At 36.0% G+C, this 144,179-nt stretch overlaps 2 protein-coding genes across 3 annotated transcripts; both read right to left on the bottom strand.

Moving 5' to 3' along the window:
* Window positions 1-24,232: 24,232 nt before the first annotated feature.
* LOC139846699 (LEAF RUST 10 DISEASE-RESISTANCE LOCUS RECEPTOR-LIKE PROTEIN KINASE-like 1.1) lies at window positions 24,233-27,129 on the bottom strand. 2 transcript variants are annotated; one of them, XM_071836189.1, is made up of 4 exons: window positions 26,323-27,129; window positions 26,065-26,151; window positions 25,739-25,966; window positions 24,233-25,335 (listed from the first exon to the last, which is right to left on the bottom strand). In XM_071836189.1, the coding sequence occupies exons 1-4, from the start codon at window positions 27,032-27,034 to the stop codon at window positions 24,341-24,343; spliced, it is 2,022 nt and encodes a 673-aa protein (XP_071692290.1). In that variant the 5' UTR covers window positions 27,035-27,129; the 3' UTR covers window positions 24,233-24,340. The 2 variants fall into 2 exon arrangements, with proteins under 2 accessions (XP_071692290.1, XP_071692289.1); XM_071836188.1 differs by having other exon boundaries at window positions 25,739-25,975; window positions 26,323-27,128.
* Window positions 27,130-29,744: 2,615 nt separating this feature from the next.
* On the bottom strand, window positions 29,745-133,824 carry LOC139849709 (rust resistance kinase Lr10-like). The gene is made up of 5 exons (XM_071839340.1): window positions 132,858-133,824; window positions 132,098-132,113; window positions 113,367-113,650; window positions 113,203-113,247; window positions 29,745-30,949 (listed from the first exon to the last, which is right to left on the bottom strand). The coding sequence occupies exons 1-5, from the start codon at window positions 133,822-133,824 to the stop codon at window positions 29,844-29,846; spliced, it is 2,418 nt and encodes an 805-aa protein (XP_071695441.1). The 3' UTR covers window positions 29,745-29,843.
* Window positions 133,825-144,179: the final 10,355 nt, after the last annotated feature.

Here is a 144,179-nt window from a genome sequence, read left to right as displayed (position 1 = left end):
CAAAATACTTCTACTTAACAAAAATGCTTACAATTACATCCTCGTTCAGTTTCATCAACAATTCTACTCGTATGCACCCGTATTCGTACTCGTACAATACACAGCTTTTAGATGTATGTACTATTGGTATATACACTCCAATGATCAGCTCTTAGCAGCCCATGTGAGTCACCTAATACATGTGGGAACCATCATTTGGCAACTAGCATGAAATATCTCATAAAATTACAAAAATATGAGTAATCATTCATGACTTATTTACATGAAAACAAAATTACATATCCTTTATATCTAATCCATACACCAACGACCAAAAACACCTACAAACACTTTCATTCTTCAATTTTCTTCATCTAATTGATCTCTCTCAAGTTCTATCTTCAAGTTCTAAGTGTTCTTCATAAATTCCAAAAGTTCTAGTTTCATAAAATCAAGAATACTTTCAAGTTTGCTAGCTCACTTCCAATCTTGTAAGGTGATCATCCAACCTCAAGAAATCTTTGTTTCTTACAGTAGGTTATCATTCTAATACAAGGTAATAATCATATTCAAACTTTGGTTCAATTTCTATAACTATAACAATCTTATTTCAAGTGATGATCTTACTTGAACTTGTTTTCGTGTCATGATTCTGCTTCAAGAACTTCGAGCCATCCAAGGATCCATTGAAGCTAGATCCATTTTTCTATTTTCCAGTAGGTTTATCCAAGGAACTTAAGGTAGTAATGATGTTCATAACATCATTCGATTCATACATATAAAGCTATCTTATTCGAAGGTTTAAACTTGTAATCACTAGAACATAGTTTAGTTAATTCTAAACTTGTTCGCAAACAAAAGTTAATCCTTCTAACTTGACTTTTAAAATCAACTAAACACATGTTCTATATCTATATGATATGCTAACTTAATGATTTAAAACCTGGAAACACGAAAAACACCGTAAAACCGGATTTACGCCGTCGTAGTAACACCGCGGGCTGTTTTGGGTTAGTTAATTAAAAACTATGATAAACTTTGATTTAAAAGTTGTTATTCAGAGAAAATGATTTTTATTATGAACATGAAACTATATCCAAAAATTATGGTTAAACTCAAAGTGGAAGTATGTTTTCTAAAATGGTCATCTAGACGTCGTTCTTTCGACTGAAATGACTGCCTTTACAAAAACGACTTGTAACTTATTTTTCCGACTATAAACCTATAATTTTCTGTTTAGATTCATAAAATAGAGTTCAATATGAAACCATAGCAATTTGATTCACTCAAAACGGATTTAAAATGAAGAAGTTATGGGTAAAACAAGATTGGATAATTTTTCTCATTTTAGCTACGTGAAAATTGGTAACAAATCTATTCCAACCATAACTTAATCAACTTGTATTGTATATTATGTAATCTTGAGATACCATAGACACGTATACAATGTTTCGACCTATCATGTCGACACATCTATATATATTTCGGAACAACCATAGACACTCTATATGTGAATGTTGGAGTTAGCTATACAGGGTTGAGGTTGATTCCAAAATATATATAGTTTGAGTTGTGATCAATACTAAGATACGTATACACTGGGTCGTGGATTGATTCAAGATAATATTTATCGATTTATTTCTGTACATCTAACTGTGGACAACTAGTTGTAGGTTACTAACGAGGACAGCTGACTTAATAAACTTAAAACATCAAAATATATTAAAAGTGTTGTAAATATATTTTAAACATACTTTGATATATATGTATATATTGTTATAGGTTCGTGAATCAACCAGTGGCCAAATCTTACTTCCCGACGAAGTAAAAATCTGTGAAAGTGAGTTATAGTCCCACTTTTAAAATCTAATATTTTTGGGATGAGAATACATGCAGGTTTTATAAATGATTTACAAAATAGACACAAGTACGTGAAACTACATTCTATGGTTGAATTATCGAAATCGAATATGCCCCTTTTTATTAAGTCTGGTAATCTAAGAATTAGGGAACAAACACCCTAATTGACGCGAATCCTAAAGATAGATCTATTGGGCCTAACAAACCCCATCCAAAGTACCGGATGCTTTAGTACTTTGAAATTTATATCATATCCGAAGGGTGTCCCGGAATGATGGGGATATTCTTATATATGCATCTTGTTAATGTCGGTTACCAGGTGTTCACCATATGAATGATTTTTATCTCTATGTATGGGATGTGTATTGAAATATGAAATCTTGTGGTCTATTATTATGATTTGATATATATAGGTTAAACCTATAACTCACCAACATTTTTGTTGACGTTTTAAGCATGTTTATTCTCAGGTGATTATTAAGAGCTTCCGCTGTCGCATAGTTAAATAAGGACGAGATTTGGAGTCCATGCTTGTATGATATTGTGTAAAAACTGCATTCAAGAAACTTATTTTGTTGTAACATATTTATATTGTAAACCATTATGTAATGGTCGTGTGTAAACAGGATATTTTAGATTATCATTATTTGATAATCTACGTAAAGCTTTTTAAAACCTTTATCTATGAAATAAAGGTTATGGTTTGTTTTAAAAATGAATGCAGTCTTTGAAAAACGTCTCATATAGAGGTCAAAACCTCGCAACGAAATCAATTAATATGGAACGTTTTTAATCAATAAGAACGGGACATTTCAGTTGGTATCAGAGCGTTGGTCTTAGAGAACCAGAATTTTGCATTAGTGTGTCTTATCGAGTTTGTTAGGATGCATTAGTGAGTCTGGACTTCGACCGTGTTTAGTTGAAAAATGATTGCTTAACAAATTTTGTTGGAAACTATATATTTTTACCATGTGAATATTATGTGATATATTAATCTCTTAACGCGTTTGATATTATGTGATAGATGTCTACCTCTAGAACAAGTCCCATTGACTCACCTAATTATAATGAAGAGTCAAATGTAAATTGGAATGATTCGTGGACTGATTCACAAGTTCCCGAAGAGGAACCGGAAGAAGAGTCGGAACCGGAAGAAGAATTGGAACCGGAAGAAGAATCGGAACCGGATGAAGAAATAGAACCGGTGGGGGAAATAATAAAACGGTTAAGTAAAAGAAAATCCTCAACCAACCGACCAAGGTTAGTTATGGTCAATAGTGTTTCCGCCAAGGAAGCAAAATATTGGGAGGATTACCAATTCTCCGATGAATCGGATTCCGACGAGAATTCCGATGATGTTATAGAAATTACCCCAACTGAATTTAAAAAGGCAAAAGAAAATAATAAGGGAAAGGGCATAAAAATAGAGAAATCTAATTCCAACCCCGATGAACTTTATATGTATCGTCAACCCCCGAAGTCCTTAAGTTGTAACAATGACCCGGGAACCTCTAAACCACCAGGTTTTTCTAAACCAATGTGGATCACGACGGCTCGTATTAGGGGAACATCATATATCCCTAGAAACTTGGCAAAACGAACCAAAACCGAAGAAGAAGAAACAAGCGAGTCGGAATAAGATAGTTGTATTCGTGTGGTGTAATATATGTAATATAGTGTGCTTATGCTTTATGATATATGTAAAAATTGCTTGTATTAATAAGTATTTTTTTTATGAATCTAACTCTTGTCTATTTTACAGTATAAAAACACAAAATGGATAGACAACCCAATATTTTAAGAGACCTACCCGGAGACATGATTGATGAAATCTTGTCTAGAGTCGGTCAGAATTCTTCGACACAACTATTTAAGGCGAGATCAGTTTGTAAGACATTCGAAGAACGTTCCAAGAATGCCTTGGTTTATAAAAGGCTTTCGTTCAAAAGATGGGGGATATCACATTGGGAAATCCATAAGTTACGATGTGTTTACTTTGACGCATATATTGCGGGGAACCCAAATGCTATTTTACGCAATGGGTTAAGAAATTATTTTGACTCAATATATCCGAATATTGGACTTCGTGATTTAGAAAAAGCGGCTAACATGCAACATAAAGAAGCATGTTATGCTTACGGATTAGTAATGTTCGCATCTCACCAAAGTGAGAACAAGAACATCGGGCTACAACTATTAAACAAAACGTTTCCACAAGTGACGGAGTCGGTAATTGGGGTAAGAAATGAGGTTTTTAGATTGTAACGGGACTGTTGGACATTACGTAACCCTCGTCCCTTTGACGACGTTACAACACGCTGTCTTATCAACGGCCATAACGGTTATGTTCCACAAGACCAAGGATGGGAAGTAATCCTAGTAAAACCAGAATGCATGACTTGTTTCTGGACGTATGAATTACGTGTCTTTATTGCCTTTGCTGAACGACTTGTATACTAGCTAGAATTATCTTCACAACTATCTTGTATCAAAGTTATTGTGTGCTATATTTCATGCTTTATGTAAAATAAGCGGTATTGTAAGTTTGTAAAATATTGTATAAAAGTTTGAACGCGAAATATTATTACAATCAGTTTTTCATATAGAATTGTAGTAGTTGAATTGTATATTAGCTACTAAGTATGAACTTAACGGGTAGGTACTACCCGAATTTAAACTTATAAAACGCTAATATGAAGAAAAAGCTTTTATAAATGAGTTCATATTATGCTACGAAATACTATTAACTACTCTTAATATTCTGTATGATTAACTTGTTCCATTTGAGTATTTTGAAGGAAATGGCACCGACTACTCGACACACCGTGAATATGAATGAAGAGGAATTCCGTACTTTTCTAGCTTCAAACATAGCCGCAGTACAGGCTGCGCTACATACCAACAATAACCTTGGATCTGGCAGTACAGGAAATCGTGTAGGATGCACCTACAAAGAATTCACTGCCTGCAAACCTTTGGAATTTGATGGAACCGAAGGACCGATCGGATTGAAACGGTGGACCGAGAAGGTCGAATCGGTGTTTGCCATAAGTAAGTGTACTGAAGAGGACAAAGTGAAGTACGCTACACATACCTTCACAGGTTCTGCGTTAACATGGTGGAATACCTATCTAGAGCAAGTGGGACAAGACGATGCGTACGCACTACCGTGGTCAGCATTCAAGCACTTGATGAACGAGAAGTACCATCCCAGAACCGAGATCAATAAGCTCAAGACAGAACTTAGAGGGTTACGAACCCAAGGATTTGATATTACCACGTACGAAAGACGATTCACAGAATTGTACCTATTGTGTCCGGGAGCATTCGAAGATGAGGAAGAGAAGATCGACGCGTTTGTGAAAGGATTACCGGAAAGAATCCAAGAAGATATAAGTTCACACGAGCCCGCCTCCATACAACAGGCATGTAGAATGGCTCACAAACTCGTGAACCAGATTGAAGAAAGAATTAAAGAACAGACTGCTGAAGAGGCCAATGTGAAGCAAATCAAAAGAAAGTGGGAGGAAAACGGTGATAAGAATCACCAATACAACAACAACAGCAATTACAACAATAATCGCAACAATTATCCCAACAATCGCAACATCAATCGCAACTATAACAAACGGCCCAACAACAACAACAACAACAACAACAGCAACTACAACAATCATCCCAACAACAATAATAACCGCAACAACAACAACAATCAGAAGCAGCTATGCCAAAGGTGTGAAAAGAATCACTCGGGGTTCTGCACCAAATTTTGCAACAAGTGTAAAAGAAATGGTCATAGCGCGGCGAAGTGTGAGGTCTACGGACCAGGGGTTAATAGAACGAAAGGAACAAATGGTGTCGGAACGAGTAATGGCGGAGCAAGTAGTGTCGGAGCAAGTTATGCCAATGTAGTTTGTTATAAATGTGGAAAACCGGGCCACATTATTAGAAATTTCCCGAACCAGGAGAACACGAATGGACAAGGCCGTGGAAGAGTTTTCAATATTAATGCGGCAGAGGCATAGGAAGACCCGGAGCTTGTTACGGGTACGTTTCTTATTGACAATAAATCTGCTTACGTTTTATTTGATTCGGGTGCGGATAGAAGCTATATGAGTAGAGATTTTTGTGCTAAATTAAGTTGTCCATTGACGCCTTTGGATAGTAAATTTTTACTCGAATTAGCAAATGGTAAATTAATTTCAGCAGATAATATATGTCGGAATCGAGAAATTAAACTGGTTAGCGAAACATTTAAGATTGATTTGATACCAGTAGAGTTAGGGAGTTTTGATGTGATAATCGGTATGGACTGGTTGAAAGAAGTGAAAGCGGAGATCGTTTGTTACAAAAATGCAATTCGCATTATACGAGAAAAAGGAAAACCCTTAATGGTGTACGGAGAAAAGGGCAACACGAAGCTACATCTTATTAGTAATTTGAAGGCACAAAAACTAATAAGAAAAGGTTGCTATGCTGTTCTAGCACACGTCGAGAAAGTACAAACTGAAGAAAAGAGCATCAATGATGTTCCCGTCGCAAAAGAATTTCCTGATGTATTTCCGAAAGAATTACCGGGATTACCCCCACATCGATCCGTTGAATTTCAAATAGATCTTGTACCAGGAGCTGCACCAATAGCTCGTGCTCCTTACAGACTCGCACCCAGCGAGATGAAAGAACTGCAAAGCCAATTACAAGAACTTTTAGAGCGTGGTTTCATTCGACCAAGCACATCACCGTGGGGAGCTCCTGTTTTGTTTGTCAAGAAGAAAGATGGTACATTCAGGTTGTGTATAGACTACCGAGAGTTGAACAAACTTACCATCAAGAACCGCTACCCACTACCGAGAATCGACGACTTATTTGATCAACTACAAGGCTCGTCAGTTTATTCAAAGATTGACTTACGTTCCGGGTATCATCAAATGCGGGTGAAAGAAGATGATATTCCAAAGACTGCTTTCAGAACACGTTACGGTCATTACGAGTTTATGGTCATGCCGTTTGGTTTAACTAATGCACCAGCTGTGTTCATGGACCTTATGAACCGAGTGTGTGGACCATACCTTGACAATTTTGTCATTGTTTTCATTGATGACATACTTATTTACTCAAAGAATGACCAAGAACACGGTGAACATTTGAGAAAGGTGTTAGAAGTATTGAGGAAGGAAGAATTGTACGCTAAGTTTTCAAAGTGTGCATTTTGGTTGGAAGAAGTTCAATTCCTCGGTCACATAGTGAACAAAGAAGGTATTAAGGTGGATCCGGCAAAGATAGAAACTGTTGAAAAGTGGGAAACCCTGAAAACTCCGAAACACATACGCCAGTTTTTAGGACTAGCTGGTTACTACAGAAGGTTCATCCAAGACTTTTCCAGAATAGCAAAACCCTTGACTGCATTAACGCATAAAGGGAAGAAATTTGAATGGAATGATGAACAAGAGAAAGCGTTTCAGTTATTGAAGAAAAAGCTAACTACGGCACCTATATTGTCATTGCCTGAAGGGAATGATGATTTTGTGTTTTATTGTGACGCATCAAAGCAAGGTCTCGGTTGTGTATTAATGCAACGAACGAAGGTGATTGCTTATGCGTCTAGACAATTGAAGATTCACGAACAAAATTATACGACGCATGATTTAGAATTAGGCGCGGTTGTTTTTGCGTTAAAGACTTGGAGGCACTACTTATATGGGGTCAAAAGTATTATATATACCGACCACAAAAGTCTTCAACACATATTTAATCAGAAACAACTGAATATGAGGCAGCGTAGGTGGATTGAATTATTGAATGATTACGACTTTGAGATTCGTTACCACCCAGGGAAGGCAAATGTGGTAGCCGATGCCTTGAGCAGGAAGGACAGAGAACCCATTCGAGTAAAATCTATGAATATAATGATTCATAATAACCTTACTACTCAAATAAAGGAGGCGCAACAAGGAGTTTTAAAAGAGGGAAATTTAAAGGATGAAATACCCAAAGGATCGGAGAAGCATCTTAATATTCGGGAAGACGGAACCCGGTATAGGGCTAAAAGGATTTGGGTACCAAAATTTGGAGATATGAGAGAAATGGTACTTAGAGAAGCTCATAAAACCAGATACTCAATACATCCTGGAACGGGGAAGATGTACAAGGATCTCAAGAAACATTTTTGGTGGCCGGGTATGAAAGCCGATGTTGCTAAATACGTAGGAGAATGTTTGACATGTTCTAAGGTCAAAGCTGAGCATCAGAAACCATCAGGTCTACTTCAACAACCCGAAATCCCGGAATGGAAATGGGAAAACATTACCATGGATTTCATCACTAAATTACCAAGGACTGCAAGTGGTTTTGATACTATTTGGGTAATAGTTGATCGTCTCACCAAATCAGCACACTTCCTGCCAATAAGAGAAGATGACAAGATGGAGAAGTTAGCACGACTGTATTTGAAGGAAGTCGTCTCCAGACATGGAATACCAATCTCTATTATCTCTGATAGGGATGGCAGATTTATTTCAAGATTCTGGCAGACATTACAGCAAGCATTAGGAACTCGTCTAGACATGAGTACTGCCTATCATCCACAAACTGATGGGCAGAGCGAAAGGACGATACAAACGCTTGAAGACATGCTACGAGCATGTGTTATTGATTTCGGAAACAGTTGGGATCGACATCTACCGTTAGCAGAATTTTCCTACAACAACAGCTACCATTCAAGCATTGAGATGGCACCGTTTGAAGCACTTTATGGTAGAAAGTGCAGGTCTCCGATTTGTTGGAGTGAAGTGGGGGATAGACAGATTACGGGTCCGGAGATTATACAAGAAACTACCGAGAAGATCATCCAAATTCAACAACGGTTGAAAACCGCCCAAAGTCGACAAAAGAGCTACACTGACATTAAAAGAAAAGATATAGAATTTGAAATTGGAGAGATGGTCATGCTTAAAGTTGCACCATGGAAAGGCGTTGTTCGATTTGGTAAACGAGGGAAATTAAATCCAAGGTATATTGGACCATTCAAGATTATTGATCGTGTCGGACCAGTAGCTTACCGACTAGAGTTACCTCAACAACTCGCGGCTGTACATAACACTTTCCACGTCTCGAATTTGAAGAAATGTTTTGCTAAAGAAGATCTCACTATTCCGTTAGATGAAATCCAAATCAACAAAAAACTTCAATTCATCGAAGAACCCGTCGAAATAATGGATCGTGAGGTTAAAAGACTTAAGCAAAACAAGATACCAATTGTTAAGGTTCGATGGAATGCTCGTAGAGGACCCGAGTTCACCTGGGAGCGTGAAGATCAGATGAAGAAGAAATACCCGCATCTATTTCCAGAAGATTCGTCAACACCTTCAACAGCTTAAAATTTCGGGACGAAATTTATTTAACGGGTAGGTACTGTAGTGACCCGAACTTTTCCATGTTTATATATATTAATTGAGATTGATATTTACATGATTAAATTTTTCCAACATGTTAAGCAATCAAACTTGTTAAGACTTGATTAATTGAAATATGTTTCATATAGACAATTGACCACCCAAGTTGACCGGTGATTCACGAACGTTAAAACTTGTAAAAACTATATGATGACATATATATGGATATATATATAGTTAACATGATACTATGATAAGTAAACATATCATTAAGTATATTAACAATGAACTACATATGTAAAAACAAGACTACTAACTTAATGATTTTTAAACGAGACATATATGTAACGATTATCGTTGTAAAGACATTTAATGTATATATATCATATTAAGAGATATTCATACATGATAATATCATGATACTATAATAATTTAAAATCTCATTTGATATTATAAACATTGGGTTAACAACATTTAACAAGATCGTTAACCTAAAGGTTTCAAAACAACACTTACATGTAACGACTAACGATGACTTAACGACTCAGTTAAAATGTATATACATGTAGTGTTTTAATATGTATTTATACACTTTTTAAAGACTTCAATACACTTATCAAAATACTTCTACTTAACAAAAATGCTTACAATTACATCCTCGTTCAGTTTCATCAACAATTCTACTCGTATGCACCCGTATTCGTACTCGTACAATACACAGCTTTTAGATGTATGTACTATTGGTATATACACTCCAATGATCAGCTATTAGCAGCCCATGTGAGTCACCTAACACATGTGGGAACCATAATTTGGCAACTAGCATGAAATATCTCATAAAATTACAAAAATATGAGTAATCATTCATGACTTATTTACATGAAAACAAAATTACATATCCTTTATATCTAATCCATACACCAACGACCAAAAACACCTACAAACACTTTCATTCTTCAATTTTCTTCATCTAATTGATCTCTCTCAAGTTCTATCTTCAAGTTCTAAGTGTTCTTCATAAATTCCAAAAGTTCTAGTTTCATAAAATCAAGAATACTTTCAAGTTTGCTAGCTCACTTCCAATCTTGTAAGGTGATCATCCAACCTCAAGAAATCTTTGTTTCTTACAGTAGGTTATCATTCTAATACAATATAATAATCATATTCAAACTTTGGTTCAATTTCTATAACTATAACAATCTTATTTCAAGTGATGATCTTACTTGAACTTGTTTTCGTGTCATGATTCTGCTTCAAGAACTTCGAGCCATCCAAGGATCCATTGAAGCTAGATCCATTTTTCTCTTTTCCAGTAGGTTTATCCAAGGAACTTAAGGTAGTAATGATGTTCATAACATCATTCGATTCATACATATAAAGCTATCTTATTCGAAGGTTTAAACTTGTAATCACTAGAACATAGTTTAGTTAATTCTGAACTTGTTCGCAAACAAAAGTTAATCCTTCTAACTTGACTTTTAAAATCAACTAAACACATGTTCTATATCTATATGATATGCTAACTTAATGATTTAAAACCTGGAAACACGAAAAACACCGTAAAACCGGATTTACGCCGTCGTAGTAACACCGCGGGCTGTTTTGGGTTATATAATTAAAAACTATGATAAACTTTGATTTAAAAGTTGTTATTCAGAGAAAATGATTTTTATTATGAACATGAAACTATATCCAAAAATTATGGTTAAACTCAAAGTGGAAGTATGTTTTCTAAAATGGTCATCTAGACGTCGTTCTTTCGACTGAAATGACTACCTTTACAAAAACGACTTGTAACTTATTTTTCCGACTATAAACCTATAATTTTCTGTTTATATTCATAAAATAGAGTTCAATATGAAAGCATAGCAATTTGATTCACTCAAAACGGATTTAAAATGAAGAAGTTATGGGTAAAACAAGATTGGATAATTTTTCTCATTTTAGCTACGTGAAAATTGGTAACAAATCTATTCCAACCATAACTTAATCAACTTGTATTGTATATTATGTAATCTTGAGATACCATAGACACGTATACAATGTTTCGACCTATCATGTCGACACATCTATATATATTTCGGAACAACCATAGACACTCTATATGTGAATGTTGGAGTTAGCTATACAGGGTTGAGGTTGATTCCAAAATATATATAGTTTGAGTTGTGATCAATACTGAGATACGTATACACTAGGTCGTGGATTGATTCAAGATAATATTTATCGATTTATTTCTGTACATCTAACTGTGGACAACTAGTTGTAGGTTACTAACGAGGACAGCTGACTTAATAAACTTAAAACATCAAAATATATTAAAAGTGTTGTAAATATATTTTAAACATACTTTGATATATATGTATATATTGTTATAGGTTCGTGAATCAACCAGTGGCCAAGTCTTACTTCCCGACGAAGTAAAAATCTGTGAAAGTGAGTTATAGTCCCACTTTTAAAATCTAATATTTTTGGGATGAGAATACATGCAGGTTTTATAAATGATTTACAAAATAGACACAAGTACGTGAAACTACATTCTATGGTTGAATTATCGAAATCGAATATGCCCCTTTTTATTAAGTCTGGTAATCTAAGAATTAGGGAACAGACACCCTAATTGACGCGAATCCTAAAGATAGATCTATTGGGCCTAACAAACCCCATCCAAAGTACCGGATGCTTTAGTACTTCGAAATTTATATCATATCCGAAGGGTGTCCCGGAATGATGGGGATATTCTTATATATGCATCTTGTTAATGTCGTTTACCAGGTGTTCACCATATGAATGATTTTTATCTCTATGTATGGGATGTGTATTGAAATATGAAATCTTGTGGTCTATTATTATGATTTGATATATATAGGTTAAACCTATAACTCACCAACATTTTTGTTGACGTTTTAAGCATGTTTATTCTCAGGTGATTATTAAGAGCTTCCACTGTCGCATAGTTAAATAAGGACGAGATTTGGAGTCCATGCTTGTATGATATTGTGTAAAAACTGCATTCAAGAAACTTATTTTGTTGTAACATATTTATATTATAAACCATTATGTAATGGTCGTGTGTAAACAGGATATTTTAGATTATCATTATTTGATAATCTACGTAAAGCTTTTTAAAACCTTTATCTATGAAATAAAGGTTATGGTTTGTTTTAAAAATGAATGCAGTCTTTGAAAAACGTCTCATATAGAGGTCAAAACCTCGCAACGAAATCAATTAATATGGAACGTTTTTAATCAATAAGAACGGGACATTTCATTACCCTCCTAGATAAACTTACTATTGATGGCAAACTCCCCTTCATGAGAAACTGGTTGAAATTGTGGATCGTAAAACCAAGTCTTAATACAAACTGAAATCTCGACTGTCAAAATTTGTGGGAATGCCCAAGGACGTATCTTCACTTATTCATAGCATTGACAACGTAAGGTCTCGAGTAAGAGACATCAACTATTACTTCCAACTAAATTTCGGGACGAAATTTCTTTTAAGGTGTGGGTAATGTAACATCCCGCATTTTTTCGTTAAATTATTTTTAACACCGTATTTTTTTTTTAATAATGTCCTTCGTATCTAGATTCGTATCCTCCATTAACTAACATCCTTAATATTTTCGTTATTGGATTATAACGTCTCCCGTACTCTCGTGAAATTTAAAATAATTCGTTTGGTTAATTCCCGCACCCGCTTTAAAACTTGAGGGACCGAGGTTGCCAAGTGGGCAAACTAGTTGACTAGGTCAACTAGTCAACCCACCTTATCCACCACTCACTTCCACCTCCACCTCCTCTTTCTCTCTTTCTCTCTTCTTACTTCCATTTTTGAACCATAACACCCAAACACACAAATTCATCATCTAATTTCGGATTTGGAAGCTAACATTAAAACAAATTACATATTTGGAATCCTCTCTTCATCCTCTACAACTTGATACCAATTTCATCTCATTTGGGTAACTTTCTAAAATCACTAGATTTTGTGTTCTTGATGTTTTTGAATTATAAAAGTGTTAATTAGTGTCTATGGCTCATGTATAACATGAATATATGTTTGGTTTGTTCGATTTGTTGATTTGAGCAACTAGTTTGAACACTTGAAAATGGGTTTGCTTAATCTTTGATTTTGGAAGATTAAATGTTGTTAAATTGTCAAAGTTCATGTTTTAATTGTGTTACTAGTATCACTAGCTTCATTTTGATGTGTAGGTTGATTTGTAAAACTTCAAAAACATGATTAATGATTTTGTGATTCTTCATTAGGGTTTGATAGTTCTTGAGATGAACTTTTGATGCTTGAATGCCATGAAATGTTAATTGTAAGTGTATAGTTGTAATGTATGTTTCATTACCTTCAAAACGGCATATCATATGTGTGAATTGGATTCCCGAGACTTAAAATGCATTTTGTGAGCTTGAAACTTTGAAAATGGACTTTAAATGATCACTTGACGAGAAATCGATTATTGGAAATGATGTTTTTGTTTTATGAAACATGTTTAGTTGTGTTCCTTGTCAAAAGAGCTTTCCAACGATATAAGATACGCCTTCTAAATATTTACGGTTTGCATTTTGTGCTAAAACGAATTTTGGATCAAGACTTGAACATTTGAAACTGACCAGGTACCAGGCCACGCCTGTTGGCGCGGCGCGACAAATGGGGCCGCGGCGCGGCATAAGCCGGGTCCAAGTTTCTATCCCACTTGTTCATTTCACGTGAAATGTTTGGCATGCTACGGACCTCTAATTCACATGCAACTTGTTCTAACATGCTTATATATGAATAACTAGCACAGAAAAATAGTCCGGGACCCGACCCGAACGTGTTGACTTTTTCGTTGACTTTGACCCGACCCAAGTTTGACTTTTTGTCAAACTTGACCAAATGATTATGCAATCTTTCTAACATGATTCTTTACTTGTATCTTGCATGAAACTTGACAATTTGATTCACATGCTTTATAATCGAGTCGTAACGAGCCATAGGACTAATTGAACATCTTTGACCTATCGTGTTTACCGTTATTGATACAACCTATATGTTTAGGTCAAAACTAGCTTTGTCTTTGCACGCATTTACTTGTTGAAGTACTTTATTACTCTTGCACTCAAGGTGAGATCATAGTCCCACTTTTACTCTTTTGAACTTACATTTGGGATGAGAAAACATAAACATTTCTTTTTAACTAAGTGAACACAAGTAGAGGAAAACAAACATTCTACATACGAGTTTAGAACAAAATCCTCAATTCAATTATCATTAGTTACTCTTGCAGTGTGTAAGTGTAGGCGTGAACTTATATTGTATAGCCATATGGGTTTGACAAACCCTCATCTCGGACGGTTCGCTACCGTCTACGGATGAAATATATTTTTGAGAAACAGTGTTGTTCTAGCACTATTAATGGGGTTCAACGGACGGAATGTTAAGCCTTGATAATTGGGTGCTCGTGAATATTAACTTTTAGAATGTACTACTATTTTATCAATGTTGCAAATCTTGTGATTCGACTTACTTTTACTTACTTACTTACTTAAACCTATGATTTCACCAACGTTTTCGTTGACAGATTTCTATGTTTTTCTCAGGTCTTTGAACGCTATGTGAAACATGCTTTCGCTCATTATTTGATACTTGCATTGGATGTCGAGTATACATGCATTTCATGGAGCGTCTTTTGACTTTCTTTAAAACTGTGTCGCATAGGTTTCACATGTAACTATAACTTTGTAACGTAACTTTTGGATGAACAATTCTTGTAAACTTTGAAACAATCTTTATTTTTGAAAGGAATGCGACATATCTTTGGTCAAACGTCACGTTAAAGACCTATGACCACGCAACGGGACCTAAGTAGTCGACGCCGTCAATTGACGATTTATCGGGGTCACTACAGTTATGCAGGTGATTCGGTAGGAGGGACTATCGGTAAACTGTAGCCAGATCAGCTACGAGTTGTAGGACCGTACAAGCCGCCGATCCTTGTGTTGCTATTAGTTGTTTATTGACGGATGTAGAAATAGATGACCTGACATGTTTGATACTGTATGCTTAGCTGTTAGATAGTTCCATTCACTTAGTAGTTGTGCTAATCTCCAACATTTCCACCCTTGCAGGTTCAATACTGTTGTGTATTAGATATCAGGGTGAGGATGGGATGCCGGAATATATGTTTGACGAGTCAAAAATCTGATGTCCTATCTTTTAATACTAGCGTCTTTATTTAACGTATCACCTGGTTAACTATTTGTAATGGACTTTTAATAATTGATTTGATTATTGGTGAAATATAATACATATGTATTGTAATGCAAGTGTCTTTTATATTATGTGTCAGATTTTATAAATAGCACTTCCGTTGTGATATAAAAAAAAAACAGAGTGTTACAGTTCCCTAGTGATGTGACCCGTTGGTTGTATTGAAATGTCGAGGCCATCCTCAACGGACGGTTTAGGTCAGAGGATTCACCCGGCACCGGTGAATATTTTGTGGGTCGTGTGGCGATTTGAGAATTTGTGTGATGATAAATCGTTATCGACAGGATTATAGTATACGAATAGTTTCCATGCTAGTACTAGGAAACCGTCTTACGTGGTTGTATTGTAGGGTAGAGGAGAAACTCTGTGTCGAGTGTTGACGTGTTGTCTAGCTCGTGGTGTATTATTGTTGTTCTGGATTAATCTAGAGACGGATGGTCGTGTGAGAATCAATTGATGGGAAATTTGTGTCCCTAGAGTGATATTTTGGTGATACCGAAATTCCTTCGTTGAAGGAATAACCCGATGGTGGTGACGGGGAATTTGGTTCTTGATTCAGAGAACATTCATGATTGACCGGTTGAGTAGTGCGTTTATAAACCGATAAGGTACGGAGTTTTAACACGTCATGATTCCTTCTCGAATTGGATTAATGCAAGACTTGGTTCACAACGTAGTGGACCTAGTAGATCGCGTTGGGTGATTTAGTTATGGACGTAGCTTGTTGCGGATTGTAGCCCGAGAGAACTTGTAGGGATACATGGTGTTTTCTGTATTTCCTAAGTGGGTGTTTTGGGCGATGAGTGTTTGAGATACCGCATGTTGCGGTGATGCACGCTAGTGATTATTAGCGTGTGGTGAGATCTTCAGATTGACGGAAGATATTATGGATGTCGGGCTTGGTTGCGTTTCGTAGGATCGTCGAACGTGGTTCCTATTGGATGTAAGGGTGGAGGTTTTGAAGCATTTAACTCTTGGTAAATGATGAGGATCACGGGGTTGTGATCCAGTCTAAGTGGGGGAGAGTTGTAACATCCCGTTTTTCAGTTGCACGTTAATTTGGACGTCATTTGAATTACGAGGTAGGTAATCATATCTTTTGACCCCAAATAAAGGTTGAGTTAATGTTTTAGAACCTTACCACTGGAAAGTAGACCTTATTACGTTTCCAAGGATATTTGATTCATCAAAAACGGAGTTACGGTTTGAAAGTTACGACCAAAACAAGTTTCACCAAAAATGCTGAAATGGGGTACAATGCGGTCGCGAGATTTTCAATGCGGCCGCGTGATTCGGTCAGGAAATCAGCTACTTAGAGTTGCAAAGATCGCGGTCGCGACCCTAGACATCGCGGTCGCAAGATTCGTCAGACAGGGGCAATTTTAACCCGTTTTTAAGGCTTATTTGAGGGGTGTCTTGGGGGTGTTTTAGTCTTTTCACTTGAGGGTCGGTTTGGGGTCACTAAAACTGATCCAAACTTAGTCTTGAACCTTACTTCACCCACACAAAACACTCCCAACATATCCTAGAGAGAGAGGGTGATTTTAGAATGAGAAATCTTCGATCTAGGAGGAAGAAGGTCGATTCGGGTGAAGGCTCAGGAGTTAAAGTTGTTCCTCTTGCTCTTTGCTACATTTGGGTAGTGGTGGTAAGTCTTAACTCCGATTTTATTTACTTTGATTGTGACTTGGGGTTAGGGTTTGAGTTAATGTTGGGTTATAAACCCCATTTCTCATGAAATTGGGAGTTTTGTTGAATGTGTTGTGTAAGTAAACCCGATTATTGTGGGTTTAGGAATTGGTGACGAATTTGGAAGTATTTGTCATGGTTTGGTTGTTAAATCACTAGGTTGTAAGTTTGTTAGTGATTTTGGTGTTCTCATGAACATGGTTGCTAGTCAAATTGGGTGTTGACTTTAATTTGGTGTCAAAATAAGTTTTGGGTCAAGTTTTGGTGAATCAAGTATGAAAGTACTTGATTTAGGTGTCAATTGGTGTTTTGGAAATATAATAACTATTCGTTAGTGATTTTGGGCGTTTTTGAAATTTATGTCAAAATGGGTAAGTTGATTGGGTCAAAGTTGATGATGACACTAGTTTTGGTCAAATGAGTGTTTAAACACTCGTGTTAAGTGTTAAATGGCATTTTTTGGAAATAACCGCTCATGAGAAGTGATTTTGAGTCAAAGTGGTATTTTTAATATAAGTCAAATGTGGTCAAGTGCAATATGGGTCAATATTGCACACATTGTAATTTTGGTGTAAATGGTGTTTGAAATGATCACTACTTAAGTAGTAATCTAGCGTCGGGACCTAGGTTGGTCTAGTTAGTGTAAAGTACAAATTGGGTTAACTTATACTTATTAGTGTGGGTTTGAATTACCACCCGAAGTGGTAATTGGGTCGAGCTCATTAAGAGATAAATGGGCGGGTCAAACGAGCAAGGCGAGATCCCTCAACTAAGGGATGTGAGTGTTGCTTTAAAAAAAAAAAAAGGGATGTGAGTGTCGGGTTCTCTTTTTGAGAATTGTTATTTATGTGCATATTGTGCCTATGTGTGATATAGGTGGTTGCTTGCTTAGATATGAGGATGAAGAACATGTTATACATGACTTGTGCGGGCATTCCAAGGTTAGTGGAATAATTATATATGTGTGTATATAGTTTATTTGCTTGCGAGCTTGTGGTTAGTGTTATCTGTGCGTTTGGATTCACTCTAGTGTTATCCGTGCGTGTGGATTCACTACTCTTTTGTGCGATGGAGACCACATGTGCGTGAAGGGTGGTTCGGAAGTCCACCTAGGGGGTTAGTGTACACTAACGGTCATTGTGCGAGTACCAACAGTCATTGTACGAGCACCGTTCCCATGTATGTGATAATGGTTAACCATGATTATGTGTTGTATTATTATTAGCATATTATATTGTATTGGTTATATGCTATTGATCGTGCTAGCTTGCGGTAATGGAGAGTTTTAGCTTTATACTTTGCGATGGTATGCTAATTAGATTGCTAGAAAGTATGCGGTATTTGTGTAAGTGTTTGCAAGTAAGTAGATTATATATGTATAAGTATAATTATTGCATTCACTAAGCTTTATGCTTACCCCTCTCGTTGTTTACCTTTTTATAGGTATCGTTGATGCGGAGTTACCTAGTTGCTAAAGAGGGTTGATAGATGTTGCTTAAGCTTGGAGGATTAGCTTTTGAATATTTGGATGCGGATTGAGGATTTGGTAGTCCCCGGGATTATGCTCTTGGTATCGGGTTAGGTTATTGAGTCTTACCTTGGTTTGTAGTGTAAATGGGTCGTAATTACCCACTTGTTGTGTAACGATTCAAAAGGCGTCGAATTGTACGTTTTAGATTTAGTCACATGTTAAACATGTATTTTGTTGTATACTGGGCAAATTAAAACTATCGTTAAACGGATCTTGCGTTATGATGTATTTAACTTTATTTAACTTATAAAAAAGATAGTGCTTCGTTATCGGTAAATGGATTTGGGCTGTTTCAGACAGCAAACAACGGATGTGTTGCAATTTCTCTGATGCACTTTTCTGACGTCGCGGAAGGCTCTAGCGATTTCTTTACCTTATATCCGCCCATCACGGCATACCAGTTTTTCAACATCCCATCCGCCACGCCAGGCTGCTCAATTTGTGCAGTCATGGACGGCGGAGCTCCTAAAATGAGGGTTTGAATCAACTCTTGATGTGCCTCGTCTTTTTTTTAACAGGATATTTTCCGAATTCGGGCATTGCTCGTGTGGAGTCATGAAGGGGTGCTTTCGAAGCTCCGGTCTGCCTCTCCCCCTCCGGCCGCAAGCTTGGGAAAAACAAAAGCTCCTTTTGCCAAGAAACGGATAGCCTCCCCCCCCCCCCCCCCCATTCATTGTTTTCAAGCTGGAACAAACAACTTCAGGGCTGGTTGGGGCTGAAACGTTGGATCCAGTATTGGTGTTATCTTCAAAATCAAGCCTAGTCCGACGAACATTTTCACTTGGAGTCATATAACTAGTTTCGACGTCGGGTCTCAAAGGGTTATATTGTTCTCCAGCACTTGTGATTGGTGGTAGCTCAAAACCTCCTGGCATGTTAACAAAAATGGATTTTTCGTGGTCCCACGAATGGCGCCAAATGATCAAACCAAAATAGTTTGGTTCGAGTGCAGGTAAATGAAAGAATGGTCTAACCTTTGGAAGGGGTTCCTTTGGTTCGATGGGATATGAAGGGTGTGGTGTTGTTTGTCTTTTTTCGAGCCTCCAAGATAGTAATGGTGAGAAGATTAGAGTATTCGGGAGTTTATTAGCCTTCAAATGAGGGTTTAGGCCACTATTTATAGATATATAACGGCGGTTATATTCAATAACTGCTATATTAGTGGCCACTCCTTCAATAACTGCCCCCAGAACCTTCTAATCATGCCTACAACCTGCTCCACGTTCTCCATGTGCCTGATATATCGGAATTTGGTCCAGCTCAGCGATAACATGTCAAAACCCCCAACACGTTACACTACCAAACACGTGGCGTTGACTTGAGTATGCTTTTACAAGCTCAGCAGACCAAGGTTCCAATTAAAGGATGCTAGACGCCACGCGTTGCATGTGACGTAGCATGGTGTGACGTACGTCTTTAAAGTAAAAACAAATATAAATGTCAAATCATACCTAAAGTTTCAAAATTGTGTATACGCATTTTGTCAAATACTTGGAGCACGTGTTTTATTTCTTTCTTTTTAGTGTTTTTGGCATATATTTGTTACTTTAATGTTTGATTTATTTGTATCGGTGATGTTTGTTTACTGTTATGAATTGAGAACAACGCATGTACCCATCTTGTATGTTTAAAATTGCTCGGTTTGTGACTAGAATATGATGTGGTCATCATCAATTGTAGAACAATTATGTTTGTGGTCCGCGCTTCGCGATGGATTTTGTAATCCTTTTTTTTGTTAATTATTTAGTTGATAAGTGGCAGTCAACAACATCCACATCCATTACAATCTTGCATTTAACACAAATCATAGATATAGTCATACCAAATGTTTTATAGTAAAAGAATAGTACTTGGCATTGATACAACATTTACAATAAGTGAATAAGAAAACTAAAAATGAAAGCAAAGCGAGATATATAGCACTGTTGTTTTGGTACTTATGCCACGACTATGCAAATTTAAATAGAATCCAATAACAATAGGTATAATGGATTTAACCTCTTTAATCATCCTTCTAAACTTCCTAGAGTGCTAAATTAGCATTTTAAACCTTATCAATCATATTCAACCTCATACATTGGCCAAAATTCTTCAACCAAAGTGTTGACAAAATTAATTAAATTCTACAACTGAAAAAAAATGGTTTAAATTCTACAAATGAGTATGCCCAAGAAAAAAATCATAAGGATTGAAACCATGGTATATCCAAAAGTGATTTACTCTAACATAAAAAAGGATCAGGGCGACATATAGACCTCATCATGTGTAAAAATAAATCAACAAAAAATTAAGATGTATGAAATAATTTATAGCTATAAGTCTCTCAATTATGTGACCCCTACATCTCTGTTCAATTAGAGTCACTAAGATTGCTATAAAACTACTAAATATGACACATAGTATTATAGAATTCAAGATTAGATAAATATAACTGTACGATTGTTGGATCCAATTAGAATTACTGAATCTCGCTTATAATAGAATACACAAATCAGAACACGTAAAAGGATAAACATGTCACTAACGTGCCGTTCAAAAAAAAAAAAAAAAAAAAAAAAAAAAAAAAAAAAAAAAGGATAAACATGTCACTTACTTTTCCAGTTGATAAAATTAGGGTTTCAACTTGCACAAGCCTCAATCTAAAACTTTCGAATCATCATAAACCCTGTAAAACAACATAAATATAATAAATCAAAACATCAGTTCTTTGATACACGTATATATATTGATAAAATAATTATGTAACAAAATCGAAATCATAATTAGCATCATAAATTCATTCAAGCAGTTATAAACAATTGCAATGATGCTTACCGACACGGTCGCCATCCTTTGATTATACATACATGGAACTTAATCCAAACATTTTAAAAAAGTCCTAAAACGATTACAATTAAAAATCTAAAATTAAAAGTTAAAAATATTAAAAGTCCTAAAATTACTTATTAAATCCTAAAATTAGTTATTAATTCCTAAAGAATAAAAAAACAACAATTAACGTCCATAGCGAGTGGGAGATCCCGATTCATGCGAAGACGTATCATCATCTCGACCGTTCGAAGCGGGAAGGCTTCACACGTTCCTACAGTACAACGTGATACGTTTGTTCTTCAGTTTGGCCTTTCCGACCATTCGTTCCCACACGGCTTCAGATCGAAATTCCTTGAACAAATCCGTGACCTCGTCACAGTACCAAACGTCGGCGGCCTCGCAATCTAACCTATCGCGTATAAAGCTTACTACGCGCTCTACATCGAAGCCGGTAACGTCTAGAGCTTCAAACGATTTTGTGAACCCGTCGTACCAATAATTTCGGTTATCGGAAAGTTTACCGTCGTGATGAACGTCGATGTTGATCAAGCAACGATTGGCCATTTTTTTGATTTGAGAATTGTGGAAATGAGTTTGATTGTATAAAAATTCAGAGTAAAAAATTATGTTGTGTGTAAAAATGAGATGAAATGGGGGATATATATATATATATATATATATATATATATATATATATATATATATATATATATATATTTATATATATATATATATATATATATATATATATATAAAAGAAAAAATTATTCTTAATTGTGGTTGAAAGTTATTTATGGATTGTTATATGTATAGATTATATATATTATTTACAATAATTATTATAATGTTATTATAATATAATGCCGTAATATATTAAGAATGTTATAATATATATCTCAATATCCATAAATAATTGTAACAGATTTCGTATGTTACAATCTATATCTCAATATCTAATTGTGCTAATCGTAACATTGAAGATAAAATTAATTTATCAAATTTTTTTTAATTTATATAAAATCATTTTTTATTCTTCTAAATTTATCATTTATATCTCACATACGATTTTATATAGATGAATTTTTTACTAACCAAATATTTCATAGTTAAAGTTTTTCCGCTCATTAACAGTAATTTAACGCATTGGCTCAAAGTCCGATATTTATACTTACGAAATCATAAATATGCAATTTCCGTGCAATATACGGGCTCATAACCCTATATATATATATATATATATATATATATATATATATATATATATATATATATATATATATATATATATATATATATATATATATATATATACACTAACATGTGACTTATATATGTTTTATGCAAGAGTTATTATATATTATATAATGATAACATATAACAAATATAACTTAGACTTTATTAACGTGTTTTTGTTGTGACACGTTCCATGACAAATTTTCAAATGACTCATAAAAAGATATTAATTGTGAGAAGTAAAAAAATTTGTAGACGTTAAGTTAATAATACCACACAAAATCACTTTTAAAATTTTTCAATACCACAGGCTTTTAAACTCAAAAGAATTTTTAAAATTTGTTAACACCACGGGTTCTTAAACTCAAAAGAATAATTGTTTGAAAAAATCAATTAATTTTGCACGATTATTTTAACCACCCGTGCAACGCACGAGGTCTAACGTTGTATTTACTTTCGCTATTTACATACTTTAATGATATAATCTGTTTAGGTTTTTGCACGGCTTTTTACACACCCGTGCAACGCACGGGCTCTAAGACCTAGTATTTATATATATATATATATATATATATATATATATATATATATATATATATATATATATATATATATATATATATATATATATAACTAAAAAAAAATACAAAGTTAACGGCTCTATAGCCGTTGGAGAAGTCACAAACAAAACCTTTCCTTTAATAATATAGTGCCTAGTAACACGTAAAGTAGCCATAGTAGGAGATTATGATTTAGAAACATAAAAATAGATATTGAAGAACCTATATCAGAAATCCAGAAATCCATGCAGTAAAAAGCAAAAAAAATAGATAAAGCCATTAAGCATTAACAATTCGTAGAAATTATTTAAGAAGTATACCTGTTGACGATAGTGACGACGGTTATAGATGAATAGAAAATTTCTCTCCCAAATCCCAAATCGGTGCCAAGGAATTAAGAACCGTATGGCTATAGCACAATCGATGACAGGAATCGAAACCTCTAGGGTTAGACGATAATCAAACGGACAAAAATCGACCAAATCGAAAACCCTAGGGTTAAATCGAAATCGGGGCCACCTAAAAAGGTACCATCAGATCAAATGACCGCAAAATCGAAAATACGGAGGTTGAGATCGCGATGTTTGCATCTGAATCGAGAACCCTTTTTTGAAGAACAGTCGGCGGAGAAGAAGCAGCGAAGAGGAAGGGTGGCGGTGACGACGATTGTGCGGTGGCGGTGGCGGTGGCGGCGATGGTGCGTCGGCAGTGACGGCGATGGTGCGGTGGCGGTTCGCCAGAAGGTTCCAGTGGTGTTAGGAAAGAAGTGTGCCGTTTTAGTATATTGAATAAAAAAGAATAAAAAAGAAGTTAGTGGATCCGACCCGCATCCGAAAGAAGTGTGTGGTTTTAACAGTAACTGCCACCCATTGTAGCCAATCATGTGGTAGAGAATATTACGCCATTTAGATTATTGAGTAAAATGAGACATTAACATACACTTTGATAATGTAAACCATCAATTTTGTAAAGTACCAAAATCACACTATATATATATACCTGAATCTTCTTACAAATTTTATATACTACTACGATTGTTAATTGGCAATCTATCTCCATTGTTACTTAGTGTAGTGGATGCACTATTTTCACTTTGCCATTCATTTGTGACTGATACCGGTGAAGGTAAAAAGTCTTTCATTAAAAACACCGTATCATTAGCTTCAGATGGAGGTGGTGGATTCACTGAATTCAAATTTCCAAAACTATCATGAACATCTATTTTTCCCGTAGCTTGAATATCTAATAAAACGTCCAGCACCTCATTCATCGTTGGTCTCATTTCTGAATCGTATTGTAAACACTGGAAAGCCAACTCTGCTACCGACGTGATCATGTTCTTGGTTTCTTCATTTGAATCTGACACTAAATCAGGGTCGATCAGTTGATCGACTTCACATCGTTGGATCTTGTTTAACGCGAGGTTAGCCAAACTAATTTCATCCCGAGATCTTCTTAAATCGACCGCCACCATTGATGATATTAGTTCAATCAAGACTACGCCGAAGCTGTAAACGTCACTCTTATCTGTTAATTGATAACGTTGGTTATACTGGGGATCGACATAACCAGGGGTACCCTGAGGAGCCGTCGACACATGAGTGACATTATTTGGTACAAGTCTCGAGAGACCAAAATCTGCTACCTTAACGCAGAATTTGTTATCAACTAGGATGTTGTTGGTCTTTACATCTTGGTGAATGATTTCAGAGGCATGAAGGTAGACTAGTGCACTGGCGGTTTCTATGGCGATGTTCTTCCGTATCGGCCATGTCAGCAGGCTTCTTTTTGCTCGTTCTCCATGAAGGTGGTCCGCAATGGTGCCATTGGAAATGTACTCATAGACAAGGAGAAGTTCTCGGCTTTGTCCTGATGTGCTACCGTAGAGCACAACAAGGTTGGGATGCCGTAACCTGGTCAAGATATCAACTTCGTTCTTGAAATGTTGGATTCGCTTGTAGTTGTGCTCGTAGAGTCTCTTCACTGCAATTTCTCGTCCGTCTTTGAGTTTACCTTTTTTAGAAAAATCAAATCAAATGTTGCATGATGAGTGTGTTAAAGAGTTATACTCCATCCATTTCGATAAAATTGTCCCCAACAAGATATGTTCAATTCAAGATATGTTGGTAAAATGTCTAGATTGTCCCTCATCTAATAAGTTATAAGTTATTCAAATTATTTAAAGCTTCATAAACAAAGTAAGTGAGAGAAGAAAGTAGGAGTAAATATTTTGTTGACTTCCATATATAAAAAGGGTAGAATTTATATTTCAATGACTTTTTAGTATCATTTTGAGTCAAATACATATATTTTGAGACAGGTATAAATAGTAGCTTGGACATTTTTGTTTGGATGGATAGAGTATGTATTAATGACCATAAATATTAGTAATTAAGTAAGTATATCATGTTCTCACCATAATAAACTGCTCCAAAACCTCCATCTCCTAGTTCGTGAGACGGGTTGAAATTTTGGGTGGCATATTCAAGCTCACTGTAGGAGAAAACTGAGACGCCGCCTAAGAAATTTTCATCTTCAAGGATCGGTGATTTGTCCTTGGATGAGAAATACGAAAATGGGTTTCGTTTAAACCACCTCCAGATTAAGAAGATAACTAGAAACAGCATGAGGATGAATGCAGATCCTGCAAGAACTAGTAAAAAAAAAATATAACCACTTCAGGAACAGTTTCATACATGTATGTGTACGATTTAATAAGACATGATTGAGGAGGGATATTACCTAGAATCAGTGTCAGTTTTTTATGGCGTTTTTCTTGTATATGGGGTTTTTCTTGTATATGGGGTTTTTCTTTCATATGGGGTATTTCTGCAGGTAGCAAGCAAACACCAAAGACTAATTAGATTAATTAATCTAATTAGATTAATTAATTAGACATAAAAAAGATTAATTAGATTAGACATCATATCTGGTATGCCCAGATTTAGGACTAAAGGAAGAAAAGAAGAATGCAAAAGGAAGAAAAGAAGCCATAAAAACCTTTTTCGATGTATAAACACTCAAAATCACCGTTGTCAGTTGAATGACAGCGGTTGCCTTGCTTGTGACAGTCGTCGCAAGCAGTTGACAAAGGAAAGCCAACAAGGAATTTAAAAGAGAGAAGAGAGAATATGTTGGTATCATTAATTGGTGATTCTTTGCGTTGCCATTCCTCTTTGAGCGGCAACTGTATTACTTGACATTCACGCGGGAGATCATTCGGAATAATCATATTATTGAAGGGAATGTTATAGTAGAAATTGTGATCTCTGCATCCTTTGTAGCTATTGTAAATTAGTTTGCCAAAATAATTATTGTCAAAATAAGCGTTTTTTGTGCATTTGAAGATATTGATGAAAAATTGTATTGAATATGTAAACAGAACTGGGTACGGCGAAGTAATATTATCCATGAGCGCATCGCAGCTTTCATTTTGCAGAAGCTCTTCAAATGTTTTGTTTCCAATCATGATGGAAGAATTAGAATCAAGCTTGTATAAAATTTCATACTGATGTGTTCCAGATTGAAAAGTTGAAACTGTCTTATTGCAGTTGACCTTGATCAACCCACATGACGTACCATCAGACGCATTGTAAAAAGGGTAGTTGAATGGAGAAATATTTGGGCAACTGAAACTTTTGGGGCAGGTTGGGGTAGCTGAGTGAAGGATAGGCAGACAAGAAAGAGTGAAAAATAAGATACTGGTCATCATTTTCAAGCATATTATTTTCTACCTCAATATGTTTTCAACACGATTTTTTTTTTATGCTAAAACTCTTAAGTTTGCACCATCTTTTATGCTAAAAGCATTGAAATTTCAACTAGTTTTTGTAAAATTTTCCACGTTGACCAACACTATCAAGACTCTTGACTAACCCACTCTTCTCCTTTCGATTTAACCCCTTTCAAACGCATAAAAGACGCACTTTGAAAGTTTCATGTGGTTCCCATTATTACCCATTTAATACGTCTCAACTTAATTGGCATCATCCAAATTTATAGAACATTACCACCATTTGTTTTAATTTCTAATATCATCATACTAGAAACAAATAGACTTAAGAACAGTACTATGTACTAGTAGCTTACTATATACGTTTGCACTAACGTACGAAGTATTAGACCATGACGGAGAGCCTTGTGCCAACAGGTAAGGCCGTAATTATTTTATGTCAAACGTTTATATAAGCTTCAGTTAGATAACTCCTAACAATGACATCCTTCATCACTAGGACAAACCGTCACGTCAGCGCCACATGAGCATTTTCTCTCTATTTCCTCCCCAGGACATACTTCCTTATCAACACATGACCCACCAAAGAAGCAGTGCTTCAACGGTACCCACACCCTAACATTCTTGGGGACCCACCATGTGGAAGTTTGCCCAATACAGACGCAGGTTCGATCCCTCCGGGGTCAGTCTGTCACATGGTTGGGGGTCCAGGATAGGGGAGTTGCCGGAGCTATTCCTTGTGGGGTGGACAATGGTTGGTGCCAAAGACACACGGGATCAGGGTGTTCCCGCCGATTTACACCTTTTTGCCCAAAAAATCAACACATGACCCTCCAAATTGACTAAATAAACCAGTGTACAAATGTTCAAGCCAAAAATACAAATAAGTACTACCCCAAAATGCCATTTAGCTTAGTGATGCATTACGCTATCCAAAGACAAAATCCATGGCGAGGTAGTAAGGGCGAGGCTGAGGGCACACCGGTGACTACAATGCCCTCGAGGGCAAGACTAGTCACGAATGAGGGTGAGGCCCGTTGCTACATGTCTTATAAAACTAGATATGTTGGCATAAAGAGATCCAGACCAAGCAGATCCAGACCAAGCTGTTGAAGTTTTTCTATATATAAATAGAAAAATCATAAAATTAAAGCAAGTTGAGTGAAAAATCAATACGCCAAATGCCTGAAAGGAAATATTTTGCTTAATTTCGACATAATTGGTAAAGACAAAGTATCAAGACTCCACACGTTGACTACCGATGGTCTTTGCTTAGGTCATCAATTGTCACCCTTGCGTTTCTTCTTTGAAACACCTAAACAACTGTATATACTTGAAAAATCGAAATTGTGGTTGCGGTGCAGTGGATCGCCGTATTCTTCTCACAGAGGAGATGCAGGTTCGAATCTTTGTACACACAATTAATTCTCAAGTTCACCACCCACATTACATGGGATGCCTGGGTCGAGGTCACTAATTTAAATCTTTTCGTGAGAGAAGGTGTTAAAATAAGTCTGTCTGGGAGGTTTTACCGGATCCGTTCACGGACCTCTACCTGGACACTGCCCGTATGGATGTGTTCCCGGGAACTGTCGATCGGGTTCGGGTTTCCGCCCGAACGTGTGTGTTACGTGCAAATGATGAGGGCCGTTGAAAGAAATGATCCGTTGATGCAAAAATCGCCGTTCAAAAAAAAAAGAAAAATACTTGAAAAATCAAAATATCTAAAGAGTTATAATATTCTGGCAAGGGTTTGGGATCAAACGGGTTCAGATCCAAACACGCCAAGAAAGTTAACTTGTGAAATGGGCCGGGTCGGGTCGAGAACATTTTCCCCTTAAATCTTCAAATTTTAAATAAAATCATACAATGATCATATCTCATTAATTTTACATGCATGTGACCATCCCTCTTAAAATAAAATAAGTGTCCAACTTACATTTTATATATGTCCTAAAATAATTGTTCAATTTTAAAAAATAATTATTAAATATCATTTGACTCCCTAATTTACCCATATTTGTTACTCTTAGTCACTCATATCTATAACAAATTTAATCAAACTTATCTTATAGGCCAAAACTGATTTTTACTATAACTATCTTAAAATTCAACAAAAAATTTTGCACGACATTCTTTTAGGGTGGAGGGAGTACTTTTTGTTAGATTCTTGATAGGATACAAGCCACTCGTGCGTGGTATCACATTAGAGGAGTTCGAAGAGACAAATATTTTTCATATGAATGTTGGATTGTGAAGGTTGCTTTTGCCCAAAATTGTTAAAATTTCTGCGTTGTGAAGACTGCAGCTAGCGGCTCAAAGGAAAACTGTTAAGGTCCGTTGTAATTGTTGCTGACCCGATTTGTATTAAAAGATGCATGTTGAGCTTGAACTTGTTGTTGGGCTAATTGTTGTGCTAAAAACCGTTGTTGGGCTTGGAGAATATTGGTTAACATTAAACATTGAACATGTCTGGTATTTCATGTTATAATAGCTTGTTAGCATGTAAGACGTAAGATCAAGCATCCAAAAGCTATTTGCCTATTTACATATACAGATTAAATGGTTTTTATGTTAAATCTTCATACTGTCTTAAATATGGTTTTATATTATTTGGAATTGGCAAATTACTCTTAAACTAATTAATAATTCCACCAACTTAAATTACACCATCACAATAAGATTTAACATCATGAAACGTATAAGTATAATAACATTAAATTTTTTCATAATAGATGTAAATACAAAATATATTTCAAAATGCTAATTATGAACATTAATGATGTAATTAATCAGTAGATGAGGAAATAGGAGATAGGAAACCACCAGATTTTGATGGAGAAGTAAGATATGGTTTTGGGGGGATTTCCAATGATGCAAGGTCCCCATCTAACATTTCTAAAACCTTAGTGATCGTCGGGCGATTTAATGGATTTGTTTGTATACACCACAAGCCAACGATAATCATCTTCCTTACCATCTTATTTTCTTCGCCACCTATAATTCCATGTAGTCCAAGATGTTCTTCATCTACTTCAATCTTTTTGTATATCCAATGAGGAAAATATATTTCACTTGTATGATCAACTTCAACCTCAATATTCTTTCTTCCTCCACCCATTTCCAGAACCATCATTCCATAGCTATAGACATCCGACTTATGAGAGACTTGTCCAAAAATTCTTGAAAACACTTCAGGTGCAATATACCCTGGTGTTCCTCTCAAATGGGACACTGAAACCATGCTTCTATTCTCATGTGATAGCTTAGCAAGCCCGAAGTCAGATATCTTTGGACACATATCTCGATCCAAAAGAATATTGTGGGGCTTTATGTCGAAGTGCAAGATACGCGTGTTGCAGCCACTATGCAAGTACTCTAAGCCACGAGCAATTCCAATTGCTATGTGGTGCAACTTTTCCCACCCAAGTTGGGTATCACTTGAAGAATCATATATGAATTTTTCAAGGGATCCATTAGGCATGAACTCATAGATCAAAGCTCTTTGATGTCGATCACAACAAAATCCCACAAGAGTTACAATATTAACATGGCTAGTCCCGCCAACACTTGCTACTTCGTTAATAAAATCTTCACCATTGCCGTTTAATTCATTTAAAACCTTCACAGCCACAAGGATTCCGTTGCTTAATTCTCCTCTGTACACAGAACCAAAGCCCCCTTGTCCTAGTTTGACTTTAAAGGAGTTTGTCATCTTCTTAACTTGAGAATATTTGTACCTTTTGGGAGCCAAGAATTCATGATTCTTTAGAAAAATTTCTATATTGACATGATTCATTGTCTTCCTTCTTGATTTGAATTTCCTTATTATATAACGTAAGATTATTACAATCATTATCATCACAACTCCTACGACAATCAGAACCCCCAAAACTGCATTGAAAATTAAATTGACAATTTTAAGCTATAATATTTATTATAAATTATAATTATATTCATAATGGTAAGCGATATTTTAACAATTTATTGTTTCCAGTTATAAGAACGACTGAAAGCGGTGTTTTTTGTTCCTACATCTAGAAAAGTATCTGTAAATATGTTACTACCTGAAAAGAAGGAGCGGGACACGTATATTACTGCATTAATTATCATAAAATAAAAAGCGAGCCAAGTGCGGATAATTAGTATTTTAGATAACTATCATCCCACAAATGTATTAGAGAGCTAACAAATTCTAAGAGCAAGGAAAAATGAAACTGAGAGTTAGAGTTTCAGGGGTGCTCAATTAAATAGGGGATGCGAATGAGAAAGCTAAAAACAAGTTTAAAGAAATGAATGCAATTAATTAATATATCATGGTATTACAAATATTACAAATATACTGTCTAATTAACGGATCATAACAATCGTTGGATGGTTACTGTTAAAATATATAATGTATTTCTATATTGTCTAGAATTAACTAGAAGTATTAGATATTACTCCGTAATAGATATTTAGTAAGAATACACTAGAAGATGATAGATATTTATATTAGTAAAAATATCGACATAGCAAGCTTATAAAAAGGCTAGTCAAGTTGCAAATAGATGTAGAAAAAACAAGTTTCAATAATTAAATAAACACAAGTGTTTTCTTGTCTCCAACAACTCTTCTTTTATCACATATAATAATATATCCCCTCATAAACATTAAATTAACATCAATTACTATTTTTAATCTAATTAATCTAAAACTATAACAATTCTAACAAGTGGTATCAAGAGCTGTTTGGGCGTTCGTTCGTGTACACCATGACTACCGTTGGTGCGTACAATATTCCCGTCCCCATATTTGATGGCGACAACTATGATTTTTGGAGTATCCGAATGAAGACATATTTCCAAGCACAAAGCTTGTGGGATATTGTCGAAGTCGGGTTTACAAATCCAAAAGACGACGAAACTCTGTCCGCGAAAGAACGGGAAAAATACAACAAAAATGTTGTAAGAAATGCTGCCGCTCTAGGTTACATCCAACAAGCCTTGACGCCGTCTATCTTTCCACGAATCATGGGAGCTACGACAGCCAAAGAGACGTGGAAGATTCTTCAAGAAGAATTTCAAGGAAATGTCAAGGTGAGATCCGTCAAACTACTAACTCTAAGGAGAGATTTTGAAAATTTAAATATGAAAGAGACTGAGACCGTAAAAGATTACTATTCCAGAATTAAAGAAATAGTAAATCAAATGAGAGCCTATGGAGATAACATAACTGATAAGAGAATCGTAGAAAAAATACTTATCAGTATGACAGAAAAATACGATCATGTCATTACTGCTATCGAAGAGTCAAAAGACATCGAGACTCTGTCGGTACCAGAATTAATTGGCTCTCTTGAAGCATATGAGGCTAGACTGAGTCGACGAAGTGAAAACTCACTTGAAAGTGCCTTTCAGTCTAAACTCAAATTACGGTCTCAAAAATATAATAATGGGGGAAAAAGAAATTTTGAAGAAAAATCAAAAGGAGGAGAAAAACCCAGAACCGGGTTTGATCAAAGAAGGAAGGGCCACCCTCCATGTGGTATTTGCAAAAAGACAAACCACTTGGAGAAGGATTGTTTTCACAAAGGGAAGCCACAATGCAATAACTGCAAAAGATTTGGGACTTGAAAAAGATTGTTAAAACAAAATCATCGAGCTAACTTCACGGAAGAAAGTGAAGATATACCGGAGAACAAAAATCAGCTATTCTATGCCTGCCAAAGTGAAGATATACCGGAGAACAAAAATCAGCTATTCTATGCCTACCATGTCACAAATAAACAGAGGGACGATACTTGGTTGATCGACAGTGGGTGCAGCAACCACATGACAGGAGATGAAAAGTTATTTGATAGTATCAACACGTCCGTAAAGTCCCGCGTCAAACTAGGGAATGGAGCGCTTGTTGACACTAAAGGCAAAGGTACAATTACTGTTCAAACTAATAACGCCACTCGATCTGTTAGTGACGTTCTTCTAGTACCAAGCTTAGCAAGTAACTTGCTAAGTGTTGGCCAAATGATGGAGCACGGATACTCTTTACACTTCGAAGATAAATCATGTGTTATTCGTGACAAGAAAAATAACTATAAATTCATAGCCGAAGTGCCAATGGAGAACCGTAACTTTCCGCTTCGTTGGCAGTATATCAGAGATACGGCCATGAAAGTTCAAGTCGAAGAATCATGGCTATGGCATCGAAGATTTGGGCACTTTAACTTTCACGCACTAAAAATCCTTCAACAGAAAAATATGATGAGAGACTTGCCAAACATAGAAGAAATCACTGACACGTGTGAAAGTTGTATGATGGGCAAACAACATCGAAAACCTTTCCCTCGTGACAAAGCCTGGAGAGCGAAAGGTATACTAGAGTTGGTGCACACTGACGTTTGTGGACCAATGAGGACCCCGTCTATTAACCAAAACATGTACTTTATTCTCTTCATTGATGATTTTTCTAGAATGACGTGGGTTTATTTCATGCGTGAAAAATCGGAAGTATTTACGATATTCAAGAAGTTTAAAAACTTCGTAGAAAAAAGCAGTGGCCATTATATAAAAATGCTAAGGAGTGATAGAGTAAAAGAATACACCTCTACACAGTTTAATAAATTCTGTGAAGATGAAGGAGTTAAACGCCAGCTCACTGTTGGTTACGCTCCTGAGCAAAATGGTGTCTCTGAACGCAAAAATAGAACTGTAATGGAAATGGCCAAAACGATGATACATGAAAAAGGCCTTCCAAACAGTTTCTGGGCTGAAGCGGTATACACGGCCTTATATATACTAAATAGATGTCCCACGAAAGCTGTAGAAAACAAGACTCCGATTGAGGCATGGAGTGGAAGGAAACCGTCGGCAAAACATCTACGAGTATTTGGATGTATTTGCTACATCCATGTTCCAAAGGAGAAACGTCACAAGCTACAAGAAAAATCTGAAAAAGGAATATTCTTGGGCTACAGCACACAGTCAAAAGGCTACCGAGTCTATAATCTGAAAATAAATAACATCGTGATTAGCCGAGATGTGGAATTTGACGAAGACGCTTCTTGGAACTGGGAGAAAGACAAAGTTGAAAAACAAACATATCTGCCGCGGATATCGATAGAAACTCCAACCCAACAACCACTACAAGTTGAGCATTCTGAACAACAAGAAAGTACCGGTGAAACAAGCCCTGCTACACCAACTTATCCATCAACAAGATTACCTTTGGCGCAAGACGAGTCAAGTCCAGAGTCAACACCTGGAAGAGTCAAAGCGTTAGCAGAGATATACGAGACTTGCAACTTTACAACTATAGAACCTAAAAGCTATGAAGTGGCAGCCAAAGATGAAAAGTGGGTGGCGCTATGAACGAAGAAATCAGAATGATCGAGAAAAACAACACATGGGAGTTAGTTGATCCTCCAGAAAATAAAGAAATCATTGGAGTTAAGTGGGTTTACAAAACAAAGCTCAACCCTGATGGTTCTATACAAAAACACAAAGCAAGGCTAGTAGCTAAAGGCTATTCACAACAGCCTGGAGTCGACTACAACGAAACTTTTGCACCTGTAGCACGACTAGATACTATAAGAGCACTTGTGGCATTAGCAGCTCAACGAAGGTGGAAGATTCACCAACTAGATGTGAAATCCGCCTTTCTAAATGGGTTTCTCGAAGAAGAAATATATGTAGAGCAACCACAAGGGTTCGTCCAGAAAGGAAAAGAAGATCAAGTCCTAAAACTCAAGAAAGCCTTATATGGACTTAAACAAGCACCGCGTGCTTGGTAGAGCCACATTGACAGCTACTTCACAAGTTCAGGTTTCAGGAGGAGTCAAAGTGAGCCCACACTCTACATCAAAACCCAATGTAACTCTGACACTCTCATTATTTCCTTGTACGTCGATGATCTTATATATACTGGAAACAATGAGAGAATGATACAAGAATTTAAAGAAGACATGATGAAAACGTTCGAGATGAGCGACCTTGGTTTGATGCGTTATTTTCTTGGCATCGAAATTAGTCAAGAAAATGAAGGCATCTTCATATGCCAAAAGAAATATACAGAAAATCTTCTAAAAAAGTTTAAACTATACGGTTGTAAAACCGTAGCCACGCCGCTAGTTGCCAATGAGAAGATGAGAAAGAAGATGGATCGGAGAAAGCAGACGCTTCAAGATTCAGAAGTCTCATTGGAAGCCTACTCTATCTGACAGCAACAAGACCAGATATTATGTAAGCAACCAGTCTACTATCCAGGTACATGCAAAACCCTACTCAGATACATTACGGAGCTTCTAAAAGAATACTAAGATATTTGCAAGGTACCATGGACTATGGAATATGGTACAAGCCCACTATAGAATCGAAGCTTAAGGGATACACAGATAGTGATTGGGCCGGATCGGTAGATGACATGAAAAGTACTTCAGGATACACATTCACACTTGGATCTGGTGTCTTTTCTTGGGCATCAAAGAAACAAGAAACAGTGGCACAATCATCAGCCGAAGCCGAGTACGTCGCAGCCGCAAACTCAGCTAATCAAGCTATATGGCTAAGAAGAATACTTGAAGACATGGGCGAAAAACAAAATGAAGCTACTCAAATATTCTGCGACAACAAGTCTGCAATCGCGATGGCAAAGAATCCAGTGTTTCATGGTAGAACAAAACACATTGATATTAAATATCACTTTTTACGAGAAGTCTCAGCCAAGAAAGATATTGAATTAAAATACTGCAAGACAGAAGAGCAGGTTGCAGATATTTTCACTAAAGCACTACCAAGACCCAAGTTCGAGTTCTTACGCAACACGCTCGGAGTAACATCGAAATACATTAAGGAGGAGTGTTAAAATATATAATGTATTTCTACATTGTCTAGAATTAACTAGAAGTATTAGATATTACTCCGTAATAGATATTTAGTAAGAATACACTAGAAGATGATAGATATTTATATTAGTAAAAATATCGACATAGCAAGTCTATAAAAAGGCTAGTCAAGTTGCAAATAGATGTAGAAAAAACAAGTTTCAATAATTAAATAAACACAAGTGTTTTCTTGTCTCCAACAACTCTTCTTTTATCACATATAATAATATATCCCCTCATTCCCCTCATAAACATTAAATTAACATCAATTACTATTTTTAATCTAATTAATCTAAAACTATAACAATTCTAACAGTTACGGTGAACTCGACTGGTGTATTTATGGTGGGATCGGTAAGTAAACACATTGTTGGGAAATTATTATCGACTGATTTGTTACCTAATGTATGATAAATGTATGCCCCGGAAAGTAAACGTTTTTTTTGTGGCGTTCTAAACTGGATGCGCTTCCTTTACAATGGAATTTATCTTCTAAAGGTCTCGAGATTAACAGCATAGTTTGCCCGATCTGTCAACATGACATTGAAAACCGTAGGCACTTGTTTTTCGAGTGTGTAGTGGCGCTTGACATATGGAGGAAAGTTAGAGTGTTGATGGATTGATGTTTACCTTCACTACTACAAAAATAGGAAAAGAAACCCCCAATAGAAATCGGTTTTAAGAAAGGTTGATAAAACCGGTTTTCAAAGTGTTTAGGAACCGATTTTAAAAAGGTTAAAATAGGAACCTGATTTGTTTTATAAAAAACCGTAAAGGAACATGTTTTCCTAAAAATCGGTTCCCATATTTCGAGACCCGTTATTTTAAAAAACCGGTCTCATTTCTCCAATAATTTTAGAATAGTTCATCAATAACAACTGGGCAGGAAATGATTTTTTTTTTTTCAACTGGACACTTCATATGTCTTCCACTATCTTCCTTTCCTTTGGCCACTTTATTATTATATCACCACCTTATAACTCTCTAGAACTTCAGGTAAATAAATTCAAACTCTTTTATTTTCATCTTCGTGTCTATAATTAATGTACAGAAAGAATATTAGCACACTGGCATTTACTGCAAAGCTTGAACAAGATAAGATGAACAATATATTCTTGTACGAGTCAATCGTCACATCCGTACAATGGAATTTGACTCAGGGTGAAGAATTGAGTTCGGCAAAATTTGTGCACACATATGTAGTCAGTGTTCCAACGTGAAGGGGAAAGTAGTAAGGTGGAAGATCAAGGATGTGTTGGTGTTGTCTCACAGGTGCCTTGATGATTATGTCCACTGTTGAGTATGTAAAACTTAAACATAAGGAAAGTTGTTTACTTGAAGGCAAAGTCAAACTTGGGCAACCTGATCAAGACGCGAAAGGGAAAGTTGTTTCCTTATATCATTTTGCGCTATAAATACAACCCTATGTAACCCATAACAATGTGCACGAAAATTATAAGAAAAAATATCTGGTTTGCGCTCGTGAAATAAACTTCTCTGTGTCTTGGAGTTGGGATATAACCACGTTAAATCCATCGGAGTTTATCTTTATTTATCGCTTTATGCTTTTTATTTGTTTATCGTTCGTGGGTGAGTGATTAGTTTAAATCACCTGTCTTGTTGGGGCCTTCTGAATTCCTAACAAGTGGTATTAGAGATTCAAGGTTTGAAGATCGGGTACGATGGTGAATTGAAAGCAAGAAAAACGATGTTATTGAAGGTGGTGGGCTCATAACCGCGAGACCCATGCTCGCGATCGCGAGATGTGCTCCTGCAAGAATTTTTTCAGTTGTTTCAAACGGCGGGCTAGGGATTTGTCTTGCAACATGTATCGTTACCGGATGACTCAGTTGCTCGCAATGAACTCATTGGTATGTATATATATCCTGAAGAGTTTATCACATTGGAATTCGGGTAACGGTTCTAAAAGTTATCATGCAATCGTATTCGTCGATTGTATGATGATGGTGGTTCTTTTTTCGCGGAGGGTTACAGAGTCAGAGGTCGGGTCGAAGGGTTCGTTGCAGAAATATTTTTCGAGAGATCTGGGTAACGGATATGAGTTCTCATTCCTCGCTATCCCGTGCAAAGGAACGATTGAGCTAAATTCGGGTGTTCATGTGCAGCTGGGGAAGAAAATTCGTATCGGGTTCGTTAATCATTGGATCGACTTGCATTTTCGGCTGTAAGTAGAAGACACATGGCTCTACATGTGGGAAGAAAATTAGGGATGATTTGACCGTTAGATCTTGATATGATTTTTCGAATCTGAATAGTTTTCATGGTGAACTTTTCGGGTTTGATGACGCGATCGCGATATGGTTTTGTCTCGAAAACTTTAAGTGATACGAGCCGTGTTTTCTGAGATGTGGGTTTGTTATGGGAGCTTAGGAGGTTGATTTTTCTCTCGGGTTAGAGCGTTTGAATAATGAACAAGATGCATCGAGTTGAAATCGATAGTGGGAGTATCGGGGAAGTTTGATGCTTGCGGTTTGTAAACGGGATGGCCAATGATGTTTGGTCAATATTCCAAGGTTTATGGAATATACGGGGAGATTAGAGTTCCTAGTCACTAAGGAAATTGATTGTCGAAGGGTATCAGATAGAACGCATTCGATGGTTTCTCGGGTATTGGTTGATGTTTCAACAAAGGGAGCGATTTTTTCTTTGAGGGTGATCAATAAGAAGTCCTTAGGTGATAGAAGATGGGCGAATAATCGTGTAAGTCCCAGAACTTGAGCTTTCCAGGATCGTTGAAGGTTTCGGGAACTCGGTCTGAGTTTGGTAACCAACGGAAGTTATTGAGCTAGTGGGAGTTTGACGACTAATGGAGTTATGGAGATGGTTGAGCGACTTGGTTCTCTAATGTTCTCAGGTTTAGTACGTTGATTCCAGATAAAACTAGGGATTCGAATACTTGTTTTACTCTCCGATGGCAAACAAATTTGCGACTAACCGGTGGTATGAACGAAGTTTCTTCTCGAGTAATCGTGGTTTAATTCTTGCTAGTAAAGTGGGAGCGTGCTTGGGTGAGAAGATGGGGTTTGTGAATTCATAGCGATAAGGAGGTTAGTATACCAACGGGAAGCGGAAAGTTGAAAAAGGTGGTAGACTTCAAAGTGGTGATTGTGTTCTCACTAAGGGTACTTTGATGGAAGGTCTATAAAGGTGTCTATTGGGGTTTTCTTATTGTTGGTAAAGGAAATCATAGATATATAGAAGTTTTGTACGAGTGGTCGTTGACTTGTAGGTTCGAGATTGGACATGTCTAGAGTGATGGTTGAGGCGATGTTGTCTCATGAAGAATCCTAAGTGTAAGAAGATGATCTTCATGTTATAAGATGGTGGGTAAAGAAACCAAGATATCCCAAGCTAGTAACTATGAGATTGTATTATCGCTCAACGGTGTTTTTTTCGAAAGACTTCACTTGCTCATGGGTTAACGAGTGAAGTGCGGCGTGATTCGGGTAGCTTACTCAGCGGTATCAAAATGAGTTGGTAATCAGCTAATCAAGAGTTGTGACACCCCGTACAAAACCATCGTGTACGGATCATCGACAACAGGATCATTACAAGGTCAAACACTATATGCTGTTTGAAAACCAGTTTGCATTCGTAAAAAGATAGCGTTTTACAAAAGATGACTAGAAAACATTAACATGAGTACATGGTACAAAGGTCATTACAAAGCCATTGTTTTAAAATAACGTAAGTCACGAATGCAAAATAAAAGTTCCATCCTTGAGACATCTCTAAGTAATGCTGTGAAAATCTAATACAGCAGGTCCATAACAGCAAGTCTATAACAGCAAGTCTAACAGCAAGTCTAACAGCGGAAGCAACAACGTCTAAGCACCTGAGAAATACATGCTTAAAAAAGTCAACACGAATGTTGGTGAGCTATAGTTTGTTTGTAATCAGTAATGTAATATAGGCCACGAGATTTCAGTGCTTCAAACAAGTGTTTCAAATCAGTAATTCAAATCAGTATGATAAAGTATATGTATAACCGTGGGCACCCGGTAACTAGACTTAACGTTTATAACCCCCTGAAAGTACACTTGGCGAGTGCGTATGTTCACAAAGTATTAAACACCCATTAAATACTAGCGCGACTAGCCCGAGTGGGGATGTCAAACCATATGAATCCATAACTAAGATTCGCGTTCACCGGTTCAAAAACCAATGACTAAACTTACCGTGCTAAGGGGAATGTTTATGCCGTTGTATAACCCACACACATATAAAGTTTAAGTACTCGTGCCTAACATGTAAAACGTAAAATAACGCATGTATTCTCAGTCCCAAAAATAGTAAAAGTGGTAAAAAGGGATACTATAACTCACAGTGATAAAAGCGGTAAAGCTGGTAATAAAAGTACGCAAGTAGTAAGTCGGTCCGAAAGGTCGTCAACCTAAATCAAGGGTTACTAGGTCAGTAGGTTGTATTTATAAATTCTAATAGTGCATAAAATAAGTTTAAGTGTCATCATCATCATCATTCATCATCATAAAAGCTAAGTAAGTTCGACAAGAATAGAGATCGAAACAATAGGCTGACTTCGGTCAGCTGCTACGACCTCTACGTAAATAGAAAAGACACATAGTCACTGGCTATGGCTCCGTATGTGAGTCCCCTAACAGCTGACCAATTTTCAGAACCTAACTCGTCTTCGTTTGACCGTGTCGACGGTTTAAGTGCGAGTAGGTCAGAAATTTCAGCACAACGTTAATAGGGTGTAGTGACACTCGGAGGGCCATAAATCCTAAACCGTAACTCGGATTAAGATGAGGCCTAAACGGAAAATCATCTAATCGAACCGAAATAACTGAAAATCAACTTTCCAATAGCCCAGGTTGTGATGACCCGGGAATTTCCGACCAAATTTAAACTTGAATCTTATTTGATTTCTATACGATAAGCAAAGTCTTTAATGTTGATGTTTCAAAAACTTTGAAATGTGTTCATGTAATCAATTACCCTTTTACTAATCCCAACGATTCACGAACAATTAATTGTAAATAGATAAGTGTGTACGTATATATATATATATATATATATATATATATATATATATATATATATATATATATATATATATATATATATATATATATATATATATATAAATTCGAAATATAATTTGAAGTATTAGATGTTGTTATTAATAAAAATTAATAAAATAAAAATAGGATATTATAATAATTATTATTTAAAATATATCTCTATATATAAATAAAGTATATTAAAAATAAATATTAAATGATTGTAATACTCATTTAATGTTTCGATTGATATTAAGCAAGTTAAATTTAAACTTATGTAATTTTAAAATAAACGGTGATACGAAAACGAGTTCTATAAAATTTAGGCTTATTAAAAATGTATTTAGGAACTATTTGTTAAGTTTTAACACTTTTTATATTTTACTCAGAATTGAGAGGGACAGTTGATGTAATTTTTATTTAACAAAATAATGATTGAATTTTATACCATAATGACCAAAATAAATATAGTTAATTTAAAAATTTGGGATTTTTCTTTTCGAACACTTTTATCCGCAACTGATTAACAACGGAACACGAAGTCTAGTCCGTGAAAGAAAACAGTAAACCAATAATTTAAGGCTGATGGACTGTTTTAAAAGTTTCATATCATTCTTATACAGTTATAATTCATTGATTTATTTATTATTATTATATTATTATTATTAATTTAATATTACTGTATGTTGGTTTTGTTATCCCACTCATCCCTGCTTTTTGATATTTTATTCGCTTGACTATATCATCACATGGATCAATAAAAAAAAAAAAACGGTCATCACACTATTAGTGATACATGCTAGCTGTACAAATCACACATTTTCTTCTTTTACTTTATAATTCATTAAATTAATATTTAGGGATACTGTGATGTTTTGTTTTACATTCACCACTAGACTATCTTTTTGTGTCTATTATTATTACCAGTACATAAATATTACATATTTATGTCAACATACAACCATTAAAAAATAACAACCTTCATCATTTTCCCTAGAACTACATCGATTCTCTACAATCATTTTCACTTCCTGTTTTTATCATTTTAACAATTACCACTTGATCGAGACCCATAACCAAAACCATCAAAGATTACAACCTTCGTGAACTACCACAACTCAACCACCATCACTCTCTCTCTCTTACCGTAAACCACCACCACCTTTGAACCTAGTTCTATATCACCACCATCGTATACTATTACTAATTGGTCATTACAGCCGTCGACATCTACCATCTCTCTCTTTATTTTCTTCTTCCTGCAATTCACAACTACCATTATTGTTGTTTTCGTTTTCTTTTTCATTCCATAAAACCAACAACCATCATCATAATCCATCACCACCCATCGTCACCCTAACAACCGCCACTTGATTCTTCCTGTGTTCTTTTCGATCAAACACAAACCAAAACATCATCATCTAAAACCCATGATCAAACTCGTATATATATTTTTCTGTTAAACGACCCAAACCAAAAAAAAAAAAAAAACAACCCTCACAATCACCATCGTTTTTGTTTCTGTTGTACTAATCATTAATTGTTTCGGTATCCTTGATTATTTTCAATAAAACCACGTATCATTAATTAAACCACTATTGTTTAGTTTTCAAAACCCAAACGAAACCCATTAAATCTGCTACTGAATGTTTCTGCTTATGTTTCCGTTCGAAACTGTGAAAGAAAATAAGGAAAAACGATGATGGATTTATGATCATGATCCACCATCTTGGGCATCACCTTCGGCCGGTATCACCTCCACAGGCCAACCGAGAGCCACCACCTTCACCACCATCCTCCGTTCAAACACCTACAACTGCCACCATCACCTTTCACGATATATCTCTCTCTCTCTCTGTCTCTCTCTCTCTCTCTCTCTCTCTCTTCGGTGATGATTAGAAAACCGCCACCATCACAATACCACCATGAACTCACCATATTTCTCTTGTTCCTGTTCAATCACTAACATCATCCATGTACTACTAACTGCTATCTATTTTTGTTCAAATGATAAACCATGGAAAACATTTAGGATACTGTAACGGTAAAAAAAAAAAAAAAAAGGAGCATTACGCATTTCGTTGTTTACCGTCTTGCTGCTACGGTACGAGTCCTACTTCTATTCCAGCGAATGTGATGACGATGATGTTACGGGAGTAGAAGATAACGATGATGAAAGATGAAGAGGATATTAAATAGTTCTGGGTGTTGTTTAGGTAGAATAAATAAGAAACTGAATAAACGGGTTTTATAAGTAAAAGATGGTATTAAAATAGAAAAGGAAAAATGGCGGAGTGGTCTGGTTATGTTAGGGGTGAGCGAGAGGTTAGAGGTTCAATCCCAGCCTGCGGCAAAAATAGTTTTTCTTTTTCTTTTTTTATTATTCAACTCAACACTTGGCCCGATATATGCACTTGGGCCATTATGGCACGGTTATTAGTTGGGTCGAAATCTTATTTCTGTTGGGCTAATGTAAGTTGGACTAGAATATGGACATATGATAAAGAGATGGGTTATAAGATTATAATTCGCTATTAAATCAGAAAATCACAAATGGTTGTTGGTTAAGGGGTATGATTGATGAGCGAGAGGTCTCGGGTTCGAGTCCTGGCTCGGGTGATTTATTATTTTTAAGCTTTAAAGGTAGTTTTCATAATCATTATTATTATTATTATTATTTTATTTCCATTATTATTATTAATTATAACAAACAAATATTATTTACATAAAAAAAAAATATAATTACTACGTATATCATGATCATATTATATACTATTATATTTTAATACATTATATTATATATAAAACATTAATGTATAATATTTATAACATATTTACAATATTAATATATTTTACCAAATGATATTACATAATATTTTTACTAAATTAACTAAAGAGTATTTGCTATATAGGTAAATAATAAATTATAATAAGTTAATACTAAAAATACTTAAATATAACATATAACTTATTAAATATAACAAGTATAATATATAAAACTTGTTTTACTATTTTACACATTTATTATATGTGTTAATATTATTTGATATATCAATAATTGGTATAGGTTCGTGAATCCGAGGCCAACCCTACATTTGTTCAATATCGTCATATGTATTTTTACTACAAAATACATTAGGTGAGTTTCATTTGCTCCCTTTTTAAATGCTTTTGCAATATATATTTTTGGGACTGAGAATGCATGCGCTTTTATAAATGTTTTACGAAATAGACACAAGTAATCGAAACTACATTATATGGTTGAATGATCGAAATCGAATATGCCCCTTTTTATTAAGTCTGGTAATCTAAGAATTAGGGAACAGACACCCTAATTGACGCGAACTCTAAAGATAGATCTATCGGGCCCAACAAGCCCCATCCAAAGTACCGGATGCTTTAGTACTTCGAAATTTATATCATGTCCGAAGGAGGATCCTGGAATGATGGGGATATTCTTATATGAAATTTGTTAATGTCAGTTACCAGGTGTTCAATCCATATGAATGATATTTTTGTCTCTATGTATGGGACGTATATTTATGAGAAATGAAAATCTTGTGGTCTATTAAAATGATGAAAATGATTATTTATGTTAAACTAATGAACTCACCAATCTTTTGGTTGACACTTTGAAGCATGATTATTCTCAGGTATGAAAGAAATCTTCCGCTGTGCATTTGCTCATTATAGAGATATTACTTGAAGTCATTCAAGGCATATTTCAAAAGACGTTGCATTCGAGTCGTTGAGTTCATCAAGATTATTATTAAGTCAATTATAGTTAGATATATTATGAAATGGTATACATGTCGTCAACTTTCGATGAAATGAAAGATTGTCTTTTCAAAAACGAATGCAATGTGTGTAAAATGTATCATATAGAGGTCAAGTACCTCGCGATGTAATCAACTGTTGTGAATCGTTTATAATCAATATGGACTTCGTCCAGATGGATTAGGACGGGTCTTTACACAGGTGGCCTGATCAGATATGAAAAATAGTAGGTAAGTACTCCGGTGGGGTTCTTGGTGCTTGATGCTCATCACGGTTCTCATCCTTGATGCTTGTAGCTTCAAGTGTACAACTCGTTGATGGTTTAGCATCACTTTTGACCAAGATTCACCATCAATACACAATATGTTAAGACCAAGTAAGAACACAACTCATTCATGAGTCTTAGATGGATGATGAACCAAGGTTACATCATATCCTTAGTCTTAACACAATTTCAATTCACAATAACAACTAAAGTTACAAACTTTACATTAATTCAATAAGTATAAGCACAATCCAAGTCTAGAGAGGTGATGGAACCCTAAGCTAGAGAGCTTGGATCCATTTCACACAAGTTACAAGGTTGCAAAGCTAGAAAGCTTGAACCTTTGATGTTCTTGAAGATCTTGAAGCATAAAGCTTGGATCTTTAAGATATATGAAGATAACAAACACAAGTTTGAATCTTTTTAACAGAATAATAAGATCAAAGCAAAAAGAACTTAGATCTAATAAAAAGATATGAAGATTCAAGCTAGAAAGCTTGCATCTTGTTTGTTCTTGAAGATCTTGAAGCATAAAGCTTGGATCTTGAAGATGCATGAAGATTACAAACAAAAGTTTGAATCTTTATTACAAAATAGAAAGATTAAAGTATAAAAGAAGTAGATCTATAAAAGATATGAAGATTCAAGCTAGAAAGCTTGAATCTTTATTGTTCTTGAAAGATTCATGCTTGAATCAACAAGATATAAGTAAGATCAAGCTAAAAGGAACTTGATCTCCATAGATGAATGATGATGATACACGAAAATGTTGAAGGAAAAGAGGAAGAAAAAGAAAACTTATAAGTATGGAAAGAAAGAAAGAACAAGTGTGTGAAAAATCAAAATGATCAAGTGTTGGAATGAGAGACTAAAGGCTAGTATTTATAAGCAAAGGAAATTAACAAGGATTGGTGACATGGCACCATGGTGGACGGTTTTTAGGGAGGGGGAGGGGGACAAAATGTTGCTTTTTGACTAATGGAGTCTAAAGTGTGTCCTTATGCTAGAATCTCTTGTAACAAAGTTGGTAATCCTTATCCATTATGCTAGTATGACTCATAAATTAATTAATTAATTTATTTATTTATTATTATGGGCCACTAGTAATAATACTTGGGCTAATTAATTGGGTCACTAGCTAGAGTAGGGTGGGCTTGAGCCCAACAAGGTAGAAAGTCCAACAAGATTAACTATTGGGCTTTAGCAATTAAATAAATAAAATTAAGCATCCAAAGGCCCAAGTAATTATTATTATAAAATAATAATTAATATTTCGCTATCCAAATATTCCGGTTCCGACAAAAGTTAAACGTGCGCGCAGTCCGCGGTTTATTCGTAACGGCAAGTAACACTAACGGTTATAAAGCATCCGGTGGACAAGTTAAGCATTCCACACACACCAAGGCACGTTTTAAAGTATATATGAATATAAAACATGTGTACCAAGATTCCGGAGTAATAAAGTAACACAGTACGCACAATTACGCAGTTTCGCAAAAATACAAGGCATAAAAGCAAGTCGAAAAAGTCGGGTCGTTACATTACCCACCTGTTAGTGGAAATTTCGTCCCGAAATTTAGCTAGTGACTACAAATGGTACCGTATTTAAATAAGAAGTAGCGTATCAAGGTTCCGTGAGACTCATGGGCTCAGAAGTGAGTTATTTACCTCGAAAGGTACTTGGGCGTATAAAAGTAAGAATATGTATATGCCATTATGTAAGTCTCTTGTCCTAAGAGATGAACAAGTTGATTTCGTTTCTTGCTATCATGAATATGTCATCCGAATATATATACCCATAAAAGGAAATTTGATGTTTTTAGCCTTACAGGCATTTTCAGTAAGCTGGATGCATGAAATGTATCATGAATGTTACCAAACTCATTTAAAACATCGAGCATTTATGTCGCAATATAAAGCTGACAGGTAGAATGGAAAACATGGTGATCACAACTATGTGATTTGATGTATAGATAGTGTTAGCCGCGGATTTCACTAACCCCTAGATTTCGGAGGGAGACCATAGGCATAAAGAACTCGATATTTAAGAACGTTTCATTTGACTAAATGAATTGAAATTTTAGCTGAAAGTGACTAATCGGACTTATTTGAAATTCAAGCCATAATTATCTATAGTGTCTTCAGGACGGTCTGAACGAACAATGAAGGATATCACCTTAGTTTACCATACTGCATGTGAACTTGTCCTTAGATGGAATAAAAGCACAGCTCTATAATGTAACTTTATCCTTTCAGTTACATGTTGAGGTTAGGGTTAACATTAACTAGAACATCATATAGTTGCAACCAACGAGGGAAGAAATATATAGAGTAACCACATCAGTGTCGTAGATGTTATAAGCAGTCCCTTCCAAGAGGATAACAAGATTCATAGATTCGTAAAGTATCTTATACTACAATTCCGAAAGAAAATCGCACGAAAGGTGTGATCTTTGAACGAGAGTGAACTCTCCGAGCGGTTCATCCTGAATTTGTCCTTATACTTAAGGGGATGCGTGGATGGGAAGATACGTGAACCCTTGGTCCTAAAGAATGGTTTACTCCAAGTGAAAAGAATCTAAAAAAAAAATGATTTCTTGCACCTCAATACACTAATTCTTAGAGATGATGGTTACGAGGGTGTTGCGATTAGCCGTGAAATATTGAGAGTAGAAATCCACCTAGTGCCTTTCCTATGATATGGTGACCAATGAGTGGTCCCAGAAAGTTGATTTATCGGCCCGCGTTTTTGCCAAGTCTAACCTTAAGAGGAACATTTTATGAGCGCAAAGACTTCCTAACAAATTTTATAAAACTGCCATCCAAAGTGGCTCAAGAGTTTTTAACAAGGATCTTGATGGTAAGTTTCATCCCTAACGGAGGGCGAGAAGAAGTGTGATCCATACGTGGTGTAGTTTAATACGAAAACCTTTAATAAAATCGACCAAGGTAGTTTTGAAAAACCCTTAAACGTTTGATATGAAAATATAAACGGAACGAAGTTCCTAGTGAAATTAGAAGTATGTACAACGTGTACCATTTTGCACAAAACTATTTGACTTAAGTTAAATAACTCGATAAAGGAGAGACTTTTAAATATTTTGAAGGTATAACTTAGTATGTACTAACCCAAAATAAGTAAGGATAAATTTATACATATATGATTTTATAAATCGCATAAGTGACAGAAAAGTTTCACTTGTCCATAAATCTCGTGAGGACCGCACAAATAAACGTGTAAAATTAGCGTGTAAAATTTTTGATAAACATAGTTTTTCGTATTTCAGGGTTTACGAGTTGAAAAAGATTGAGTGAAAAATCTTTGGATCATTGGGTGACACATTACTAGGTAATGAAAACTAATGAATTAAATGTAATTTTGATGACATAAGTCTTTGGGCCAAAAACGTTCACTTGCGAAGCCGTTGCTAAAAAGTGAGGTATGAAGGATAGAGCATGAGGATGAGAAGTTAATTGTTTCTTGACTTTGCAAAAATGCCAAACAGGTTATGGCCAATATTAAAGTCGGAGTACTGATGATGTTAATATCGCTAGATGAGAATCCCTTGGAATAAGTCAGGACTTTGAGTTGTGTAAGATAGGGCATCGCTCGGACAGGTGTGAAGGATAAGATCCCTAGGGTAACGCAGTAATTTTGAATGGTTTAAGTGTTGATGGATGCCCGAAGGCTCTGCCTGACGTGGTAGTAAGTGCCTTCATCATATACACACCCATGAATCTCTCGGTTTCGATGGTTGTAAAGTCTCCATGAAGACTTGGATACGAATAAGCAACGAAAAATTTTATATTGACAAGCAACGAAAATTTTATAAAAATCGTTTAAGGTGACAATGTAAGAAAAGAAACGAAGTTCTTAGCAAACTAGGGTTATGTGCAACACGTACCATTTTAAGGTAAAATATCTTTTGAATAAAAGCTTTGATTTGTAAAAGTGAAAGTAAAATTTCATGTGTACTAGTCAAAATAAGTAATTATTTAACATATACGGTTTCTAAAATTTGTACGAATGGCAATAAAATAAATTTTTATAAAACTTTGAGAGGATCGCACAGTAAAATAGTGTGTGTAAAATTTTGGCAAACAAATTTTCATATTTCGGAGATTACAAGTTGGGAAAAGATCGAGTAAAAGATTTTTGAAAATTTCGGGTGACATTTGAGGTAATAAAAACTATTGAATTTAAATGTGGTTGATGACTTTTAGTAGGACATAAGTCCTTTGACCAAAAATGCTTAAGTGTGAAGTTGTTGCTTATAAGTGAGATACGAGTGGGAGAGTATGAGGATGGGAATTAACTACCCATTGATTTTAGAAATTTCAAACTGGTACGACTAATATTGACGTAAGAAGGATGATGGTACGATTATCATCAAATAAGAAATCTCTCGGAGTAAGTTAGGATTTAGAGTCGCGTAAGAATGAGTATCAAATAAGATTCCTGGCCAGTCCTTAAGATAGAATTTGAATTGCCGAAGTGACGGGATACATTTTCCTTTATGTATCGTTGTGCAGGTTTGTCCATTGTATTGGTTCCTTTCATGGCTAGAAAGTGAGCAGATTTGGTGAGGCGGTCAACGATAACCCAGATGGTGTCATAACTGCCTATTGTTTTTGGTAGTCTTCAGGATGAAATCCATCGTCATCCCTTCCCATTTCCATTGTGGGATCTCGGGTTGTTGAAGTAACCCAGATGGCTTCTGGCTCACCATTCTCGCGAGGTATACGAATAATATTCTTACTATAAATAACTTACGCTTTCATCCTTGAAAGCCAATCTGTTCCAACTATTTCATCAAAGCTTCCTATCTTGATGAGTATTAGGTTAATCCTAAAGTCCATTCCAACTAAATCTTATTATACTATCGCAAAAAATTCCATCAACCTTCTCAAATAACATCAAGCAGGTAACTAATCCTTTTCAACTACTACTATAAAACTTCCAAGTTTCGTCGGCATGAGGTCATCTCCAAATGACCCACCTGTTAATTATAAGATACTACCTTAAATCATTCCTCTATCTCTTCCAGATTACCATTACTTTGTCCTATAGAATACTTAACTCTTATGGTTTTTAATGGCTTACTAGTCATAACGCTAAAGTTCTTAGATGTAAGGTTTCTATCACTCTAGTATTAACATCTCAGAGACAATAAACGTTGTGAAGAAATGCACCCTAACTAAAATCAGGATCCATGCGAGTCTCCATAACTGAGATAACGATTGCTCTACCGCAAGTAAGTCCAAAGTTTTTCCTATTTGAGAACTTTTTACTTAAGTGCCCAGGGTGTGTATATCTATAACAAATTTTCGGGTTATCAATTCTGCAATCCAGGCCCTTCTCTTTCAGTACCTAGGCTAAGTGGTTATTCCTACCTTTATCAGACCGTAATGCGTATACTCAAGTGGTTCCTACCAAAATTTCCTTTGAATCGCTTCATATTCCTTATATAGTAACATTGGGATTTCTGCATGATTTACGTCAATATAATCACGCTGGCCTGGCGTCATTATATTGTACTAAATCGTACGTTCATTCCAATATCACTCCATATGGTCAATGTAACGTGTTCACTTCAAGTTCTACTCAATTCCACCTAACGGTGCCTTATCTATGCTATCTCAAAATAAAATCTACATAATTAATCTCACAGTTTCTCGGTGTGGGTGCGTAGGTTCCGTAGGTCATGCATCTAAATGTCTCGAAACTTCTTCAAAATGTTCGGGTTCCGGTAATGTCGTTAGGTTCCTTTCTAGAAATTCAATATGGGTCTCGTTTCGAGTTGTACGTGTAGCAAGTAGTAATACAATATGTTTCGAGGCGACTCCCAAGTCCTTGGGTATGGCTGAGCATCAGTAGAAGACACTATGACCTTGTGAAAGGAGATGCCTTCCCGACTTCTCCAATTCCTAAGAGTGTTGGGGACCTATGTCCAGAAGTGTCGTTAGATCGTCGAGCAGTAGGGAAGAATGAAGGAGATAAGTGAGGATCATGAAAGCGTACGGGATACAGGTCATCTTGCGGGAAGTGAACAACCTTCTAATGTTCATACGTTGTGCGTGGCTAATTAGAGTGAGCTCGGGGTGCGGTTATTCCGACAAGTCCTCACATATCTCCTCCTCCGAGGATCAACTTTAGTGGGCGTGTAATCCGATCGGTACTCCTACTAGATTGCGTGAAGTAATATTTCAATCTCCGGAACGGTGGAACGGTATTAACAGGCGGATTACAATACTAATCCTTAGGGCTAGACGAGTGGGGGAAAAGGGTTCAGAAAAACATCTGTACTAGGAAAGGTAATTTTTCCAAGTCGGTATAGCGAATGGTAGACATGAAGCAAGCATGTAATCAGGCACTACAACAACCTAGGTTGTCTAAAACAGTACACAGCATGGCAATAATATCAACAGTGCTAAACAGAAGTAACATGTGAAAGCAGATAGTAATCATGCAATAGCGGAAATAAGCCTATAGCAAGTTCGCATGGCGGTAAAGATAAGCAATAGCATGCAGTAAGATCATATAGCAATAAAAGTAAGCAGTAGCATGCAGTAGTAATAAGCAGTAACATGCAGTACTATAACACAGTAGCATGCAGAAGGTCCCTCAGAAACAAGTAAACAAGCAAGTTGTAGATTAGTCCTATTAGTGAATCCTACTTGGTCCGGTCTAGACTCACTAATGCAACCTAATTCCCTACAACCAATGCTCTGATACCAACTGTGATGCCCCGTACAAAACCATCGTGTACGGATCATCGACAACAGGATCATTACAAGGTCAAACACTATATGCTGTTTGAAAACCAGTTTGCATTCGTAAAAAGATAACATTTTACAAAAGATGACTAGAAAACATTAACATGAGTACATGGTACAAAGGTCATTACAAAGCCATTGTTTTAAAATAACGTAAGTCACGAATGCAAAATAAAAGTTCCATGCTTGAGACATCTCTAAGTAATGCTGTGGAAATCTAATACAGCAGGTCCATAACAGCAAGTCTATAACTGCAAGTCTAACAGCAAGTCTAACAGCGGAAGCAACAACGTCTAAGCACCTGAGAAATACATGCTTAAAAAAGTCAACACGAATGTTGGTGAGCTATAGTTTGTTTGTAATCAGTAATGTAATATAGGCCACGAGATTTCAGTGCTTCAAACAAGCGTTTCAAATCAATAATTCAAATCAGTATGATAAAGTATATGTATAACCATGGGCACCCGGTAACTAGACTTAACGTTTATAACCCCCTGAAAGTACACTTGGCGAGTGCGTATGTTCACAAAGTATTAAACACCCGTTAAATGCTAGCGTGAGTAGCCCGAGTGGGGATGTCAAACCCTATGGATCCATATCTAAGATTCGCGTTCACCGGTTCAAAAACCAATGACTAAACGTTACCGTGCTAAGGGGAATGTTTATGCCGTTGTATAACCCACACACATATAAAGTTTAAGTACTCGTGCCTAACATGTAAAATGTAAAATAACTCATGTATTCTCAGTCTCAAAAATAGTAAAAGAGGTAAAAAGGGATACTATAACTTACAGTGATAAAAGCGGTAAAGCTGTTAATGAAAGTACGCAAGTAGTAAGTCAGTCTGAAAGGTCGTCAACCTAAATCAAGGGTTACTAGGTCAGTAGGTTGTCTTTATAAATTCTAATAGTGCATAAAATAAATTTAAGTGTCATCATCATCATCATTCATCATCATAAAAGCTAAGTAAGTTCGAAAACAATAGAGATCGAAACAATAGGCTGACTTCGGTCAGCTGCTATGACCTCTACGTAAATCGAAAAGACACATAGTCAGTGGCTATGGCTCCGTATGCGAGTCCCCTAACAGCTGACTAATTTTCAGAACCTAACTCGTCTTCGTTTGACCATGGCGACGGTTTAAGTTCGAGTAGGTCAGAAATTTCAGCACAACGTTAATAGGGTGTAGTGACTCTCGGAGGGCCATAAATCCTAAACCGTAACTCGGATTAAGACGAGGCCTAAACGGAAAATCATCTACTCGAACCGAAATAACTGAAAATCATCTTTCCAGTAGCCCAAGTGGTCTGATCAGATACAAAAAATAGTAGGTAAGTGCTCCGGTGGGGTTCTTGGTGCTTGATGCTCATCACGGTTCTCATCCTTGATGCTTGTAGCTTCAAGTGTACAACTCGTTGATGGTTTAGCATCACTTTTGACCAAGATTCACCATCAATACACAATATGTTAAGACCAAGTAAGAACACAACTCATTCATGAGTCTTAGATGGATGATGAACCAAGGTTACATCATATCCTTAGTCTTAACACAATTTCAATTCACAATAACAACTAAAGTTACAAACTTTACATTAATTCAACAAGTATAAGCACAATCCAAGTCTAGAGAGGTGATGGAACCCTAAGCTAGAGAGCTTGGATCCATTTCACACAAGTTACAAGGTTGCAAAGCTAGAAAGCTTGAACCTTTGATGTTCTTGAAGATCTTGAAGCATAAAGCTTGGATCTTTAAGATATATGAAGATAACAAACATAAGTTTGAATCTTTTTAACAAAATAACAAAATGAAAGTAAAAAGAACTTAGATCTAACAAAAAGATATGAAGATTCAAGCTAGAAAGCTTGCATCTTGTTTGTTCTTGAAGATCTTGAAGCATAAAGCTTAGATCTTGAAGATGCATGAAGATTACAAACAAAAGTTTGAATCTTTATTACAAAATAGAAAGATTAAAGTATAAAAGAAGTAGATCTACAAAAGATATGAAGATTCAAGCTAGAAAGCTTGAATCTTTGTTGTTCTTGAAAGATTCATGCTTGAATCAACAAGATATAAGTAAGATCAAGCTAAAAGGAACTTGATCTCCATAGATGAATGATGATGATACACGAAAATATTGAAGGAAAAGAGGAAGAAAAAGAAAACTTACAAGTATGGAAAGAAAAAAAGAACAAGTGTGTGAAAAATCAAAATGATCAAGTGTTGGAATGAGAGACTAAAGGCTAGTATTTATAAGCAAAGAAAATTGACAAGGATTTGTGACATGGCACCATGGTGGATGGTTTTTAGGGAGGGGGAGGGGGACAAAATGTTGCTTTTTGGCTAATGGTGTCTAAAGTGTGTCCTTATGCTAGAATCCCATGTGACAAAGTTGGTAATCCTTATCCATTATGCTAGTATGACTCATAAATTAATTTCTTTATTTATTTATTTATTATTATGGGCCACTAGTAATAATACTTGGGCTAATTAATTGGGTCACTAGCTAGAGTAGGGTGGGCTTGAGCCCAACAAGGTAGAAAGTCCAACAAGACTAACTATTGGGCTTTAGCAATTAAATAAATAAAATTAAGCATTCAAAGGCCCAAGTAATTATTATTATAAAATAATAATTAATATTTCGCTGTCCAAATATTCCGGTTTCGACAAAAGTTGAACGTGCGCGCAGTCCGCGGTTTATTCGTAACGGCAAGTAACACTAACGGTTATAAAGCATCCGGTGGACAAGTTAAGCATTCCACACACACCAAGGCACGTTTTAAAGTATATATGAATATAAAACATGTGTGTCAAGATTCCGGATTAATAAAGTAACACAGTACACACAATTACGCAGTTTCGCAAAAATACAAGGCATAAAAGCAAGTCGAAAAATTCGGGTCGTTACATGAGTTATTTTAGGTTTGAATAAACATAGTTGACGAATTTGTAAAGGTTGAGGTTTGTTCAAAGTCTCAAAGTGGGAGATTGTTGAGTATGGAAACTTTAAACATAAGAAAGTTGTTTACTTGAAGGAAAAGCCAAAATTGGGCAACAAGATCATGAAGCGAAAAGGAAAGTTCCGGAATTCACTGTGAAGATCTCGTAGTCGCGAGGGAAGCCTCCCGATCGCGAAGTTCAGCTTGGCCAACAAGTTGGTTCCTTTTATCGTTTTGCTCTATAAATACAACCATATGTAACCCATAACAATGTGCACGAAAATTATAAGAAAAAATCTCTGATTTGCGCTTGTAGAGTAAACCCTTTACCCGTATTGGAGTAGAGATATAACCACGTTAAATCCCGCGTTGTTTATCTTTATTTATCGCTTTATGCTTTATTATTCGTTTATCGTTCGTGGGTGAGTGATTGGTTTAAATCACTTGTCATGTTGGGGCCTTCCGAATTGGTGTTGTCTCATGGGTGCCTTGATGGTTAGGTCCACGGGTTTGATCTATCAGGTGGTCTATTCTTTGTTGGAGAGATAGATCGTGTATATGGGATTTTGTACAGATGGAACACTTAGGTAATGGAGTTGTTAGACTCGGATCGGGCACCAACCCATTATCTCACAGTTTAGTGAGATAATTACCAGAAATATATAGAGTTGGATTGTTCCCAAGCGAGTAACGGCGTTTGGGTTTATGGCTTAGTGTTGGGTGTCGAACGTCTTCTTCCTTCCCACGTTGTTGAAGCGTGGCGTATCGCGGGTGGTTTATTCGGCAGTATTTTCAAAAGGAGTTATGATCAAGTGATCGATTATTGATGTGGGATGATTAAAGTAGAAGTTTACAAATTCGAGGTTCGATTACGTCTTTTGGTAAGTGAAGTTGAAGTACTCTTTATTGAAAGTTGCCAACTCAATGGGTTAGGATGTGTGTGTTCCAAGAAGCTTTCTAGGCGGTATAGATGGGTAGGTTCAATGAAGTCAAGATGGTGATCGTGTTTTGGGTTTTGTCCAAAGATCTTATGTAGGAGATTTTTTGGGTGAATATGGTTGAACAAAACATGGAAGAAATCTCGAGTTTGAAGACTATATCTCACAAAACGTGAGATTATTGAAACTTGAGGATTAAGCTTGAAACGTGAGAAAAGTGGCAGGGATTACTTAGAGCTGTTGCCTTCACGTTTTGGTTGTAAATCTCAAGTTTGGTTGAGCTCAAGAAACGTGAGATGTCCTCACGAAATGTGACATTTTGCGTAGCTAACAAGTTTTTAGATTTCGAAACGATTTTGTTTTTTGCACTATAAATTGTAACCCTAACCTCATTGTATCGAAAACACCTACGAAAAATCAATAACAAAACTTTATCTCTTTGGCCGTGGAATAAACCAATCATTAGATTAAAAGATTGGATATAACCACGTTAAATTTCCGTGTTATTTACGTTTCTTTATTCGTGTTATTCTATATATCCGTTTGTTGCTCGTAGGGTGATAACTAGGTTATCAAGTTCTTGTTAGGGCTCGTTAAACTCCTAACAATATATTATGTACATGTTTTACACTTTGTTTATTGGAAATATATGTCCAGTTTATTCATTATTTGTGGTAATTCGATAAACTTTCGATACTTAATTGAAAAAGGGATTATTTTCAGGTACTTTTGATGATTTGTTGGTGTTTTAGAGCTTTAATGAGTGGTTTATTCTGAAACTAAGCTAAAAAGTTTGGAAATCATGAATTATAGTAGAATGCGGCACATTCTAATTGTCTTAGAGAATGTGCCACTTTTATATCTTATCAGAGGTAGCTAAAAACTGGAGAATGCACTACATTTCTCTTTGAATGTGTCACCTTTGAAAAAATGTTATGAAAGAATGTGTCAGGTATTTTTAGCTTGGAGAATGCGCTGGATAAGGATGTGCCGCCTTCCTTGACAGTTTATAACAGACATGATTTCTATTCTACCTTCAAACCTGAAACATACACTTTTTTCACATAGCCGTTTGGAGAGTTTCTTGATGCATATTTTGTGTGATCTTCGCTGGATGAATAGACTAGGCGTGAAATTGATCAGTTATAGAAGCATGGGGCTGTTGGGCCCATTCGTGCGAATGAAGCCCAAGTGTGTGTGTGTGTGTGTATATGTATATATATATATATATATATACATACATACATACATACATATATATATATATATATATATATATATATATATATATATATATATATATATATATATATACACATATATATTTAGAGAGCCTCACTCTGGTTGCTATGGCTGCCAGGGAAACCGTTAGGGAGATCACTCTTGATCTCCCCTGGCCAACCGATGTTCAGCTGTGAAAACGATTGCAATTATTCGACAATATATATATATATATATATATATATATATATATATATATATATATATATATATATATATATATATATATATATATAAGTGTATGCTTTTTAGGTTTTTCTAAGTTTTGGAGAGTCTGTCGCTGGTTGCAGCTGCCAGGGAAACCGTTGGGGGAGATCATTGTAACGACCCGCACTTTTTCGATCGTTCTATACTTATAAGATTAATATTTACATAAATTAAACCTTACCAACATGATAAGCAATCCAAATTGTCGAGACTTATGTTTTTCGAAAAGAGTTTTACACAACGTTTGACCGTCTAGTTTGACCGATGATATCACGAACTATACAATATATGATAATTATACGTTTGTGTATATATATATATATATACATATTTAACATGATCTAAGAATGTTTTAATATCTCATTTTGTATTAATAACAATAAGTTATATGTATATTTTGAAACTACTAACTTAAGTTTTCAAAACGATAACCATACGCAACGTTATTTGACTTAAATACTTATGACCTATAATGTTTATACATATATCGTATAAGTAATGAATTTAATCACTTTTAAGAACTTAAATACATAAAACCATATAAGTGTATTCACAAAATATAGCTATGTTTGAATCCTCATTCCATTTTTCACAAAATTTCTATACGTATATCTAGAGTATATGTACTCGTATCATACGCAGCTTCTAGATGTATTTACTATTGGTATATACCAATAAAAATCTGCTCCTTAGCAGCCTTAAATGATTAAGAAACATGTGGAACCAACCATTTGTCAAGTAGCATGAATTATTTAGCAAGAAAACAAAGTTAGGTATCTTTTTTTTCCTTTATAACCTAAAAACGTTTTTATGCATGCACACCATTTCTTCACCCCATTTTCTCATACTTACACTTCCATTTCTCTCTCAAAATACTCTTAACTTCATACTTGATCATCTCCAAGCATTTTCCCCATCATTTAGCTTCAAAAACAACACTTAAACCTCATAAGAAAACCTTACAAAAACACTTCAAGAAATCCTTCCAAGAACACCAACTTACTTCCAATCTTTCATCCACTTCCATCACCCTTTTGGTTCTAGGTTCTTACTCCTCTTTTACAACAACCTTGTCCAAGGAACTTGAGGTAGAATCTATGTTCATAACCTTATTCGATTCATATATATATAGCTATCTTATTTTGTGGTATAAAATTTTAACAACAAGAACATAGTTTGAATGTTTTCAAACTTGTTTGCAAACTAAATAGATCCTTCTAACTTAAATTTTAAAATACTCCAAGACCTGTAATATAACTTAAATATATGCTAATTTAACAAGGTATAACTTGGTTTTTCAAAGATTATCTTAAAAACTGTTTTTACGACGTCGGAGTGCCACCGGGGGCTGTTTTGGGTTGGATAATTAAAAACCATCTTAAACTTTGAATTGGAGGTTTATTTTCTGGAAAAATAATTTTTACTATGAATATGATAACACATAAAAATTTCATGATTTAACTCAAAGTATAAGTATTTTTTAGAAAAATAATCATTTAAGGTTGTTTACATGATGGAAAATGATTAACTTCATAAGTTTCACTAAAGTTTGACCTATGCCGTGTGATTTTGAATACAAACTAAGGTATTTACAGTTCATAGTCTTAAAGAGGGACTCGATCCAAGGAGATGGCAAGTTGAATCAACGAAAACAGAGTTGTAACGAAGAAACTATGACCGAAACAAAATCGGATATCCAAGACTAGTTTAGCCACGAAAATAATTGGGAAAAATTAAATAAATCACATCTTTTTAAGTTAACATGATATTTTATATATATGTACTTATAATTCAATTTTATATGGTTCAGGATCACCCGTAAACAACACGAGAAGATTAATCATAAGATCCCATGATTGTACGCAACACGTCATTTGACAACACCGGTACTTTATGTACGCAACACGTCATTTGACAACACCGGTACCGTGGGTCAAGATTAATCTCGACCAATACATATACGATGGGGTTTTATTTATTTCGTTGGGGGTTTTATTTATTTCATTGCGGGTATATTAAACATCTAAAAATGAACCATTAAAATTGAATTACTAACAACGAACTGCTAACTACGGACTAAGGAATTATTCAAAGTATTAAAAGTATAACAAGTATATATATGTGACGTTTGTTTAAAAAGAAAAGGTATTGATATATTATATATGGATAGGTTCGTGATATCAACCGGAGACCAAGTCAAATTATATATATATCTTCAAGACGAAAGTGAGTATATAGTCCCACTTTTAAACTCTAAATATTTCGGGATGAGAATACATGTATTTTATGTTTTACGTTATGGACACAAGTAACTGAAAAATATATTCTACGTTGAGTTGTACCACTGGCATACTTCCCTGTAGCTTGGTAACTGTTATTTACAGCGGTATTGTAAACGCGAATCCTGTTGATAGATCTATCGGGCCTGACAACCCCAACCGGACTGGACGACCAGTATTCAACGGTTGCACAGTACTTCGTTTCGTGACTACACTTGGTACGGTGTAGTAAGATTTCATAATAAAGGGAATATGCGACGTGATTAAATGTTAAGTATGGTTACCAAGTGCTCAACCACTTAGAATATTTTTATTAAACTATTTATATACGAAATCTTGTGGTCTATATATATATATTGCTGCCGGCATTAAACCTATATCTCACCAACTTTATGTTGACCTTTTAAAACATGTCTATTCTCAGGTGATTACTAAAGCTTCCGCTGCATTATGTTGAATTTGAGCAGGATCTTGCGTACGCATATTTGTGTCAAAAATAAAACTGCATACCCAAGGATTTGTGTTGTAAAATATGCTCGAAATCGTGTTGTTATCATTATATGTAAAGTTTGTAAGTCGAAGATTATCGCTAAACGATAATCATCTTTTTATTATCTAAAGCTTGTAACAAAAATAATGGTTATGGTTTGTAATGTATAATATATGCAGTTTCTCTTTTAAAAATGTCGCATATAGAGGTCAATACCTCGCAATGAAATCATACGTTATCTAACACGTTCTTATGGTTAAGGACGGGTTATGACATGTGGTATCAGAGCGGTGGTCTTAGCGAACCAGGTTTGCATTAGTGTGTCTAACTGATAAGTCGTTAGGATACATTAGTAAGTCTGGACTTTGACCGGGTCTGATTTAAAAACCATTGCTTATCATTGTTGGTTAAAATTTATATGTAAATATTATGTAGTACTAATGGGTTAGTTGTTGTGTGATAGATGTCGGGCTCAAAACTTGTCATCACGTTCAGCGACTCCGAACCAGAATCTTCAGATGGTGTTCCAGTCATTAACCTATCCGATGACGAAAATAATATCTTTGGGGAAGACTCACAAATTCCGGATGAACCGACTATAGAGAACCCGGAAAGTAAACCCGAGGAGGAAAGTGAACCCGAGGAGGAAAGTGAACCCGAGGAGGAAAGTGAACCCGAGGAAGAAATACAGGAAATTACAAAAGACGAGTTCGAACTAGGAAAGAAACGAAAGGCTAATGAATTAGAAAATTCAAATCCCGAGTTTAGTAAGGATGATGTGGCACCAACTCCACTAGACACTACCACCCCTATTCCCGCTATTCCTATTCGTTCTATCCCGGCATCCAGTTCTTCAGTCCCACAGCCAAAATATAGGCAGACAGCCAGGATAAGCGTTAAGCGATTCTTTGAACCTAAACGTCCTAGAAAATAGACCAAACGATGCGCTGCCGTATTAAACCATGGGATCATATAATGTTTTGTATAATATTATTAGTGTGGTTTGCTTAATGTTCGATGTAAGATAAGCATATGTAAAATAGTGAAGTGTGAAATGCAATAATTTTCCATGGTTAAGTATTATTTAGATGGTAGTAATTGATTCTGTACTAAGCTATTAAGTATGGACATTAACGGGTAGGTACTACCCTAGATATAATTATAAAATGCTAATAAGAAGAAAAGGCTTTTATAATAATACCTGGTTCATATTATTAATAAGCTATAATGTACTGTAAATATACACTACATCTATAATATTCCATGTGAATAATTATTTTCTTTTCATTCTTATAGAAGAATATGGCGCGATTGAACCGAATGACGGAACAAGAAATCCAGGAACTCATCAATCAGCGAGTGAAAGACAGAATGTTATGGGTCGAGGCTGCAAGAGGTGCTGCAGTTAACCCAAATCCTCGTGTGGGGTGCACTTACAAAACTTTTCAAGCTTGCAAGCCCTCATCATTCAGTGGAACAGAAGGACCAATCGGTTTAACCCGGTGGATAGAAAAGATGGAGACTGTGTTTAAAATCAGTGGTTGTGTTGAAAAGGACATGACCAAGTATGCATCGTGCACTTTACAAGATAGTGCACTCACGTGGTGGAAAAATTATGTGAAGGCTGTAGGAGGAGATGTAGCTTATGATACTCCGTGGGAAGAATTCAAAACAATGTTAATCAACGAATATTGTCCAAGGAACGAGGTTAGGAAGTTGGAAGATGAGTTACGAAGTCTGAAGGTTATTGGTACTGAAATCACCAACTACAATCAGCGATTCATGGAATTAGTTTTGCTATGTCCTGAATTGGTTCCAACCGAAGAACGGAAGATTGAAATGTACAAAGATGGTTTGCCCAAAAAGGTCAAGGCAAATGTTACAGCATCGAAACCTAAGACAATTCATGAAGCTATAACCATGGCAAACGAGCTAATGGATCAGGTCATCATGGATAAGAAAGTATCCAATACTGATGTGAAGGTATCGGGTAACAAAAGAAAGTGGAATGGAAATTATGATCGAGGTAACCAACAACAATCTTTTAAGAAACAAGAAAACACGCAAGGTGCGGGTAGTGGTTTAAGCTTTGGTTATAAAGGACAAAATCCTTTATGCAACCGATGCCACAAACATCACTCTGGTTACTGTAATGTGGTATGCAACAAATGTAATCGAAAGGGTCATCTTGCTGAAGATTGTAGGGCTCTCGTTACAAATACAAATGGTACCAAGACTCTTGCCACCAATGCAAATAGAACTGCTTTGGCTACCATTACTTGTTTTGGGTGTGGAAAACAAGGTCACTATAAGAGCCAGTGCCCGAATCCAGAGAAGAATATCGGACCTGCACGTGGGAGAGCATTTGTTATTAATGCTAGAGAGGCATGTGAAGACCCGGAGCTTGTTACGGGTACGTTTACCATTAATAACTTATCCGCATCTATTATATTTGATACTGGTGCTGATAGAAGTTACGTGTGTAGAGACTTTCACGCTAAATTGAATTGTTCATCATTACCTCTAGATGCTAAGTACATGATTGAGTTAGCTAATGGTAAACTAATTAAAGCCGATAAAATTTGCCGTGATTGTAAAATAAATTTAGCCGGAGAAACATTTAAGATTGATTTGATACCCGTAGAATTAGGAAGTTTTGATGTAATAGTCGGCATGGACTGGATGTCCAAAATAGGAGCTGAAGTTGTGTGCGCCAAGAAGGCAATTCGCATTCCTCGTAAGAATAAAACGCCAGTAATGATTTATGGAGAGAAGGGTAACTCAAAGCTAAAACTCATTAGTTATTTGAAAGCTCAAAAGTGCTTGAAGAAAGGGTGCTATGCTATCTTAGCACATGTTAATAAAGTCGAAAAGAAAGAAAAAGAGAAGTGCATCAATGACGTGCCTGTGGCAAGAGATTTTCCTGAAGTCTTTCCGGAAAAGTTGCCGGGATTACCTCCATTTAGATCTGTAGAATTTCAAATAGATTTAGTACCAGGAGCTGCACCAGTGGCTCGTGCTCCATATAGACTTGCACCGTCCGAGTTAAAAGAACTTCAGAGTCAGTTAAAAGAATTACTGGATCATGGATTCATACGACCAAGTACTTCACCGTGGTGAGCTCCGATTCTATTTGTTAAAAAGAAAGATGGATCTTTTAGGATGTGTATAGATTATCGTGAATTAAATAAGTTAACTATCAAGAATCGGTATCCACTACCGAGAATTGACGACTTATTTGATCAACTCCAAGGATCATGTGTGTACTCAAAAATGGACTTAAGGTCGGGCTATCATCAATTACGTGTCAAAGAAGAGGACATTCTGAAAACTGCTTTTCGGACACGTTATGGTCATTACGAATTTTTGGTCATGCCATTTGGGTTGACAAATGCGCCAGCTGTATTCATGGACCTCATGAATCGAGTTTGTAGTCCATATTTAGATAAGTTTGTTATCGTTTTCATTGATGATATTCTTATCTATTCCAAGAGTGAGCAAGAGCATGAGCAGCATTTAAGGTTGATATTAGAGTTGTTGAGAAAAGAACAGCTATATGCTAAATTTTCTAAATGTGCTTTCTGGTTGAAAGAAGTGCAATTTATTGGCCACGTTGTTAGTAGCAAAGGAATTCAGGTTGATCCAGCAAAAATTGAAGCCATTGAAAAATGGGAGACTCCTAAGACACCAACGCAGATACGCCAATTTTTGGGTTTAGCCGGTTATTATAGAAGGTTTATTCAAGATTTTTCCCGAATAGCTAAGCCGTTGACAGCGTTAACGCAAAAAGGGAAGAAATATGAATGGACTTCTGAGCAGGAGAGTGCATTTCAATTACTAAAGAAGAAGTTAACTACGGCGCCTATTTTATCGTTACCAGAAGGGAACGATGATTTTGAAATATATTGTGACGCTTCGCGACAAGGTTTTGGTTGCGTTCTTATGCAACGAAAGAAAGTTATTGCATACGCATCCCGACAATTGAAGATTCACGAGCGGAATTATACGACGCATGATCTAGAACTGGGAGCAGTCGTGTTTGCATTGAAGATATGGAGACACTACTTGTATGGGGTTAAATGCACTGTGTTTACTGATCATAAAAGCCTTCAACATATTTTTGATCAGAAACAGCTGAACATGAGACAACGTAGGTGGGTCGAGTTAATAAACGACTATGATTGTGAAATTCGTTATCATCCCGGGAAGGCGAACGTGGTGGCCGATGCTTTAAGCAGAAAGGAACGAGAACCAATTCGAGTACGAGCGATGAACATAAAAATTCGCATGAATCTCAACTCACAAATCAAAGAAGTTCAACGAGAAGCACTTACTAAAGAAAATATAGGAAATGAAATAATGAAGAAGTATGAGAAGCAACTCTTTATGCGGGAAGATGGAATTCGATATTTTGCAAATCGTATTTGGGTACCGAAGTTGGGTGGATTAAGGAAGTTGATATTAAATGAGGCACATAAGACAAGATACTCGATACATCCTGGAGTTGGAAAGATGTACCAAGATCTTAAGACACATTATTGGTGGCCTAATTTAAAGACAGACGTTGCAACATATGTTGGGGAATGTTTAACTTGTTCCAAATTCAAAGCTGAACACCAGAAGCCGTCAGGGTTACTTCAACAACCAGAAATCCCAGAATGGAAATGGGATGGTATTACCATGGATTTCATCACGAAGTTACCAAAGACTGCCTGGGGATACGACACCATTTGGGTGATTGTTGATCGTCTCACCAAGTCTGCACACTTCTTGCCTATAAAGGAAACAGATAGAATGGAGAAACTATTACGATTGTATATAAAGGAAGTTGTTTCAAGGCATGGAATACCTATTTCCATTATATCCGATCGTGATAGTAGATTTACATCAAAGTTCTGGCAATCACTACAGGAGGCCCTAGGAACTCATTTGGATATGAGTACCGCGTATCATCCGCAAACCGACGGGCAGAGTGAAAGAACGATTCAGACTCTTGAAGACATGCTCAGGGCATGTGTGATCGATTTTGGAAACGGATGGGATAAATATCTACCATTAGCAGAATTCTCGTATAATAATAGTTATTATGCGAGCATTAAAGCTGCGCCATTCGAAGCATTGTACGGAAGGAAGTGTAGATCTCCTATTTGTTGGAATGAAGTAGGAGATCGACAATTAACTGGTCCCGAGATCATACACGAAATGACTGAGAAGATAGTACAAATCAAGGAGAGATTGAAAACAGCCCGTAGTCGCCAAAAGAGCTACGCCGATGTTCGAAGGAAACCATTAGAGTTTCAGATCGGTGACATGGTTATGTTAAAGGTGTCACCTTGGAAAGGTGTGATACGTTTTGGAAAAAGGGGTAAACTGAACCCAAGATATGTAGGCCCGTTCAAGATCATCGAACGCATTGGACCGGTAGCTTATCGACTCGAGTTACCGCAACAACTCGCCGGAGTACATAATACCTTTCACGTCTCGAACCTTAAGAAGTGTCTTGCAAAGGAGGACCTCACCATTCCTCTTGAAGAAATCCATGTCGACGAGAAACTACAATTCGTCGAAGAACCAATCGAAATCATGGACCGTGAAGTTAAACAGCTCAAGCAGAGCAACATACCGATCGTTAAGGTTCGTTGGAATGCTCGAAGAGGTCCCGAGTTTACGTGGGAACGGGAGGATCAGATGAAACAAAAGTATCCACACTTGTTTCTCGATGACGCAAAATAGGTACAATTTTAAAATTTCGGGACGAAATTTATTTAACGGGGAGGTAATGTAACGACCCGCACTTTTTCGATCGTTCTATACTTATAAGATTAATATTTACATAAATTAAACCTTACCAACATGATAAGCAATCCAAATTGTCGAGACTTATGTTTTTCGAAAAGAGTTTTACACAACGTTTGACCGTCTAGTTTGACCGATGATATCACGAACTATACAATATATGATAATTATACGTTTGTGTATATATATGTATATATACATATTTAACATGATCTAAGAATGTTTTAATATCTCATTTTGTATTAATAACAATAAGTTATATGTATATTTTGAAACTACTAACTTAAGTTTTCAAAACGATAACCATACGCAACGTTATTTGACTTAAATACTTATGACCTATAATGTTTATACATATATCGTATAAGTAATGAATTTAATCACTTTTAAGAACTTAAATACATAAAACCATATAAGTGTATTCACAAAAGATAGCTATGTTTGAATCCTCATTCCATTTTTCACAAAATTTCTATACGTATATCTAGAGTATATGTACTCGTATCATACGCAGCTTCTAGATGTATTTACTATTGGTATATACCAATAAAAATCTGCTCCTTAGCAGCCTTAAATGATTAAGAAACATGTGGAACCAACCATTTGTCAAGTAGCATGAATTATTTAGCAAGAAAACAAAGTTAGGTATCTTTTTTTTCCTTTATAACCTAAAAACGTTTTTATGCATGCACACCATTTCTTCACCCCATTTTCTCATACTTACACTTCCATTTCTCTCTCAAAATACTCTTAACTTCATACTTGATCATCTCCAAGCATTTTCCCCATCATTTAGCTTCAAAAACAACACTTAAACCTCATAAGAAAACCTTACAAAAACACTTCAAGAAATCCTTCCAAGAACACCAACTTACTTCCAATCTTTCATCCACTTCCATCACCCTTTTGGTTCTAGGTTCTTACTCCTCTTTTACAATAACCTTGTCCAAGGAACTTGAGGTAGAATCTATGTTCATAACCTTATTCGATTCATATATATATAGCTATCTTATTTTGTGGTATAAAATTTTAACAACAAGAACATAGTTTGAATGTTTTCAAACTTGTTTGCAAACTAAATAGATCCTTCTAACTTAAATTTTAAAATACTCCAAGACCTGTAATATAACTTAAATATATGCTAATTTAACAAGGTATAACTTGGTTTTTCAAAGATTATCTTAAAAACTGTTTTTACGACGTCGGAGTGCCACCGGGGGCTGTTTTGGGTTGGATAATTAAAAACCATCTTAAACTTTGAATTGGAGGTTTATTTTCTGGAAAAATGATTTTTACTATGAATATGATAACACATAAAAATTTCATGATTTAACTCAAAGTATAAGTATTTTTTAGAAAAATAATGATTTAAGGTTGTTTACATGATGGAAAATGATTAACTTCATAAGTTTCACTAAAGTTTGACCTATGCCGTGTGATTTTGAATACTAACTAAGGTATTTACAGTTCATAGTCTTAAAGAGGGACTCGATCCAAGGAGATGGCAAGTTGAATCAACGAAAACAGAGTTGTAACGAAGAAACTATGACCGAAACAAAATCGGATATCCAAGACTAGTTTAGCCACGAAAATAATTGGGAAAAATTAAATAAATCACATCTTTTTAAGTTAACATGATATTTTATATATATGTACTTATAATTCAATTTTATATGGTTCAGGATCACCCGTAAACAACACGAGAAGATTAATCATAAGATCCCATGATTGTACGCAACACGTCATTTGACAACACCGGTACTTTATGTACGCAACACGTCATTTGACAACACCGGTACCGTGGGTCAAGATTAATCTCGACCAATACATATACGATGGGGTTTTATTTATTTCGTTGGGGGTTTTATTTATTTCATTGCGGGTATATTAAACATCTAAAAATGAACCATTAAAATTGAATTACTAACAACGAACTGCTAACTACGGACTAAGGAATTATTCAAAGTATTAAAAGTATAACAAGTATATATATGTGACGTTTGTTTAAAAAGAAAAGGTATTGATATATTATATATGGATAGGTTCGTGATATCAACCGGAGACCAAGTCAAATTATATATATATCTTCAAGACGAAAGTGAGTATATAGTCCCACTTTTAAACTCTAAATATTTCGGGATGAGAATACATGTATTTTATGTTTTACGTTATGGACACAAGTAACTGAAAAATATATTCTACGTTGAGTTGTACCACTGGCATACTTCCCTGTAGCTTGGTAACTGTTATTTACAGCGGTATTGTAAACGCGAATCCTGTTGATAGATCTATCGGGCCTGACAACCCCAACCGGACTGGACGACCAGTATTCAACGGTTGCACAGTACTTCGTTTCGTGACTACACTTGGTACGGTGTAGTAAGATTTCATAATAAAGGGAATATGTGACGTGATTAAATGTTAAGTATGGTTACCAAGTGCTCAACCACTTAGAATATTTTTATTAAACTGTTTATATACGAAATCTTGTGGTCTATATATATATATTGCTGCCGGCATTAAACCTATATCTCACCAACTTTATGTTGACCTTTTAAAACATGTCTATTCTCAGGTGATTACTAAAGCTTCCGCTGCATTATGTTGAATTTGAGCAGGATCTTGCGTACGCATATTTGTGTCAAAAATAAAACTGCATACCCAAGGATTTGTGTTGTAAAATATGCTCGAAATCGTGTTGTTATCATTATATGTAAAGTTTGTAAGTCGAAGATTATCGCTAAACGATAATCATCTTTTTATTGTCTAAAGCTTGTAACAAAAATAATGGTTATGGTTTGTAATGTATAATATATGCAGTTTCTCTTTTAAAAATGTCGCATATAGAGGTCAATACCTCGCAATGAAATCATACGTTATCTAACACGTTCTTATGGTTAAGGACGGGTTATGACAATCATGCTCGATCTCCCCTAGCCAGCCGATGTTTTACTATCGATTGCAGTCATTCGACAAGGTTTATTTAATTGTTTATATATATATATATATATATATATATATATATATATATATATATATATATATATATATATATATATAGTCTTGCTACTATTGCTCGTAGTATGACTAAATGATTTGAATGTAGTGATGTACAAATTGGTATCAAGTTGAAATATTTTTTCCTAAATTTTCGTAGTTGTTTCCGGGCATTCTAAAAGAAGGGTATCATCTAATCAATCATTTTAGATTGATTCAGGATAAAAACGATCATTTCATTTTCGTGTTTTCCAAGTTTTGGGTTTGATTCTTTAAAGAAATGGCGTGTTTGTTGGATCTAGGCTTATGGTTATGTTAGGCGACTGTTTTTGTTTTAGGATTTCTAGTGATAATCGGTTTGTTAAATACGAACCAAAAAGGCGAAATCACCATTGAAAACACTGGTGATAGGGTTCTGCTGTCAAGAACCTTGTTCGTGCAAATATCTTACTTTTGTGCGAATGTGTGAGTAAATTCGTACGAACTTGGTAAAAGCCTCCGTCATGCAAACTTTTGGACGTACGTGTGAACCAACTTGTTTCCTTTGTACAAATCTCGTCATTCGTATGAACCTGAACCGCCTTTCGTGCGAAGTGAAACTGACTTCATTAAGAGGAAATTTTAGTTTTTTGCACGGACTTCATGTACACCCGCATGAACATGTGCTCGTTCGTGCGAATGAAGAAGTTGGAAAAATTATTGATCACTTGAAGTTTAAGTTTATACAAGTCTAGTGAACGAACTCCTATGTTCATTGGGTTTATCCGAGATAGTGATAATATGAAGAAGACGGGTGTGACATTGAGAAGTTTATGTGGGGTAATCATGAGCATATGATAATATATGGGTCAATTATTGTTAAATTTATTTTACATGCACTCCACTTTTGGAGAGAATTCGTTTTGATGATATTGATACGAAATCATAAGATTCATAAAGTTATTTTTGATGAATATGAGTGCTTGCTGATTTGGTTGAGATTGTTGATTGTGGATTGGACCTCTCTATATCTTTTGCCTATACATGTGTAAGTCATGAATACGTCTGAGCTATTAAAGTCTTTTGGGATACAACTAACAGTTAGGGGGAAGATTACAGTTGATGATTCTGAAGAAGTTAATCTGTATGAAGATTACATTATGGCTACTATGGTACTAGGTATAACGGTGTTCAAGTCGCCAGTACCTGTAAGGATATTAGGACCCAAAACAACGCAAGTGATTCAACAAGATCACTCACCGATAGTAATTCTACAAGATTACTAACCCACTTAATGAACGAAAGATTATAAATGCAAGAAATGTAAATCGACACAAGAGATAACGTGGTTATATGTAATCGTTGTGATTGCTTTAGTCCACGGACCAACTAGAGAATGTATTTACTGAATATTTGTGGTGTGTTTACAATGAGTTACAAGAGGGTCTATTTATAGAATGATTTAAGGAGTAAGCTAAAAACAATTCCTTGAAGCTTCATGTGAGTTTCCTGACAGCTTCATGGAGACTACATGTGAGTTTCCTGATAGCTTCGTGGAAGCTACATGTGAATTTCCTCACAACTTCGTGGAAGCTACATGTGAGTTTCCTAACAACTTCGTGGAAGCTACATGTGAGTTTCCTAACAACTTTCGTGGAAGCTTCGTGTGAGTTTCCTGGAATCTTCCCTCTAATTGTTTAAAGTTCTTCATATCTCCAACAATCTCCCACTTGGAGTCTTTGAACAAACCCAACCTTCGTCAACCCAAAATATCAACGATATAACCAAGAACGTTAAACCACCATTATACCGCCAAACTCCATTTGGGACACGCACACTCAACACATACTTCGGATGAGCAGACTTTCGATACAAGGTCTTCAACACTACTTGTTAGAATTGAAACATTAACTCTCTAATTCTCTAGTTGGGGTCTTCTCTCATCAATTCATTAGAAGACCAATTGAGGTAATGCAAAACCTCAATTTCTCTGTCGTAACAACCTTAGTAAACATATCATCAGGATTCTTCGTACCAAGGATTTTCTCCAATAATAAAGTACCATCATTTATATTTTGTCGAATAAAATGATACCTTATATTGATGTGTTTCGTACGACTATGAAACACCGGATTCTTCCCAAGATGAACCGCACTTTGATTATCACAATTCAAGACGCAATAGTCTTGTCTTTTACCCAACTCACCTAAGAAGTTTTTCAACCAAACAAGCTCTTTAGAAGCTTCTGCAATAGCCATATATTCGGCTTCGGTGGTTGATAAAGCAACACTCTTTTGTAGTCGAGACATCCAACTAACCGCCGTCTTCCCTATTGTGAAAACATAACCCGTAGTGCTTTTCCCCGAATCATCACATCCACCCAAATTAGCATCCGCATAACCTTTAAGTATGACATTGCTTTTAGAGAAGCACAATCCCATATTAGAAGTACCTTTCAAATAACGAAGCAACCATTTGACCGCTTCCCAATGCTCTTTCCCCGGATTAGACATATAACGACTTACAACTCCCACTGCTTGAGCAATATCGGGTCTTGTACAAACCATGGCATACATAACACTACCCACGGTCGATGCATATGGAACCTTTTCCATCTCCATTTTGTCTTCTTCCGTTTTAGGTGATTGACTTTTCGATAGCTTTATCGTGCTACCCAAAGGCATAGAACGAGCCTTTGAATTTTCCATATTAAACCTCTCTACTACTTTCTCAATATATTTGGATTGAGACAAGTATAGAGTACCTTTCACACAATCACGCACAATACTCATGCCAAGTATTTGCCTAGCACCACCAAGATCTTTCATCTCGAATTCACGGGAAAGTAATCCCTTCAACTTGTTAATTTCGGACATGTTGGAACCTGCAAGTAACATGTCATCAACATACAACAATAAGATTATATAAGAAGACTTGAGTTTCTTCAAGTAGCAACAGTGATCCGCTTCACATCTTAAGAAACCAATCTTCTTCATAAAATCATCAAACTTCAAGTACCATTGCCGAGGTGCTTGTTTCAATCCATACAAACTTTTCTTTAGCTTACAAACCCACTTCTCTTTACCCTTTACCTCAAAGCCCTCGGGTTGCCTCGTGTAGATCTCTTCAACAAGATCACCATGCAAGAATGCGGTCTTCACATCTAGTTGCTCTAGATGTAAGTCTTCGGATGCAACCATAGAAAGTACCAAACGAATAGTAGTCATCTTCACCACCGGTGAAAATATCTCTTGGTAGTCAACTCCTTTCCTTTGTTGAAAGCCTTTAACCACCAAACGAGCCTTGTACCTTTTCTTGCCATCCAACTCATTCTTGATTTGATACACCCATTTACTTTGCAACGCCATTTTATCATGAGGTAACTTCACTAGTGACCAAGTTTTATTCTTCTCAAGTGACCCCATCTCTTATTTCATGGCAAGCTCCCATTGTATGGATTCTTTTGTCTTTCTTGCCTCAAAGTAACTTTCGGGTTCACCATTCTCGGTATAGAGCAAGTAGTTTGCTGATGGAGAATACCTAGGATTAGGTTTGGGCACTCTAGTCGAGCGTCTTAGTGTAGGAGTAACCGAAATGGTTGGACCGGTTTCATTTGTATCCTCCTCATTACTAGAACTCGCACTATGTTCGAAATCATCACCGCTTTCCGAACCATCCCCATCATTAGCATTTTACGATGCCTCACCGTTCATTGGGAATTCATTGTTTCCCGTACTCCCACTTGAACCTGTAAGATCATCAATAGAAACATCGTCAAAAGTAACATGACCCGGTTTATGACTCCCCGTTTCCGGTTTGCCATAGACCGAATCTTCATCAAAAGTAACATCGTGAGAATGAATTACTTTTCTAGCCTCGTTATCCCAACAACGATAACCCATTTCATCCGTCCCGTAGCCAATGAAAATACACTTCTTTGACTTAGCTTCAAGCTTGTCTCTATCCGCATCTTTGGTCTTCACATATGCATTACACCCAAAGATCCTAACGTGACCATAACTCACCTTCTTACCTTGCCATTCTTCCTCGGGAATTCGGAAACAAAACGGTGTTGAGGGTCCCCTATTTATCAAATAAGCCACCGTGTTAACCGCATCCGCCCAAAACATTTTAGGCAAACCGGCATGTAGTCTCATACTCTTAGCCCTTTCATTTGACGTACGATTCATACGTTCGGTGACCCCATTGTGCTGCGGTGTCTCCGGTACCATTTTCAACATTCTAATACTGAGCTTTGCACAATGGTCTTTAAACTCAAGACTACCATATTCCCCTCCATTATCCGACTTCAAGCACTTGACTTTCAAATTAGTCTCATTTTCTACCATAGCTTTCCACTTCACAAATGTATTAAATACATCAGATTTAGCTTTAAGAAAATAAACCCATACCTTTCGAGTGGAGTCGTCAATGAAGGTGACATAATAGCGAGAACCTCCATGTGATTCTACATTGGTTGGACCAAACACATCCGTATGAACAACAAGCTCTAATTTCTCCAACTTAGGAGCATTTCCCGATTTCCCAAAAGTCACCTTCTTTTGCTTCCCATATACACATGGTTCGCAAAATCCAAGTTCTACCTTTTTCAAATCTGGAATTCTCCCACTCGAAACAAGCATCTTCATACCCTTCTCACTTATATACCCGAGTCTTCGGTGCCATAGAGTTGATTCGGACTCAACATTAACCGTAGCAACCATCGTGTCTTCATCAAACACTTCAACCATATAAAGAGTTCCCCTTTTATGTCCACGAGCCACGACATAACTACCCTTAACCACCTTCCATTGGCGGTTTTCAAAAGTAACCGCGTTACCTTCATCATCTAATTGACCAACTGAAATAAGTTTCCTTTTTAATTTAGGAATGTACCTTACGTTTTTCAAGGTCCAATTAGAGCCAAGAGTAGTCTTCAATACAACATCTCCAATGCCCTCTATATTGAGTTGTTTGTCATCCGCTAATCTCACCTTACCTTGATATGAACAAAAATTCTTCATCATGCTTTTGACATGAGTAGCATGAAACGAAGCTCCCGAATCAAAAATCCAAGACTCCATAGAATTTTCAACACTACATAAAAGTGCATCATCACTTTCTTCCGCGGTCAAGTTCACACCTTTCGCCGGACCATTTTTACAATTCCTTTGAAAGTGTCCTTTTTGATTGCAACCCCAACAAACAGCTTCACTTCTATCTTTCGATGGATACCTCTTCTTAGACTTCTTTCTACCCTTCTTCTCACCGCGATCAAATTTCCTACCACAGTTGTCGGTACTTAACAAAGAACCGGATGTTGATTCCCCCGAGTTTCTCCTACGAGTATCTTCACCAAGAATCAAATCCCTTATTGCTTCAAACGCTAGCTTAGTAGTTCCCGTAGAGCTACTAACCGCGGTAACCGTACCCGACCAACTTTCCGGTAATGATGAAAGCAAGATTAGTGCTTTTAGTTCATCATCAAACATAATTTCTACCGATTCAAGCCTTGAAACGATATTATTAAATTCATTGATATGACCCGTTGCACTCGTACCTTCCTTCATCTTTGTATTGAACAATTGACGCATGAGAAATACCTTATTAGAAGCGGTAGGTTTCTCATACATGTTAGAGAGTGCTTTCAAGCAAGCAAACGTCGTCTTCTCATTCACAACGTTGTATGCAACGTTCTTAGCAAGTGAAAGACGAATCGCACCCAAAGCTTGACGATCCAAAAGCGTCCAATCGGCATCGCTCATGCTTTCGGGCTTGGTCTCTAACAGAGGTTGATGTATCTTCTTTTGATACAAGTAATCTTCAATTTGCATCTTCCAAAAGCCAAAGTCTCTCCCATCGAATCGGTCGATTCTAAACTTTCCGTCTTCCGCCATCGTTCCCAAAGTCGAAACCTTGTGCTCTGATACCAGTTGTAAGGATATTAGGACCCTAAACAACGCAAGTGATTCAACAAGATCACTCACCGATAGTAGTTCTACAAGATTACTAACCCACTTAATGAATGAAATTATAAATGCAAGAAATGTAAATCGACACAAGAGATAACGTGGTTATATGCAATCGTTGTGATTGCTTTAGTCCACGGACCAACTAGGGAATGTATTTACTGAATATTTGTGGTGTGTTTACAATGAGTTACAAGAGGGTCTATTTATAGAATGATTTAAGGAGTAAGCTAAAAACAATTCCTTGAAGCTTCATGTGAGTTTCCTGACAGCTTCATGGAGACTACATGTGAGTTTCCTGACAGGTTCGTGGAAGCTACATGTGAATTTCCTCACAACTTCATGGAAGCTACATGTGAGTTTCCTAACAACTTCGTGGAAGCTACATGTGAGTTTCCTAACAACTTCGTGGAAGCTTCGTGTGAGTTTCCTGGAATCTTCCCTCTAATTGTTTAAAGTTCTCCATATCTCCAACAGTACCCATATCGTTAACACTTATTTAAGTGTTAATAAACAATATATACCAATTCACTAACCTAATAAAACCCGATTGAAAACCTAACTCCCATTCCACCCTTTTAGGATGTTTATTTCCCGAATCGGTCGTATGTCTTGTTGCTTTGTTAGAAGTAACTTAAACAATAATTTGTGACTACACTTATTTAGAGACGGATTCGTACGAAGAGAAAAGAAAGAAAAAGAAGAAAAAAAAATACAATAAATGCGATAATATTCCTGGATTATACAAACTATTTGCTTTTGAATTGAATGTTGCAACAGTAGGCTTATAAAATTCGAATAAGTTATTCCTTTGGGGGTCTTGTCACTTACTCAAAGCCTTTGCCGGGTTTGGGATCGGTTGGTCTGAAAGTTCGTTACACGGGTTTCATTGAAAGCCTACGTAAAGGTTGTCAATAATATTTGCGTGCCTTTGAGGTTCAGATCAGTAAACCCAAGGGGTACTTTAACACCTAGCTTAATAAGAGCATTTTCCGGTGTGGATAAGTTGATCAAATGTTCGCTACATGGATCTCATAAAAAGCCACGGGCTTGAAGCATTATTGAACAGTATAAGGATGACCATCATATAGTAGTTATAGTGATGATAAGTTCTATGGGGATTAAGTTTATGAATCCATATCTAATTGAGTGTAGTTGCGTGAGAATAGACCTTTGTAACATGACATTTGAGTGGTAGTACATACTTGAGATCTGCTTTTACACCAATTCATATCTGTGTCAACAACCCATATAACCCACTTCGATCTTGTTTTCTATCTCTTTTGATACTCAACTTACGTTCATCTACGATCGGATGTCTTTTAGCTTGAAATTCGATATGAGCTATACTTTATCCTAGTTGTGAGGTCTCATATTGTTTCTGTTAGGCTTGAGAATCAACTCATTATTGTCCGAACGTCTCTTTAATTGCTTAATGAAACGATCTGATGAGTTATCTATATAGTTGTATCGTTTCTATTTTTCAAAATGTTTTGATGATAACGCCTAAGGAGTAGTGTTTTCAATTCTGTCATTGATGATTTGCTTGGGGGCAAGCAAAAGTGTGAGGATTAGATATTGCCTATGTTCTACATGTTTTATATATTTTAACGGCAATATCGAGCTCATTCGCATTTCATTTGAGTCGATTTCATGAACTTTTGAAACTTGTTAAAATATTAGTGCACAACTCAAACTCAAGTGGTTCAACTTGCTCAACTTGATTTTGGAATTTATTGCTCAAGTTTCTCAACTTGTCCAAATGGGTTTAGGCCATTATTGACCAAATTAATGGTTATAGTGTTTAGTGGACAACTTGACATTATCTTTTGTGGCATACTTGCATAATCAAGTTGCCTTTTATGTTGTTTTATTAGGTCTAGTTGTTAGTGTGTTCACATGTATGCTAGTTGTCATATTGATGTGTTCACATGTATGCTTGTTGTCATCTAGCTTTACTAGTGGGTCTAGTTGTTGGTATGTTATGATTATGTTTGCTTTAATCCTCTATATAAGGATGTAATTGTAACCTTTTGAAATCAATCCAACACATTTAGTTTTTCATATTCTTGTTCATATTATTTCTTTAACCTTTTATTCATAGCAAATAACTTGTTGTTTTATGGTATCTAGAGCTTGGTTCTAAGTTAAACTCTTGTGTGCAAATACTTAAAGTTTACTCAAAAGTTCCAAACTAGTTATCTTGCTATCAAAAATGGAAGGCACAAATGGAAACAATGGTGGTATGGTCAATGGAATGGAGAAACTTGTAGGCAACAACTACAAGTATTGGAAGATGTGTATGGAGGCTTTTCTTCAAGGTCATGATCTATGGGAACTTGTGGCCGGAGGTGATGCCATAATTCCCGTAGAAATTTTAGAGAATGTAGAGTCAAGAAGAAAATGGAAAGTAAGGTGTGGAAAGGCTCTTTGCATTGAGAACTTCAATTAGCAAAGAGTTCATAGAACATGTTCGTGATATTACTTCTCCAAAAGAAGTATGGGATACTCTTGAGAAACTCTTTTCTAAGAAAAACACCGCAAGGTTATAATTCTTGGAAAACGAGTTAGCAATTTTAAGACAAGAAGGTATGACTGTTTCCGAATATTTCTTACGGGTCAAAAATCTCTGTTCTGAAATATCAGAGATTGATGCCAATGAGAAAATTAATGAAGCTCATTTGTGAAGATATCTAATTCGCGGTTTGAAGAAAGAGTATGTCCCGTTCATAACCTCTATTCAGGGGTGGACTACTCAACCTTCGGTTGAAGAATTGGAAAATTTACTCTCTCATCAAGAAGCTTTAGCCAAGCAAATGGCTAAAGGATTTGAAAATGATGCGGTATTGTTTTCAAAAGGGAAGAACTTCAAGAAAGGTTCTTCTAGCAAAGAAAAAAAAGAAGATCAAACTAGTTACAAAAGTAACTATGAGAAGAAACCTCCTACATGTTACAAGTGCGGGAAGGTTGGTCACATAAAGAGATATTGTCGTTCTAAAGTCACAAAAGCAAACGTGGCTTGTTCAAGCAACGATGATGATGAAGTCAAATGGGAGCAATGTTTTACCATTGATACGATTGTCAAGAAGAATTAATGGATTGTCGATTAGGGTTGCTCTCATCATGTGACCGGTGATGGAACTCTCATTCATGACGTTAAAGATCACAATCAAAATCAAGCTGTAATCACGGCCTATAACTCAACTCATCCGGTTAAAAAGGAAGGTAATGTTATTATTGATGTTAATAATGATACATTTACTTTGGAAGATGTTTATCTTGTTCCTAAATTGACCAAGAATCTAGTTTCGGTACCTCAAATTATTGAATTCGAAAAGCATGTTCTTTTTGGTCCAATTGATGTAAAAGTCCTTGGAATGTCAAGGAGATTGTAGGTGATGTTCTTTTCAAGGGAGAAAAGAAAGGTTCTTTGTTTTTGTTGTCCGCAGGTGAGGCTTATGTGAAGAAAACAAGTCAAACTGACAACGGAGCTATTTTGCATGCAAAACTAGGCCATGTGGGATATCAAATGTTACAAAAGATATTCTCACATAAGCTAGTTGATGGTATTCCTCAATTAAAGAATGTTCGCGAGGAGGTAATATGCCAAGGGTGTCAATATGGAAAGTCATACCGACTTCCATATAAGAAGTCAACAAATCGAAAACAATGTTTGCTTGACTTAATTCATAGGGATTTGATGGGGCCAACAAGAACACCAAGTTATAGCGTTCATTGCTATGTCACGGTGTTAATCGATGACCATTCTTGGTTTACTTGGGTGAAATTTCTAAAGAAGAAAAGTGAAGCCTTATCAAAGTTAATAGAGTTCAATAAAGCGGTAGAATCTGAATTTGGGAGAAAGGGAAAAGCTCTTAGGAGTGATAACGGTGGAGAATTCATGTCAAATGATTTCTTTACCTATTGCAAAACAAACAGTATTTCTTGTCAATGGTGTTTCAGAAAGGAAGATTACTTACCTTGTTTCAATATGCTTATCTTGGTTGCATGACAAAGGATTGCCTAGGGAGCTATGGGTGGAAGCACTTCAATGTGCTTGTCATGTGTCTAATCGGTTACCATCTTGGCCAGGTACAGAAAAATTATCTTTTGAGCTAGCTTATGGTGAAAAGCCTAATGTAAGCTATTTTAGGGTGTTTAGTTCTATTTGTTATGTTCATGTTCCGAAAACTAACCGAATCAAACTTGACCCAAAAGCTCGAAAGTGTATTTTTATTGGTTATGATTCTCACAGGAAAGGTTGGAGGTGTATGGATCTAGAAACAAAGAAGTGTACTACTTCAAGAGATGTAGTATTTGACTAAGAAGATTGATTGGTGACATACTTGAAGAAGTAGATTTTGTTGTCAAACTGAAATGTGACAACGAAAGTGCAATCAAACTTGCTTCGAATCCTGTTTTTCATGCTCGTACTAAGCATATAGAAATGAGGTATCATTTCATTCGTGAAAAGGTTCTTAGCGGAGAGATCGAGCTAGTAAATGTAAGGACAAATGATCAAGTAGCGGACATCTTTACTAAAGCTCTAATGAAAGCCAAGTTCATGGAATTTCGAGAGGCGTTGGGGATTTTTGATCGGGAGTTTGTGTAGTGACCCGAACTTTTCCATGTTTATATATATATTAAATAAAATTGATATTTACATGATTAAGTGTTTTCAACATTTTAAGCAATCAAACTTGTTAAGACTTGATTAATTGAAATAAGTTTCATATAGACAATTGACCACCCAAGTTGACCGGTGATTCACGAACGTTAAAACTTGTAAAAACTATATGATGACATATATATGATTATATATATATATAATTACCATGATATTATGATAAGTAAGTATCTCATTAAGTATTTTAGAAATGAGTTATATACATAAAATTGAGTTTATTGAATTAAAAAACTCGAAACGATATATATAACGATTATCGTTATAACAACGTCTTACTAATTATATATGAAACATATTAAGATATTGTTACACTATATTTAATCATGATAAATGATAAGTAAACATGTAATTATGTATATTAACAATGAACTACATATGTAAAAACAAGACTACTAACTTAAGGATTTCGAAACGAGTCATATATGTAACGATTATCGTTGTAACGACATTTAAATATATATATCATATTAAGATATATTAATATATCATAATATCATGATAATATAATAATTTAACATCTCATTAGATATAATAAACATTGGGTTAACAACATTTAACAAGATCGTTAACTTAAAGGTTTCAAAACAACATTTACAGGTAACGACTAACGATGACTTAACGACTAAGTTAAAATGTATATGCATGTAGTGTTTTAATATGTATTCATACACTTTTGAAAGACTTCAAGAAACTTATCAAAATACTTCTACTTAATAAAAATACTTACAATTACATCCTCGTTCAGTTTTATCAACAATTCTACTCGTATGCACCCGTATTCATACTCGTAAAATACACAGCTTTTAGATGTATGTACTATTGGTATATACACTCCAATGATCAGCTCTTAGCAGCCCATGTGAGTCACCTAACACATGTGGGAACCATCATTTGGCAACTAGCATGAAATATCTCATAAAATTATAAAAATATTAGTAATCATTCATGACTTATTTACATGTAAACAAAATTACACATCCTTTATATCTAATCCATATACCAACGACCAAAAACACCTACAAACACTTTCATTCTTCAATTTTCTTCATCTAATTGATCTCTTTCAAGTTCTATCTTCAAGTTCTAAGTGTTCTTCATAAATTCTATAAGTTCTAGTTTCATAAAATCAAGAATACTGCCAAGTTTGCTAGCTTACTTCCAATCTTGTAAAGTGATCATCCAACCTCAAGAAATCTTTCTTATTTACAGTAAGATATCTTTCTAATACAAGAACTTTCAAGCCATCCAAGGATCCTTTGAAGCTAGATCTATTTTTCTCATTTCCAGTAGGTTTATCCACAAAACATGAGGTAGTAATGATGTTCATAACATCATTCGATTCTTATATATAAAACTACCTTATTCGAAGGTTTAAACTTGAAATCACTAGAACATAGTTTAGTTAATTCTAAACTTGTTCGCAAACAAAAGTTAATCCTTCTAACTTGACTTTTAAAATCAACTAAACACATGTTCTATATTTATATGATATGCTAACTTAATGATTTAAAATCTGAAAACACGAAAAACACCGTAAAACCGTACATACGCCGTCGTAGTAACACCGCGGGCTATTTTGGGTTTGATAATTAAAAACTATGATAAACTTTGATTTAAAAATTGTTCTTCTGGGAAAATGATTCTTCTTATGAACATGAAACTATATCCAAAAATCATGGTTAAACTCAAAGTGGAAGTATGTTTTTCAAAATGGTCATCAAGACGTCGTTCTTTCGACTGAAATGACTACCTCTTACAAAAATGACTTGTAACTTATATTTCCGACTATAAACCTATACTTTTTCTGTTTAGATTCATAAAATAGAGTTCAATATGAAACCATAGCAATTTGATTCACTCAAAACGGATTTAAAACGAAGAAGTTATGGGTAAAACAAGATTGGATATTTTTTGATTGTTGTAGCTACGGGAATTATTGTAACAAATTTATATTAATCATATCCTAGCTAACTTATATTGTATTATACATGTATTCTAATATATGATGTAATCTTGGGATACCATAGACATGTATTCAAATGTTTTGACATATCATATCGACCCATCTATATATATTATTTGGAACAACCATAGACACTCTATATGCAGTATTGTTGAAGTTAGCTATACAGGGTTGAGGTTGATTCCAAAAATATATATACTTTGAGTTGTGATCTAGCCTGAGACGTGTATACACTGGGTAGTGGATTGATTCAAGATAATATATATCAATTTATTTCTGTACATCTAACTATGGACAACTAGTTGTAGGTTACTAACGAGGACAGCTGACTTAATAAACTTAAAACATCAAAATGTATTAAAAGTGTTGTAAATATATTTTGAACATACTTTGATATATATGTACATATTTGTTATAGGTTCGTGAATCTACCAGTGGCCAAGTCTTACTTCCCGGCGAAGTAAAAATCTGTGAAAGTGAGTTATAGTCCCACTTTTAAAATCTAATATTTTGGGATGAGAATACATGCAGTTTTATAAATGTTTTACGAAATAGACACAAGTAAATGAAACTACATTATATGGGTGAATGATCGAAGCCGAATATGCCCCTTTTGCTTGGTAGCCTAAGAATTAGTAAACCGATCTACTAATTGACGCGAATCCTAAAGATAGATCTATTGGGCCTAACGAACCCCATCCAAAGTACCGGATGCTTTAGTACTTCGAATTCATTTTTATCATGTCCGAAGGATTTCCCGGAATGATAGGGGATATTCTTATATGCATCTTGTTAATGTCGGTTACCAGGTATTCACCATATGAATGATTTTTATCTCTATGTATGGGATGTATATTGAAATATGAAATCTTGTGGTCTATTATTATGATTTGATAATATATAGGTTAAACCTATAACTCACCAACATTTTTGTTGACGTTTTAAGCATGTTTATTCTCTGGTGATTATTAAGAGCTTCCGCTGTTGCATACTAAAATAAGGACAAGATTTGGAGTCCATGCTTGCATGATATTATGTAAAAACTGCATTCAAGAAACTTATTTTTGATGTAATATATTCTTATTGTAAACCATTATGTAATGGTCGTGTGTAAACGGTATATTTTAGATTATCATTACTTGATAATCTACGTAATGCTTTTTAAACCTTTATCGATAAAATAAAGGTTATGGTTGTTTTAAAAATTGAATGCAGTCTTTGAAAAACGTCTCATATAGAGGTCAAAACCTCGCGACGAAATCAATTAATATGGAACGTTTATAATCAATATAAATGGGACATTTCAGTTGGTATCCGAGCGTTGGTCTTAGAGAACCAGAAAATTTACATTAGTGTGTCTTATCGAGTTTGTTAGGATACATTAGTGAGTCTGGACTTCGACCGTGTTTTCTTTAAAAACGATTGCTTAACACTTTTGTTGGAAACTATATATTATTAACATGTAAATATTATGTGATATATTAACCTCTTAATGTGTTTGATATTGTGTGATAGATGTCTACCACTAGTACAAATCCCATCGATTCACCTAATAATAATGAAGAGTCGAATATATTTTGGGAAGATTCACAAATTTCCGAAGAAGAATCGGAAGAGGAGGAACCGGAAGAGGAGGAACCGGAAGAAGAGGAACCGGAAGGGGAGGAACCGGAAGAAGAAGAGGTTCCGGAGAAAGAAATATTGATACCTACAGTAATTCAATTAAATAAAAGAAAATCCTCAACCAACGGACCAAAGTTAATAACGGTCAATGGTGTTTCCGCCGAGGAAGCAAAATATTTGGAAGATTACCAATTTTTCGATGAATCGGATCCCGATGAGGATTCCGATGATGTTATAGAAATTACCTCGACCCAATTTAATAAAGCGAAAGAAAATAATAAGGGAAAAGGTATAAAAATAGAGAAACCCGATTCCAACCCCGATGAACTTTATATGTATCGGCAACATCCGTATTTCCTAAAATGTAACAATGACCCGGGAACCTCTAAACCACCAGGTTTTTCTAAACCATTATGGAAAATGACGGCTCGTATTAGAGGAACACCATATATTCCTAGAAAATTAGGAAAACGAACCAAGTCCGAAGAAGAAGAAACCAGTGATTCAGATTAGAGGGTTGTAATCATGTTGTGTATTAAATGTATTGTAGTGTGCTTGTACTTTTATGTTCTACGTAAAAATTGCTTGTATTGTTTGTTAATTATCTTTTACGAATCTAATCCTTGTCTATTTTACAGTATAAAAACAAAATAGACATGAAGGGTAGACAACCGAATATTTTAGAAGATCTACCAGAGGATATGATTGAGGAAATCTTGTCTAGAGTCAGTCAGAATTCATCAGCACATTTAGTTATGGCGAAATTAACTTGTCAAACATTTGAAAGACTTTCCAGAAATGCCTTAGTTTATTAAAGGCTTTCCTTTGATAGGTGGGGTATATCACATTGGGGAGACCGTAAGTTACGCAGTGTTTTCTTTAAAGCGTTAAATGCGGGGAACCCAAATGCAATTTTACGCTACGGGTTAAGAACCTATTTTGATTCAACATATCCCAACATAGGATTTCGTGAATTAGAAAGAGCTTCTAACATGCAACATAAAGAAGCATGTTATGCTTACGGATTAGTGATGTTCGCTTCTTACCAAAGTGAGAAAAAGAACATCGGATTGCAGCTTTTAAATAAAACCTTCCCACAAGTGACGGATTCAGTAGTTGGGGTGAGAAACAAGGTTTTTAGATTATTACGGGGCTGTTGAACATTACGAAACCCTCGTCCTTTTGACGACATTACAACATGCTGCCTAGCCAATGGTCATAACGGTTATTTTCCACAAGACCAAGGATGGGAAGTCGTCTTAGTAAAACCAGAATGCATGACTTGTTTCTGGACTTATGAATTACGTGTCTTTATTTCCTTTGCTGAACAATTTGCGTATTAACTAGGTTTATCTTCAAAACTGTCCTATATCAAAGTGTACTATATTTCATGTTATATGTAATATAGCGAAGTTGTAAGTTTAAAGAATATTTATATGTGATATATTATTATAATCAGTTTTTCATATGGAATTGTAGTAGTTGAATTGTATATTAGCTACTAAGTATGAACTTAACGGGTAGGTAGTACCCGAATTTAAACTTATAAAATGCTAATATGAAGAAAAAGCTTTTATAAATGAGTTCATATTATGCTACGAAATACTATTGACTACTCTTAATATTCTGTATGATTAACTCGATTCAGTTGGCTATTTTGAAGGAAATGGCACCGACTACTCGACACACCATGAATATGAGCGAAGAGGAATTTCGTACCTTTCTTACTGCAAACATAGCCGCAGTACAGACTGCGCTACATACAAACAATAACTCTGAATCTAGCAATGCAACTAACGGCGCAAGAAATCGTGTAGGATGCTCCTACAAAGAATTCACTGCCTGCAAACCTTTGGAATTTGATGGAACCGAAGGACCAATTGGATTGAAACGGTGGACCGAGAAAGTCGAATCGGTGTTTGCCATAAGTAAGTGTACTGAAGAGGACAAAGTTAAGTACGCTACGCATACCTTCACAGGTACTGCGTTAACGTGGTGGAACACTTATCTTGAACAGGTAGGACAAAATGTTGCTTACGCACTACCGTGGTCGGCATTCAAGCAATTGATGAACGAGCAGTACCGTCCTAGAAATGAAGTCAATAAACTCAAGGCAGAACTTAGAGAGTTACGAACACAAGGGTTCGACATTACCACATATGAACGACGATTCACAGAGTTGTGCCTATTGTGTCCGGAAGCATTCGAAGATGAAGAAGAGAAGATCGACGTGTTTGTAAAAGGGTTACCAGTAAGGATTCAAGAAGATGTGAGTTCACACGAGCCCGCTTCTATACAGAAGGCAAGTCGAATGGCTCATAAACTCATAAATCAGATTGAGGGAAGAATTAAAGAGCAGGCAGCCGAAGAAGCCAACACGAAACAACTCAAGAGGAAGTGGGAGGAAAACGGTGACAAGAGTCACCAGTACAACAACAACAACAATTACAACAACAATCGTAACAACTATCCCAACAACCGCAACAACAATCGCAACAATAACCGCAATCCTAACAATAACTACAACAAACATCCCAACAACAACAAAAACTACAACAACCATTTCAACAACAATAACAATCCCAACAACAACCTCAATAACAACAACGGCAACAAAAACCAAAAACAGCAATGTCATAGGTGTGAAGAAAATCATCAGGGGTTTTGCACGATGTTTTGCAACAAGTGTAAAAGAAATGGTCATAGCGCGACAAAGTGTGAGGTCTACGGACCAAAGTTTAACAGAACTAAAGGAACAAATAATGTTGGAACAAGTAATGCCGAAACGAATAGTGTCGGAGCAAGTAATACCAACGCTGTCTCTTATAAATGTGGAAAACCGGGCCACATTATTAGAAATTGCCCGAATCAAGGGAATACTAATGGGCAGGGCCGTGGAAGAGTTTTCAATATTAATGCGGCAGAAGCACAGGAAGACCCGGAGCTTGTTACGGGTACGTTTCTTATTGACGATAAATCTGCTTATGTTTTATTTGATTCGGGTGCGGATAGAAGCTATATGAGTAGAGAATTTTGTGCTAAATTAAGTTGCCCATTGACGCCTTTGGATAGTAAATTTTTACTCGAATTAGCAAACGGTAAATTAATTTCAGCAGATAATATATGTCGGGAGAGAGAAATTAAACTGGGGGATGAAATGTTTAAAATTGATTTAATACCAGTCGAGTTAGGGAGTTTTGATGTAATAATTGGCATGGAATGGTTGACTAAGGTGAGAGCAGAGGTCGTTTGTTACAAAAATGCGATTCGCATTATGCGTGAAAAAGGAAAACCTTTAATGGTGTACGGAGAAAAGAACAACGCAAAATTAAATCTTATTAGTAGTTTGAAGGCATAAAAACTAATAAGAAAAGGTTGTTACGTCATTCTAGCACACATCGAGGAAGTTAAACCTGAAGAAAAGAACATCAGTGATGTTCTCGTCGCAAAAGAATTTCCCGATGTATTTTCGAAAGAATTACCGGGATTACCCCCACATCGATCCGTTGAATTTCAAATAGATCTTGTACTAGGAGCTGCACCAATAGCTCGTGCTCCATACAGACTCGCACCCAGCGAAATGAAAGAATTACAAAGTCAGTTACAGGAACTTTTAGAGCATGGTTTCATTCGACCAAGCACATCACCATGGGGAGCTCCTGTTTTGTTTGTCAAGAAGAAAGATGGTACATTCAGGTTGTGTATCGACTACCTAGAGTTGAACAAACTTACCATCAAGAACCGCTACCCACTACCAAGAATCGACGACTTATTTGATCAACTACAAGGCTCGTCTGTTTATTCGAAGATCGATTTAGGTTCTGGATATCATCAAATGCGGGTGAAGGAGGATGATATTCTAAAGACTGCTTTTAGGACGCGTTACGGTCATTACGAGTTTATGGTTATGCCGTTTGGATTGACTAACGCACCAGCTGTGTTCATGGACCTCATGAACAGAGTATGTGGGCCATATCTTGACAAGTTTGTCATTGTTTTCATCGATGACATACTTATTTACTCGAAGAATGATCAAGAGCACGAAGAACATTTGAGAAAAGTGCTAGAGTTGCTGAGAAAAGAAAAACTGTACGGTAAGTTTTCAAAGTGTGCATTTTGGTTGGAAGAAGTTCAATTCCTCGGTCACATAGTGAACAAAGAAGGTATTCAGGTGGATCCAGCAAAGATTGAAACCGTTGAAAAGTGGGAAACCCCGAAAACTTCGAAACACATATGCCAGTTTTTAGGACTAGCTGGTTACTACAGAAGGTTCATCCAAGATTTTTCCAGAATAGCAAAACCCTTGACTGTTGGGATTTAACAAGTTTGATTATACTTAAAACCTTTTAAGAATTTTATTAAAGCGGAAGCATGTTAGTTACATTTTAGAACTTGTATATCTTTAAACCATTTTAAAGTTAAACCCCATGGATCAAGTTGTGAACAAATATGCTTACAAACTAAGTAGAAAGTTAAGATGTTTATACCTCCTTAAAACAAGTTTAAGGGCTGCAAAATGCTTGGATGATGATGAAGGAAATGAAGAAGCAAAGCACCAAAACACCCTTGCCTTGTTATTAACCTTGTACACCTTGAAACCTAGCTTGAAAACCCTCTTTTCTGCCCTTGAGAAAACCGAACAGCAGCAGCAGAATTTGAGCTGAAATGTTTGATGAAATCGATGACTTAAAAGCTTCTAACTTGAAGCCTCAAGTGTAGTATACCCCAAGCTTTGAATCACCAACACTTTCCTTGAATTAGTTAGGATTTTAAGACACTTATTAAGCTAGAAACCAAGCAAGAAACCTCCTCAAAACAGCTCACAAATTTCGGCCAGAATAGTAGCTGAAAAGTTAAGAGAGTTTTCTTGAACTTTTAAGTGGAATCCTTGGTCAAATTACTTGGTTGTTGTGTGTAGCATGCACTTAAGAACTTGTGTATATAGGAAGTAACAAAAGTGAGCATGTGTGGTCTTCTCTTGGAGTCCCAAATCAGCCCACTACATATATATATATTTTATATATATACATGTAAGTTCATAAAAGTTTATAAATTTTTATAAACTTATGTATTGATTTGTTACTTATACATTTTTTATAAAACCTTTTATAAAATATAACACAACATAATCATTTAAACCTATAAACAATTATATATAAATTATACAAATAATTTATCTCAAGTGAAATTTCTTTAGAAAACCGATTTTCTAAAGTTCAAGTGTCGCGTATTTATTTAACAATCCATTCGTTAAGATTAAATACATATAAGGTGTCGATAAGCTTGTTATTGGGTATGACCCGACTTGGATCATAACACATTAGCCACATTAATTTAATATGTCTCTCGGGCATATGAAATACCTTCAATCTCCCACTTGCACGAGAAACGTAAGAAATTAATGCAAGTGACGGATACCACCTAACGACCGTCCATCACCCCCAATATGTTATGACTTTGTGCCATTCAATAACATCATCCTTTTCGAGTTCCCATCTCGAATATGAATAGGTGAATCTTTCATTATATCCTTTCATCCTAGATGTCATGTCAAATCCAAGAGATACAGAGTGACCACTCTCTTATAGATTTAACTTTATCAGGCCTTAGACATCTGACTCTCAACGAATAAGAGGGACAAATTCCATCTTGACTACATACGTCCTAGATACATACTTTGCATTATACCTGAGCTCTTCCTTATGTACTACCATATTTCAGAATAGCGAAGGAAAGAATCAAGGCATAATACTCGGTGAATATCCGAACCCAATATGTATCTCAGGTCAGAGGATACAATGATATTCGCCTTTACTCAAGATTACATGTGATCAACCACAAAGGCTCTATACAGTAATTCTTGAGAGCGGGTCTTCCAATATTTGTTTCCCACAAATATCTATGAACCTTGGTTGCAACCTTGCCCCACATTCAACCTATGAATGTATACCAATCCGAGTTCATAATAGTCTAAACCTCACACTTGTTCCCACAAATGTGATCGACTACGGAAATTTAGAATAATTGCTTATTCATGGATGAAATATGCAAAATAGGAACATAACTCAAATAAATTAACACCATAGTTATATTAATGAGTTTGAATAATTTCGTTCCGGTACAATACTTAAAACAGATCATAACCAATCACTAGAATATCGAAGCCCTAATGCACTAACATGCCCTTCATGTTTTGCTCCATGTAAGAGCTTCGTGAGTGGATCCGCTATATTAAGATCTGTGTGAATCTTGCGAATACATATCTTTCCTTTTTCAACTTCATCCCTTATGTAGTTGAATCTCCGCTCAATGTGACGGGTCTTTTGGTGAGCACGAGGTTCCTTGATTTGGGCAATCGCACCCTCGTTGTCACAAAAGATCTCAAGAGGGTCCTGAATGGAAGGGACCACTCCTAAGTCGTCGATGAATTTCTTTATCCATGCAGTTTCCTGTGCTGCCAATGAGGCGGCAATGTACTCCGACTCTGTAGTGGATAACGCAACAACATCCTGTTTTGAGCTCTTCCAAGAGACTGCACCACCATTTAACATGAAGACATAACCGGATTGTGATCGAGAGTCATCTCGATCAGTTTGGAAACTCGCGTCCACGTAACCTTTTACAGCGAGTTCCTCCTCACCAGACCCGTATATTAGAAACATATCCTTAGTCCTTCTAAGGTATTTCAATATACTTTTAACAGCAATCCAATGACTGTTTCCTGGGTTGTTCTGGTATCTACTTGTCAAGCTTAGAGCGCATGACACATCTGGTCTAGTACATATCATTGCATACATGATAGACCCAATAGCAGATGCATATGGGACTTTCTTCATTTTCTCTTGTTCATCTTTCGTGGTGGGACACTGAGATGAACTGAGACTGGTTCCTCTTTGAATAGGTACCAAACCTTTCTTAGAGTTTTCCATCTTGAACCTTTTCAAGATTTTATCAATGTATGTACTTTGACTTAAACCTATCAATCTCTTGGATCTATTCCTATAGATCCCTATCCCCAATATATATTGTGCATCTCCAAGATCCTTAATGGAGAAGCAACTCTTTAGCCAAGTTTTGACTCCTTGCATTGTGGTAATATCATTCCCAAATAATAATATATCATTCACATATAGTACAAGGAATATGATAGTGCTCCCACTAGCTTTCTTATATACACAAGCTTCATCACCATTTTTAATGAAGCCAAATTTCTCGACTTCCTCATTAAAACGATGATTCCACATTCTAGATGCTTGTTTCAATCCGTAGATTGATTTCTTTAACTTGCATACCCTTTTAGGATATTTTGGATCAACAAAACCTTCAGGTTGGACCATATAGACATCTTCCATAAGATATCCATTTAGGAAAGCGGTTTTGACATCCATTTGCCATATTTCATAGTCGTAGTGAGCAGCAATGGCAAATAATATCCTAATAGACTTTAGCATTGCCACTGGCGAGAAAGTTTCATCATAATCAACCCCTTGAGTTTGAGTGAAACCTTTTGCTACAAGTCTAGCTTTATATGTATCCAAGTTTCCATGTATGTCGGTTTTCTTCTTGAAAAGCCATTTGCAATCAACTAGCTTAGAGCTAGGAGGTTGCTCAACAAGTTCCCACACTTGGTTTTCATACATGGATTGCATCTCGGCGTCCATGGCATCCTGCCATTTATCTTTATCAATCCTTGATAAAGCATCTTGGTAGTTTGTTGGTTCATCCAAATCAACCGTATGGCAACCATCTATGAGAAACCCATATCTCTCAGGAGGATTGCTAATCCTACCAGATCTACGAATGTCTTGTGTATTTTGATCATCCATTTGATCACTATCAACATTTTCATGTTGAGTGCTAGTGTTAACCAATTGTGTATCATCTACTTGATCTTGAACCTCTTCAAGATCTATCTTCCTTTCACTATTTCCTTCCATTAGGAACTTAGTTTCAAGGAATTCCGCCTTCCGAGCAACAAATACATTCTGCTCGGATGGATCATAGAAATAGTATCCCATATCATCCTTGGGATATCCTATGAAGATACACTTCGTGGATCGAGCATTCAACTTATTAGGGACGTAACGCTTAGGATAAGCTTCACATCCCCATACCTTTAAGTATGATAGAGATGGAGGTTTGCCAAACCACATCTCGTGAGGAGTTCGTTCCACTTTCTTGGTTGGGGCCATATTTAAAATACGAGCCGCGGAGCTTAGACAATAACCCCAAAATGATAGAGGCAACGAGCTTCTTGCCATCATAGATCGAACCATATCCATTAGGGTTCGGTTCCTCCTTTCGGAAACTCCATTAAGTTGGGGTGTTCCGGGTGGAGTAAGTTGTGAGATAATCCCACAACTCCTAAGATGATCTTGGAAAGCATCGCTTAGGTATTCACCTCCTCTATCGGTACGAAGTACCTTAATTGTCTTGTTGAGTTGATTTTGTACTTCGTTTTGATATTCTTTGAATGCTTCAAAAGTTTCATCCTTGTGTCTTAATAAGTAGACATATCCGAAACGACTGAAGTCATCAATGAAAGTAACGAAGTATCTTTCACCATTCCTAGTCATGGGCTTAAAGGGTCCACATACATCCGAATGTATTAATCCCAATAAATCTTTAGCCCTTTCATAAGTCCCTTTGAAAGGTGCTTTAGTCATCTTGCCTTGTAAACAAGATTCACATACATCAAACGAATCCATTTCATTTGATTTAAAAAGTCCATCCTTTTGAAGTGTATGCATTCGGTTCTTGTTTATGTGACCAAGGCGACAATGCCATAAATAGGAATCACTCAAATCCCTTTTGAGTTTCTTGGTGCTTGTATGGTACATTGAGCTACTAGATGATGTGTCATCATGAACCAATTCATAAATTCCATTTGAAGGTGAAGCCTTGAAATAGAATACATTATCTAAATAAATATGGATATCATCATTAACAAAATTAAGATAAAAACCACATTGTTTCAAACGGGAAATGGAAATAATGTTTCGACATAAATCGGGTGCATACAAAACATCTTTCAAAATAAGTTCCAAACCACTTGGAAGCTTTAACACAAAGTCTCCTTGAGCCTTCACTTGCACTTTGGCCCCATTACCCATGTAGAGACTTGATGTTCCCGTTTGCTTGCTACTTCTTTTGAACCCCTGCAATGAATTGCAAATGTGAGTTCCACATCCAGTGTCTAATACCCATGTATTAGAAGAAGTAATACTAAGCTCTATATATACCATATATATATTACCTGAGGTTTGCCCTGCATCCCTCTTGTCCTTCAACTCCTTAAGATAGACTGGACAGTTTCGTTTCCAATGACCCATTTCACCGCAACCGAAACATGGGTCTTCTTTGGGGTTTGCCTTCTCGGCTACCTTTTGCTTCTTAGCCTTGTTCTTGGTTGGGGTAACCATCTTCCCCTTCCCTTTGCCTTGATGGGCGGGTCCTTTCCTCTTAGCCACCTTTGGCTTAGAGGTGTTACCTTTGGATCCACCTTGATCGATTGCTAACACGGGTAAAGCCCTTTTACCCATGCTAGTTTCCGCTGTTCTAAGCATACCGTGAAGCTCACCTATGCTCTTATCCATCCCATTCATATTGTAATTAATTACAAATTGATCAAACCTTTTTGATAGGGAGTTAAGGATAAGATCGGTGGCTAACTCATTAGATATGTTTAGGTTAAGACGGTTAGCACGATCGATAAGGCTTTTCATCTTAAGTACATAAGATGAAACCGATTGGGTATCGTCCATACGACAAGCATGTAGCGCCCGAACCGTTTCGAAGCGTTCGACACGCGCTTGTTGGAGGAACATCTCCTTCAATTGCGTTATCATGTCGTATGCACTATGATGCTCGAAATCCTTTTGGAGTTCGGGTATCATAGTCCCAAGCATTAAGCATGAGACTTGAAGGGAGTCGTGGCAATACTTATCGTAAGAGGCCATTGCCTCCACATCATTCTCATCCGGTTGATCGGGAATGGGGTCCTCAAGCACATACATTTTATCCTCTTGTTTGAGGACAATCCGAAGATTGCGGAACCAATCCATAAAGTTTGTATGGTTGAGTTTGTCTTTCTCTAAGAGAGACCTTAATGATAGGTGGTTCAGGTTAAGTGGTGCGTTTGGAATGTTGTTGTTGTTATTGGCGGCCATCTATAAAATTAACAAAGTTCGTTTAAGTATCGATTTTAATGTAACATTCAATACCCTTTTAAAATTTTAATTGACTTATTAAATATTAGAATCCAACGGTAAATCAAATTTCGGTTAGGTGACCTTTATCCCGTTATTTGATTTAGCTAGGTAGTCATTATATGACAATTGCAATCCTTTTGCAACTTCTAAGTTATGGGATCATGCAATCCTTTTGCATGGCATATTTATCCCATCAACGCCTATTTGTTCCTCATGCTTCGGTGGCCCTAAGTTCATGATTCCCAAATCAAGTCGTCCCACTTGTGTAAACATGTAAATTCAACATACAAGTGGTTAGGTGACCTTTATCCCACAAGTGTGCGAAATTTACCTTATTGATATTAGTCCGCTCATGACGGTTAGGTGACCTTTATCCCGTCAAGAGTTTCTTAATATGTCTAAGTGTTTTCACAAAAGGATGGCGTTAAACTTGTTAAGCTTGTTTGTTAAAGGGATTTTGAGTTTTCGTTATTTCTAGTTTAGGAAAACTTTTGCACCATACACCAACATGCATTTAGTGTATGGTTTATTTGAAAATCCATTTTCATGTTTTGTAATTAAGCCAATTACTTGATATAAACCATTTTATATGTATGATCCTTATCATGTTCTTAATAACCATTTATTAAGGTTCTCGGTTGCCTTTTAAATTTAACCATTTAAATTGCCGTTTTGCATGTACTTAGCACGTCTAATTTAACCAATTAAAATGTCGTTTTGTTAGTTGTTATCTTGTGATTAATTGTATCAACCAAACATACAAAACAATAATCATACAAACAACCACACATGCAAAATAAGTATGTTCACAATCTAGCCATTTTGGTGGACATTTGTTTAGCCGAAAACAAATGTCACCGGGTAAGGGTTAATCATACAAAGTAGGAGATTACAATCTCCCACTTAACCTTGCATCCATATGCTCCTTGTGTTCTTGAAGTCTTCATGATCTTGTTCTTCATTTTTACAAAATATGTATCCTAATACATTTTTATCTAGAAAATGAAATACAACCTATTCTATTTTACATACCAAATGTAAAACAAATTACATAGCCAAAATAATAATTATTACATGCCAATTGAATGAATAATATTACATACCAAATGAATATAACAAATCAACCAAATATAGCATGCAATCAACACAAGGTCAAGGCTAGGATTGTGAACTTTAACATGCAACAAAATATGACCAAATGATAGAGCTCAAAACCCAATTTTGAACCCTAATAAATTCGGCCATAATGAAGTACCCACCCAAAACCAACAATTTTTGCATTCTTCTTTCATGCATGTACTTAGAATGCAAATATAGTGGGTTTAAAACAATAATTTGAAGCATATTTCAACAACTTCGGCTCTAGATACCATTGTTAGGATTTAACAAGTTTGATTATACTTAAAACCTTTTAAGAATTTTATTAAAGCGGAAGCATGTTAGTTACATTTTAGAACTTGTATATCTTTAAACCATTTTAAAGTTAAACCCCATGGATCAAGTTGTGAACAAATATGCTTACAAACTAAGTAGAAAGTTAAGATGTTTATACCTCCTTAAAACAAGTTTAAGGGCTGCAAAATGCTTGGATGATGATGAAGGAAATGAAGAAGCAAAGCACCAAAACACCCTTGCCTTGTTATTAACCTTGTACACCTTGAAACCTAGCTTGAAAACCCTCTTTTCTGCCCTTGAGAAAACCGAACAGCAGCAGCAGAATTTGAGCTGAAATGTTTGATGAAATCGATGACTTAAAAGCTTCTAACTTGAAGCCTCAAGTGTAGTATACCCCAAGCTTTGAATCACCAACACTTTCCTTGAATTAGTTAGGATTTTAAGACACTTATTAAGCTAGAAACCAAGCAAGAAACCTCCTCAAAACAGCTCACAAATTTCGGCCAGAATAGTAGCTGAAAAGTTAAGAGAGTTTTCTTGAACTTTTAAGTGGAATCCTTGGTCAAATTACTTGGTTATTGTGTGTAGCATGCACTTAAGAACTTGTGTATATAGGAAGTAACAAAAGTGAGCATGTGTGGTCTTCTCTTGGAGTCCCAAATCAGCCCACTACATATATATATATTTTATATATATACTTGTAAGTTCATAAAAGTTTATAAATTTTTATAAACTTATGTATTGATTTGTTACTTATACATTTTTTATAAAACCTTTTATAAAATATAACACAACATAATCATTTAAACCTATAAACAATTATATATAAATTATACAAATAATTTATCTCAAGTGAAATTTCTTTAGAAAACCGATTTTCTAAAGTTCAAGTGTCGCGTATTTATTTAACAATCCATTCGTTAAGATTAAATACATATAAGGTGTCGATAAGCTTGTTATTGGGTATGACCCGACTTGGATCATAACACATTAGCCACATTAATTTAATATGTCTCTCGGGCATATGAAATACCTTCATTGACTGCATTAACGCATAAAGGGAGGAAATTTGAATGGAAGGATGAACAAGAGAAAGCGTTTCAATTGTTAAAGAAAAAGTTAACTACGGCACCTATATGGTCATTACCTGAAAGGAATGATGATTTTGTGATATATTGTGACGCTTCAAAGCAAGGTCTCGGTTGTGTATTAATGCAACGAACGAAGGTAATTGCTTATGCGTCTAGACAATTGAAGATTCACGAGCAGAATTATACGACGCATGATTTGAAATTAGGCGCGGTTGTTTTTGCATTAAATACTTGGAGGCACTACTTATATGGGGTCAAAAGTATTATATATATCGACCACAAAAGTCTTCAACATATATTTAATCAGAAACAACTGAACATGAGGCAGCGCAGGTGGATTGAATTGTTGAATGATTACGACTTTGAGATTCGTTACCACCCGGGGAAGGCGAATGTGGTAGCCGACGCTTTGAGTAGAAAGGACAGAGAACCCATTCGAGTAAAAGCTATGAATATAATGATTCACAATAACCTTACTACTCAAATAAAGGAGGCGCAACAAGGAGTTTTAAAAGAGGGAAATTTAAAGGATGAAATACCCAAAGGATCGGAGAAGCATATTAATATTCGGGAAGACGGAACCCGGTATAGGGCTGAAAGAATTTGGGTACCAAAATTTGGAGATATGAGAGAAATGGTACTTAGAGAAGCTCATAAAACCAGATACTCAATACATCCTGGAACGGGGAAGATGTACAAAGATCTCAAGAAACATTTTTGGTGGCCAGGTATGAAAGCCGATGTTGCTAAATAAGTAGGGGAATGTTTGACGTGTTCTAAGGTCAAAGCTGAGCTTCAGAAACCATCAGGTCTACTTCAACAACCCGAAATCCCAGAGTGGAAATGGGAAAACATTACCATGGATTTCATCACTAAATTGCCAAGGACTACAAGTGGTTTTGATACTATCTAGGTAATAGTTGATCGTCTCACCAAATTAGAACACTTCCTGCCAATAAGAGAAGAAGACAAGATGGAGAAGTTAGCACGACTGTATTTGAAGGAAGTCGTCTCCAGACATGGAATACCAATCTCTATTATCTCTGATAGGGATGGTAGATTTATTTCAAGATTCTGGCAGACATTACACTAAGCATTAGGAACTCGTCTAGACATGAGTACTGTCTAGACATGAGTATTGCTACGAGCATGTGTTATTGATTTCGGAAACAGTTGGGATCGACATCTACCTTTAGTAGAATTTTCCTACAACAACAGCTACCATTCAAGCATTGAGATGGCGCCGTTTGAAGAACTTTATGGTAGAAAGTGCAGGTCTCCAATTTGTTGAAGTGAAGTGGGGGATAGACAGATTATGGGTTCGGAGATAATACAAGAAATTACCGAGAAGATCATCCAAATTCAATAACGGTTGAAAACCGCCCAAAGTCGACAAAAGAGCTACGCCGACATTAAAAGAAAAGATATAGAATTTGAAATTGGAGAGATGGTCATGCTTAAGGTTGCACCTTGGAAAGGCGTTGTTCGATTTGGTAAACGAGGGAAATTAAATCCAAGGTATATAGGACCATTCAAGATTATTGATCGTGTCGGACCAGTAGCTTACCGACTTGAATTACCACAACAACTCGCGGCTGTACATAACACTTTCCACGTCTCAAATTTGAAGAAATGTTTTGCTAAAGAAGATCTCACTATTCCGTAAAATGAAATCCAAATCAACGAAAAACTTCAATTCGTCGAAGAACCCATCAAAATAATGGATCGTGGGGTTAAACGACTTAAGCAAAACAAGATACCAATTGTTAAAGTACGATGGAATGCTCATAGAGGACCCGAGTTCACCTGGGAATGAGAAGATCAGATGAAGAAGAAATACCCGCATTTATTTCCAGAAGATACGTTAACACCTCCAACTGCTTAAAATTTCGGGACGAAATTTATTTAACGGATAGGTACTGTAGTGACCCGAACTTTTCCAAGTTTATATATATTAAATGAAATTGATATTTATATGATTAAGTGTTTCCAACATGTTAAGCAATCAAACTTGTTAAGACTTGATTAATTGAAATAAGTTTCATATAGACAATTGACAACCCAAGTTGACCGGTGATTCACGAACGTTAAAACTTATAAAAACTATATGATGACATATATATGATTATATATATAATTAACATGATATTATGATAAGTAAATATCTCATTAAGTATTTTAACAATGAGTTATATACATAAAATTGAGTTTATTGAATTAAGAAACTCGAAACGATATATATAACGATTATCGTTATAACAACGTCTTACTAATTATATATAAAACATATTAAGATATTGTTAAACTATGTTTAATCATGATAAATGATAAGTAAACATGTCATTATGTATATTAACAATGAACTACGTATGTAAAAACAAGACTACTAACTTAAGGATTTCGAAACGAGTCATATATGTAACGATTATCGTTGTAACGACATTTAAATATATATATATCATATTAAGATATATTAATATATCATAATATTATGATAATATAATAATTTAACATCTTATTAGATATAATAAACATTGGGTTAACAACATTTAACAAGATAGTTAACTTAAAGGTTTCAAAACAACATTTACATGTAACAACTAACGAAGACTTAACGACTCAGTTAAAATGTATATGCATGTAGTGTTTTAATATGTATTCATACACTTTTGAAAGACTTCAAGACACTTATCAAAATACTTCTACTTAATAAAAATGCTTACAATTACATCCTCGATCAGTTTCATCAACAATTCTACTCGTATGCACCCGTATTCGTACTTGTACAATACACAGCTTTTAGATGTATGTACTATTGGTATATACACTCCAATGATCAGCTCTTAACAGCTCATGTGAGTCACCTACCACATGTGGGAACCATCATTTGGCAACTAGCATGAAATATCTCATAAAATTACAAAAATATTAGTAATCATTCATGACTTATTTACATGTAAATAAAATTACACATCCTTTATATCTAATCCATATACCAACGACCAAAAACACCTACAAACACTTTCATTCTTCAATTTTCTTCATCTAATTGATCTCTCTCAAGTTCTATCTTCAAGTTCTAAGTGTTCTTCATAAATTCTATAAGTTATAGTTTCATAAAATCAAGAATACTTCCAAATTTGCTAGCTTACTTCCAATCTTGTAAAGTGATCATCCAACCTCAAGAAATCTTTCTTATTTACAGTAAGATATCTTTCTAATACAAGAACTTTCAAGCCATCCAAGGATCCTTTGAAGCTAGATCTATTTCCAGTAGGTTTATTCATAAAACCTGAGGTAGTAATGATGTTCATAACATCATTCGATTCTTATATATAAAACTACCTTATTCGAAGGTTTAAACTTGAAATCACTAGAACATAGTTTAGTTAATTCTAAACTTGTTCGCAAACAAAAGTTAATCCTTCTAACTTGAATTTTAAAATCAACTAAACACATGTTCTATATTTATATGATATGCTAACTTAATGATTTAAAACCTGGAAACACGAAAAACACCGTAAAACCGGACATACGCCGTCATAGTAACACCGCGGGCTGTTTTGAGTTTGATAATTAAAAACTATGATAAAATTTGATTTAAAAGTTTTTCTTCTGGGAAAATGATTTTTCTTATGAACATGAAACTATATCCAAAAATCATGGTTAAACTCAAAGTGGAAGTATGTTTTTCAAAATGGTCATCAAGACGTCGTTCTTTCGACTGAAATGACTACCTCTTACAAAAACGACTTGTAACTTATATTTCTGACTCTAAACATATACTTTTTCTATTTAGATTCATAAAATAGAGTTCAATATGAAACCATAGCAATTTGATTCACTCAAAACGGATTTAAAACGAAGAAGTTATGGGTAAAACAAGATTGGATATTTTTTGATAGTTGTAGCTACGGGAATTATTGTAACAAATTTATATTAATCATATCCTAGCTAACTTATATTGTATTTGTAGTATCCCGTTCATATCGATTATAAACATCACGTACTTATTGGTGTCATTGCGAGGTATTGACCTCTATATGTGACATTTTTCAAAATCTACATACGTTTTTATGATACAAACCATAACCTTTATTATAACCAAAGGCTTAAACAACATAATAATGATTATCGTTTAGCGATAATCTTAGTCTTACAAACTTTACATTTGATAATAACAATACGATTTCCAAAATATTTCACATTACAAATCTTTCGGTATGCAGTTTTATTTTTGACACAAATATGCATACTCCAAATCTTGCTTAAATTCGGCATAATGCAGCGGAAGCTTTTAATTATCACCTGAGAATAAACATGCTTAAAACGTCAACATAAAGTTGGTGAGATATAGGTTTAATGCTAGCAACGTTATAAATATAGACCACAAGATTTAATGTACATAAACGTTTTAATAAAAATATTCTAAGTGGTTGAGCACTTGATAACCATATTTAACATTTAATCAACGTCGCATATTCCCTTTATTATGAAATCTCACTACACCGTACCAAATATAGTCACCAAAACGAAGTACTGTGCAATCGTTGAATACTGGTCGTCCAGTCCGGTTGGGGTTGTCAGGCCCGATAGATCTATCAACAGGATTCGCGTTTACAATACCGCATGTAAATAGTAGTTACCAAGTTACAGGGAAGTATGCCAGTGGTACAACTCAACGTAGAATATATATTTTTAATCACTTGTGTCCATAACGTAAATCATAAAATGCATGTATTCTCATCCCGAAATATTTAGAGTTTAAAAGTGGGACTATATACTCACTTTTGCCTTGAAGATATATACCCCGACCTGGTCTCCGATAGATATCACCAACCTAACCATATATAATATATCAATATATTTTCTTTTCAAATAATCGTTACATGTATACTTATAATACTTTCAATATCTAATAGTCCGTAGTTAGCAGTCCGATGTTAGTAGTCCACAATTAGTTGTTCAATAAAATAAATAAAGACCCCATCGTATTCGTATTGATCGGAATTAATCTCGACCCATGGTACCGTGTTGTTAAATGATGTGTTGCGTACATAAAGTACCGTGTTGTCAAATGACGTGTTGCGTACAATCATGAGGTCTTATAATTAATCTTCTCGTATTGTTTACGGGTGGTCCTGAATATGTAAAATCAAATCATGAGTAAATATATATAAAATATCATGTTAATTAGCCAAGATATGATTAGTTTGGTTTTAGTCAAAATATTTTCGTAGCTAAACTAGCTTCGGATATCCGATTTTGTTTTAGTCGTAGTTTCTTCAATACAACTCCGTTTTTGTTGGTTCAACTTGCCATTTCCTTGAATCGAGTCATTATTTATGAATCTGAACTGTAAATACCTTAGTTTGCATTCAAAATCACAGGTTATATGTCAAACTTGGGTGAATCTTATGAAAGTGATCATTTCCGTCATAAAACAACATCTAGATGATCATTTTTACAAAAATACTTACACTTTGAGTTATACCATGAGATTTTTATATATTAACATATTCATAAGAAATATCATTTTTCCAGAATTTAAACTTCCAATTCATAGTTTAAGATGGTTTTTAATTATACAACCCAAAACAAACCCCGGTTGCACTCCGATGGCGTAGATTCAGTTTCAAGGTGTTCTTTGTAAAATCAAGTTGTATCTTGTTAAGTTAGCATATCATTATGATATATTACAGGTCTTGAAGTATTTTAAAAGTCAAGTTAGAAGGATCTATTTAGTTTGCAAACAAGTTTGAAATCATTCAAACTATGTTCTTGTTGTTATGATTTGTACATTCTTAATAAGATAGTTATAATTGAACAAGATGATGAACAAAGGTTATACCTCAAGTATGATGAAGAAAGTTACTGAATAAACAATATATGAACTTGTTCTTGATGACTTGGAAGATTGAGAAGTGAAATCATGAAAGAAACAAAGGTTGTAAGTAAGTTATATCTTGATTTAAGATGATTAACTTACATGAATTGAATCAAAGTTTAAACATAGTTTTACCTTGGTTATGAAGCTAGAAACTTATGAAGACTTTGAAGAACACTTGAAGGTTAAAGATAAGAGAGTTTAGAAGATCATCTAACTTGAAAGAAAGTTGATATGAAAGTGTATGTGTGTGTATATAGGCGTGAATGTATATGTATATATAAGGATTTTATGTTTTGTGAATATACTTATATTGTTTTATGTATTTAAGCCCTTTAAAAGTGATTAAATACGTATTTATACGATACTTGTATAAGTATTATAGGTTATAGGTATATATGTCAAAGAACGTTACGTATAGTTACCGTTTTGAAAACTTAAGTTAGTAGTCTCAAAGTATACTTATAACTCATTGTTATTAGTACACAATGATATGTTAAACCATCCTTAGATCATGTTAAATATGTATAAATATGTATATGTACACAATCGTATAATTAACGTATGTTATATAGTTCGTGATATCATTGGTCAAATTGGACGGTTAAACGTTGTATAAAACTCTTTTCAAAAACACAAGACTTCAACAATTTAGATTGCTTAACATGTTGGTAATGTTTAATTTATGTAAATATTAATCTTATATGTATAAAATGATAAAAATCCGGGTCGTTACAGTACCTACCCGTTAAATAAATTTCATCCCGAAATTTTAGAGTTGTACCTATTTTGCGTTCTCGGGAAACAAATGTGGGTACTTTTGTTTTATCTGATCCTCTCATTCCCAAGTAAACTCGGGACCCTTCGAGCATTCCAACGAACCTTAACGATTGGTATGTTGCTCTGCTTGAGCTGTTTAACTTCATGGTCCATGATTTCTACTAGTTCTTCTATGAATTGTAGTTTCTCGTCGACTTGGATTTCTTCAAGAGGAATGATGAGGTCTTCTTTTGCAAGACACTTCTTAAGATTTGAAACGTGAAACGTATTATGTACTCCGGCGAGTTGTTGTGGTAACTCGAGTCGATAAGCTACCGGTCCAATGCGTTCGATGATCTTGAACGGGCCTACATACCTTGGGTTCAGTTTACCCCTTTTACCAAAACGTATTACACCTTTCCAAGGTGACACCTTTAGCATAACCATGTCACCGATCTGAAACTCTAATGGTTTCCTTCGAACATTGGCGTAGCTCTTTTGGCGACTACGGGCTGTTTTCAATCTCTCCTTGATTTGTACTATCTTCTCAGTAGTTTCGTGTATGATCTTAGGACCAGTTAAACGTCGATCTCCTACTTCATTCCAACAGATAGGGGATCTACACTTCCTTCCATATAGTGCTTCAAATGGTGCAGCTTTAATGCTCGCATGATAACTATTATTATACTAGAATTCTTTGCTAATGGTAGATATTTATCCCATCCGTTTCCAAAATCGATCACACATGCCCTGAGCATGTCTTCAAGAGTCTGGATTGTTCTTTCACTCTGCCCAACAGTTTGCGGATGATATGCGGTGCTCATATCCAAACGAGTTCCCAGGGCCTCCTGTAGTGATTGCCAGAACTTTGATGTAAATCTACTATCACGATCGGATATAATGGAAATAGGTATTCCATGCCTTGAAACAATTTCCTTTATGTATAATCGTAATAGTTTCTCCATTTTATCTGTTTCTTTTATAGGCAGGAAATGTGCAGATTTGGTGAGACGATCAACTATTACCCAAATGGTGTCATAACCCCATGCAGTCTTGGGTAATTTCGTGATAAAATCCATGGTAATACCGTCCCACTTCCATTCTGAGATTTTTGGTTGTTGAAGTAACCCTGACAGCTTCTGATGTTCTGCTTTGACTTTAGAACAAGTTAAACATTCCCCGACATATGTTGTAACGTCTGTCTTTAAATTAGGCCACCAATAATGCATCTTAAGATCTTGATACATCTTTCCAACTCCAGGATGTATTGAGTATCTTGTCTTATGTGCCTCATTCAATATCAACTTCCTTAATCCACCCAACTTTGGTACCCAAATACGTTTTGCAAAATATCGAATTCTGTCTTCCCGTATAACGAGTTGCTTCTCATACTTCTTCATTATTTCATTTCGTATGTTTTCCTTAGTAAGAGCTTCTCGTTGAGCCTCTTTGATTTGTGAGTTGAGATTCATGCGAATTTTTATGTTCATCGCTCGTACTAGAATTGGCTCTCGTTCCTTTCTGCTTAAAGCGTCAGCCACTACATTCGCTTTCCCGGGATGATAGCGAATCTCACAATCATAGTCGTTTATCAGCTCGACCCACCTACGTTGCCTCATGTTCAGCTGTTTTTGATCGAAAATATGTTGAAGGCTTTTATGATCGGTAAACACAGTGCATTTAACCCCATATAAGTAGTGTCTCCATATCTTCAATGCAAACACTACTGCTCCTAGTTCTAGATCATGCGTCGTATAATTTTGCTCGTGAATCTTCAATTGTCGGGATGCGTACGCAATAACTTTCTTTCGTTGCATAAGGACGCAACCAAAACCTTGTCACGAAGCGTCACAATATATCTCAAAATCATCATTCCCTTCAGGTAACGATAAAATAGGCGCCGTAGTCAACTTCTTCTTCAGTAATTGAAATGCACTCTCCTGCTCAGAGGTCCATTCGTACTTCTTCCCTTTTTGCGTTAACGCTGTCAATGGTTTAGCTATTCGGGAAAAATCTTGAATAAACCTTCTATAATAACCGGCTAAGCCCAAAAATTGACGTATTTGTGTTGGTGTCTTAGGAGTCTCCCATTTTTCAATGGCCTCAATTTTAGCTGGATCAACCTGAATTCCTTTGCTACTAACAACGTGACCAAGAAATTGCACTTCTTTCAACCAAAAAGCACACTTAGAAAATTTGGCGTATAACTGTTCTTTTCTTAACAATTCTAATACCAACCTTAAATGCTGATCATGCTCTTGCTCATTTTTAGAATAGATGAGAATAGCGTCAATGAAAACGATAACAAACTTATCTAAATACGGACTACAAACTCGATTCATGAGGTCCATGAATACAGCTGGCGCATTCGTCAATCCAAACGGCATGACCAAAAATTCGTAATGACTGTAGCGTGTCCGGAAAGCAGTGTTCAGAATATCTTCTTCTTTGACGCGTAATTGATGATAGCCCGATCTTAGGTCAATTTTCAAATAAACACATGATCCTTGCAGTTGATCAAATAAGTCGTCAATTCTTGGTAGTGGATACCGATTCTTGATAGTTAACTTATTTAATTCATGGTAATATATACACATTCGGAAGGATCCATCTTTCTTCCTGACAAATAAAATCGGAGCTCCCCACAGTGAAGTGCTCGGTCGAATGAAACCACGGTCCAGTAATTCTTGTAACTGGCTTTGTAACTCTTTCATCTCAGATGGTGCAAGTCTGTATGGTGCACTAGCCACTGGTGCAGCTCCTGGTACTAGATCTATTTGAAATTCTATAGATCTAAATGGAGGTAATCCCGGCAACTCTTCCGGAAAGACTTCAGGAAAATCTTTTGCTACAGGTACGTCGTTGATGCTCTTCTCTTTTTCCTTCATTTTGACTTTATTAACATGTGCTAAGATAGCATAGCACCCTTTCTTCAAGCACTTTTGGGCTTTCAAACAGCTAATGAGTTTTAGCTTTGAGTTACTCTTCTCTCCATAAATCATTACTGGTGTTTTATCCTTACGAGGAATGCGAATTGCCTTCTTGGCACACACAACTTCAGCTCCTATTTTGGACATCCAGTCCATACCGACTATTACATCAAAACTGCCTAATTCTACGGGTATCAAATCAATTTTAAATGTTTCTCCAGCTAAATTTATTTTACAATCACGGCAAATTTTATCGGCTTTAATTAGTTTACCATTAGCTAACTCAATCATGTACTTAGCATCTAGAGGTAATGATGAACAATTCAATTTAGCGTAAAAGTCTCCACACATATAACTTCTATCGGCACCAGTATCAAATATAATAGATGCTGATAAGTTATTAATAGTAAACGTACCCGTAACAAGCTCCGGGTCTTCACACGCCTCTCTAGCATTAATAATAAATGCTCTTCCACGTGCAGATCCGTTATTCTTCTCTGGATTCGGGCACTGGCTCTTATCATGACCCTGTTTCCCACACTCATAACAAGTAACAGTAGCCAAGGCAGTTCTATTTGCATTGGTGGCAGGAGTCTTGGTGCCATTTGTATTTCTAACGGGAACCCTACAATCTTCAGTAAGATGACCCCTTCAATTACAATTGTTGCACACAATGTTACAATAACCAGAGTGATGTTTGTGACATCTGTTACATAAAGGATTTCGTCCCTTGTAACCTGAGCTTGAACCACTACCCGCACCTTGCATGGTTTCTTGTTTCTTGTTTCTTGTTGTATTGTTGATGATTACCTTCCCACTTTCTTTTGTTTTCCGATGTCTTGACATCTGTGTTCTTATCCAAAATAATCTGGTCCATCAACTCGTTTGCCATGGTGATGGCTTCATGAATAGTCTTGGGTTTCGATGCTGTAACATTTGGCTTGACATTTTTAGGCAAACCATCTTTGTACAATTCTATCTTCCGTTCTTCGGTTGGTACCAATTCGGGACATAGCCAAGCTAATTACATGAATCACTGATTGTAGTTGGTGAGTTCAGTACCAACAACTTTCAGGCTTCGTAATTTAGCTTTCAACTTCCTAACCTCATTCCTTGGACAATACTCGTTGATTAGCATTGTTTTGAGTTCTTCCCATGGAGTATCATAAGCTACATCTCCTCCTACGGCCTTCACATAGTTTTTCCACCATGTGAGTGCTCTATCTTGTAAGGTGCACGATGCATACTTGGTCATGTCCTTCTCAATACAACCACTGATTTTAAACACATACTCAATCTTTTCGATCCACTGGGTTAAATCGACCGGTCCTTCTGTTCCACTGAATGATGAGGGCTTGCAACCTTCAAAAGTTTTGTAGGTGCATCCCACACGAGGATTTTGGTTAACTGCAGCACCTCTTGTAGCCTCGACCAATAACATTCTATCGTTCACTCGTTGATTGATGAGTTCCTCGATTTCTTGTTCCGTCATTCGGTTCAATCGCGCCATAATCTTCAATAAGAATGAAAAAAATAATTATTCACATGGAATATTATAGATGTAGTGTGTATTTACATTACATCGTAGCTTATTAATAATATGAACCAGTTATTATTATAAAAGCCTTTTCTTCTTATTAGCGTTTTATAATTATATCTAGGGTAGTACCTACCCGTTAAAGTTCATACTTAATAGCTTAGTACGGAAATCAATTACTACCACCCAAATAATACTCAACCATGGAAAATTTTTGCATTTCACACTTCACTATTTTACATATGCTTATCTTACATCAAACATTAAGCAAACCACACTAGTAATATTATACAAAACGTTATATGTTCCCATGGTTTAAAACAACAGCGCATCGTTTAACCCAAAACGTTTGTGTTCAAAAAAATCGCTTAACGCTTATCTTAGCTATCTCCCTGCATTTTGGCTGAGGGGCCAAAGAACTGGATGTCGGGATAGAACTAATAGGAATAGTGGGAATAGGGGTGGAAGTGTCTTGTGGAGTTGGTGCCACAACATCCTCACTAAACTCGGGATTTGGATTTTCCAATTCAGTAGCCTTTCGTTTCTTTCCTCGTTCGAACTTGTCTTTCGTAATTTCCTGTATTTCTTCCTCCTCAGGATCACTTTCCTGTTCCCCTTCAATTGATTCATCCGAAAATTGTGAGTCTTCCCCAAAGGTGTCGTTTTCATCATCGGATAGGTTAATGACTGGAACACTATCTGAGGATTCTGGTTTGGAGTCGCTGAATGTGATAACAAGTTCTAAGCCAGACATCTATCACACAACAACTAGCACGTTAGTACCACATAATATTTACATATTAATTTTTTTTAACCAACAAGGATAAGCAATAGTTTTCGAAATCAAACACGGTCAAAGTCCAGACACACTAATGCATCCTAACAAACTCGATAAGACACACTAATGCAAATTTTCTGGTTCTCTAAGACCAATGCTCTGATACCACCTGTAGTGTCCCGTTCATATCGATTATAAACGTCACGTACTTATTGGTGTCATTGCGAGGTATTGACCTCTATATGTGACATTTTTCAAAATCTGCATACGTTTTTATGATATAAACCATAACCTTTATTATAATCAAAGGCTTAAACAACATAATAATGATTATCGTTTAGCGATAATCTTAGTCTTACAAACTTTACATTTGACAATAACAATACGATTTCCAACATATTTCACATTACAAATCTTTCGGTATGCAGTTTTATTTTTGACACAAATATGCATACTCCAAATCTTGCTTAAATTCGGCATAATGCAGCGGAAGCTTTTAATTATCACCTGAGAATAAACATGCTTAAAACGTCAACATAAAGTTGGTGAGATATAGGTTTAATGCTAGCAACGTTATAAATATAGACCACAAGATTTAATGTACATAAACGTTTTAATAAAATTATTCTAAGTGGTTGAGCACTTGATAACCATACTTAACATTTAATCAACGTCGCATATTCCCTTTATTATGAAATCTCACTACACCGTACCAAATGTAGTCACCAAAATGAAGTACTGTGCAACCGTTGAATACTGGTCGTCCAGTCCGGTTGGGGTTGTCAGGCCCGATAGATCTATCAACAGGATTCGCGTTTACAATACCGCATGTAAATAGTAGTTACCAAGTTACAGGGAAGTATGCCAGTGGTACAACTCAACGTAGAATATATATTTTTAATCACTTGTGTCCATAATGTAAATCATAAAATGCATGTATTTTCATCCCGAAATATTTAGAGTTTAAATGTGGGACTATATACTCACTTTTGCCTTGAAGATATATAACCCGACCTGGTCTCCGATAGATATCAAGAACCTAACCATATATAATGTATCAATATATTTACTTTTCAAATAATCGTTACATGTATACTTATAATACTTTCAATATCTAATAGTCCGTAGTTAGCAGTCCGATGTTAGTAGTCCACAATTAGTTGTTCAATAAAATAAATAAAGACCACATCGTATTCGTATTGATCGGAATTAATCTCGACCCATGGTACCGTGTTGTCAAATGACGTGTTGCGTACATAAAGTACCGTGTTGTCAAATGACGTGTTGCGTACAATCATGAGGTCTTATAATTAATCTTCTCGTGTTGTTTACGGGTGGTCCTGAATATGTAAAATCAAATCATGAGTAAATATATATAAAATATCATGTTAATTAGCCAAGATATGATTAGTTTGGTTTTAGTCAAAATATTTTCGTAGCTAAACTAGCTTCGGATACCCGATTTTGTTTTAGTCGTAGTTTCTTCAATACAACTCCGTTTTTGTTGGTTCAACTTGACACTTCCTTGGATCGAGTCATTATTTATGAATATGAACTGTAAATACCTTAGTTTGCATTCAAAATCACAGGTTATAGGTCAAACTTGGGTGAATCTTATGAAAGTGATCATTTCCGTCATAAAACAACATCTAGATGATCATTTTTACAAAAATACTTACACTTTGAGTTATACCATGAGATTTTTATATATTAACATATTCATAAGAAATATCATTTTTCCAGAATATAAACTTCCAATTCATAGTTTAAGATGGTTTTTAATTATACAACCCAAAAACAAACCCCGGTTGCACTCCGATGGCGTAGATTCAGTTTCAAGGTGTTCTTTGTAAAATCAAGTTGTATCTTGTTAAGTTAGCATATCATTATGATATATTACAGGTCTTGAAGTGTTTTAAAAGTCAAGTTAGAAGGATCTATTTAGTTTGCAAACAAGTTTGAAATCATTCAAACTATGTTCTTGTTGTTATGATTTGTACATTCTTAATAAGATAGTTATAATTGAACAAGATGATGAACAAAGGTTATACCTCAAGTATGATGAAGAAAGTTACTGAATAAACAAGATATGAACTTGTTCTTGATGACTTGGTAGATTAAGAAGTGAAATCATGAAAGAAACAAAGGTTGTAAGTAAGTTATATCTAGATTTAAGATGATTAACTTACATGAATTGAATCAAAGTTTAAACATAGTTTTACCTTGGTTATGAAGCTAGAAACTTATGAAGACTTTGAAGAACACTTGAAGGTTGAAGATAAGAGAGTTTAGAAGATCATCTAACTTGAAATAAAGTTGATATGAAAGTGTATGTGTGTGTATATAGGCGTGAATGTATATGTATATATAAGGATTTTATGTTTTGATTTCTAGCTCATAAGTCTTCCTAGATGTTAACACTTGATCCCACATGTTGTTGACTAACAAAGGCTGCTATGAGCAGGTAATTGAGGTCTAATAATTGGTATTTATCAATAGTAAATACATCTAGAAGATGCATACAATACGGGTACATATACCCTAGGTATACGTGTAGAAATCTTGAGGAAACGGAACGAGAATTCAAATATAACTATCTTTTGTGAATATACTTATATTGTTTTATGTATTTAAGCCCTTTAAAAGTGATTAAATACGTATTTATACGATACTTGTATAAGTATTATAGGTTATAGGTATATATGTCAAAGAACGTTACGTATAGTTACCGTTTTGAAAACTTAAGTTAGTAGTCTCAAAGTATACTTATAACTCATTGTTATTAGTACACAATGATATGTTAAACCATCCTTAGATCATGTTAAATATGTATATGTACACAATCGTATAATTAACGTATGTTATATAGTTCGTGATATCATTGGTCAAATTGGACGGTCAAACGTTGTGTAAAACTCTTTTCAAAAACACAAGACTTCAACAATTTGGATTGCTTAACATGTTGGTAATGTTTAATTTATGTAAATATTAATCTTATATGTATAAATCGATCGGAAAAATCCGGGTCGTTACAGTATTATACATGTATTCTAATATATTTTGTAATCTTGGGATACCATAGACACGTATGCAAATGTTTTGACATATCATATCGACCCATCTATATATATTATTTGGAACAATCATAGACACTCTATATGCAGTAATGTTGGAGTTAGCTATACAGGGTTGAGGTTGATTCCAAAAATATATATACTTTGAGTTATGATCTAGCCTGAGACGTGTATACACTGGGTCGTGGATTGATTCAAGATAATATATATCAATTTATTTCTGTACATCTAACTATGGACAACTAGTTGTAGGTTACTGACGAGGACAGCTGACTTAATAAACGTAAAATATCAAAATGTATTAAAAGTGTTGTAAATATATTTTGAACATACTTTGATATATATGTACATATTTGTTATAGGTTCGTGAATCGACCAGTGACCAAGTCATACTTCCCGGCGAAGTAAAAATCTGTGAGAGTGAGTTATAGTCCCACTTTTAAAATCTAATATTTTGGGATGAGAATACATGTAGTTTTATAAATGTTTTACGAAATAGACACAAGTAAATGAAACTACATTATATGGGTGAATGATCGAAGCCGAATATGCCCCTTTTGCTTAGTAGCCTAAGAATTAGTAAACCGATCTACTAATTGACGCGAATCCTAAAGATATATCTATTTGGGCCTAACGAACCCCATCCAAAGTACCGGATGCTTTAGTACTTCGAATTCATTTTTATCATGTCCGAAGGATTTCTCGGAATGATAGGGGATATTCTTATATGCATCTTGTTAATGTCGGTTACCAGGTGTTCACCATATGAATGATTTTTATCTCTATGTATGGGATGTATATTGAAATATGAAATCTTGTGGTCTATTATTATGATTTGATAATATATAGGTTAAACCTATAACTCACCAACATTTTTGTTGACGTTTTAAGCATGTTTATTCTCAGGTGATTATTAAGAGCTTCCGCTGTTGCATACTAAAATAAGGACAAGATTTGGAGTCCATGCTTGTATGATATTATGTAAAAACTGCATTCAAGAAACTTATTTTTGATGTAATATATTCTTTTTGTAAACCATTATGTAATGGTCGTGTGTAAACGGTATATTTTAGATTATCATTACTTGATAATCTACGTAATGCTTTTTAAACCTTTATCGATAAAATAAAGGTTATGGTTGTTTTAAAAATTGAATGCAGTCTTTGAAAAACGTCTCATATAGTGGTCAAAACCTCGCGACGAAATCAATTAATAAGGAACGTTTATAATCAATATGAACGGGACATTTCAGTTTGCACTAAGGGGGAGTGTTAAAATATTTGTGCACAACTCAAACTCAAGTGGCTCAACTTGCTCAACTTGATTTTGGAATTTATTGCTCAACTTGTCCAAATGGGTTTAGGCCATTATTGACCAGATTAATGGTTAAAGTGTTTAGTGGACAACTTGACATTATCTTTTGTGACATACTTGCCTAATCAAGTTGCATTTTATCTTGTTTTATTAGGTCTAGTTGTTAGTGTGTTCACATGTTGCTAGTTGTCATATTGGTGTGTTCACATGTATGCTAGTTGTCATCTAACTTTACTAGTGGGTTTAGTTGTTGGTATGTTATAATTATGTTTGCTTTAATCCTCTATATAAGGATGTAATTGTAACCTTTTGAAATTAATTCAACACATTTAGTTTTTTGTATTCTTGTTCATATTATTTCTTTAACCTTTTATTCATAGCAAATAATTTGTTGTTTTATATTTTAGTATGAAATTGGGTTCCATGATACTGTTGAATAATGATTAAGTTACGCGAAATTTGACATTTTTATAATATTTTGCGCGCCTACCATTTTTGATCATTCTCACTCATATGAGGTTCAAATAAAGTGATTCAAATGCCCACAACTCGATGAGCTTACAACTTTCGTCTTGATGACTTTCTGGGATTAATCTAAAGGAGCAGTCGTATAAACAAGCAAAAAGTTGGCTATTGAAACGGGACAAGAAGTAGCCTGATATAATATTGGGCTGCGAATTGAGAGGTGGATTTAAAAAACTCAAACACCTACATCTGATTAGGGTGACGGCTGGAATTTAGCTTCATTCGACATCAAGACTTAAGGAATTTTTTTACGCAAGTTACAAGTGAAAACCACATTAACCATCCACGTTGAAAATAAATTACAGGGACCATACTAATAATTTAGTACAAAACAGATGAAATTTTTTTTTATTATGATTTTTACTATACTACTAGTAATATATTTATATATCTAAGACCATTTGTAATGGTTAGCGGTGTCACTTCTGGTGTCACTTGCTTTTTTGCACTTTTTGGATGAGTGGGACGTGTTTCTTTTTTTTAGGTGGAGTATTGGTGGTGTTACTTTTTAAAGTTAGTTAGGAGTATTGTGATGATGTGTTAAAATAATATTGGGTTAAGTATTAAATGGGGATATAAATAATATTTATAAATCAATAAAAAAATAAAAAACAAAGAAACGGGTGTCACTTACCCCGTCTCTTTGTGACAAACGCCAAAGTGACACCATTACGGGAGGAGGGTGGTGTCACTTTTGCCACATGTGCAAAGGGACTGTGTCACTTTACACCGATACAAGTAGCCTATTAATGGAATAGGATTCAGAAGGGATATTACCTAGAATCAGTGTCAGTTTTTCTTTTCTGTGGGGTATTTCTGCAGCTAGCAAGCAAACAATCAAGAAAGATTAATTAGATTAGATTACGCATCAAATCTGGTCCGCCCAAATTTAGGACTAAACGAAGAACATAAAGCAAGAGGACGAAAAAAGCCATGAATACCTTTTTTGGTGTATAAACACTCAAAATCTCCATTGTCAGTTGTATTACAGCGGTTTCCGTACTTGTGACACTGGTCGCAGGAATTTGACAAAGGAAATGAAACACGGAATACATAAGAGAGAAGTGAGAAAATGTTGGTATCATTAAATGATAATCCTTTGCGTTGCCATTCGTCTTTGAGCGGCAACTGTATTATTTGACATTCACGCGGGAGATCATTTGGAATAATTGTATTATTGAATGGATTGTTAAAGTAGAAATTGTGATCTCGGCATCCTTTGTAGCTATTGTATATAGGTTTGCCAATATAAGCGTTGTCAAAATAACTGAGGTTTTTTGTGCATTTGAAGATAGTGATGACGGAATGTATTGAATATGAAAATAGAAGTGGGCTTGGAGAAGTAAAATTGTACATGAGCGCATTACAGCTTTCATTTTGCACAAGTTTCTCAAATGTTTCGTTTCTGATCCTGAAGGAAGAACTAGAATCCAAGTATACATAAATTTCATACTGCTGTGTACCAAATTGAAAAGTCGGAACCCTGATGATATCTTGGAATTTCTAATATCGAAGGATGGTGAAGAAAATTTGTCCGCAAGAGTTTGGAGTCAGAAGCAAGGTATTCGCTAAAGATTTCATCAGAAATAGAATCATCAGGATTCTTAATGTACAAGTTTAGTCCTTGTGATTTGTTCAGAGACTCCTTCGTAGTTTGCTCAATCAGTTTTTCAGTTTCAAACTTTTTCTGAGCTTTGCCAACATACAATTCTTTATCATCAACTTTTGGCTGTTGACGTCGTTTACAGTTTTTGTTGGTTCATTCAACTTTTCAAAATTCAGAGTATTAATTCACAGACTGGGTGCTTTTCAGAATTTCAGAATGGAAGATCATAGTTCTAAGAGATAAATGTTATATGGATACATATGACTGTTGATGTGAAAACGTTGCGAGACTCACAATACAGATTTGCTGATTCCCGGTAATTAGTATGGCAATTCTTGTTACAAGATGCGGATGAGTACATGATGAGACTCCAATAGATAAATATAGTGATTTGTCGGAGAGATTTAAGCCAATGAGCAACGAGGTTGCTGGTACATCTGTGATGCCCCGTACAAAACCATCGTATACGAATCATCAACAACAGAATCATTACAAGGTTAAGTACTATATGCTGTAATAAAAGAAGTTGCATTCACGATAAAAAGGTGACGTCATAACCGACGTCAAATGTTTTACACCAACAGTATGCCTCTACGAATAGCAAGCACGAATAAATGTATGTGACCCTTAGGTCGTTACAAAACATAGTTTCAAATGTATTACAGTCTGAATGCACTTTAAATAGTTCATGCGGTGATAATACTAGAGCAGCGGGTGTCTACGGCAAGACTAGCACGACAGGGGAAGCAAATAACCTTAAGCACCTGAGAAAAACATGCTTAAAACGTCAACACAAAGGTTGGTGAGCTATAGTTTAAGTATAACAGTATGTAAGGTAGGCCACGAGATTTCAGTGCTACAAAGAGTGTTTCAAAACAGTAATCTAAATCAGTATGTTTAAGTATATGCTCAACCGTGGGCACTCGGTAACTAACTTAACGTTTATACCCCCTGAAAGTACACTTGGCAAGTGCGTATGTCTACGAAGTATTAAACACTCGTTAAATGCTAGCGCTACTAGCCCGAGTGGGGATGTCAAACCCTATGGATCCATATCTAAGATTCGCGTTCACGGTTCAAAAACCAATGATTAAACGTTACCGAGCTAAAGGGAATGTTTATGCCGTTGTATAACCCACAGATATATAAGTTTAAGTACTCGTGCCTAGTATGTAAAACATAAAATCCGCATGTATTCTCAGTTCCCAAAATAAGTTAAAGTAAAAAGGGAATGCTATAACTCACAATGATAATGTAGTCGTAAAGTTGGTTCGGAAAAGGTGTGCAAGTAATCGGTCCGAAAGTCCTCAACCTAAGTCAAATAGTACTAAGTCCGTAAATCGTCTTAAAAGGTTTAAAAGTATGTAAATAAGGTCTTAAGGGTCATCATCATTCATCATCAAGCAAAAGGCGTAAAGTAAGTTTGGTTTATGAAAGTAGTTTAAAACAAAGGCTGACTTCAGTCAGTCACCACGGCCTCTACGCTTACTGAAATAAGGTGAGACTAGTGGCTATGGCTCCGTATATGAGTCCTTTAAGTGTGGTAAAATTTACAGAAGCAAACTCATCTTCGTTTGACCGTGGCGACGGTCTAAGTGCGAGTAGGTCAGAAATTTCTGCACAACGTTAAAAGGACATAGTGACGGTCGGAGGGCCATAAATCCTAAACCGTAACTCGGATTAAGACGAGTCCTATATGAAAAGTTATCTACTCGAACAGAGTTATTTGAAAATCATAACCACAACAGCCCAGGTCTAATGGTCTGTTACAGAAACAGCAAAACAGTAGGTAGAAGACAGAAAGCAGTAAAATAATGGGTTCCGGTGAGTTTGGTGCTTGATGTTCATCATGGTTCTCATCCTTGATGCCTATAGCTTCAAGTGTACAACTCATTGATGTGTTTAAATCATCTTTACCATGGTTTGATCATCATAACTCAAGTGCAAGTCTAAGACATGAAGCACAACTCACTTAAGTGTTGCAAGTGTTTTGATGAACCAAAGTTTCATCAAAGTCTTAGATTTAGCACATACAAGAAATGTAAAAGTAATACTAACTAAGTTTTGACAATTATGACACAAGTGTGAGTCTAAGACATGTAGATCAACTCACTTAAGAGTTGTATGAAGTTGATGAACCAAAGTTACATCAAGGTCTTAGATCTAACACTTACATGAACCTTTAAAAGTAAAAACAAGTTACAAACTTGAAGTAAACTTATGAAATCAAGATCTTGAGTTGTAGAACATAGTTCTTAGTTTGATCTTGAAGATCCAAGACTCAAAAGTCTAGATCTACCATAAGTGTACCAAGTTATAATTAAAAAGTTTCATTTACATGTTCTTGAACTAGTAAAGTTAACTTTTAGTTCAAGAGAAATGAGATCAAGACTAACTTGTAGTACTTGACCATTTAAACTAACAAACATGAAATTAAAGTGCAAGTAAATAAAATAACAAACTAATTTAAACAATTTAATGAGTTCATAGGTTGCATACTTTAAAGATTCAAGCCTAAGCTTGATCTTTAAGGAAAGTAAACTTTAAAGTTTATTTCATGAATCACAAGTATGCTTTCAACACATGAACTTTGATCTTTTGAGACAATAAATGTAGAATCATAAACTAATAAGTTTATGTTCTTGTGTTCTTGAAAATTCAAGATATTATGAAGAATGAAACTAATGAGTTTGATTCTTGTATATGTAAGTAAGTAACAAAGTAACAAGGTAACAAAGTAACAACAACAACAACTAACAAATATCAAGTAATTACACAACATCAAAGAACAAAGATGATGATGAATTGTGTAGCCAAGGCTACGGTTTTGGTTAAGAAAGAAGGAAGAAATTTATCAAGTTACTTACAAAGAAAAGGAGAGAATTGAGAGAGATATTGAAATGCAAGTTGAAGTGTTTGTGAGAATGAGAGGAAATATGAGTAAGTAATGTAAAAAAAAATAAAAATTAAACAAGCTCCCTTCTCCCTCCTATGCTACGGTCAGCAGAAATAAAGAAGGAGGAGAAGATTAGTCCACTAGTTTCTCAAGTGTTAAAGCTTAAAAGGTGGTTACAAGAGGTGCATGCATGGGGATTGTATGGTAACTAGATTCCTTAAGTAAATAACTAACTAGTTGAGTTCAAATGATGATACTTACATGTAGTAATGGGCTTAATAAGTCCACTAAGAAGTAGGGTGGGCTCTCATAAGTCTATATCATGAGTCCAAAATACTAACAAGGCCCAAGTTCAAGTATTTAACAAATAAATTCAATTAAAGCCCAAGTAACTAACTAATAACCTTAGTTAATTAAAATGATTAATAAAATTAATCATGAATGCAAATAATATCTTAAAATATTATTCGTGCAAGTTTCGTGTGTCACAAAGACGTTTCGGGCATTTAAAGTCAAGTACGGTTAATCATGGCAACACGTAAATGTAATAACATACATTCGTTTAATCACACGTATTAATAATAATTATTATTAATAAATAACGTTGGAAAATCCAGGGTCGTTACATTACCCACCTGTTAAAGAAAATTTCGTCCCGAAATTTTTAAGGAGTGTCCAATAATGGTACCGTATTCGAATAAGAAGGAGCGTATCATAGTTCCGTGAGACCCGTGGGCTCAGAAGTAAGTTATTTACCTTGAAAGGTACTTCGACGTATGAAAGTGAGGATAGGTACATGCCGTTAATTATGTCTCTTGTCCTAAGAGATCAACAAATTAATTTCGTTTCTGATTAACATGAGTATGTCATCTGAATGTACATCCACAAAAGGAAAGATGGTGTGTTTAGCCTTACAGGCATCTTCAGTGAGCTGGATGCGTGAAATGCATCATGAATGTTTCTAAACTCATTTAAAACATTGAGCGTTTATGTCGTAATAATAATCTAACAGGTAGGATGGAAAACATGGTGATCACAACCATGCGTTTTGAAGTCTGGATAGTGCTAGCCACGGATTGTACTAATCCCTTGATTTTGAAAGAAGGCCAGAGGCATAAAGAACTCGATATTTAAGAACGTTTCATTTGAATAAGTGAATTGAAACTTTAGCTGAAAGTGACCAATCGGACTTGCAAGCCATAATTATTCATAGTGTCTTCAGAACGGTCTGAACGAACAATGAGGGATATCACCTAGTTTACCATACTGCAGGTGAACCTAACCTTGGATGAAATGAAAGCACAGTTCCATAATGTAACTTCATCCTTTCAGTTATATGTTGAAGTTAGGGTTAACGTTCAACATACAGTTGTAACCAATGAAGGAAGAAAATATATAGAGTATCCACATCAGTGTCGTAAATGTTTTAAGCAGTCCCCTCCCAAGGGGTAACAAGATTTATAGGTTCTCAAAGTTTCTTATGTTACATTTCCGAAAGAAAGTCGCACGTAAGGTGTGGTCGTTGAATGAGAGTGAACTCTTCGAGCGGTTCGTTCTGAATTTATCCGTGTACTTAAGGGGATGTGCGGATGAGATGATACGTGAACCCTTGGTCCTAACGAATGGTTTACTCCGAGTGAAAAGAATCTCTAAAAATGATTTTTGTGTCTCAACATACTGATTCATAGAGATGAAGTTTACGAGGGTGTTGTAATTCGCCGTGAAGTATTGGGAACAGTAATCCACCTAGTACCTTTCCTACGATAGGGTGACCAATGAGTGTACCTCAGAAAATTGATTTATCGGCCCGCGTTTTTGTCATGTCTAGCTAAAAAAGAGAACATTTTATGGGTGCAAAGATTTTTCAATAAGTTTTATAAAACCGCCACCCAAGGTGGCTCAAGAGTTGTTTTTTTTTTTAACAAAAGATCTTAATAGTAAGTTTCATCTCTTAACAGAGGATGAGAAAAAGTGTGTTCCATACATGGTGTAGTATAATACGAAAACCTTTAATAAAATCAACTAACGGAGTTTTGAAAAACAAAACCTTTAAATGTTTGTTGTGACAATGTAAACGGAACGAAGTTCCTAGTAAATTTAGAAGCAGGTACAACGTGTACCATTTTGCACCAAAACCATTTGACTTAAGTTGAATAACTCGATAAAGGAGCGGGTTTTAAATAATTTTCAGATATAACTTAGTATCAAAGTAAGCAAGTATAAATTTATACATATATGATTTTACAAATCATACAAGTGACCGAAAATTTTTTAGTATTTTCATTGTCTGTAAATCTTGTGAGGACCGCACAAATAAACAACGTGTAAAAATTTTGATAATCACAGTTTTCGTATTTCAAAGGTTGCGAGTTGAAAAACATTGAGTGGAAAAGCTTTGAATCATAGGGTGACCAAGTACTAGGTAATGAAAACTAATGACATAAATGTAGTTTTGGTAATTATCAGGACACCAGTCTTTGGCCAAAAATATTTACGTGCGAAGCCGTTGCTAAAAGTGAGGTACGAAAGATAGAGCACGAGGATGAGAAGTCAATTGCTTCTTGAATTTGCAAAGTGCCAAACAGGTCGTGACTAATAATAGAGTCGGATTACTGATGGTGTTAATATCACTAGATGAGAGTTCCTTGGAATGAGTCAGGGCTTAGAGTTATGTAAGAAGGAGCATTGTTCCAACAGGTGTGGTGAAATAGATCCATGGGGTAACGCAAAAATTTTGAATGGTGTAAGTGTTAGTGGATGCCCGAAGGCCTTGCATGACGTGATTGTCAGTGCCTTTATCACATACACACGAATCTCTCAATTTTGATGGTTATAAAGCCTTTATGATGACTTGGATACGGATAACACGAAAAGTTTTATATAATAAACAACGAAAGTTTTATAGAAATTGTTTATGGTGACAATGTATGAGAAGGAACGAAGTTCTTAGTAAATTAGGGTTATGTACAACACGCACCGTTCAAAGTATAATACCTTTTAAATGAAAGATTTGATTTGTAAAAGTGAAAGTAAAGTTTCATATGTATTTGTCAAAAGTAATCATTTACTTTATTTTATATAACGGGTACGATTTCAAAAATTTGTATGAATGGCAAACAGAATAAATTTATTTTTATAAAGCTTTGAGAGGATAGCACAGTAAAAATAATGTGTGTAAAGTTTTGGCAAACAAAATTTCATATTTCGGAGGTTACAAGTTGGAAAAGGTTGATGAGAATCGAGTAAAAGACTTTTGAAAATTGCGAGTGATATTTGAGGTAATAAAAACTATTAAATTTATATGTGTTTGACGACTATTAGTAGGACATAAGTCCTTTGACCAAAAATGCTTAAGTGTGAAGTTGTTGCTTATAAGTGAGATACGAATGGGAGAGTATGAGGATGAGAGTTAACAACCCATCGATCTTAGGAAAATTTCGAACTGGTATGACTAATATCGAAGTAAGAAGGATGATGTTGTGGTTATCATCGAATAAGAAGTTTCTCGTAATAAGTTAGGGTTTAGAGTTGCATAAGAATGAGTATCAAATGAGATTCTTGGGAATTCTTCTATATAGAATTTGAATTGTTGAAGTGACGGAATACAATTCCTTTAAGTATCGTTGTGCCAGTTTGTCCATTGTATCGGTTTCTTTCATGGCTAGAAAGTGAGCAATTTTGGCGAGATGGTCAGTAATAACCCAGATGGTGTCCTAACCGCGTACTGTCTCTGGTAGTTTAGTGATGAATTTCTTCCCATTTCCATTGTGGGATTTCAGGTGGTTGTCATGTAACTAATAAGGTTTAGTTTTCGGGCTATCTCTCTTCCCAATAGTTTCACCATTCTTGCGAGGTATAGAAATAAATTTTTCCCATTATGAATAAATTCCGCTTTCATTCTTGAGAGTCAGTTTGTTCCAACTATTTTATCAAAGCTTCCTAGCTCGATGAGTATTAGGTAAATCTTAAAGTTCATCCCAAATCAAATCTTACTATACTACTGTGAAAAATTCTATCAATCTTCTCAAATAACATATGCTCGTACGTGGGTAACTAATCCTTTTCAACTACCACATTAAAACTCCCAAGTTTGGTTAATATGAGGTCATCTCCAAATGACCCACCTGTTAATCTTAAAGTACTACCTTAAATTATTCCTCTATCTTTCTCAACTTACTATTTGCTTATCCTATAGAATATTTAACCCTCATGGTTGGTATTGGCTTATTAGTCATAACACTAAGGTTCTAGTCATAAGGTTTCTATTGCTCCAGTATTAAACAACCTCAAGGCAATGAAACGTTGTGATGAAACGTACCCCAACTAAATCAGGATCCATGCAAGTCTCAATAACGATTGCTTTACCGCAGGTAATTTTAAAGTTTTTCCTATATGAGAACTTTTCCTCAAATGTCCAGGGTGTCGATATCCATTAACAAATTTTCGGGTTTTCAATTCTGCAAACGAGGCCCTTCTTGTATAGTATATAGGCTACGTGGTTATTCTTTCCCTATTTTTAACAGGCTATAATGCGTATGCTCAAGTGAATCCTGCCAAAGTTTTCCCTGGATCACCTCATATTCCTCATGTAGTAACATTGGAACTTCTGCATGATTTACTTCAATATTATCACGCTGGCCTGGCGTCATTATATTGTATTAAATCGTACGTTCATTCCAATATCACTTCATATGGTCAATGTAACGTGATTACTTCAAGTTCTACCCAATTTCATCTAATGGTGCTTTAACTATGTTATCTCAAACAGAATCGGCATAACTAATCTCACAGTTTCTCGATGTGGGTGTGTAGGTTCCGTAGATCATGTATTAATGCCTAAGTGCTCTGAAATTTCTTTGATATATTCGGGTCCAAGTAACATCGTTAGATTACTTTCTACAAATTCGATCTGGGTCTTGTTTCGAGTTGTACGTGTAGCAAGTAGTGATACGATATGTCTCGAGGCGACTCCCAAGTCTTTGGGTATGACTGTGCATCAGTAGAAGATGCTATGACCTTGTTAAAGGGGAATGCCTTCCCGGCTTCTCCAATACCTAAGTATAGAAGTGTCGTTAGGTCGTCGAGTAGTGGTGAAGAATGAAAGAGATGAGTGATGGTCATGAAAGCGTACAGGGCATGTGTCAACTGAACAATCTTCTAGATTGCGTGAAGTAATGTTTTGATCTTCGGAACGGTGGAGCAGTAGTAACAGGTGGATTACACTACTAGTTCTTAAAACATCTGAACCGGGAAAGATAGGTTCTCCAAGTCGGCATAGCGAATAGTAGACATGTAGCAAGAGTGTAATCAGGCATAACAACTACAGCAGCCTAGATCGTCTACAGCAGCACGTAGCATGGCGATAGTAACAGTATCATACCGAGGTAACATGCTAAAGGCGGATAGTAGCATGCAGTAATATAACACAGTAGCATGCAATCGAAAGCGAAAAATAGCATGCAGTAGTGAAACCACATAGTAGCATACGGCATATAGTAGTAAAAGTAAGCAGCAACATGCAGTAAGTTCAGCGGAAACAAGTAAACTAGCAAGTTGTAGATTAGTCCTATTAGTGAATCCTACTCGGGTCGGTCTTAGACTCCCTAATGCAACCTAATTCCCTACAACCAATGCTCTGATACCAAATGTGATGCCCCGTACAAAACCATCGTATACGAATCATCAACAACAGGATCATTACAAGGTTAAGTACTATATGCTGTAATAAAAGAAGTTGCATTCACGATAAAAAGGTGACGTCATAACCGACGTTAAATGTTTTACACCAACAGTATGCCTCTACGAATAGCAAGCACGAATAAATGTATGTGACCCTTAGGTCGTTACAAAACATAGTTTCAAATGTATTACAGTCTGAATGCACTTTAAATAGTTCATGCGGTGATAATACTAGAGCAGCGGGTGTCTACGGCAAGACTAGCACGACAGCGGAAGCAAATAACCTTAAGCAACTGAGAAAAACATACTTAAAACGTCAACACAAAGGTTGGTGAGCTATAGTTTAAGTATAACGGTATGTAAGGTAGGCCACGAGATTTCAGTGCTACAAAGAGCGTTTCAAAACAGTAATCCAAATCAGTATGTTTAAGTATATGCTCAACCGTGGGCACTCGGTAACTAACTTAACGTTTATACCCCCTGAAAGTACACTTGGAAAGTGCGTATGTCTACGAAGTATTAAACACTTGTTAAATTCTAGCGCTACTAGCCCGAGTGGAGATGTCAAACCCTATGGATCCATATCTAAGATTCGCGTTCACGGTTCAAAAACCAATGATTAAACGTTACCGAGCTAAAGGGAATGTTTATGCCGTTGTATAACCCACACATATATAAGTTTTAGTACTCATTCCTAGTATGTAAAACATAAAATCCGCATGTATTCTCAGTTCCCAAAATAAGTTAAAGTAAAAAGGGAATGCTATAACTCACAATGATAATGTAGTCGTAAAGTTGGTTCGGAAAAGGTGTGCAAGTAATCGGTCCGAAAGTCCTCAACCTAAGTCAAATAGTACTAAGTCAGTAAATCATCTTAATAGGTTTAAAAGTATGTAAATAAGGTCTTAAGGGTCATCATCATTCATCATCAAGCAAAAGGCGTAAAGTAAGTTTTGTTTATGAAAGTAGTTTAAAACAAAGGCTGACTTCAGTCAGTCACCACGGACTCTACCCTTACTGAAATAAGGTGAGACCAGTGGCTATGGCTCCGTATATGAGTCCTTTAAGTGTGGTAAAATTTACAGAAGCAAACTCGTCTTCGTTTGACCGTGGCAACGGTCTAAGTACGAGTAGGTCAGAAATTTCTGCACAACGTTAAAAGGACATAGTGACGGTCGGAGGGCCATAAATTCTAAACCTTAACTCGGATTAAGACGAGTCCTATATGAAAAGTTATCTACTCGAACAGAGTTATTTGAAAATCATAACCACAACAGCCCAGGTCTACTGGTCTGTTACATAAACAGCAAAACAGTAGGTAGAAGACAGAAAGCAGTAAAATAATGGGTTCCGGTGAGTTTGGTACTTGATGTTCATCATGGTTCTCATCCTTGATGCCTATAACTTCAAGTGTACAACTCACTGATGTGTTTACATCATCTTTACCATGGTTTGACCATCATAACCCAAGTGCAAGTCTAAGACATGAAGCACAACTCACTTAAGTGTTGCAAGTGTTTTGATGAACCAAAGTTTCATCAAATTCTTAGATTTAGCACATACAAGAAATGTAAAAGTAATACTAACTAAGTTTTGACAATTATGACACAAGTGTGAGTCTAAGACATGTAGATCAACTCACTTAAGAGTTGTATGAAGTTGATGAACCAAAGTTACATCAAGGTCTTAGATCTAACACTTACATGAACCTTTAAAAGTAAAAACAAGTTACAAACTTGAAGTAAACTTATGAAATGAAGATCTTGAGTTGTAGAACATAGTTCTTAGTTTGATCTTGAAGATCCAAGACTCAAAAGTCTAGATCTACCATAAGTGTACCAAGTTATAATTAAAAAGTTTCATTTACATGTTCTTGAACTAGTAAAGTTAACTTTTAGTTCAAGAGAAATGAGATCAAGACTAACTTGTAGTACTTGACCATTTAAACTAAGAAACATGAAATTAAAGTGCAAGTAAATAAAATAACAAACTAATTTAAACAAGTTAATGAGTTCATAGGTTGCATACTTTAAAGATTCAAGCCTAAGCTTGATCTTTAAGGAAAGTAAACTTTAAAGTTTATTTCATGAATCACAAGTATGCTTTCAACACATGAACTTTGATCTTTTGAGACAATAAATGTAGAATCATAAACTAATAAGTTTATGTTCTTGTGTTCTTGAAAATTCAAGATATTATGAAGAATGAAACTAATGAGTTTGATTCTTGCATATGTAAGTAAGTAACAAAGTAACAAGGTAACAAAGTAACAACAACAACAACTAACAAATATAAAGTAATTACACAACATCAAAGAACAAAGATGATGATGAATTGTGTAGCCAAGGCTACGGTTTTGGTTAAGAAAGAAGGAAGAAATTTATCAAGTTACTTACAAAGAAAAGGAGAGAATTGAGAGAGATATTGAAATGCAAGTTGAAGTGTTTGTGAGAATGAGAGGAAATATGAGTAAGTAATGTAAAAAAAAATTAAACAAGCTCCCTTCTCCCTCCTATGCTACGGTCAGCAGAAATAAAGAAGGGGGAGAAGATTAGTCCACTAGTTTCTCAAGTGTTAAAGCTTAAAAGGTGGTTACAAGAGGTGCATGCATAGGGATTGTATGGTAACTAGATTCCTTAAGTAAATAACTAACTAGTTGAGTTCAAATGATGATACTTACATGTAGTAATGGGCTTAATGAGTCCACTAAGAAGTAGGGTGGGCTCTCATAAGTCTATATCATGAGTCCATAATACTAACAAGGCCCAAGTTCAAGTATTTAACAAATAAATTCAATTAAAGTCCAAGTAACTAACTAATAACCTTAGTTAATTAAAATGATTAATAAAATTAATCATGAATGCAAATAATATCTTAAAATATTATTCGTGCAAGTTTCGTGTGTCACAAAGACGTTTCGGGCATTTAAAGTCAAGTACGGTTAATCATGGCAACATGTAAATGTAATAACATACATTCATTTAATCACACGTATTAATAATAATAATTATTAATAAATAATGTTGGAAAATCCAGGGTCGTTACAACGTCTACTGGTAATATGATGGAATATAAAAAGTTCCCCGGTAACAATAAAAGAGCACGCATATATATCAAGGTTATAATAAGGTTGTTTCAAACGAAAAGTCGAAGTTGACTTGCTGAAGCTGTGACAAAAGTGGCTAATTTGAAAAGGAATTACAAAGTTATTTTCGGTAATAACAACGCCAAAGGAATTAGCACAACTATGTTTTAAACGTTTACTCAGGTTCCAAGAGTTTTTCAGGTGCATAACTGTAGTGACCCGAACTTTTCCATGTTTATATAGATATTAAATGAAATTGTTATTTACATGATTAAGTGTTTCCAACATATTAAGCAATCAAACTTGTTAAGACTTGATTAATTGAAATAGGTTTCATATAGACAATTGACCACCCAAGTTGACCGGTGATTCACGAACGTTAAAACTTGTAAAAACTATACGATGACATACATATGGTTATATATATAGTTAACATGATTTTATTATAAGTATGTATCTCATTAGGTATTTTAACAATGAGTTATATACATAAAAATGAGACTATTAATTTAAGAAACTCGAAAACGATATATATAACGATTATCGTTATAACAACGTCTTACTAGGTACATATGAATCATATTAAGATATTGATACACTTGGTTAATTATTTTAAATGATATGTAAATATATTATTAAGTGTATTAACAATGAAACACATATGTAAAAATAAGACTACTAACTTAATGATTTCGAAACGAGACATATATGTAACGATTATCGTTGTAATTACATTTAACTGTATATATATCATACTAAGATATATTATATATCATAATATCATGATAATATAACAATTTAACATCTCATTTGTTATAATAAACAATGGGTTAACAACATTCAACAAGATCGTTAACCTAAAGGTTTCAAAACAACATTTACATGTAACGACTAACGATGACTTAACGACTCAGTTAAAATGTATATACATGTAGTGTTTTAATATGTATTCATACACTTTTGAAAGACTTCAAGACACTTATCAAAATACTTCTACTTAACAAAAATGCTTACAATTACATCCTCGTTCAGTTTCATCAACAGTTCTACTCGTATGCACCCGTATTCATACTCGTACAATACACAGCTTTTAGATGTATGTACTATTGGTATATACACTCCAATGATCAGCTCTTAGCAGCCCATGTGAGTCACCTAATACATGTGGGAACCATCATTTGGCAACTAGCATGAAATATCTCATAAAATTACAAAAATATGAGTAATCATTCATGACTTATTTACATGAAAACAAAATTACATATCCTTTATATCTAATCCATACACCAACGACCAAAAATACCTACAAACACTTTCATTCTTCAATTTTCTTCATTTAATTGATCTCTCTTAAGTTCTATCTTCAAGTTCTATGTGTTCTTCATAAATTCCAAAAGTTCTAGTTTCATAAAATCAAGAATACTTCCAAGATTGCAAGTTTACTTCCAAGTTTTCTAAATCCATTCCAAGTAATCATCCTAGATCAAGAAACCTTTGTTACTTAGAGTAGGTTATCTTTCTAATACAAGGTAATAATCATATTCAAACTTTAATTCAATTTCTATAACTATGACAATCTTATTTCGAGTGGAAATCTTACTTGAAATTGTTTTCGTGTCATGATTCTGCTTCAAGAACTTTCAAGCCATCCAAGGATCCTTTGAAGCTAGATCTATTTTTTTCATTTCCAGTAGGTTTATCCAAGGAACTTGAGGTAGTAATGATGTTCATAACATCATTTGATTTATACATATAAAGCTATCTTATTCGAAGGTTTAAACTTGTAATCACTAGAACATAGTTTAGTTAATTCTAAACTTGTTCGCAAATAAAAGTTAATCCTTCTAAATTGACTTTTAAAATCAACTAAACACATGTTCTATATCTATATGATATGCTAACTTAATGATTTAAAACCTGGAAACACGAAAAACACCGTAAAACCGGATTTACGCTGTCGTAGTAACACCGCGGGCTGCTTTGGGTTAGTTAATTAAAAACTATGATAAACTTTGATTTAAAAGTTGTTATTCTGGGAAAATGATTTTTATTATGAACATGAAACTATATCCAAAAATTATGGTTAAACTCAAAGTGGAAGTATGTTTTCTAAAATGGTCATCTAGACGTCGTTCTTTCAACTAAAATGACTACCTTTACAAAAATGATTTGTAACTTATTTTTCCGACTATAAACCTATACTTTTTCTGTTTAGATTCATAAAATAGAGTTCAATATGAAACCATAGCAATTTGATTCACTTCAAACGGATTTAAAAGGAAAAAGATATGGGTAAAACAAGATTGGATAATTTTTCTCATTTTAGCTACGTGAAAATTGGTAACAAATCTATTCCAACCATAACTTAATCAACTTGTATTGTATATTATGTAATCTTGAGATACCATAGACACGTATACAATGTTTTGACCTATCATGTCGACACATCTATATATATTTCGGAACAACCATAGACACTCTATATGTGAATGTTGGAGTTAGCTATACAGGGTTGAGGTTGATTCTAAAATATATATAGTTTGAGTTGTGATCAATACTGAGATACGTATACACTGGTTCGTGGATTGATTCAAGATAATATTTATCGATTTATTTCTGTACATCTAACTGTGGACAACTAGTTGTAGGTTACTAACGAGGACAGCTGACTTAATAAACTTAAAACATCAAAATATATTAAAAGTGTTGTAAATATATTTTGAAAATACTTTGATATATATGTATATATTGTTATAGGTTCGTGAATCAACCAGTGGCCAAGTCTTACTTCCCGACGAAGTAAAAATCTGTGAAAGTGAGTTATAGTCTGATGTGTGAAATCTAGTATATAAATTTATCACTGGAAATATGCCTGGTTTAAAGATTACTACACACTAACGGGCAGTGTACCCGATCGTGCAATAGTATAAAAATGGTAATTCCAAGATCGTTCCAAGGACAGTATTAACGTGAGAATTAAGTTTGTAAATAAAAGTAAACTAAGTTAAACTATGAAAATCGAAAGTACGAGATAGTTTGTTTTGCGGCTATTTAACGATTAGCCAAATCAAGATAGCTTTGAAAATAAAAGACAATATTTTTGGTTTTTAAGTTTAAATAAAAGAAATGCAGACTCGACAGAAAAATAAAGATATTTGAATTCAATGGATAAAAAAATGTTCGCCTAGATATCCTATTCGCAGTGTTGGATGATTTGTTATTAAGCACTAGTTCTATTAATCAATGCACGCAATTACAGAGTCGGTTTACCCAGAGTTCTCTTTTAGCAAACACATCAAACTAGGACTTATTGGCTTAGGGTTCCCTTTCACCAAAAACTATCTTTCGTTTGTGACTTAGTAACTAGCTAATTACAAGATTAAGATTCAATTGGTTACGCGTTCGCTCCACACAATTCACCCCTATTTTGTTCAATTACGTTACTCGGTTTACCCCCTTGGTCCAGTAAGCACCCAATCGGTTAAGACAAATCAATTGGGAATTAGATCACTAAATTGAAACAGGGTTCCCTTTGTTCAAACAAGATTCACTAATCAACCTAGTATCAATAATTAACACCCACAAGAATGGTTCTTAATCAAAACTCATAATTATTATCATGCATCAATTAATAAAACCTCAAAGTAACATCCAAACACTTGCAAATATTCAATCTAGACAAACATTAAGAGTTTAGCCTACAATCATGGCTGAAATCAAAATAACAATCAAAAACATAGAGAAATTCATTGTTGATAACAAAAGAATAAACCTAATCAAAGATTGAAATCTGAACGATACACGAATCGAGACTTGTTCCCGGAATGATTAGTACCTTAGAATGACCTTGAAGATCTCCAAAAATCACCTAAGTTCGTCAAAAAGTGGCTGGAATTCGTCAGGATACGATTATGATAAATTAGGGTATAATTCGGGCTTTTATAGGAGAAGATTTCTGAACCCGGATACATCCCCGCGCGGCGCGCCATATGACCCGCGCGGCGCGCCGATTGTCTGGAAACTCACATTTTGTTTTCTGATATGCTCGAACTGTTTTTATAGTTAAATGGCGCGGCGCGCGCCTATTTGGAGCGGCGCTCCATTATCAGATTACTGAAACGAGCTGAAAATCATCATACTAACACCAAAACTCGAACCGAATCAAACCTTTTCACTTGTAAACATCGAAACACATCCAAAACCATCAAATAACATCAAATTTAACCTTCTTGGTCTTGGAACTCAAACTTTCACAACTTTAACCAAAATAACTCCAAATCGTATCCAAAAGGACCAAAATGTACCCGATATCGCTAAGGAAAATGCATATGAAATACACGATATCAAACAACCCCACACTAGAGTTTTGCTTGCCCTCAAGCAATGAAACTCGATAATAATCTTCTACAATAAAATAACATCTTCAAACATATTTGTAGAACCAAACGAACAAGAAACCAAACAAGCAACTAGCGTGGGCACGATTTGGAGTAAATAACAACCATGGTTCCCACTTGCATTCCCCCTTGTAACTTCCCAAACCGCAAACAATATGTAACGGATATAAAAAATAATCTCGATAACGTACCATAATGATGAAGCAGAGAATCTCGAATCATAAGATAAGTCTTCAATAGCATCGGGAATCAAGTGGGAACCAAGCACCAAAGATGTAACAATCGAACATGTGTGCCAAGAGAACGTACGGGCTACCCCGCAATTGGTCAAGCCAAGCCTCCCACAGTACCTAACATCGCGAGATGTCGGTAGAAAATAATGTGCTTAGGAGGATACACATTACGTCCAGATATCATCGATGGTTATGAGGTAACCGTCTAATCCGTTAAGTCAATCATAAAGATTGAAGTTCATCAGGCTTAAAAGCTGATATCTTACCTTTCCGGAGGTTATCCACTGGGAATCTGATCAATCACTGACATTTTGTGTATCATGGTGCGCTTCCCATTAAGCTAGCAAATCTCCCTCATTGAGATAAGCTTCGACTACCAGTTTCCCTGTTTGATGTTGAGGCCTGGTAGATTTCCAGTCGATTTTAGCAATGACTTTTCAAGATTTTTCGTCACCCTACAACTGGTCTGGACTACAACTTCTGAAATGAATCAGCAAGTGTGTCGTTCGGGAGACTTGACTCCCTTTAGGATGGAGTGGATTCATCCTGTATGGTCATAAAAGGTGGTCGAGCGCATACATTGTCCTTGTTAGGAGAAACAATGAAGACCGCCCTATAAAGTTTTCGATCTAGCGTATGGTCCGGCTTCGACCACACGATCCAATCACCGTTCATACGGTTGACACCCGTTTTTGTACAAGTGACCTACGTATGAACTGAATGTTCATGTAGGATTTCACATTCAAAATAATGAACGTGTTTTGAAAGTTCAAGACTTTCTCCTCTAACAGTACCTCATCGTGAAATGATGGGTAATGAAATGGCACGCTTAAGAGGTATACGTACCAAGTAGGACGGTCGGAAGACTTTACTTCCTTAAATGAGTGGATCTGAATCACTCGGAAGTGCCAATCTGTTTCAATTGACACCGGTTTTGAAAAATCCCGAAAACCTTCGGGTTCCATAGCTTTTGGCTATGGGTTGTGTTGTCTAAGCAAACACAAGCACGTAGCTATTGCTCCTGAAAAGGACAGCACTGGTGAAGCTCAAAGCTCCTCTTCCCACAGTATCACATCATTAAATGATGCAATAATAAAATGATATAGTTTCGGAAGTATGCTATACCAAGTAACCAAAAGTTTTTGATCTGGCACGTGATTCGGTCACAATCACGCTATGCAATCACCGCTCTCTCACGGTTTACACCCGTTTTGGTACAGGTGACCTACTATTGAGTTCCCCGAACTCGTAGGATTTCATGTTCAATGGTAATGAACATGTGGAACAACCTTGGCTTCTTTAAACATCATGAAATATAAATTCCAAGCCATACTTAAACAAAGGTTTTGGTCGAATTTTTAACTACTTTTATATATTTTTTTTTTTCTTTTTAACTAACTAATTTTTTTCATTTTTTTTTTTATTTTCCCCTAAATTTTTCAATTTTTTATGACCAAAACCCCGTGAAACGTCAAGTCTTTTAAATATCAAAACCAAAATAATGATGATTCTATTAATAACTAACCCGAGAGATTTTACATCCCCCACCCCACACTTGAGATCAAGTAATGTCCCCATTACTGGAGATCAAAAATGGATTAAAATCAAAAGGGTAAGAAAAATAAAAACTTATCGAGTATAACCACAGATCGTGGAATGACAGTGACAGATGGCGCTGAACTGACTGCCAGCATAAGAACATCGTCCATTCCCGATCCTCACACCAATACCATCATTAAAGTAGTTTTGCTGAACTTAATGCCAGACTTGAAATACCGTTTCTCCAACACACCTAAGAAAAAGCAAAACACACCAAATACATAAATGGGAACAAGGTGGTACCACCCGGTACCGAAACGCCTTATCCCTAATAAGTCTCAAGGTACATCATACGAAAAATAAAAAAAATAAAAAATAGTCAAGTACAACCAAATCGAAATGGAAATAGTTTAAACAAATACAACAATAATACGTGCAACACATCAATCGCTTCCCGGCCAAAAATCTCTCAACGGGTCCCAAGTCACGCCATAAGTATCTTGGCATGCTTGATACGGGTCATAAGACGGATCCGGTCTCGGAGGCGTCACGGCGGTGTAGTCCGGAATAGTGGTTTGCGTAGGAATGTACGCATCCGGCACACGACGCATCTGCCGTTGGAGCTGCCTCTGATGAATTTCCCACTGATTGTGGGCCCGAATCCCTCGAACATCATACTCTATCCTGTCAACACGTTCGCCCAAATTACCAACCTCTGTCCGAACCTGACCCAAACTCGTGTTAAGCGACCCATAGTTACCCTGATGCCACGTCATCAACTCCTGATTATGACGGCGCTGTTCGTCATACATACGCTGATTATGCGCAACCTGATCATTATAAAATGTACGACTATCTTGGAACTCAAGATGCAGCCCGTCAACACTATTCACCAACCCATTAAAAGCTTCCTCATCGGGAGTCCATACTCCCCGAACATTACCACTAGAACTCCCTGCTTCATACGTGGACCCAATACCACGTCCTCTACCTTGACCTTGCTGTTGCTGTTGCTGTTGACCTTGACCCTGTGGTTGTTCTTCATCCTCTACCAAAACCCAACCGTTCGGTCCTCGCCTAATAAAATCGGCTTTAGCGAAAAACAAAATGTTTGTTACCATTGCTTCGACCCCCGTGATAGTACACCTATCAGTAGGCACAGAAAATGCCTCAGCTATACGTGTCACAAAATGGCCCCCTAACAACGGGCGCTCGGGACGATTATCTTCACCGATTTCCTGAAACCAGGACCCCAACATAGTCGGCACATCAATTGCCTCTCTCGCTTTTATCTGCTGGAGGATCCAAAGATCCTTTCGTTTAATTTTGTTTGCATTTCTCCGGGCCATGAACATAGTAGCAATCATTTTAAAAAGAATACGGTCCACCGGACGTCGAAGATTAGACTGAATGCTTCTACTAGAACTGAACGCCCTAACCCCCGGATTAATAATCGTTGGCCAATACTCACTTTCACTAAACTCGCCGTCACCGAAAACCCGGCACCCCAACAAATGGTACTGTAAATCTATATCATCATTTAACTCGGGGTACAAACCCAACGCCCGAGCTAACTCAACCTTACTCATTCGACGGTCCGCCCCGCCAAGCCTAAATGTCAAAAAGTCCGAATCACGAGGAGCAACTCGGGGCCGACAACTTACGGTCGAAAAGAACTCAACAGTCAATTGCTCATAAACATCTTCGTTAATCTCAAACAAACGCTCATACGGTCTCAACTCATTACCGCTATAAGTAACCCATAAGTAACCACGCAATTCTCGATAAGCATGAACACTTTCATTTCGAAGTTGCGTCCAATCCAAGTAGTAAGTTTGCTCAATCGGACGAGCAAGATTGATGTTAAACCTTTGTTCCAAATCCTCAATATTACCAACTTGGGTCAACCACAATTCAGGGTTGTTCGGTGGTTGCTGTGGTTGGTTACCTCTTGTTCTATACATTCATGAAACAAGTAAGAAAACAAACACAAAACTCAAAAGTTAGTGTTAGTTATCATAATAAGCACCAAACACCTTTACAATCAATCCTTGTTTCATGTTAATTCACCTTCAAAAACAATTACGAACTAAACAAAACAACTCTTGTGAAAACTTTTTCAAAAACACACTCTCAACCAAATCACATTATCCATCAAAACAAATAACTCATAATCTTATTCATCAAACAACATAACCAAAACATGACCAACATGATTACTTATAACTCTTTTAAATTCCAAAAATACAATCAACTTCATCATGTTAGCAACTTTCAACAAATTCAACAACCATCAAACAACAGCTTCATCTCAATTCAAAATCATATGCTTAATCATCACTAGCATGGCATATCACATAATTGGAACAATGTAGCTCAAGTCATTCAAAACAAATTGACCCGCCCATATGGACACTACCCCACACTAGTTCAAAAACATATGAACAATTCAAAGAACATCACACTTTCAAGCAATAAACCCCTTTTTACTTACAAAATTCGGACCTTTACCCCTACAAACCCTAGGTTCATGTTAAACTTCTAAAAACACCAACTTTAGCATAAAATCAAAGCATATAAACAATATCTAACAAAAACCCATGACTAATTGAATCATATAACCCAAATTAAAGCAACCCCACACTAATTCATCAAGACAATTAAGAATTAAACAAGCAATTAACATATAATAAGATGAAATTAGTAAAGAAAGGAACAAATTCGGACCTTCTTGGGTGCCATTCTTGAAAGATTAAGGTTACTTGAAACAAGAAATTAAACTTTAAGATTTAGGGTTTTGTAAGATCAAAGGATTTGTAGGTGTTTAAGAGATGTAAGAATGAAAATAATTGAAGTAAAAAGGACTAAATACAGCTGGTCACCCGTTTCTAAATTGTGTGGATGTAAAAATTCGGATTGACTTTAAATAAACACCCAAAAACAGCTGGCTGACAGGGTTCCGCGCGGCGCTCCAAAAGCTCGCGCGGCGCGCAGTTTGATCGCGCGGCGCTCCAAAGAGTTGCGCGGCGCGCCGAATAACTAAAAATTTATGCCGAGCTGTTTTCAGAAACTGGTACTTCAGATATACTCAAGTGGCGCGGCGCGCCCCTTATTGGAGCGGCGCTCCACTTACTGTATCATCAAAAATCCGCATTTTTAAGCAATAAAACCCAATTCTCTCACCATAATATCACCAAACTATCCCCAATAAAAACCAAACATGATCGTATTGCACATATTATCAAACTAGCACCAAAAATATACAAACTTTACAACAACGTGAACCTTATTTAACGAGTCGTTCACACGACTCGTCCCCAACTTCAAGTGGCGTTGGTGTCGGGTTCAACGTGAACCTCGTCATCAATCACTAACGGACCATCAAAATACTTCTTCACACGATGTCCGTTAACCTTAAAGGTAATACCATTCGCATTTTTTAACTCAATCGTACCGTATGGGTACACCTTAACAACCTCAAATGGTCCCGTCCACCGGGACTTAAGTTTTCCCGGTAAAAGCTTCAATCTAGAGTTAAACAAAAGCACTCGGTCGCCTTCGTTAAACTCTTTTGGACCCTTTAACTTCCTATCATGCCATTGCTTGGTCTTTTCTTTATAAATCAATGAATTCTCGTACGCATCAAGGCGTAACTCACCAAGCTCATTCAATTGCCCCGCCCTTAGGCGTCCGGCTTCCTTCAAATCTAAATTGCACTTTTGAAGTGCCCACATAGCTTTATGCTCAATCTCCAACGGGAGATGGCACGCTTTCCCATAAACCAACCGATAAGGAGTGGTACCAAGTGGCGTTTTGAAAGCGGTTCTAAACGCCCACAAAGCTTCATCGAGCTTATTTGCCCACTCCTTCGGATTCGAACCCACAGTTTTCTCAAGAATACTTTTAAGAGCTCGATTTGTATTCTCAACTTGTCCGCTCGTTTGGGGATGGTATGAAGTAGAAACTTTATGGAGAACTCCATATCGCTTCAATACCTTCTCCATTTGGGCGTTACAAAAATGAGTACCCCTATCACTAATTAAAGCTTTAGGAGTTCCAAATCGAGAGAATAAACGCTTAAGGAACGAAATCACTACTCGTGCATCATTTGTGGGTAAAGCTTGCGCTTCGGCCCATTTAGACACGTAGTCAATGGCAACGAGTATGTAACTATAATTCTGAGATTTCGGAAATGGCCCCATAAAGTCAATTCCCCAAACGTCAAATACTTCGCAAACTTGGATGCTTTGTTGAGGCATCTCATCCCGTTTGGTGACTTTACCGGCCCTTTGGCACGAATCACATGACTTACAAACCAGGTGGGCATCTTTGAAGATTGTCGGCCAATAAAAGCCGGCATCATAGACTTTACGCCCCGTAATTTGGGGTCCAAAATGCCCACCGGTAGGCCCACTATGGCACTCGGTCAAAATACGCATACACTCATCACCGGAAACACACCGGCGGATAACCCCATCGGGACAACAACGAAAAAGATAGGGATACTCCCAGAAATAGTACTTAAGGTCACTGAAAAATTTCTTCCTCTTTTGATGTGACCACCCTTTCTCCAAGAATCTCCCAACTAGATAATTAGCAATGTCCACGTACCACGGCTCATCAACCTTATCCACCTTCATGAGATATTCGCCGGGAAAATCATCATGAATGGTCGTCTCATCGAGAACCTCACGGGAGGGGTTCTCAAGACGTGAAAGGTGATCGGCCGCCAAATTTTCAGCACCCTTTTTATCCCGGATCTCCACATCAAATTCTTGCAAAAGCAAGATCCATCTAAGAAGTCGTGGTTTTGCGTCCGGTTTAGCAAATAGGTACTTTAGAGCAGAATGGTCCGTAAAGACAATAGTCTTAGATAAGACTAAGTAGGACCGGAACTTATCGAACGAGAAGACCACCGCAAGGAGCTCTTTTTCAGTGGTAGTATAATTTAATTGTGCTCCTTGCAAGGTCTTGCTTGCATAGTAGATGGGTCGGAAATGCTTCTCGACCCTTTGACCCAAAACTGAGCCAACAGCGAAATCAGATGCATCGCACATAAGCTCGAACGGAAGGGACCAATTCGGAGCAATTATGATTGGCGCATTGATGAGTTTCTCCTTCAAAAGCTCGAATGCCTTTTGGCATTCGTCGGAGAATTTCCACGGGGTGTCCTTTTCAAGGAGTTTATTCATCGGGTTGGCAATCTTAGAAAAATCTTTAATGAATCGCCGGTAAAAACCGGCGTGCCCGAGAAAACTCCTAACACCCTTAACATCGGTAGGGGGTGGAAGGTTCTTAATAGCGGTAACCTTTGCGGGATCCACCTCTATACCGTTTTTAGAAATCTTGTGCCCGAGAACGATGCCCCCTTGAACCATGAAATGGCACTTCTCCCAGTTGAGCACAAGATTAGATTTTTCGCACCTGACCAACATCCGTTCTAAATTAAGAAGGCATGAATCGAAAGTGTCACCGAAGACCGAGAAGTCATCCATGAACACCTCCATGCAATCTTCTATCATGTCATGGAATATGGCCATCATGCACCTTTGAAAAGTGGCCGGAGCATTGCAAAGGCCAAAGGGCATGCGTCGATAAGAGAACGTGCCATACGGGCACGTGAAAGTAGTCTTCTCTTGGTCCTCGGGCGAGATAGGAATTTGAAAATACCCCGAGAAACCATCGAGAAAGCAATAGAAACTGTTTCCCGCCAACCTCTCTAGCATTTGATCCATGAAAGGTAGCGGGAAGTGGTCTTTACGTGTGGCGTCGTTCAACTTACGGTAGTCGATACAAACACGCCACCCCGTGACAGTCCGGGTGGAAATTAACTCATTTTTATCATTGGTGGTAACAGTCATACCACCTTTCTTAGGTACACAGTGTACCGGGCTAATCCATGGACTGTCAGAAATCGGGTAAATCAGACCAGCATCAAGGAGCTTTATGATCTCTTTCTTCACGACATCTTGCATGTGCGGGTTCAACCTCCTTTGGCGTTGCACCACAGGTTTGAAGTTATCCTCCATTAGAATCCTGTGGGTGCAATAGGAAGGACTAATACCCTTAATGTCGTGAATCTTCCATGCAATGGCCGGTTTATGGGCCTTTAGCATGGTTACAAGCTCATTTTTCTGACCTGCTGAAAGAGAAGAAGAAATGATTACCGGAAGCTTAGATTCCTCATGCAAGTAAGCGTATTCCAAATGATCTGGAAGTGGCTTCAATTCAAGCTCGGGAGGTTCTTCAATTGAAGACTTGCTCCGGTAATCTGAATCACGTTCGAGTTCTTTGAACTCCTCTTCAGTCGGCTCATAGCCGTTTTCCATCAAGGTGGTTAAAATATCCACCTCCTCAACCTGCACATCCTCATCAATCTCAACCAATGAGCATTCTCCTGAACCCTGTAGCTCTGGGAATTCCTGCAAAAACTCAGACTGGACATTCACAGTGTTAAGAAAATAACATGTATCATCAGTGTAGCCAGGGTATTTCAAAGCATGGTCGATTGAGAATGTTGCACTCAAATCATCTATCCTAAGGGTCAGCTTTTGGCCATACACATCAATCATACACCTAGCAGTATTTAAGAATGGCCGACCCAAAATTAGTGGAATCCTTTCATCCACTTCCATATCCAAAACCACAAAATCCGCCGGAAAAACTAACGACCCGGTCTTCACTAGCATATTCTCTATGATTCCACGAGGGAATTTAATAGAGCGGTCGGCTAGCTGCACAGCCATACGCGTGGGTTTTAACTCCCCGGGGTCTAGCTTTAAGTAAATAGAATAAGGCATTAAATTAATGCTAGCCCCCAAATCCGCCAAAGCCCTCATACAGTCCAAATTACCAAGTAAACAAGGAATGGTAAAACTTCCAGGATCTTCAAGCTTCTCGGGAAGCTTGTTTGCAACAACCGCTGAGCATGCGGCATTCAACCTGACTGAAGACACGTTCTTCAGCTTCTGCCTGTTAGTCAGCAAATCCTTAAGAAACCTCGCATACTTAGGCATACCTGCAATAACATCAATAAAAGGCATATTTATGTTAACTTTTTTAATCAAGTCCATGAACTTGGACTTTTCGGCCTCTAGCTTCTCCAATCGCTGTTTCCTCGGGAATGGGAGCGGTGGTTGATATTCTCTAACTACCGGTTTAGCAGCAACAGTAACCGGTTCCTTAACAACTTTTTCAGCCACCTGTTCCGGCTCCTTTTCCCTTTCCGGTTCACTTTCAACAACCGGCTCACTATCATTAACTAACGGTACCCTCAAATCATACTCGTCGGGCTTCCTCGGTGGATGATACGCTAAACCACTTCGGGTGGTGATAGCATTAACATGCCCGTTTTTCGGGTTAGTATCCGTCTTGCTCGGTAACTCCCCCGGTTTTCTCTTACTATTCTTATTAGCAAGTTGACCAATCTGTTGTTCTAGATTATGAATAGCTGCTTGTTGATTTCGAAACATTTGGTCATTCTTTTCATTATTCTGAGTAACGGTAGTGACAAGTTGAGTCTGAGATATCACTAACTTCTCGATCATAGCCTCAAGGTTGGACTTTTTCTCTTCGGCCTGTGGTTTCTGAAAATAACCGGGAGCTTGCTGCTGAAAACCTCCACTAGAACCCGGTTGGAACCTCGAACCCTGATTACCTTGCGGATTATAAGGATTATTGAAATTCCTATTAAACTGAGCACGTCCCTGAAACTGATTGTTATTCTGCTGACTAATATAGTTGACCTCTTCTTTCTGATTCATAGTCAAACCCGCATCACAATCTTTGCCCAGATGCAAACCTCCACAGTATTCACAACCAACCTTCATACCATGAATATCCTTGTTCATCTTCTCCAAATTCCTACCAAACGAATCCAACTTAGCACTGATAGACCCAAAATCATCATAAGCACCTGTACCTGTAGTCTCTGTTCTCTTAACTGAAGCTGAAGGGTAAGATTCATGATCCTGATGCCACTCATGAGAATAAGCAGCTTGCTTTTCAATGATCTCTAACGCCTCTTCTTCAGTCTTATCCATTAACGTACCACCTGCAGCTTGATCAATACTCTGACGCGTAGGAATATCACAACCTTTGTAGAAAATCTGAACCTTCTGTAAATCATTCAACCCGTGTTGCGGGCACGAGCGTAACAAAGTAGCAAAACGGTCCCAAGCATCAAACAATGTCTCACTGCTCTTTTGTCTAAATTGAGAAATATCTGCTTGAAGTCGAGCAGCTCGAGATGCAGGGAAAAACTTTGACAAAAACTTATCCTCCAAAGTCTCCCAAGATCTAATCGTACCCTCAGGTTGCTTGTCTAACCATCTCTTGGCTTCTCCCTTAAGAGTCCAAGGGAAAAGTCTAGTCTTAATAGAAGTATCGGCAACCTCATGTAGCTTAAACAAGTTACAAACATCATTAAAATTACGAAGATGCTCGTTAGCATCCTCGGTATCTTTGCCATAGAATCGGCAATCAGAAGATATCAAATTCAGGATCGGCCCTGTAATTTGAAAAGGCTGAGTAATATTCGGTTGAGTAATTGAATTGCCTTGGCCTCCTCGGGTGGCCTTTAACTTTTCAGCCATAGTCTGAGGACGGGGTGCTTCTCCTTCGGCCATTTCTTCAGTTTCTGTAGTATCAGACGAAGCGTAAGAGTCTTCTTCGTTAAAAATTTCAGGTGGTGTCTCGGGCACCACAGTCTCAGAAGTACTACCCAAATTAACGTAAGTATCACCCGATAAAACTGATGAATCCACTGTTAACTTTTGCTTCTGACTTAAAGCTTTAAACAACTCTCTTTCAGGCTCTTCAAATGGTTTAACAATTGGAGAATCTGAAGAACGCGTATGTTGCATGCACTACCTGTAACTGCAAGAACACAGCTAACAAACCGATTAAACGCACCGACTCAATTAGAATTAAATTAAACTAAACAGTTAAAATTAACTAAGAACAAACTTAATTATCAAACTTAATTTTCAACACAACTGTCCCCGGCAGCGGCGCCAAAAACTTGATGTGTGAAATCTAGTATATAAATTTATCACTGGAAATATGCCTGGTTTAAAGATTACTACACACTAACGGGCAGTGTACCCGATCGTGCAATAGTATAAAAATGGTAATTCCAAGATCGTTCCAAGGACAGTATTAACGTGAGAATTAAGTTTGTAAATAAAAGTAAACTAAGTTAAACTATGAAAATCGAAAGTACGAGATAGTTTGTTTTGCGGCTATTTAACGATTAGCCAAATCAAGATAGCTTTGAAAATAAAAGACAATATTTTTGGTTTTTAAGTTTAAATAAAAGAAATGCAGACTCGACAGAAAAATAAAGATATTTGAGTTCAATGGATAAAAAAATGTTCGCCTAGATATCCTATTCGCAGTGTTGGATGATTTGTTATTAAGCACTAGTTCTATTAATCAATGCACGCAATTACAGAGTCGGTTTACCCAGAGTTCTCTTTTAGCAAACACATCAAACTAGGACTTATTGGCTTAGGGTTCCCTTTCACCAAAAACTATCTTTCGTTTGTGACTTAGTAACTAGCTAATTACAAGATTAAGATTCAATTGGTTACGCGTTCGCTCCACACAATTCACCCCTATTTTGTTCAATTACGTTACTCGGTTTACCCCCTTGGTCCAGTAAGCACCCAATCAGTTAAGACAAATCAATTGGGAATTAGATCACTAAATTGAAACAGGGTTCCCTTTGTTCAAACAAGATTCACTAATCAACCTAGTATCAATAATTAACACCCACAAGAATGGTTCTTAATCAAAACTCATAATTATTATCATGCATCAATTAATAAAACCTCAAAGTAACATCCAAACACTTGCAAATATTCAATCTAGACAAACATTAAGAGTTTAGCCTACAATCATGGCTGAAATCAAAATAACAATCAAAAACATAGAGAAATTCATTGTTGATAACAAAAGAATAAACCTTATCAAAGATTGAAATCTGAACGATACACGAATCGAGACTTGTTCCCGGAATGATTAGTACCTTAGAATGACCTTGAAGATCTCCAAAAATCACCTAAGTTCGTCAAAAAGTGGCTGGAATTCGTCAGGATACGATTATGATAAATTAGGGTATAATTCGGGCTTTTATAGGAGAAGATTTCTGAACCCGGATACATCCCCGCGCGGCGCGCCATATGACCCGCGCGGCGCGCCGATTGTCTGGAAACTCACATTTTGTTTTCTGATATGCTCGAACTGTTTTTATAGTTAAATGGCGCGGCGCGCGCCTATTTGGAGCGGCGCTCCATTATCAGATTACTGAAACGAGCTGAAAATCATCATACTAACACCAAAACTCGAACCGAATCAAACCTTTTCACTTGTAAACATCGAAACACATCCAAAACCATCAAATAACATCAAATTTAACCTTCTTGGTCTTGGAACTCAAACTTTCACAACTTTAACCAAAATAACTCCAAATCGTATCCAAAATGACCAAAATGTACCCGATATCGCTAAGGAAAATGCATATGAAATACACGATATCATAGTCCCACTTTTAAAATATAATATTTTTGGGATGAGAATACATGCAGGTTTTATAAATGATTTACAAAATAGACACAAGTACGTGAAACTACATTCTATGGTTGAATTATCGAAATCGAATATGCCCCTTTTTATTAAGTCTGGTAATCTAAGAATTAGGGAACAGACACCCTAATTGATGCGAATCCTAAAGATAGATCTATTTGGCCTAACAAACCCCATCCAAAGTACCGGATGCTTTAGTACTTCAAAATTTATATCATATCCGAAGGGTGTCCAGGAATGATGGGGATATTCTTATATATGCATCTTGTTAATGTCGGTTGCCAGGTGTTCACCATATGAATGATTTTTATCTCTATGTATGGGATGTGTATTGAAATATGAAATCTTGTGGTCTATTGTTACGATTTGATATATATAGGTTAAACCTATAACTCACCAACATTTTTGTTGACGTTTAAAGCATGTTTATTCTCAGGTGAATACTAAGAGCTTCTGCTGTCGCATACTAAAATAAGGACAAGATTTGGAGTCCATGTTTATATGATATTGTGTAAAAACTGCATTCAAGAAACTGATTTCGATGTAACATATTTGTATTGTAAACCATTATGTAATGGTCGTGTGTAAACAGGATATTTTAGATTATCATTATTTGATAATCTACGTAAAGCTTTTTAAACCTTTATTTATGAAATAAAGGTTATGGTTTGTTTTAAAAATGAATGCAGTCCTTGAAAAACGTCTCATATAGAGGTTAAAACCTCGCAACGAAATCAATTAATATGGAACGTTTTTAATCAATAAGAACGGGACATTTTAGTTGGTATCCGAGTGTTGGTCTTAGAGAACCAGAAATTTGCATTAGTGTGTCTTATCGAGTTTGTTAGGATGCATTAGTGACTCTAGACTTCGACCGTCTTTTCTTTAAAAATGACTGCTTAACATTTTTGTTGGAAACTATATATTATTAAAATGTATATATATTGTGTGATATATTAATCTCTTAACATGTTTGATATTGTGTGATAGATGTATACCTCTAGCACAAATCCCATTGACTCACCTAATAATAACGAAGAGTCGAATATATATTGGACTGATTCACAAGTTCCCGAAGAAGAACCGGAAGAAGAATCAGAACCGGAAGAAGAATCAGAACCGGAAGAGGAGGAACCGGAGGAGGAAATAGAACCGGTGGGGGAAATAATAAAACGGTTAAGTAAAAGAAAATCCTCAACCAACCGACCAAGGTTAATTATGGTCAATGGTGTTTCCGCCAAGGAAGCAAAATATTGGGAGGATTACCAATTCTCCGATGAATCGGATTCCGACGAGAATTCCGATGATGTTATAGAAATTACCCCAACTGAATTTAAAAAGGCAAAAGAAAATAATATGGGAAAGGGCATAAAAATAGAGAAATCTAATTCCAACCCCGATGAACTTTATATGTATCGTCAACCCCCGAAGCCCTTAAGTTGTAACAATTACCCGGGAACCTCTAAACCACCAGGTTTTTCTAAACCGTTGTGGAAAACGACAGCTCGTATTAGGGGAACATCATATATCCCTAGAAACTTGGTAAAACGAACCAAAACCGAAGAAGAAGAAACGAGCGAGTCGGAATAAGATAGTTGTATTCATGTGGTGTAATATATGTAATATAGTGTGCTTATGCTTTATGATATATGTAAAAATTGCTTGTATTAATAAGTATTTTTTTTATGAATCTAACTCTTGTCTATTTTACAGTATAAAAACACAAAATGGA

The sequence above is a fragment of the Rutidosis leptorrhynchoides genome, chromosome 5, assembly GCF_046630445.1.
Source record: "Rutidosis leptorrhynchoides isolate AG116_Rl617_1_P2 chromosome 5, CSIRO_AGI_Rlap_v1, whole genome shotgun sequence".
In the NCBI taxonomy this organism is placed as follows: Eukaryota; Viridiplantae; Streptophyta; class Magnoliopsida; order Asterales; family Asteraceae; genus Rutidosis; species Rutidosis leptorrhynchoides.
The sequence above is the reverse complement of the archived record's forward strand: the minus strand, read 5'-3'. Positions and strand labels throughout refer to the sequence as shown.

Coding starts and splice junctions, on each gene's coding strand:
- LOC139846699 (XM_071836188.1), bottom strand. CDS start 27,034: ATGATGACCAGTATCTTATTTTTCACTCTTTCTTGTCTGCCTATCCTT. Junction 26,152..26,322: donor GTGTTTATACATCGAAAAAG/GTTTTTATGGCT, acceptor TGCTACCTGCAG/AAATACCCCATATGAAAGAA. Junction 25,976..26,064: donor AAAACTGACACTGATTCTAG/GTAATATCCCTC, acceptor TTTTTTTACTAG/TTCTTGCAGGATCTGCATTC.
- LOC139849709 (XM_071839340.1), bottom strand. CDS start 133,824: ATGTATAGAACAAGAGGTAACCAACCACAGCAACCACCGAACAACCCT. Junction 113,248..113,366: donor GTGTTTATACACCAAAAAAG/GTATTCATGGCT, acceptor TTTGCTTGCTAG/CTGCAGAAATACCCCACAGA. Junction 30,950..113,202: donor AAAACTGACACTGATTCTAG/GTAATATCCCTT, acceptor TTTTCAATGCAG/TTTTGGGGGTTCTGATTGTC.